This window comes from Varanus komodoensis, unplaced genomic scaffold, assembly GCF_004798865.1.
Source record: "Varanus komodoensis strain SLA01 unplaced genomic scaffold, ASM479886v1 scaffold15, whole genome shotgun sequence".
Lineage (NCBI taxonomy): Eukaryota > Metazoa > Chordata > Lepidosauria > Squamata > Varanidae > Varanus > Varanus komodoensis.
The window spans coordinates 8854013-8996118 of NW_025335440.1; the positions used below are offsets into that span (position 1 = coordinate 8854013).

At 47.2% G+C, this 142106-nt stretch overlaps 3 protein-coding genes across 3 annotated transcripts in view; 2 read left to right on the forward strand and 1 right to left on the reverse strand.

Moving 5' to 3' along the window:
- Window positions 1-16661: 16661 nt before the first annotated feature.
- On the forward strand, window positions 16662-50538 carry VILL (villin like). The gene is made up of 19 exons (XM_044425336.1): window positions 16662-16736; window positions 23445-23519; window positions 27279-27475; window positions 27778-27886; window positions 28892-29002; window positions 29617-29816; window positions 31247-31325; window positions 31582-31680; window positions 34028-34181; window positions 35554-35654; window positions 37211-37348; window positions 39135-39293; window positions 42212-42391; window positions 43446-43591; window positions 44006-44150; window positions 46096-46284; window positions 46816-46884; window positions 47764-48015; window positions 50339-50538. Exons 1-19 carry the CDS (start codon window positions 16662-16664, stop codon window positions 50450-50452), a joined length of 2592 nt encoding a protein of 863 aa, XP_044281271.1. The 3' UTR covers window positions 50453-50538.
- Window positions 50539-54363: 3825 nt separating this feature from the next.
- PLCD1 (phospholipase C delta 1) lies at window positions 54364-96682 on the reverse strand. The gene is made up of 15 exons (XM_044425335.1): window positions 96390-96682; window positions 87687-87851; window positions 76308-76536; window positions 73312-73441; window positions 71747-71978; window positions 70392-70593; window positions 67647-67791; window positions 66546-66695; window positions 64651-64779; window positions 63325-63478; window positions 61828-61944; window positions 61373-61551; window positions 60480-60612; window positions 58581-58730; window positions 54364-57580 (listed from the first exon to the last, which is right to left on the reverse strand). The coding sequence occupies exons 1-15, from the start codon at window positions 96487-96489 to the stop codon at window positions 57495-57497; spliced, it is 2301 nt and encodes a 766-aa protein (XP_044281270.1). The 5' UTR covers window positions 96490-96682; the 3' UTR covers window positions 54364-57494.
- A 21587-nt stretch (window positions 96683-118269) lies between these two features.
- DLEC1 (DLEC1 cilia and flagella associated protein) overlaps window positions 118270-142106 on the forward strand; it is a 36320-nt gene continuing 12483 nt past the window's right edge. Inside the window, exons 1-24 of the mRNA XM_044424991.1 lie at window positions 118270-118359; window positions 119089-119229; window positions 120397-120553; window positions 121228-121338; window positions 122587-122786; window positions 124339-124559; window positions 125511-125592; window positions 125890-125977; window positions 126650-126823; window positions 127637-127773; window positions 127919-128011; window positions 129087-129177; window positions 129945-130107; window positions 130960-131152; window positions 133210-133268; window positions 133966-134137; window positions 135415-135508; window positions 135702-135832; window positions 137680-137838; window positions 138026-138165; window positions 139517-139667; window positions 139756-139866; window positions 141281-141399; window positions 141634-141819. Of these exons, the coding sequence (XP_044280926.1) occupies window positions 118270-118359; window positions 119089-119229; window positions 120397-120553; window positions 121228-121338; window positions 122587-122786; window positions 124339-124559; window positions 125511-125592; window positions 125890-125977; window positions 126650-126823; window positions 127637-127773; window positions 127919-128011; window positions 129087-129177; window positions 129945-130107; window positions 130960-131152; window positions 133210-133268; window positions 133966-134137; window positions 135415-135508; window positions 135702-135832; window positions 137680-137838; window positions 138026-138165; window positions 139517-139667; window positions 139756-139866; window positions 141281-141399; window positions 141634-141819 (3263 nt within the window). The remainder of the gene's footprint in view (window positions 118360-119088; window positions 119230-120396; window positions 120554-121227; window positions 121339-122586; window positions 122787-124338; window positions 124560-125510; window positions 125593-125889; window positions 125978-126649; window positions 126824-127636; window positions 127774-127918; window positions 128012-129086; window positions 129178-129944; window positions 130108-130959; window positions 131153-133209; window positions 133269-133965; window positions 134138-135414; window positions 135509-135701; window positions 135833-137679; window positions 137839-138025; window positions 138166-139516; window positions 139668-139755; window positions 139867-141280; window positions 141400-141633; window positions 141820-142106) is intronic.

The following is a 142106-nucleotide window of genomic DNA, read 5'->3' on the forward strand; positions in this document are numbered from 1 at the left end:
TCTTATGTATTGCTAATATAGCTTGACGCCAGGGATGCCAATTCATTCCCCACATTACCGTACTATTAAACCCTGAATTTCAGGAACTCCTAAAAGCATAATTTGAGATGTTTGCTTGTTTTTGCGCAGTGCCTTTCAAAGCAGTCCCTATTCAACATATAATGGCTTGCAATCCAAAAGATGCAATGCAAAAGGAAAAGGGGACAGGGAAGGAAAAGGAAAATAAACCAAACGCAGAACTGTAGCCAGTACAGGGACAATCTTCAGAATGAGAGAAGCCAGGTGACAACCGGCTGAAATTGACCGGCAGGGGGGGAAACTGTTTTCTCACTTTTCTCCCTTATGCTGCATAAAAATAAAATTACTAATAATTTCAAAATAAGCTCTTAATACTGGAAGCGAGTCAGGGAGCTGTCCTCTCCCCTCCCTCAAATTAGTTTCAGCTCTAGAAATTAGCTTTAAACCTCCCAGAGGGCTTTGGAAATGGCCTGGTGGAGAAATATAAGAAGAATGATACGATGCCCCACACCCAGGCAAGGGTCATTTCACACAACCCAGAAAGGCAACCCTGGTTTTCCGCCCCAGGATGCACTCCAAGAAAGACGTTTGTGCGCTTCAGGCACACTCTTAGGCTCTGCTAGTGTGAAAGCGCAGCTTCAACAATGGCAGGAAAAGCCACCGTGGGTGCCGGCTTTACCCTTCTGCTTGGAGCGCTGAGAAAAGTCGAGAAGCCCTGTTCCAGCTGCCCTCCAGCGATTCTCCTCGAAAAAATGGGTGTGCCCTGAGCAAGGGGAGGTTTCCCTGTCTGTAAGCAAGCACACCATTAGATTACCTTCCTTTTGGCATGCCCTGCTGTCAAAGGTAGAGCGGCAACCAGCATTGTCAAGACGGTTGGGGGACAGGAAAGAAACAGCAGCCTGGACTTTGTGGCAAGGTAAGCTGCGCCTCTGGGGCCCTCTCTGTCCCTTTGGCACGGATCAGAAGCCCTTCCTCCGCTGTGGACTGGGCTCAGGCAGGGGACGGGCAGGTCACCATCTGTTGATCCTTGCAAAGGTATTCGAAGGGCTCGGTTATGAAGGACCGGGTAACACTGTGCCACCCGTAGCAGGGGAGGGGTTTCTTTGGCACCGATCTTTCCCAGAAAAAGGCAGAACTGCAACCTCCTGGTTGCCATGCGAGCTTGGGCTGAAGAAGTGAACCCAGCAGCCGGGGAGCCCCTGCTGAATTTTGCGCTGCCATATTTGCTGGCTGGGACCCTCGGTCACCTTTGAAGGATGTCAGGCCGAAACACAAGGATGCAGGCGGCATTGGGGGGGGGGGGGGGGGTTGAATTTTGCCCAGTGATAAAGGCACATGGATTTGGCTCGGCTTAGACAAAAGATTTGTAAAAGTATTATCTGCCCCCAGCAATAAGCATCTTGTTTTGCAGACTTTGGGGGGTTTGTGGGGGTGGGGAGCTTTTTCCAAGCTGGTGTTGCATATGGACGTATTTCCTTGACGATCGCCAGGTTTGCCTTCCAACTGACTAGTACAATATAATAGCTTTGACTTTCCACACTCCGAGTGAGTCTCTCTGTTTAGTTCAACCTGGGTGACTCATTTGACTTGCGGCTTAATTTGAAGTTTGATGTTCCGTAGGATTGTTTGTCATAAAGTGGGTGGGAGGGGGGATTTCTTTTTGGATATTCCTGATGAAGAATCGCCACAACCTGCCCGCGTAATTCACTGGCCCAAGATCCATTTGCCTCTCATGCCTTTGAAGTATATAAGGAAAATGGCTGTCTAAATACCACTTCAAGGACTCTGTTATGGTGCAAAACAGACTCGGGAAGAACTTGGTTCTTTATGGGATTTAAGATTCTGCGTAACTCCGGGTAGTATAAAGAATCTACTTTGACCTTCAGGAAAAAACCCCACAAGATTTATATTAACTTTAGAGTGTTTTTAGTAGGAAAGCTGGTGAGGTGGTGGGAGTGTTGGGCTGATCAGGGTTCTAGTCCCCACTAGCCATGAAGCTTCCTGGGTGACTTGCAGACCAGGCACAGACTCTCAGCCAAACCTGCCTCACAGGGGTGTTGTTAGCAGGATAAAATAAATCTATGTAAGCTGCCTTGGTTTCCTCACAAGAGGAAAAGGCAGGATATAAATGCAATGTGACCATAATTAGTGAATTAAAATATCGTCAGAACGTGCATACTTTCACGATCTCCTCAGGCAGGTTACAAAAAGCTAGCTTGATAGGCAGGCGAAGAACGTGAATGGTTTTAATAGAGAAAAGAGGAAGCTGGGTGTATTTATTTTCCAGCATGGGAGCCCTTTTCTTTTGTTAAAGGTAATATTGACAAAAGGCGTGTGGAAGCTTAATTTTCCCACCATGAATCAGGTGGCTCTGGGCAGGGCTTCTGGAGCCCTGTGGCCAGAGACTAATGTTTGGCCAGCTCTGCTTGCCCAGTCTCCTGCCAGAAGGTCTCGCAACAAGATGGTGGCAACGCACACCCGTTCTGCGCTGGCACAGTCCCCATCCAGGCCATGAATGACGTGCTTTCAAGACTGGGGCCTACTCTGGAAGGCCAGGCTAGACAAAGATGGTGCTGACAGAATTTCTGCCTTACTGGCCGCCATCTTTGCTGAGGAACTTTCTAGCAAATGGACCACCCCTCAGCTAAGAGCTGGTGTTTTTGCCTTGACTGACAGATGGAAGTATTTTTTTCTGTTGTTCTGTGGGGCAGCTGGGTAACCAGGTAGTGAACAAATATATCATCCTGCAATTTGGGACAATTTTCAGGCGTGCTGTGTGACTGGGGAGAACAGAAAGGGTGGTGCTGGTGGAGAAAGAATGGTTCCTGACACAAAGCAATTACCTTCAATGGCCCTCATCAGTTCAAAGCACCTTTCAGAAGTGTTGGACTACAGGTCCCATCATCTGGGGAGTATGGGAGTTGTAATCCTAAGGTAGACTATCCTAAGGAGCATCTTTGATCCTCATGGCGAACTAATGAAGTGGGGTAGGTTGGAAGAACTGAGTGTTGACTTTTGCTAGAAAGGTTTTTCAAACAGTATGTGGCTTGGTCCTGTGCTTTCTAGCTGAACAGGGATTTGAACCCAGATCTTCTCAGTCCTCTGTATCACACTAGCTCTTGGCAGTGCGTGAGCCACTAATGCCCCGGCGGCTCTTATGAAAGCTACGCTCCTGGAGCAGCCGACCAGAAGATGCTGGAGCATGTGCCCATCCTGCCCTTATTTTCTTCTTTTGGTGGAAAGAAAAAAGGATGGGAGAAGCTGAGGCAAAACATGAAGGAGTCTGACAAGTGGAAAACGCCCTCATCCCTGGTCGAGACAGGCCAACTGCAGGCTCAAAGCGGTGCAGGGGTATTAGCACTGACCTACCTTGCAAGGGTGTTTGTAAGAAGAGTGACTGGCTTTTAATCTGGGGCAAGGCGTCCTTCCAGCACAGAGCTCTGCCGGGACCCCATGCCTTGGTGTCTCTGTCTGAAGAAGCAAGAACGTACTTCACCCATCTCCTAGACCCTGGCTCACAGGTTCAGAATCTGCAGTGTACTGGATTCGATGCTACCCATGGACCACACTGATTCTATCAGGAGCAACGGGCAGCCACAGATGCGGAGACATCCAAAACCCCCGGCTAATAAGATCTCGCAATGGAGTTTACGGGGCGAAGCTGCCATACTTTACATCTGCTGCTGGGAGCTAAAGCTCCACGCATCTCAGTGGTGCCTTCTTCCAATCCTAGGTTTGAGTAGACACACTGAGCTTAGACAAACAGCTTCAGGCAACTAGAACTCCACCTCCCACTTTGAATTTGGAAGGCAAACCATCTGGCGAGGATGTCGCCAGTGAGACAGCGTGAAGCAGAGACTCCGGCCGCTGTTCAAGCAGGGCACTCCTCTGGATGTCCTTAGGCTCGCCTGTCACGAATGGTAAAAACTTGGACGTGCCGTCTCATTGCCTTGAGGAGGCTGGGAGATTCTGGCTGGCACTCTGATGTCCTTATTATCTTGTATTTATATCTCACTGGCCGATGCACTGTGTGATCAGAACGCTGAGCTGCGGGACCAAAAGGATCCAACTCTGTGGCGTTTAAACGGCACATGCAGGCAGATGCTTTTCCTTTATTTGTGACAGCAGAGTCTGGTCTGGCTCTGACGAACCCCAGAGAGAAGCGTGTTGCATGGCCTGTTCTAGCCCGTTCCGGTACCAGGGAAGTCCCTCTGCCCAGATGCAAATGTCCTTCTCTGGGTTTCTTTCTCTCTGGCATGGCTCCCAAGTCGCGGCTTACGGAGGACTTCATGGCAACGGTTGCTATAGCACCTGCTTGGGTGTGGGGTTGAGGCTTTCCGAGCAGAGCTGCCCCCCTGGCTTTGGGGCCAGCAGGGAGGCGTCACTGCGAACGGAGCTGACGGGTGGCCAAAAATACACTGCCCGCAGCTGGTTCCAAAAAGCTGGCACTCCCATTCTGCTGAAATTTCGGCACAGCTGCTCTGCAGGTGGGGAGGGCGTGCCAGCAGCGCCATCGAGGCACCTGGGAGGCGTACAGCGCGTTCCTGTTCCATTTTGCTCCATATATCCAGCCTACGACATTCAGATCCACCTTTTGCTTGCAGCGTTGCAAAGAGTGGACCAGAGCGTAAGAAATCACAACACACTCTAAAAGCCATTTATTTGGGTGGTGGCGGGGACAGGAAAAAGGAGAAAGGAAAACAGGAAATCATAAGCCAACAGTTCAAAGCATAGCACAGGGATATGGGAGAAATGCAGCCAAGTCGCAGGGGTTTAATTTCAGCTGTTTTACCAGGGTTACATCCTTGCCGTTGTGAGTTCAACTTCCATTACCCCCCAAGCCAGAAAGCATGGGGCATCTTTTAAAGTAGGATCAGGAGGCCTATTTTATTGTTTGTTTGTTTATATTGTTGCATTTGTACGCCACCCCATAGTCAAAAGCTTTTCTTGGCAGGGCACTGCTTTGAGCACTCAAGGTCTGAGGGTGAATAACCCCCGGCTTCTGCTTTTGAAAGGCCGAGTTTGAAACGACACGTGTCCAGAGTCCACGACTCCCTGGGAGCAGTTGATCCAGCATTGCTACGTTCGGGGCCAGTTCCTGGGTTCTGGAGGGCTTTGGACAAGGTGCCCTCCACGGGCTGCTCCTCACAGAGGGTCTCCCTTGCTGCGGCCACCGCCACCAGCCGCACTTGGTCCCCCTCCTCTTCTTCATCATGGCTACCACTTGCTCCTCCTTTCCACTGCCCCCGTCGCCTGGTCTGAGAGGAGGTGGGCGAGAAGCAAATTGCAGTGGCAAGAAGGAGCAGAAGCTCTTGCCAGGGCAGCCCTGCCAGGGTGAGGCCTTTGGGAAATGCCCGTTCATTCCTACTTTTGATGCTTCTCCCGGTGCACCCACAAGCTGCAAAGCAGATTGGCTGCCTGGGGGAGCGCAGAGACACCAGCAAGAGGCGGTGTATCCCCTTTTTCTCCCCCATTCTCAGAGGAACACAAGGGCACTGCAGGGTCCGTGGCACCCCCATGTCTCCCCCACGTAACCTTTGGACCCAAGACTCGAGAGCTGCTCCCGAGCAAGCGACAGAACCAGACGGGACGGGTCAGCAGCTCTGGAACATGGGCTGCAGCTTGGTGTGTTGACCTGAGAAAGGAGTTCTGTGTTGCACGCTGGTTATTGATTAATGCAAAGATTTTCAGGCCCTACAGGAACAGACTCATTTGCTGAATCAGTGAACAATTCATGCGCAGAGGGCAAGAAGGAGCCATCCAGGGTAGAAGTGAAGTTGAAGCCTCGAGACCGGGGCCAGAACCGAATCCAGCCCGGATTTCACAGGCAGCTGTATTCCTCACTACCCGCCGTTGGTGGGGGGGCCTCCCTCGACACTCAGGAATTCAGTGCTCAGGCATAAATGGGGTCTGCATCCCGAGCGAGCGACTCTCTCCCTGTTTATAGAAGGCTGCTTAGGTGAAGGGGGTGCTCAGGGCGGTGTCAAAAAGCTCCAGGGCTCAGCCCCCCAGGACAAAAACACAGATTCGCAAAAGTGCTTATGCTAAGTGCATGGTCTGCAAAATCCGTTGAGGCCCATCTCCTGGGACAAAGGGATATACAGAGGTACGGAAGTGGAGAGCATTTGATTTCAGAAAAAGGTCAGGCAGAAAGGTTCAAGAGGGGAGCAGCAGGAAGTGAAGCTCATGGGGGCGAAGGCCAGCCCAAGGGGATCAGGTTCAGTGGAGATCTTCAGGGCAACCTGCATCTTTAGTTCGGCAAGTGCCCGCAACTTGGAGGAGCAAGGCCCCTCCCAGGGACTCGGAGCGCTGAAGGAAAGATTCACACTCTAATCCCCCTCTGGTGGGCAGGCATGCTTTGACAAAAACTGGGGTAAGCCGGGTGGGTTTTGTGAAGGGCCTTCAGCATCCTCCAACATCTATCACCAAAGGAGTGGAAGAGAGACAACATTTGATGACTCCAGGGAAGGAAGATTCCTTGTTCCATGCGCCTCAAACTGATCTGCAAAGAATTCCTCCTTTGTTCAAATGGCATTTGTGGTTTTAGCCTAGTGTGGATTTGTTTTCTTCCACCTACTATGCCAGTGTTGGATTAGTGCCCCACCCCATGGGACCCTGCTTTTGGCTGCCAACATTATGGAAACAAATGCTCAGCTATTAACAAGGTGGGCAAAAAAATAGAATAGGTTTGGATGGGGAGAGAGTCTGAAGCCCCAGTTCAGACTAACAGCGGACGAGACAAGACAGGGCTGTTTATGGAGTGAGATGGCTTTGTGCTGCTTGCTAAAATTCTGCTTTTCTTCTCAGCTGTTAAAAACACCAGGTCCTGTTTAGTGAGCCAGTTAAGAAGCAGGTTCAAAATTTGTAGCATAGAAATTCAGCAGGCACAAATGCCAAGTTCTGCCCCTAGAAAAAAGAAACCAAATGCAGAATAGTTGGCTCAGCAATACTGCAAGCGAGAAGAACCTTGGAATTGTTGTGGATCATAAGCTGAAGATGAGCCCACAACGTGATGTGGCTGCAAAAACAGCAAATGCTATTTAGGGCTGCATCAGTAGAAGTAGCACTCGAAGCGCTAGTTCCCCTTTGCTCAGCACTGTTCAGACCTTATCTGGAGTCCTGTGTCCAGTTCTGGGCACCACAGTTGAAGAAAGATGCAGACTAGCCGGGAAGGGTCCAGAGGAGGGCAGCAAGGATGATCCGGGGACTGGAAACAAAGGCGAGATTGCGAAAACTGGTCCTATTTAGCTTTGAGAAGACTGAGAGGAGGTATGACAGCACCAGTTCTCTGCTCACAAACAATTCAGGCTTTTTCGGAGTTACACAGGAGGGAAGATTCTGCTAGGCAGCCCATTTTCCATTATTTTCAGCACTACGGCGTGGCTCTCCGTCCTGCCTCAACCGCTGCTCTGTGTGTCTGTCTTTCTAGACAATGCAGAACTGGAGGAACTCTGGTCCTGCTCTTGTACACATTTCTTTACCTTGGTGCGGTTGCATTTTAGCATTCAGGGCTTTTTAAAAAGTGGATGGTCCCCCACCACATAATAGTTTCCTCCTTTTTTATTGTTTATTTATGCATTTATATTGCGATTTATATCCTGCCTTTTTCCTACAAAGGGCTCAAGGCAGCTTACATCATTCTCCTCCTCCATCTTATCCCCACAACAACAACCCTGTGAGGTGGGTTGGGCTGAGAGTCTGTGGCTGGCCCAAAGTCACCCAGTTGGCTCCATGGCCGAGCGGGGACTAGAACCCAGATCAGCTGAGTCCCAGTCCCATGCTCTTAACCACTACACCACACTGCCTGTCTTCCAGAGCTCAGTCTGCAGTAGCAGTCAGCAGATGCAGAATCAAAGCAACAAAAATGGATCTCTCTGAATAAAGGCATCTCCCCGCAAGGTGCTTAACCTGGCACTTCTCTGAGGCTCCTTCTTCCATTTTCTTTGCAGGAATAAAACTGTGCACTTTATACATGTGTTTTTCCCCTGAGGGTTTTCTTTCCCTGCCTTCTTGTGTGTTTTATCACACAATCACAAGGTGGCGCTGCAGTATAGCAACATCGCTGGGATGTGTGTGCTTGTTTTACTCGGCTCCTACAAGAAAGCTGATTATCCACAGCCTAAAAATCAGCATAAAAACAGCACGGAAGGGTCCCTGGAGAACAATGTCCGCATCTTGGAAAGCCCCCACAAACCACCATGAGTGAAGAAAGAGTTGTGCGGGCACAATAAATGCCTAAGGAAGTTCACCTGCATAAGCTGTCCCTCTGGAGGTAGAAATTCAACACAAAGAACAAGAAAAGAAGGCTTCCTGTTAATCTTGGACTTCCTGCCTTCTTCCTTCCTTCCTTCCTTGTCCACTGATGGAAGCAAACTGAAGCAACACTTGGAAATCCAAACACTGATTTCCAAGAAACCAAACTGGTGACAGCCACAAAAATGCACACACAGAAAAGCAAAACACAGAGAAGAAACAAACAGCAGCAGCACCCGTGGCCCAAAGCCTAAGAAAGAGACCCCCAGAGACAGTTTTTCTCACGGGAGATGCCACTGAACCGGCGTGCCACCGATGGACAAGGAAGCCCAGTCCAAAAGCCTCCACTGAATCTTATATTTGTCGCGTGCATTTATAACAAGCGAGTCTCCAGTATCCCAGGCATGGGCAACGATGATTACCTAGAACTGCTTGCTGATGTCTATAAACGTGCCTGGAGTCTCTCTGATGTGAGGTTAGAAATACGGCCCTTTTGTCTGTCAGGGGTGAAACTAATTAGAAACCTGCTGGTCTCATTTCCACCTGAGTGGCTGCTTACAGAAACCAGGAAGTGGGAGTTGGGAAAGGTGCTTATTTTGGTCTTTTGTTGTGTAGCAATTGCCCCTTTTGAAGGTACCTCTCCCAAAGCAAGCCATCAAAGCCCACATTTCTCTACTGTTTGGGAGAGGAGGAAAGGGCGCTCATGCGGAAGGGCATCTTAACCCCCGGTCTTTCTCCAGTTTTGGGAAGAGCTTGTGCATGCATTTGATGTGGAGCAGCAGTTCCCGACCTTTTGGGCCCCAGGGACTGGTTTCGTGGAAGACCATTTTTGCACCGACCGGAGCGGGCAGGGGGTGGTTTCGGGATGATTCAAGCGCATTATGTTCATTGTGCACTGTATTTCTATTATCATTGCAATGAAATAATTACACAACTCAGCACCTCAGCTCCACCTCACACCTCTGTGTGTCTTTTGCTTGTTCAATCGCCCCACGGCAAAGGGGGCGCCGTGTGGCCACCCCCTTGGCCAGCCACCCAGCTCCCGCACTGGAGGGGACGCCTCGGGGACGAGGCCCCGTGGCCTTGGCCGCCCCACTGATTGCAAATCCTACTGTGTAGGCAAGGACCTAAATTGCACACTCCTGTGAGAATCTAAGGCCTGATGATCTGAGGTGGAGCTGAGCCGGTGATGCTGGCACTGTGGAGCGGCTGCAGGTCCAGATGAAGCTTTGTTGGCTCACCTCCTGCTGTGCGACCCGGTTCCTGACATGGACCAGTACCAGCCCGTGGCTCAGGGGTTGGGGACCCCTGATTCATTTCTAGATGAGGCTTCGATTGTGCGATGGGCACTCCTTACTCATGATCATTTACAGGTGCTTTAGGCAGAGTTGCCGCCATCCGGTTTTGTATGTGTTTTTAAAAGGCAATTTCATGGGAATTCGGAGGAAATCCAGTGTTTTCATGGATGCAGAACAAGGTACCCATCACTGCCCACGCGCTGTTTTGCTATCGCTTGGTGCCAGCTGAAGGCTTTCTGAGAGCGTGCACTGGAGGAACGGTCTATAGAATCTTTAAATAAATAATTGGCATAAAGTTTGGAAGTACCAGAAAACAAATAGATTCCTGCAAAAGATTGGTCTTCATTCTGCAGCAAAATCACAGCTGGAAGCAGCAAGTTAAGCAGATGCATCTTGAAAAGCTCTCAAGCAAAAGAGTAGTCTGGCTGGAATGAGGCGGCCGTTCGTGGAGTTATACTTCCTGTGTGTTTTTTGATGCAGTTTTTCAAAATGCCCTGATTTTCGTTTGCCCTGGGTGTTGAGCCCAAGTCGTGGCAGATGGGGACTGGAACAATAGGAGCGGTTTTGTAGATCTGTTTCTCTTCTGCTCCCGAGTGCTGGATGCCTAGGACCTTCCTTGATTTAGCTGGCGGCCCATTTGGCTGGATTTTGTGCTCGTGCCCATGACCGTCTAAAATGTCATGTCCTTGACTGAGCTCGGGTCTCCCTGCAGCTGATAGCTCTGAAAAACGGCCTGGGGAGACAGGACAGAGCCAGGGACGGTGTGAAGACAGCGGGAGCTGCTGTTACATGCCATCTCCAACCGAGGGCAAGCCTTTGAACTCGCACCCGCCGGAATGTCCCGTCCTTCTTGTCTTTATCCATGTGTCCCTGCTCAGCTCTTGCAAACGAAAGTGATGTATTACTAGAACTCAGGATTCAGGGCACCTTGAGTCCTTTGTCAATGGCCAGTAGCCACCTCTGGTATCAGAGGGAGCATGATCCAGGGAAGTGCTACTGTCCCCAAGTCCTGCCTGTGGACTTCCCCTTGGGGCATTTGGTTGGCCCGAGGGGGCAGATGCTGGCCTAGACAGGACTTTGGTCTCGTCCAATATGGATCTTCTTTGGCCATGGGGATGCCAACATTTTGACTGGAGGTGAGCTGTACCCACATGTGGATTGTACAATATGCTAGTGTGGAAATTTGCTAGAAACCCTGGCAAAGCTGGAGTGTGAGCAATGCCACAAATATTGATAGAAAGCTAAGGCTGAGGTCTACTCCCTTCCTGGCAAACTACTTCCTTGAGATTCCGAACAGAAACAACAGACCCGGGAAGCTGGGGGTCGTCCAATAAAGAACGGCGATGTCACCAGGATGACATCGATTAGGGAATAGTTGACACTGGCACTCAGCAAGTTAGGAAATACATGGTGATCTGGACGCAGAACCTTGCAGAAGAAATATCATCCTGCAAAGGAGAAGCTTTACGAAGCATTTAGAATAGGATTCTCCACCCTCCATTTAAGGTGGTACCGGCCGGAGGGTGAAGCCAAGCTCACTTCAGAGCATCTTTTCCAACTCTGAAATGCAAAGCCCTCAAGCAAATGACTTCAGAACACATGCTTTGGATTCTGTAGTCCGTAAGGTGTTTGTGGTTTAGGGGCACAGGCCATCCCCCGTTTGTCCGTGCCTTAAATCTTACAGGTGTGATGCAAGCTGTGGCTGAGGATTCAGTCCTCTGCCATGCCCTCAGGTATGGAAAGCAAGCGAGAGAAGAACAAGGGTGGGGAAGGAGTGGCTGGATTTGATCTGAGGGAAGGCTGAAAAGAAGGCAGTTAAGTCAGCAAACAATAGATGTTCTCGGAATGGCTTCCAGGCAACCAGGAAGAAGGAAGGCCCCCCCCTGCCCCCCCACCCCCTGGGGACTGACATTCCTGCCCCAGGCACTTCCCAAGAACTTTGCTTTGGGTCAACCAAGTTGTGACAGGTCGGAAATGGGCTGAGAGCCGCTCTTGGGTCATAAACGAGGCAAATGCCCTGGGAGAAAGGCGCCACAGCAGGGCTATCCGTTCCCAGAAATTCACCCTGTCCAATTTATTTTTTGATGGGGTAAATAGATTCTTGGCAGGGGGGAAGGAGGGGAAGGACTGTCCCCACACACGCATCTCCACGTTTTGTATGTGAGCAAGGAAACGTGGCCCGGAAACCACATTTTCCCCTTAAAGCCACATCGGGTTTGACCCTCGGGGCTCTTCTGTTTTTCAGCTCTGTGTTTTCGCTCCTATAGTTCTGTTTCTGCTTGTGGTACAAGCACGATGCCAGATGGACCTCAGGGAAGGCAGGGAGATGTTACTGGATGGACGGACCTCCCTGTGGCAAGCAGAAGTAAAGAAGCAAATAAATTCAAGGAGTGTTTTCTCCAACCTGCGTTGTGCGGAATGCTGACAGCCCTGGGAAAATGATCAAGGATTTCACACGCAGGGCTTTTGTCCCTAAAGGCTAATTTCACCTCCTCTTTTATCACAGCATCAACCTACTTTCAGCCCATTAACTTTCTGAGGGTCTCCTGGGGGGTGGTTTCCAATGGTGGGTGGGACTCCAGGCAAAATGGAGGTGGGGGGAAGGCAGAAACGGGGCCCAGAATGTCTCCCATCGCCCCAAAAATGTTTAAAACTGTTATTCCCAGGAAGTAAACTTCTGGAGAAGCATTTCAACCATCTAGAATTAGGGGGTGCACAGAAGCTGCAAACCTGCCAATCAATCTGGGGAGGGGTGTGGCCAGGGAAGGGGTGTGGCCAGGTGGGAAAGCATGCCCTGGGCATTTGGCCAAGTGCTGAGATTGCTTTCTAAGAGAGAATGGCTTTGAAAAGCAGTGGATTGGATCAAGACCCTCTGGAGTGTTTCTAGAGGGGATCCTTTCACAGAAGGACTTTTAAGCACCGCTGAGGCATCAGCACTTTGGTCCCGCACAGGGCTTTTAATCCACTTGTGCACCAGGGAAAAAGCCAAAGTAGCTAATGCTAAAGCCAAAGTCACACCAATCCCAATCCAGGGAGTTCGAACTTTTGAACACCAGCGCTCTCGCTGTTCGGCACAAGAATTTTGGGGAGTCGCATTTAAAATAAGAAGAAGGCAAATATTTTTCCATATTTGCCCTCCCGCCCCTTGAGATCGGCAGCAGAGGCCCTCCTCCGGGAGTCCTCCATGAGAGACATCAGGAGGCAAAGTACCCGAAGGAGGGCCTTCTCTGCGGTGGCACCCCAGCTATGGAATGCGCTCCCCAGAGAGGTCTGCCTGGCGCCGTCGTTATTTGTTTTTCAGTGCCAGGCTAAGACCTTTTTATTTAAACAATATTTTAATAACTCTTAATAATATCTATAGGTTTTAATTTTGCAGCCAGGGTGATTCTGGGTTTTAAATTGTACTATTTTACTATGTATTATGTTTATTTATGTGAGCCATCCCGAGGCTATAAGCGATGAGACGGCATACAAAAATTCTAAATAAATAAATAAATATCTGCAGTGAAAATGTAATGGGGCACAGAACAGCTGTTTTAAACTTTTTAATGCTTTCTGGTTTTATTATTCTTATTGCATTTTTATTGTCTGTGTGTATGAATAGTTGTAAACTGTCCAAATAGCTTTGGCTGTGAGGCTGTATAGAAAAAAGGTGAACGAATGAACGAATAATACAACTTCCACCATCCTTAGCCAGCATGACTGACTTGGTCTTCAGCACCACCCACACGCTGTTGTGGTCCTTGTTATGTCCCATCAAGTCATCTCTGGAGTGTGGGAACCCTGTGTATGAGAGCCCTCCAAGAATGCTCTACCCGTGGCCATCGTCTTGCGAATTCAAGGCAGTGGGCTGCTTGATGGAGTCCGTCCTGCGACCTTCCATTCTGGCTGGGTGCCATGGGAGCTGCAGCCCAGCACAGCCAGAACACAACCAGTTGGGAAAGTCTGGGGCAGGCGGGCTCACTGGTTCTCTACCAGGCCAACTTGCAGAGTTCTTGCTATAGGGAGAGTATCTGCTCTCGCAGTTGCTTAGCAGTGCCATGGACCCGGTCCTCGCAATAAATGATCATACAGATGACGCCAGTTCTATTGAAAACATCTGCTATGCAAACACCTTGGAATGCATTGATGGCAGCACCCTCTTTTTACTCTTCCGGTTGTGGTCTGTGCCAGAAAATGGGACCTTCTCCCCACAGTGTTTTCAGCCCTGTCATTCAAAGACCTGATCCGCCAGTTCGGGCAGCTTAACAAAAGACCAGGAAACAGCACAAGAAGAAAGAGAGGGTCAGGACAATGCGGAATTTGAATCAGCAAGAAGTGCAGATGGATCATGCAGTCGAGAGAGGGGTTGGCTTGTTTGTCACTTTCTCAGCCAGGTGCCCAGAACAATCGTTCTCTTGTTGGCAGGCAAATACAGTCAAGAGGGCCTAACCCTACCCTGCTGCACTCCCCTAACCCTGATAGAGAGGCAAAGTTCCATGGAAAATAATGCCATTTTTAAAAAGCCTTTCTTGAGTAGCTTTTTCTGCATAGCTCATCATTTCTGCCCATTCTAAACACGTTCCAACCATCAAGACCATGCCAGGACACCTCATTTGTGTAACCCTAACCTTACCCTGGTGCACATCCCTAACCTTACCCTGGTGCACACCCCTAACCCTAATGTAGGGCTAAAGTTCCATTGAAAAGAGGGTGATTTTGAAAAGCCTTCTTTGACCAGCTTTTTCTGCACAGCTCAACATCTCTGCCCATTCTAAGCACACTCCAACCATGAAAACCATGCCAGGGCACCTCATTTTTCTTACCCTAACCCTACCCTGGTGCGCACCCCTAACCCTATTATAGGGCGAAAGTTCCATTGAAAAGAGGGCAATTTTGAAAAGGCCTTCCTTGAGTAGCTTTTTCTGCAAAGTTCAACATCTCTGCCCATATTTGGCACATTCCAGCCATCATAATCATACCTCTTTTTTCTAACCCTAACCCAATGATGGTGAACCTTTCACAGACCCAGTGCCCGAACTGCAGCCCAAAACCTATAGGTGCCATAGGTTCGCCACCACTGCCCTAGAGGGAGAAAAACCCCAAATGCATCGATTCAAGATGGGGAATACTTGACTCAACCACACTGAAAAAGAAAAAGACTTAGAGTTGCAGACAACAAACTAAGCACAGGCCAGCAATGCAATGAAAGCACAAAAAGGGGTAATCAAGGGTCCCAGCTCCTTAATTCAAAGTTCCACCTGACCATTCTTAGGAATTTCTTTCTGGAACTGGGCATGGGCAAATCCAGGAAGACTGACAGTGGGAGTTCTCTGCCTGCTTAACTGCTGACTCAGGACCAATGGCTATCTGACTGCTTAACTGCTTTCAGGCTACCTTTGCAATTCGGCTGTTTGGCACAAGATCTATGCAAAAGCTAGTCAACCACTAAATGACAGGCAGTTGTGAGGGGGCAGAGCCAGGGGAGAGGGGTGGGAATATGGATGGGGCTCTCTATTTGGCACGTGGCCCTGAATTCAGCACCCCTGCGCTTTGGCCTGTCTTAGCAAAGCAGCTCTTAATGCTCCGGATTGCAAGACCCTGAGCTGAAGGACTAGAGCTGCATAAGCATCTCTTGGGGAGAGGGGAGTGCTGGAGTGTCTTAATTAACATTTATAGCCACTCGCCCCCACCCTGGGTGCTCTAAAAAGTGGATGCAGGCAGCTGGAGAGCGCCGTGAAATGACACGAGTCCTGCAGGGCCGGAGTAAGGAGGCACAGCGTCTTTGTCAGAGGCGGTTCAGGCAGTAAGATTAGATGCTTTTTTTTCTCAGCATGGGGGCAAAGCAGAAGTGAATGTACAGTACGGAACACTCTTGTTATATTAATGTCCCACCTTTCCTCCCACAAGGCCCTCAAGGTGATCTACAGGGTTGCCTGCTCCATTTTTCCTCACAACAACCCTACGAGGTAGGCTAGGGTGCGAGTCAGTGATGGGCTCAAAGGCACCTGGGGAGCGTCATGGCCCAGTGGAGACTAGAACGCAGACCCCCTGAGTCCCACTCCTCTCTAATCACTCCAACCAGCACGCCACACTGGCTCTCTCTCATGGTGGAAGTTTAAGGGTATTATACTATTTGGTATTTAAGGGGATAACGTGCTATTTGGAAAGACAGGTGTGGCCTTTGTTCTCAAGGCTTGTTGTGTGTGATCCAGCTGCCCAGGCCAAATCTACAGTTCATCCAGGTTTGGACTGCCGCTCAAATCGAGCTTATCTTGTCAATTTTTTCTGGGTGACTGCCCATGCCCCTTGATTTTTTCCTTGCCATTTTTAGTAGCCCCACCTAGAGCCGGTGTGCACCGCATGCCCAAAGCATGATGCATAGCACCAAACTGGGTATCAGGAAGGAGGAAGCAATGGACCCAGAGCCTGGTGTCCTGAGAAGTCACTAGTCCTTATGATTGTAGAGAGAATGGAATGTAAGACTAGCCCTACAGGATCATAGCAAACAACTATCTAACCCAACGTTCTGTTCACAGGTGAACAAAATGGAAATTGGAGGAGACATTTGGAATGCAGTCAAGGGACATCTGGTTTTTTCCAGAATTGGTCACTCCTGCGTCCAGCCTCAAGCATGTCTTGCACATGGGAGCCAGTAAAGAGACAGGAAGCCTAATCTTGAGTCAGGGGGAATGCAGTGCTCAGAGGACCAGCGCGTTTGGGGGCCAGACTTCCCTGTTCCTGTGCATTTAAGGGCAACTTGACCTCTAGCAACTGGGGTGCTTCCCATTATTTCCCTCCATGCTTTGGACATCGTCCCCATTTATTCCTGCAGAAAGAGCTGCTCCTACAGACACAGTCACAGAAAGCAAAGCCGGGGGGGGGGGGGGAGAGGCATATAATGAGTGTTCCCGTCATACCTTGCACTATTCCTGGCTATGCATTTCCTATGTGAAATGTAGCACAAGTCCCACAGGTAAATCAAGACAGCAGTATGGATCGAGACTTTGTTTTCAACTGTTTTATCAACACCTGTCCTTTGGGTGTTTTTACCTTATTCCCCCCCCTCACCACCACCACCACCCATTTTATTTTTCAGTTTGACCAAGAAGGATGACTGATGCAGAAGCTGAGGTCGCACTCCCGACGATCAACAGAAAACCAGGCCTTCAGATATGGACCATAGAGGTACGGCACAGACAAGGCCTCCACGGGGACTGTTTTCCATCAGCAGTGTGGCTAAATTCTGAGGTCCAAGGGGCAGAGCATTCATCCTGGGCTGCTATTTGAAGCAAAAATTCAGGTGTCCCTCTTTCCAGCCCATGTACAAAAGTGGGCCGGGATGGTCCGCTGCAGCCGAGCTTAAGCAGAGTGCACCAAAAGAGAGACCAGCCAGCTGGCTGCGGATTAGTGACCCTGGGACAGCCACACCACTCTGTCTGAGATCAGGACTGGCCCGGCTGATGGAACACAGGACCTCTTTCTCTCCGCTTCAGAGTTTTATGCAGTTATGCCTGGCTTAAGTTGCATGCATGGAACGGATTACTGCAGTAATCCCGTACAGTCATGCAAAATAAATAATAAGAAATTGAGAACAAGTATGCTATCTACTGAGCTTTGTTGCTTCCACAATTGGGAAATGCAGTTCGAAAGCAATTCTGTGTCTGTGGAGTAGTTATCTCTTTTCCTCTAAATCCAGACTATGCTTTGGAGTGCATCTGCATTCAGTGCCGATAACGCTTCCTCTGCTGCAAAGGACTCGCAGTGAAGGGGCACCTTAATTTGTATGGGTGCTTAATCCTCTCTGTGCGGAGCTATTTTTCCCAGCAATTTTTACCACCAGAAAAGCAGGGCTGGGGGAGTGTTTCAGACCTACATTGGCAAGAGAAACTGACAGGCATGAAAACAGCTTGAGACAGAGACATTTCGGGAGGGTGGGCAGATAACCGAGGAAGGGTTGAGTCCTGTCGCCTCCTTGTCTCATGGGACGCGGTCTCTGTAACCAAAGGAGTGGCTCCCAACGACACGTACAGAATAAAGGTGGCTTCTTGCACAGTAATGGTAGTCTGCTTTCTTCTTGCCTCTCTAACACTGACTCCATTCCTTCCTCTTCCTCACTTCCTGTTCCCCCTTCAAACTCCGCTTCCCTCTTACTGCTGGCTTTACTTCTAAACCCCATCAAAATAAATACGTCCTTTGCCACGTCTTTGATTCAGGTTTTGTCACAGAGACATAACCTTTGGGCCAACATGACAAATGGCTTGTTTCCCCCTTATTTCCTATTGGGATGGATGTCCTGTTGGTATTCCAATATCTGGCATAGCTTCTTTTGATTTGCAGTAATCTCAGATGCATGCTAGAAGTTCAGAATTTTCACAGTTCCTTATTCAGTCAGCACAGCCTTACAAAGGGACAGTTTTACTTTGAGCCCCATAATTTCTCCTCCTCTCCTTCCTGAAGGCAGCATCCGTAGCGGCCTGTTATCCTCAGAACAACAACCCTGTAAGGTAGGTTAAGCTGAGTGATTGGCCCAAAGTCGCCCAGTGAGTCTCACCACCAGGTGACAGTGGCGCTCGTGTCTTTCCTAATGTTGTTCTCAGCAAGCATTTAAAAGTAGACCAATTGCAAACAGGTGGCCCAAGCATATCTGTTTGCACATCCATACACACATTTATCCATCTATCATCTGTCTGTCTGTCTGTCTGTCTATCATATTTCTTTCCCGCATTTTTTCCTGCAAGGAGCCCAACCCACGTGGCTCTTCTTCCTCTCCATTTTATCTTCAAAACAACAACCCTGTGAAGTAGGCTGAGCTGAGAGTCAAGGACAGGGAGCTGCATGGCCCACTGGGGACCAGAACCCAGGCTCCTGAGGCCCAGCCCATGACTCGACCAACTTGTGACCAACTTTGGCGGCCATTTTGTGCTTGTGCCCAAGACTGTTTGACAGGCTTCCAAGTTCTGGTATTATTTATTTATTTAAAACGTTTATATGCCGTCCCTTATGCATGGCACCTCGGGACGGCTTACCATCATTAAAACAAAACACAATAAAACAACCATATCAATATAATTAACAAATAGCCAGGAAATATAAGTTAAATAAAAAGTGACGGTTGAATGTTAAAATATTAGTTTTTAAAATAACAATTAAATAAAAAGGTTTTGATCTGGCACAAAAAAGAGTATAGGCTACAACTATGTATGAACTGTTGGGAATGGTCCACAGAACTTCGGTCTTGGGCTGTATAGAGAAGGCAAAGCAGGCCGCCCAGAGGCGTCCCATCTTCTCCCTCCCCTTCAAAGCAGGCACTGCCAAGGACCCGAAGCCTTTTCCTTGGGGGGATCTTGGAGCAAATGCTGCCGCACTTGAAGGGCCATGCGCTCCCCCCTTTTTCTGCCTCCAGATGCATCCAGAGCAGAATTCCGAGCACCTTGGAATACGCCGCAGGCATCGCTTGCAGCGCCCAAAGGCAGCCTTTACGCCATAATCAGACTGCAGAGAATAGTGAAATGACGGACACACTTATGGGGCAGAAGTTCCCACTTCTTAACTTTATTTTTATCACCCTCTTTTGCACCTCTGGGAGCGGTAAACCAAAAGGCACGAGAAATCCAGCCCTTCTTAATTACAGCCGTTGCATATTTATTAGCCTGGTTGCAAATTAGACCTCTGCTTCCAGTGACACTCCTTGGGGGTCATGTTTCCAGCCCGTGCTGTTCTTTCAGCCGGTACGGAATCAAAGCCATATGATCAAAGCCAAGCACAAACTTCATCACTGCAACAGTGAAGCTGAGGTTTTCAAAGTAACCTTCCCCCCACCCCAAAAAAGGGGGTAGTTCCCAGTTTAACATTTCCTGCCCCTCTATTATTATTATTATTATTATTATTATTATTATTATTATTATTATTATTATAACATTTCTATGCCGCCCCTTGCCGAAACCTCAGGGCGGCTTACAACACGATAAAATACAATGAAATACAATAGCACATAATAAATTACCATTAAATACAAAATACAAAAAATACATTGGTTTACAAATATAAGGTTAAAATTATCAGTATAAATTAAGTAAATAAAGATATAGGAGGAGAAAGAGAAGGAAGAAGAAGTTGTCCTGGCCAGATCATATGTTTTAACAATTAAAATGATGTTTAAATAAAAAGGTCTTTACCTGGCGCCGAAAAACCAGTAACGACGGTGCCAGGCGGACCTCTTTGGGGAGTGAATTCCATAGGTTGGGCACCACCGCAGAGAAAGCCCTCCTCCGGGTACTTACTCTCCTAATTTCTTTCATGGAGGGTTCCCGGAGAAGGGACTCTCCCGCAGATCTCAAAGGGCGGTTGGGCATATACAGACGTAAGCGCTCGTTCAGGTAGCCAGGACCCAAGCCGTTTAGGGCTTTATAGGTCATAATCAACACCTTGAATTGGGCCCGGGCTTCAATGGGAAGCCAGTGAAGCTGACGGAGGACTGGAGTCATGTGAGCATAACGCCCTGTCCCCGTCAGCAACCTGGCAGCTCTATTTTGCACCAATTGAAGTGTTCGGACTGTCTTCAGGGGAAGCCCCACGTAAAGCGCGTTACAGAAGTCTAGGCGGGAAGTCACCAGCGCGTGTGTCACCGTCGCCAGGCAGTCGTACTCCAGGTAGGGGCGCAGCTGATTAATCAGCCGAAGCTGAAGGAAGGCGTTCCTCGCCACCGCTGTCACCTGAGCTTCCAAAGAAAGCTCCGGGTCGAGGAGTACTCCTAGGCTGCGGACCTTATCCCTAAGAGGGAGTGTTGCACCATTCAGGACCAGGTCAAATCCACCCTCTCCGAAACCCGATCCACCAACCAACAGGACCTCCGTCTTGTCTGGGTTGAGTTTCAGTTTATTTGCCCTCATCCATTCCCTTACCTCGGCCAAGCACCGGTTCAGCACAGCCACTGCCTCACCTGGATTAGTGGAAAACGAGAGGTAAAGCTGGGTATCATCAGCGTATTGATGATTCTGCAGCCCACACCTCCTGATGACCTCTCCCAGCGGTTTCATATAGATGTTAAATCCTTTATCCTTTATCCTTTTTTCTTTGCATCCGAGAAGCTGCAAAGCCGGGAAGTTTATTGATGCCTTGATGGATGGCATTGGGTTGACTTGACTGATAGACGCATTTGAATGGCAAGATCAGACATGTATCTCTGGTGCTCCAGAAAGAGTAATGCATCACTTGCCCTGAATCTGGCCATAAAACTCTTATCGGACCCCGCTTAGCATTCCATAAAGCTCAAGCAGCCTGTGGCCAGACAGAGATTGTGATAGGAGGTTTGTGTGTGTGGCGTAAGGTAAGGTCTGAAACCTGGCCTTCTCTAAAGGAGAAGGGAAGAAGCTGTATAGGGGCATTTAAAAAATTCATGCATACTGGTCTGTCTGCTCTTTTCTCTGACCAAGAAGACACGCATATTTTTCTAGGGTATGTCTTACAACATGCTCAGCTATGGCCGGAATGAAAGAAAAATTTGCCAGAAAAACTGTTTTCAAGAGCACCTCCTGCCACAGGGGCCTCTGTAACTATTTGGGGAACCACTTGCACAATTTAGTGCAAGCTCATTGCACGTGGCACACAAGTGCAGCACACAGAATTAAGCCTTCTTTGCACATGACTTTCAATGTCGGGCATTGACTGTTTCCCATGTGAGTGCGAAGCGTGATCGTATGTGGTGGGGAACCTAAATTGTGATGGGAGCTCATAACCAGCAGAAGGCTGATCGTTAAGTTCTAGCAGACCTGAGACACAGAACCACAGAAACAGAGCGAGTCAGAAGGGGCCTCCCGGGCCATCTCGTCTGACCTCTGGCACCAGCCGGCTCCGCTCACGACACGCCCACCCTGTGCACGTCCAGCCTATCTTTGAGACAACATGGGTAGGGTGAGCCTTTCGTGAAAAATTTCAGCAGTGGTAAAAACTGTTCTCCGTTTTGGCAAATTCTTTCCAGACACTGGAGAACGAGTGTCAGAAACGGTGCAGCGCGGGCTCTGTTGCCTGGAATCAACCCTGATGGGTTACGCACTGTCACCCTATTCACTCATATGGCCCTGGTGCTGGTACCCTGGCCGGAATCACAGATGGGATGGGATGCAGGTAGAAGGACTCTGTGCTCTTCAGGGAAACAGCAGTATAAGCATCAGCGGATTGGACACCAGCTGGCAGGAGCAAAGGGTGATGCGCATCTTGTGGTAGCCAGAATGGGTTATCATATTCTCCAGATCCAGTCACTGGCTAACTGGTCCTCAGGATGTTGAGGGAAACTGTCACCTTTTCACTGTCTGCTTTTCAAACAACTGTCGAAAATATCAGTACTCTGTCAGAAAAAAGCATTGTAGTTTTGACCCTGGAATCCAGTGAATGTGTTTCAGCTGAATTTGCCACTGGGTGTTTTTCAGCTGAGTTTTGGTTCGTTTTTGGTTGCCTTTGGTCTAATTAAAGTATTGCTGGCTCAGTCAAGATTAAAGACTTTGAGCTTGACAACTTACAGCCCTAAAGCTCACATATAGAACCTGTGTCTTCACCCCTGGGCTATTGCATATCAAAATATCTCCAGTTCCTGGTTCCAGCCAACAAGTTTGTCCGGTTTTGCAAACCTTGCTAGAGGTGAAGCGGAAAACTTCATTTAGTGGGTTAAGCCAAGAACTATGTGCAAGATTATCCAGATATGCATGTGCTGCCATGCATGGAAACTTCAAGGGTAAGATTTTGGCAGGGGGGAAGTGAGGCTGCCTAGGAAAAAGGGTCTGTTCCTGTTAATTATTCCTTCTGTTGGCAGTGGTGGGTGAGGATCATTGCCAATGTGGGGGGTTGGCCAGATGCCAAAGAAGTCAGGGTGCCTGCCTTTTTAGAGATGTGCTGAAGGGGAAATTTCTGCAGGCATAAGCAACTCTTAAAGGCGCAGTGGCTTTGCCCTTTGCCTCCTCTGCCTCTTGCCAGGGCAGTGGCGTACATTCCTCACATAGAGCTCAGCTGGTCCACCCTGACCTGCTTGGGTGTATCTGCTAATGCACACGTAGTTACATATTCCCCTCCAGAGGTGCCAGTGTTTGCCCACGGCTAGAGTTAAAGCAGGGCAATATGGTATAGTGGTTAGTTCCCGTCATTCTTCATTCAGCTAGCCTGGGGCCATTCACTGGCTGTCATGCCCACTGCTTCCACTGTGACCCTACAATCCCAGGTACCTTCTCCAAACCAAGGCTGCTCTGGTGCTTAAGGGCTTGTTATTCACTGGCTGTTCACCCATGAGCCGTTTCTACTGCTAGTCCTGACCTAACCTCCTCCAGAGCATGGTCCTTAGATTAAACAAGACAGAGGCAGGAAGAACGGAGGACATGGAAGGGTTACAAAGTGCCTTTGAAGAGCATCTAACATTGCATTTTATCTACCGCAATGACTTTCTGATTTATAAGCCATGGATTTGCACCTTTGACATACCTTCCTGGTACACAGGCCCATTTCATGGCTTGTAACATCTCCCACTCAGCATATGCACCAGGAAGCTGGCCAGGGAAGGGTGTTTAGAAGGACCGCTGCCTGTTGCTGTCATATGTAATGTTGTTATATGAAGGAATAAACAAATAAATAAATGAGAAGAAGGGTAGACACGCCTCCCCTGCAACTTTCCAAAAGATGCTCCTGGGAGACATTTGGAGAAAAGAGTCCTGCTATACCGTTCAGACATTAAACTGTTCTCATCTGGACATGTTGCTATACTTGTGATGCCGTTTTTCTTATTCCAGCCTAAGCTGACACCGGGGCCTTTCCCCGCTTTCTAGCCATTGGAGTACCTCTCTTGCCCCGAAAGTTGTCACCCTGAACACCCACATATGTTGTTGACTGGAGGGTTGTGCTTTTTGCCTTCAGAAAATGAAGATGGTGGCTGTTCCTGAAAGGGCCTATGGGAGCTTCTTTGAAGGGGACTGTTACATCATCATAAACGTAAGTCAATCAGACTGCACGCTCCCTTCTGCATGGACCTCGAGGTGTTGCTGGTTGCAGATCGTACCACTCCTTGCTGTTGGACAAGGGCATCTGATGCTGCCATCCAACAGCACCCGGAGGGCTACAAGCCTCCCAACCCTGCACTAGGTGGGGATGATGGTTTGGGAGCAGGCTTTCATGGCTTTTATCTCTGGTTATCTCTGGTGTCAGCATTTCAGAACATCAAAGGAATGAACTCTGAAATGATCAAAGCCGGCCAGACCGATGGGTGCTGGGGCAGGTCCGTCACCACGTCGTGGGATCGACCACATAAATGTGGATGGGGTCATTTTGCAAGTGAAGTACTGCAGGGCCGATTGATCAGAGCCTCATATTAGCTGCTATTAGAGGCTCCATGTTCACTGTGGGAGGAAGTGCATCCCCCCCCCCAAAAAAGAGGGCCAGGGTAAGCATGATTGGGCACGTGCCCAGGGCCCATTCCCCAGTGGGGTCTGACAGATGAGAGCCCACCAGTTACTGCTGCTCTTATGAAGAGAAGACGATCCTGGATCACACCATCCAGGCCAGTCTTCTGTGCACACGGTGTCTGTCCTGGGGAAGGCAAGGAGGGGTGGGGGGGGGCCTGGTGACCATAGTGCTGAGAAAACAGACTGCTGAGGGCAGGGGACCATGGAAGAGTCCCGAAGCCCCCCCACCTGGAGCCTGCCCTGAACAGGACATAGGCTCACACAGGAGCCATTTATCCTAAAGCATATGCATAGATGCAAACCAAGAAATAATTAGTTATTTAAATAGTGGTGGGAGGCATGTCTGCCTCCCGATGCATCAGAGTCAAGTTACTCACCGGGGCTTTCTTAGCATGCTTTTGTTAGGGGGAAAATGTGCCTTTTTAAAATATCCCCAATGCTTTCCTCTGGCTGATTAAAAAAAGCACCCCAGTGAAAATCTATGAATTTTTTGTACATAGAAAGAAAACTGTCAGTGGGCTTGATCCAGAAGGAAGGCACGTGACCAGGGGGGTGGAGGCCACCCCTGAAAATGCTACAAGGCTGGGAATTCTGGGAGTTATTTCCTATGTAAAAATGCGCACAGGATCGTACACTTAGTGAGTTGGGGGACCCAGGCAAATAGGGTGGGCTGGTGAGGGGGTGGAAAAGGGGAGATTCAGTGGCAGCACCTTCTACAAGGAATGGATTTGTCAACAAAAGGCAAAGGCCTGGATCCATCCCACTTTACAGTTTCAAGTGCATCCGTGGATTTTGTGCCATCCGGATGAGAGGATTAATCTTCCAGCTAGAGTCCAGCTGCTTGATGGATGTCATCTAGGCCTCAGTGACGGCTCTGCTCAATTTTGTTCACAGTATGGTAAAACATGCACAGAAATAACCATTTTGCTTGGCCTGGGTTCTGTTCGGGGGGGTGTTTAGTGAGCGCAGCCCTTAAAACGGAGCATTTGCAACAAATCTTCCTTGTGTAGAGGATGCACCGGCAGGGCTGCTTCCCAGCCCGGTGGCAGGCAGGTGTCGGACGGGTGCAGCACCCCATAACCTGGGGATGGAAGAGGCTCCACGAGCTGCATGGCCGCTAAGTCCCCCCCCCCCCCCCCCTGGGCGCCCGGGCTCCGCCGTGGCTCCTCTGGCCACCGCTCGCCTGGAGCCAGCTCTGCCCGCCTGGCCCGGTGGACGGGGAGCCCCTCCCGCGCCGCCCGGGTTACTATGGCAACCCCGTGGCAGAGTCGATGGGCGAATGATTACCGTGGGAAGGCGCTGGGAGCAAAGCGGCCCAGCGTGTTGGGACATGCATTGTTTTTCTGATCGCGTCTCCCTGGGGGAGCCTTTGGGCAGGTGAAGGGGTTTGGCCCTTGGAGATCTCTTTACCGAGCTGCCTGGGCAGAGCATTCCCACCGTGAGCCGCACCTGCCTTGCCTGTTAACAGGCGAAGCCTGGCCTCTCCGGGGGTGGCCTCTCCGCTGCACAGGTGGGCACTGCCCAGAGGCAGTTTTGGAGGGTCCTCGGGCACAAGCCTTCCTCCTCTTCCTCCTCGTTGCAGCCGCTTGCTTGATTAGTAGGCAGAGAGCCAGTGAGTCACTCCCCTGCAGCGCCTCCTTCCCACGCCATCCGTACCTGAGGCCAGGTGAGGGACAGGTGAACCAGCACATTGCAATGGGGAAAAGGGGGACAGCTCCTGGGGTATCTTATCGGGTGCCCAGCCAAGCTGGCGATTGCTTGATTTTCTTTGTTCTGCCCTGGGTTCCTTAATGAGTTGGCACATACAAGCCAGGTCTGGTGAATCAGAGATGGAATCTGGCCATGGCTTTACCGGATTAAAAAACAACAACACCTTGCTTTTAGTTTTGTTCTGCATCTGGTGCAGAATCCCCCAGGAGGTGTGGTGTGGAGTTCAGGCTGTTCGACGGAGCCCCGGGAGACCCAGACTGAAATCTCTCAGCTGCAGAACTGGCCTTGACTCTCAGCCTAACCTACCTTGTTCGGTTGCTGTACAAATAAAGTGATGATTGTATGGAACTTCATGTATTATACTGAGATATTTGGAGGAATGGAGGGATAAAAAGTATATTTGCACACACATGTCTGAGTTGAAAAAATACAGAGAAGGGCAACAAGCAGCTGGAACAGCTGGAACCGTTCAGCTTAGCAAGAAGGTGGGGGGGGGGACGTGGCAGAGGCGCTTGAAGTAATGCACACTGTGGAGAAAGTGGCCAGAAAGGCATTTTTCAGCTTCTCCCCTGACCCTTGAACCCGGGGTCATCCCATGAAGGAAGCCCTTCTCACAATGTGTAGTTAAACTGTGGAATTCGCTGCCACAGGAAGTGCTGATGGACGCCCATTTGGAGGGCTTTAAAAGGCGATGGGACAGATTCATGGGGGAGGAGCTATCCGTGGCCACTAGTCTTGCTGGCCATGGGCTCCCTCCTTCACCAGAGGTGGCCTGCCTGCAGACGCCCATTGCTGAGGAGCTTGGCACCCATCCTGCTGGAGGGGACCAGTAGGGAGCTGGCTTGCCACCGCGTGTTCAGGGTGCTGGACTGGATAGACCTTGGGTCTGATCCAGCAGGGCTGTTCTTTATGCCCACCGACTCGTGGGCCATGGACCCTCTTGGGAAAGATGACGGCTCCCAAAGTTCAGAACGTGGTCCCTGCTCTCCGAATCTGAATCATCTTGACACTCAGGGCCAGCGGAACAAATTCAGCACCCGCAAAGGCTAGACTGCATCATCCTTAGATTTGGGAATAGTGGGGGGGAAAACATGTCTCTTTTTGGAAGATGCATTTAAGACCCTTTTACTGGGAACCATCAGCCTCCCTAGGAAAAAATGTACCTCTCACATCTCGTAAATTATCAAGAGCATCTCTCCAGTCCCACTGAGCCACCCGCAGGCTTTATGGAGCTAGTCCATTTGCTGGGGATGATGGGTGTTCAGGGCTCCTGGGTGGGATAAGCTGGTATAGACACAGAGGAAGGAAGCTGCCCCTGTGCAGAGTTCCTCTCAGAGGTGAACACCTGTGTCTCATCACATCGATGATAGCTGAACTGGAAATGACAGAACCGAAAAGTGGGGTCCAGAATCCAGAAACGAAATTGCTGCGATATCCAGCTCTAGCTTCTAGCATCGTGTTTTTGAGTCTCTGGCTATTTTTTGCCTTTTCCCCCCAAAGGGAACCCCCTCCCCCGCTTTGCGCTTTTCATTTCCCAACCCAAACTGTGCTTTGCCCGACTTCATTTCATGTACTTTAGAACAAGAAAACCCGGACTGGATTTTCCACCGACCTGCACTACTGGATCGGCCGTGATTCCTCGCAAGACGAGCAGGGAGCAGCGGCTTTCTATGTGACTCAGCTGGATGACGAACTTGGGGGGAACCCTGTGCAACACCGAGAGGTGCAAGGACACGAGTCGGAGACCTTTAAAAGTTATTTCAAGAATGGCATCATGTGAGTGATGCAAAAAGAAACCAAAAGTCTAGTCCATTTCAGAGGGGCTTGCCTCAGTCCTCTTGCACTATCCCCATGTTCAGAAAACTGTTAACTTCAATGAGGACTAGTAATTTATTCTTTTAAACTGAAGTCGTTATTTTTGCAAGCCATGGCACCGCTACACAGGAGTACAGCAATGTTGCTCCTCTGGAGTGGCTCATGCAGAGCAAAACTTTCCCAACCTGGCCCCCTCTGGAAGTTTTAACTTCCTCCATGCAGCACAGAGTTAAAAGTAATGAAACTCTCGTTCTTTCCAACAGCTACAAGAAGGGAGGAGTTGCGTCAGGGTTCAAACATGTGGAGACCAATGTGTACAATATCAAACGTCTCCTTCACATCAAAGGGAAGAAGCACGTGGCGGCTACGGAGGTAAGCAGGGAGAAACCCGGCTTCATCACCATCATCGTCATGGCAGTGGTGATGCTCAGTACATTGCGGTTTGAGAGCAAAACCCCCTGCAGGGACACCGGCTGCTGCTCCGACCCACCGACGGACCACCAGGAGCTCTCCTCTCCAGCCAGAAGCTCCTCCTCCCTCTGCTTCCTGCCACTTGCTGTCCTCCTCCGCTCCCACGCGAGCTGGCATCAGTCCACCCTGAAGGCTGGGTAGCACTTACAGAGGGTGCCCAGGCCATGTGTCCTGTTTTAGACAGGACAGTCCTCTCTTTGGAGGGCTGCCGGAAGACCGTGCTCTGGAAGGACAGCTGCCCTCCCAGTTTTTCATCATCATCTCTTCCATTTCTGTACTGCCCGTAGCCGAAGCTTCCTGGACAGTATAAAGATGCAGAATCATCCACAGGGTTGCTTGTCCCCAGTTTGCAGCCAGTGGGTCACCGGGTCACATGCACTATGATGAAATGTGCAGTTGGTTGATTTCAATTATAAGAACTATTCTTTGTAGATGTGCATCAGAATGTATCAATTAGCACGTCCAAATTTTGTGCAGTTGGGTGCGCTCTTTGACCCTCCCTTTATGTGATAAATAAGGGCCTCCCCCGCCTTGGGGGGAGCAACATCTCCTTCCCACCCACCCACCCACAAGTGGAAAAATTGTGACTCGCTGAACTTCCAACCGTGAGCAATCCCTTTTCACGCTATTTATTGCATTAAGGATCGTCTGGGCACCTGCCAGAGAATCCCAGTGCATCGCAGAGGATTGTGGCTTGACACAAAAAGTTTCTAGCAGCGCTCTCCCAAGTCTGTGCCTCACAGAGGAGGGCGTCTGAGGCGGGGGGGCAGATGATGTCAGCACCCCGGCCAAGAAAGAGGGTGAAGCTGCATCCCAGTGGACCCCAGCTCTGCCACAGCTCACCCCTTGAATTGCTCTCCCCAAGATGACCTGGTAAACATCCAGTGCTCTTTTACTTCCACACAGGTAGATCTTACGTGGGACAGTTTCAATAAAGGAGACGCCTTCCTGTTGGATCTTGGCAAGGTGTTGATCCAGTGGAACGGGCCCTTGTGCAACGTTACAGAGAAATCGAGGGTCAGTGTGGAAATCCGTGCAGTTGCCTGTGGACAAGCTCCCTTTGGTAGCTGGCATACACCTGGCCACTGCGGGGAATAGTTGGATAAGAGCAGGGGAGGGTTTTTTTTCCCTGTGGAGACCCCCTTATCGCTTCCAGCACCTCCTCCTCGGGCACCTGCATTGTGGTGTGACAAACGCACTGGTTGTGCTGGTTCAGTACACAACAGCTGCAAGGTGTTTCTGTATTTGTTAAATTTATATCCCGCCTTTTTTCTTACAAAGGACTCAAAGCAGCTTACGTCATTCGTCTCCTGCTGGTCATCCTATCCCCCACAACCACAGCCCTGTGAGGTAGGCTGGGCTGAGAGACTGTGACTCGCCCAGAGTCACCCAGTTGGTTCCATGGCTGAGCGGGGACTAGAACCCAGATCGCCTGAGTCCCAGCCCTGCGCTCTTACCACTGCACCACACTGCCTCTCATGTTTGCATCCAGGCATTCAAGCTGCTTATACTGGGCCAGATCCTTCGTCCATTTAGTCCAGTTTTGTCAACTCTGGCAGGCAGCAACAGCTCTTCAGAATTTCAAGTTAGGATCTTGTGTTTCTAGTTCTCTCCATTCCTTTATGCGGCAGGCAATGGCTTTGGCACGGAGCATCCGGGACGGAGAGCGAGGCGGGCGTGCTCAGATCGGCATCATTGACAACGAAAAAGACTGCCCGGAGCTCATGCAGATCATGAGAGCTGCACTCGGCGAACGGCACCGAGATCTCAGAGAGGCGATGCCCGATGCTAAAGCTGATGAGCTCCAGAAAGCCAACGTCCGTCTCTACCAGTAAGTTTCTGACCCACGGGCTCTGGGGGCTTGCTCTTCCTTTTCTCCTTTGCCACCCGAAAGAACCAATGGCCGCAACGAGTCTCAGTTTTCTGGATTTAAAAAAAAACATTGAAAACAAAAACATATTCTGGGATGCTGACATCCCAAATTCTGAGATGAGGAAAGAGATGTAGATAATAATCAAATAATCAAAGCGCCTACTTCGTATAATCAGTGAATGGCAAAAACAGAATCCGTTGGCAGGAAACTGAATCATGCTTTTGTTACTATTAAATTGATTCATTTCTTTATTTATTGAAAGCCTTTTCTCTACCATCCCCTACAAATGTCTCAGAACAGCTTACAATAAATAAGTGCAGCCCCCAAAATCAGGGTTGGCTCCAGAGGTTGGGTGCCCGCTGGCCGTTCCTGGCAGAGTTCAGGTGTCAGAGGCATTTAAGTAATGGAGGAATTTGATTCCCCCCCCCCACACCACCACTGATTCACTCTTTTCGCCCTGTGAGATCCCACCCACCCATTTGACACGCCAATGGTTCACACTTGAGATTTTCTGTATGAGGCATTTAACATGTCTTTGTCATTCACTGCTCGTAGTTGCTCACAAGTACTTTAGACGGCATCATAAGCCTCTATGTCTAAAGAGCATGGTGAAGTCTCTAAAAGGAGGGAAAGTGCAGTATTTATCTAAAAACCAAAAGAAAACACTTTTCTTGCTTATGCATTTGCACTATTCTGTTATCCCACAGTGCCACCTAGAGGTTATGTCATGGAAAAGCAGGGAGGAAAAGGCTTCTTGTATAATGCTTTTATTGGATTCTGCAATAAAACCAAAAGTAGATATAGCAGATTAACAGCCCTGGGTAGAAAAAAAAAACCCTGTTTTATATATTTATTTATTAGATTTACAAACCACCATTTTTCTTTTTTTTAAAGAACTCAGAGCAGCTTACATCTTTCTCCTCCTCCTGTTTTCAGCCTTACCCTCACAACAACAGTCCTGTGAGGTAGATTGGGCTGAGAATCTGTGACTGGCCCAAAGTCACCCAATGGGCTCCATGGCTGAGCAGGGACTTGTACCCAGAGTCCTGACCACTACACCACACTGTCTTTTAAAGAGCTGTCCTGTCTAGGTTAGGATCAGGAAGGTGTCAGTGGGACTTCAGCCTCTGTGCTGTGTGAAGAATTCCCAAGCACCTTCCGATAAATGCATTTGGCAGATATGCAACTGTTTAATTCTGTCTTCATAATGCCACATGGTACACCAAGGCCTTTCCTGGGGACCAGTCCCTCTATAAGCCATGGGAATTTTTTCTGCCTCAACCTTAAGGGGTTAAAACAAGGATTTAAACCTGAGGGAACTGTTCTTTGCTCCGGCCTTTGATTCTGTAGAAGTCCTCTCCATTTAAACTGCCTGTTTCTGCCCACAGCGTTTATGAAAATGGGAAGGACCTGGTGGTTCAAGAAATTGCTACACGGCCCCTTACACAGGACCTCTTGCAGCACGAGGTAGGTAATACATAGCCCGTGTTGGAGAGAGTTAAGAATATGCTTGCTTTTGGGGTGCCCAGTATTGTATATCCAATTTATGTTGGATATACAATTTATCCAATTTATATTTCGGTGCCCTTTCATATCCAGTCCTGTTTCCCTCTTGTGAGAAGTTCCTTCCAGCCCGTCAGGGATCTGATGGATGTAATCCCAGAGCCATAAGTTCAATCCTCTGCAGGTTTATTTTCCTCTGTACCTTTTTTCTCTTCAACAGGACTGTCACATTTTAGATCAAGGAGGTTTTAAGATTTACGTCTGGCGGGGAAAAGATTCCAGCAAAGAAGAAAAGGCAGCAGCATTCAGCCGAGCTGTGGTGAGTTGAGTGATCAAACCAGTTCTCAGAAAATTGTTGATTTGTTTATTATCAGTTAATGTTATTTACACATACAAACAGAGTGCTTACGATTTTAAAAAGTCACTGGGTATGCCTAAAATAACACTATTAAAAGAAATTTGCTCATACCACAGCAGATGGGAGCCAGTGCGTTTGGACTGGTACTCAGGAGATCCGGGTTCTAGTCCCCACTTGCTCATGGAGTCCCCCGGGTGACTTTGGGCCAGTCATAGACTCTCAGCCTGGCCTACCTCACAGGGTTGTTGTAGTTATGAGGATAAAATCGAGAGGAGGAGGAGGAGAAATAGGTAAGCTGGCTTGAGTTCCTTGGAAGGAAAAAATATAAAAAATAAATTTCATTACAAATACTATATATGAATAAATAAAACCTAAAATACACTAACAATGCAAATATGCTATTTATTATTATATTTTTATAATATTTCCTATTAAATTCTTGGAATTGCAAATTATTTCAACAACATTTGCCAGTTGGGCAGAATAAACATTTCATTCATTTGTTAAGGAAACAAGAGAACCCTAAAAAGAAGGTGGTAGGAAATCCAATCAGAACCGGGTTGTTGTTGTTGTTGTCAGTCATGAAGTCGTATCCAACCCATTGCAACCCCATGGACAACATTTCTCCAGGCCTTCCTGTCCTCCACCATCCCCCGGAGTCCACTCAAGCTCACACCGACTGCTTCAGTGACTCCATCCAGCCCCCTCATCCTCTGCCGTCCCCTCCTTCTTTTGCCACCTGTTGTTCCCAGCATTAGGCTCTTCTCCAGGGAGTCCTTCCTTCTCATTAGGTGACCAAAGCATTTGGGCTTCATCTTCAGGATCTGGCCTTCCAAAGAGCAGTCAGGGTTGATCTCCTCTAGGACTGACCGGTTTGATCTCCTTGCGGTCCAAGGGACTCGCAGAGTCTCCTCCAGCAACACAATTCAAAGGCCTCAATCCTTTGGCACTCGGCCTTCCTTATGGTCCAGCTTTCACAGCCATGCATTGCAACTGGGAAAACCATCGCCTTGACTGTACGCACTTTTGTCGGCAGGGTGATGTCTCTGCTTTTTAGTATGCTGACTAGATTTGCCATAGCTTTCCTCCCCAGGAGCAAGCGTCTTTTAATTCCTTGGCTGCAGTCCCCATCTGCGGTGATCTTGGAGCCCAGGAAAATAAAATCTGTCACTATCAGGACCGGGAATTAAGGTGCAAATCAAGGAAGAACAGTTAGTGAAGACTTGCTGGTGCAGACAAAATGTGAGGCTTGGGTCAAGGAGAGCTGGGTTTGAAACTCTGCTCATCGGGGCAGGAGTTCTGTGTCAGCCTTTGGCTAATGGCATTGTGTCAATAACTACTCAGTACAACCAACCTTGCAGGGTTGTTGTGAGGTTAAAAGTGTGACTGTCAATAGAATGTGAAATTAGACCTGCCACTAAATGTTGTAATGTGGAATCATATCATCATAGAATAGGAGAGCTGGAAGGGGCCATGAAGGTCATCGGGTCCAATGCCCTGCTGGTGCAGGACAGCCACGTACATCATCCCACTCAGTACTGCTGTGTAGGATTTCTGGCAGCCACACTCTTTGCCAGAAAACTCCATTCCATTCACCCTTGTCGGCACCCAGCTAATTTTATTTCCCCAGCACTCAAGATGTTGTGGCCACTGAATACACTGAGTTCTCATGGGGCTGTTTTTGGCATCATTTGCATGCACTTAGCCTCTTGTTTCTCCTAAACGGTTTTTTAAACTTCTGAAATCCCCAAACCGACTCCCTGTCTGTGCTGTTTTGACTGCATAAGCATCAGTGTTCACAGTGTGAATTGTGGAAATAATAGCAGGAAACTGTACAGGAAAGGTTGGGATCTGGCACTTCCTAGGCAAATGAAAAGGTAATAAGACCGTTTTAAATTTACGTATGTAATTATTTTATTTTGGCTAGTGTTGGCAAAGGGCAAGAAGTTTTATAGAGACAGTGGAAGCCCCACTTCTAAGCCCCCGATAGACTTGCTGTGACCCTTTTACCTTCCCCTTCTTCCTTTTGTCAATTCCCAAGGCATTGTCTTAGCACTACTTAGAATCCTTAAGGACTAGAAATTCCTACCTTTTTAAGAAAAGGAAAGAAATACAATTTTGAGAGATTCTGGAGTTTACTAAATTCTGTTCCCCACTCAAAACTGTACAGTACAGTTCAGAAACGACAATCCGCCACCCTCTTTACTATCGCACCTGTCCACACGGACTTCCTGCTCTGTGCTAACAAAAGAATTCCTTCCCTGTGGTGACTTGGAGTAGCGCTAATCTGGTTTTGGGATTCATCTAGGGCTTCATCCAAGCCAAAGGGTATCCTCCCACCACAAATGTAGAAGTCATAAACGATGGAGCAGAGTCAGCCATGTTTAAACAGCTCTTCCAGAAGTGGACAGAAAAATACGAGGCTCAAGGGCTCGGCAAGACCTACAACGTTGGCAAGATCGGTGAGGCAGAAACGTCTGTGTCGCTCCGCTAGGGCTGCGAGAGTTGTGGCTTTCAGCCCCACAAGTGGCTCCCATTTGGACTCAATGCAAATTCCAGGTCCAGGAAGGGGATTTTCCCCTGCACAGTTTCCTTTCATGGTGACCCACACGTGTGACGCAAAAATGCATTTAGCTAGGTTTGGCTCTCAGTCTACCTTTGGCTAGTGGCCGAGTCAAATTTAATGGTGGGGCAGGATGGGAGCTGTCTCCCTATAGAGATTCCCATGCCACTGTGGGTCACGAGGAAACTGCCTTTGCCGAGTGAATGCCATGGCTTCCTCCCAGCTAAACAGGGTCCTCAGAGCTATGGAGAGCATTTTGGTGCGTGTCTGACAAAAGTTTCCAGAGCTGTAGGCAAAGAGGTTGCACTGCAGAAGCTCCTGCAATGCTGCTGTTAATTGTAAATTGCCCCTCAGTTGCATAAATTAGAGCTAAACAGTATGAGGGATGAACAGAGGTTGTAGTGTTGCTAGGCTGCCCCGCATAAGCCCACCTGCTAAACAACCTGAAGTCCCAGGACTACTTCTAGCCTTCAGCCTCATTTCATTGCAGAATCTTTCTGCAAGGGATTAGCTCAGAATTCCCACAAGAATCGTCTGCCCCTCTTCTGGCAGCGTGCTGAATCAGTGAGAGAGAAAGAAAGGGGGGCATAAAGAGAGAAATGGGGGGAGAAGAGAGTGAGAGAGAGACGTGTGACCCACCCAGGTTTGACCTGGTTTCCTCCCACCACTGGCTTTGGGCCAGCCCAGCCCTCCGGCAGATCGCTCTTAAGGGACCACAGTCCTGCAGAGGAAACTGATGATCCCCTATCCCAGATCTGGAATGTTTTTGATTGCATTGTTCCTCAAACGCATCCATTTCTCAGGGTGCAATCTATGCATGTTTAGACAGGGAAAAAGCACGCAACTCCTCGCATGCTTCACCTGGGCTCTTTCTGCCTAAACATGCATGGGCTCTATAGTGTTTTAGGAGGAGGAGGAGGAGGAAGAGGAGTTAACAGTTAAACACTCCTGTGTTCCAGAGCAAACATGGCTGGAACTTAGTTCACACAAAGTATAGCTAACCTGTCGAGCTCTCTATTACAAGATGAGGTGATTACTTGGATGTCCACACACCAGAGATTTCACTAGATGCGCAATCATATGGTTTCAACCTTATGTTTGCTTTCATAAGGGCTCGAAACTTGCTTTTAAAGCAAAAGAAATGAGAACGGTGCCAGTGAGGCCACAGAGACTATGGATATGCACAACCTGACCCATGTTACATACACTGCTTGTGGAGAAAGCATATATGGCCAGTTTGAATGAGATTCATGTTCTGCTTCTACATGCAGCCAAGGTGGATCAGCTGAAATTTGACATCACTGAGCTGCACGCGAGACCAGAATTAGCCGCCGAGGAGAGAATGGCAGATGATGCCTCCGGAAAAGTCGAGGTGAGTGTTGTGGTCGGTTTTCAAGACACAAAGAGGGCAGCGCAGCGGATGATATTTCCACCCCATTTGCTGTTTTTAATGTGCAACTTCCACAGGTTTGTGGAGCGCTGAGATGCCGCCGCAAGTCCGGCTGAAACAACCATGCATGCGATTTGGCAGGGGCCTGGAAGGGGCCCCTCCTGCAAGGAAGGCCTGCCCTCGAGGACCAGCGTCCTGGTTGGGGTCACGGGTGGGACCAGAGAGCGGGGCCTGCAGTGAGTCTGGCGCATGGAGATGGAGTTCGAGAATATTTAGCGGGGCACCGACGGGAGCCAATTGCTGGGAGCGGGGCTGGAACAGAACCGGGCAGGAATTTGGTGCAGCCTTGCAAGTCTCAGTGGCGAGATGGACATACGTGCTGAAGCCCCGTCGCTCCACGCTTGCAGTGGGAGAAGGGGAGTTGCGCTGTCCCAAGTGCTTTTTCCCGATCTCCGTCTGCCCCCGCAAGTTGCGCTCTGGCTCACAGAGCAGAGCTTGTTGCTGTCCTTCTGTGCCATCAGGTGGTCTCCACCTTGCAGCTCTGCTCTGTTCCTGTCAACTCAAGGTGTGACTTCCTTTATGGAGTCAAGCCAGAGCTGCAAACGCTGCAACGGTGGTGCCCGCACATGTCTGCCCGACATGTGGCAGAACACTCCGTGCCCGTATCGGCCTTGGACAGCTCACAACCCGTTCGATGTCAAGGTCCCCATCGAAAACGATGGACGAACATCATCATCAATTCGTTCTCAGTTGTCCTCTTCTTCTTCTGCCTTCCCCTGGCATGATTGTCTTCTCCAGGGTCACTCTCTTCTCATGATGTTCCTTGAAGCACAACAGCCTCAATTTCATCACTTTTGCTACCAGGACAAGTTCTGGCTTCTGCTAGAACATGTTTTGACTGGCAGGACAAGGGAAGGAGCGGGTGGTGCGTAGCCATGCCAAACCTGGCATTGCTCTCCCTTCGTAACCCAACCCTGAGACCTAGCACGCATCCTGAGAAATGCAGCAAAGCGTAGTTCAGCCGGAACAAACAAATGCCGATCCAGGCATCTGCTGGGCTGCCCTTCCTGGTTTCATCAGTTGTAGCAGCAACTGGAAGAACTTGCTGAGTTTCCACCAAGACAGCCCCTAGAACTCGTCCCTTCAGTACCGCATGGTGCCCACACTTAGGTTAGCGGTAAAGAAAACTTTTTTTTTAAATGCTCCCAGGCTTTAAATATAAACAAATAATCCTGCTAAGTTCTGATTTGTTCTCCATTTTGAATGCATTTCATTATCTTCTGCTGACGTAGCTGCTTTAGTGTTGGGCTTTATGTACCATCCCAAGAACTCGTGTGGTGGAGATTGCAGGATAAAAGTTAATACATGCATGAGCAGGCCCAGGACTCAGGGAGAAGATGAGCTCTGATGTTCAGGAACAGAAGATTAATTTCAGAAAATGAAGATTGCGTTGGCTTCGCTTGTCTGACTTTTGACCTGCTTTGCATTCTCTCTCCCCTTTCCAACCTGCCTTGCTTCTTCTTGGCTTTGGCATACAGGTGTGGAGGATTGAAGATCTAGAAATGACCCCTGTCAGTCCCAGGAGCTACGGGCAATTCTATGGTGGAGACTGTTACCTCATCCTGTACACCTACACAAAATCAGGCAAACCTCATTATATTATCTACATGTGGCTTGTAAGTAATGGCTGAGACGGGCACTTGAGTTTTCATTATTCAGGCAATGTTGTCAGTAGAATGTTTCAGGATTTTCTTCCGACATTTTCTTTTCATGCTGCTTTTCAGGCCCAATCTACAGCTGCCCCAGGCAGAGGTCAGAAGGTTCTAGAAATGGTGTGGCTCATTTTGCTTTTATGCCCACACAGATGAGTTGGTGCTGTCCTGATGTTTTGCAGCACAGTTCCCACAAGTCACATCCCCTGGAGAACTGGCTGGGACCTCCTGGAAGGCATAGTCTAAATCGCTTGGAAGGGGGCGCTGTTTTGGGCATTTACCGTGGCGCAGGATGGAGCTCAGGCTACCATACTGGCTACCGGAAGCAGGACCTGCTCCGTTTTTTCTCTTGCAACTTGTTTTCTTTTTAATGGATGCCACAGCTTTGCTTCTGACGTTTTGCACAGCAAAGATCCACTCATGGCATGACATTTCTGTTCAGTCCCTGTATCTGTTCTCGAGCATTTCATAACTTCTTTTATAACTTCTTTTATATCTTTTATATTTTTATTTATTTTATATTGTTAATTTTAATTTTATATTGTTATTTTTGTATTTTATTGTATTTTATTGTGTTGTGAGCCGCCCCGAGGCTTCGGCAAGGGGCGGCATAGAAATGTTCTAATAAATAAATAAATAAATAAAATAACAGAAACATAGAAATTGAGCGGGTCAGAAGGGACCTCCCAGGCCATCTAGTCTGACCCCTGGCTCCAGCCAGCTCTGCTCACAACATGCCCACCATATGCCTGTCCAGCCTATCCTTGAATACCCTCACCAGTGGGGTCTGCACCACCTCCTGTAGAAGCCCATTCCACACCCTCGGGGTCCTGACTGTCAGGAAGTACTTCCTGGCATCCAAATTGAACCTGGGTTCCTTGAGCTTGACTCTGCTGAAGCGCGTTCCACCTTCCTCTGTAGGGGACAACAGGTCTCTACCCACCTCTGTGGGACACCCTCTCACCTACCTATATGTCACCAACAGATCCCTTTGGACTCTCCTCCAGGCTGAAGAGACCCAGTTCCCTCAGTCTCACCTCATATGGCTTCCCCTGAAATTCGGCCACCATCCTTGTGCCCCTGCACTGCACTGACTCTGGATTCACAATCCTCTGGAGCGGACTGGGGACACAAGAAACTGCAGATGGAATATATTTCCCTTTCCTCTCTGTCCCTTATGTGCCACACAAATTTGTTCCAAAGGTTCTGATTGGTGCACAAAATTCCAGTGGCAGACAAGAGAGGTTCTATCCATTAAAAAAATAAAAAAACCCCACTTATTAAGGAACACAAATGCTCTTTTAATCCCCTACTTACCCATTCGTCTGGCAGCCAAAATTATAATGCTAGATTCATTCATGTTAATTAAGACACAAAAAACTCTTAAAGAATTTGTAAAGAGCACCTGTACAAGTCCAAAATATTGCAAAAGTCTCCATCAACCATTTCCAATGCGAAAGTCCACCCTAACATGGAAGCTGCCAGTCCCTTTTGGCTGAGATACGAGTAGATTTCCCCCCTTGTCTCATCTGCAGCAGAAACAGGGTCAATGAATCCGGGACTCATTAAGATACTGTTAATGCACTGAAAGATTATTATCAAGTCCCCTCTAAAGACCTATTAAAAAACAAACAAGCGCTCGCCTTCTGTTTTTGTTAATTCTGTATCCCTCGAGCGGCTGCTACCCGATTTTGATGCTCTTTCCCGGGCCTTGGGAAAACAGCGCATGTGCTTCCTTGCCTCCCTCCAGGGCCGCCACGCTTCTGTGGATGAAATAACAGCATGTGCTCTCCATGCTGTGGAGCTGGACAAGAAATACGGTGACGAGCCAGTGCAGGTTCGCGTGACGATGGGGAAGGAGCCACGGCACTTCCTGGCCATCTTCAAGGGGAGTTTGATCATTTATGAGGTATGCTTTTTCTGATTTAAAGCAGAACCTTCGGGGCTCTTCTGTTTCCTCTGTGAGGAGAAAAAACATTGTCCTGAGCTGAGGTTCCTCCTTCAAGCGTTCAGAAGCCGCAGACCGTTTCCCTTGCAAAATGCTCTTTATGGACCCAACAGCACAGGTCGCCCAGAATGAATCTCTGAGCATGCACAGAGCGGTTTGTTGAACCCAAGCTTGCGTTCACCTTCAGGAGCTCTCCTTGTGAGCATGCCTGGGCCCCATCCCTTGATGAGGGGCCTTCTGAAAGTGAGCTCCTCTCCTCTCCTCTAATTGGGCCACCCTCTTTGCTGACACCACATCATGGGGACAAGAGCCAGGCCCTCCTGGTCTATGTCTCAGAAACTCCCCTCCCCCAGCTGTGCATCTTAGCTATTGCCAGAGGCTGCCCGCCCATTTCCACCAGGAACTTCGTGCGTAGTTGAACGGGCAAATCTGCACGCTTTGAACATAAACACACATCGAGCAGGTTGCAAATGTTAGTAGCAACGCAAGTGTGCTTTTACATCTGGACCTTTGAACAGGGCGTGCTTGCGGTGATTTACAAGGAAAACCAAAATCCTAATGCATCACTAGCTGTTTCCATGCTGGACAGGACTGAAATAAAGTTTCCTGTGCGCATATGGCAGAAAAAGTGTCACATTAGCACCGGGCAAGGATATGACAGTAGGGTGCGTGGTGGGGGGGGGGTGGAATTTGCTTTTTGCAGGGTGGAGGGGAAGGGAAGTAGTGCTGGGCATTTTTTATTAACAGGGATATTTGACATCATCCTCCAGGCCTCTCTACTGTAGTTCTCACCAGAGCTGGGGAGAAATTAATTTTCACAGCTACAGTTTAGTGAGTCTTGCTGTAATGTAAATAATTTCGGGGTGGCTTGTTCCTGAATGGAAAAAGAACTAAGAGGTAAAAAGGAAAGCCAGGTGCAATGGAAAGCAGAACAGAAGTAAGGAAAGTAATGTTTCTGAAGCATGTTGGGCAATAATAAAAGGCTTCCCATGGGTACCTGGAAGGCCTATTTTGCTCAGTAGATCCTTTCTCACACATGTGCATTTCCCTCTTGTTCTGTTCCTTGTCTTGAATGGGCAATCAGGATTCATTCGCTTTGCCACAGACCTGCTCAGAGCAGATGCAAATTCCGAAGAACTGGTTGCTGATGCGGAATGGCACAGCTGACTGCCATTTTGGGTTCTCACATGGGCAGGGCTTCACAGTGGACCACAGTACCCTTGGCCGTGAATGAACGTAGACCTGGAAAAGGCCAGAGTGGATTGTCCTACATCCATATGAAATAGGACATCTTCCTTTCCCTGTCCCTCTCCTGTTGGATCTCTCTGTTCTGTTTCCATCCCCTTCTCTCCCACGGTGGGGATCAAGGAGGCTCCCTGCAGTTCCCAGGGGCCCTCCCCAGCCTCGGACCTGCTTAGCGTCAACGTGGCAGGGGGCTTCTGTGCCTTCGGACCATCTGGTCACTCCCCACCGAGCTACGCCGTCTTTTCAGGAGCCTTCCCCCTCCCTCCCTCTGGCAGCTGCTGCTTTGCCCCATGCCATTTAAGCAAGCTCTGCATTGCTGCTGCTTCCAGGGGAAGAAGAAATGGAGAACGGAGAAAGCTGCCTTCTGGGGAGGGGTGTGGGGAAGGCCGCCTGCCCAGCTATTCATGCCTCACCCACGTATTTCCAGGGAAAGCATTTTCACGGCTGGATGCCACTGCAAAACTGCAGCCGGCCCGGTTCAGAGCCTTTGACTATGTCAGTTTATTTACAGCAGCGGCACAGAGACCACATGGCATCAGCGGCAGCGAAGGGTCCCGCTTAGCAACAAACTCAGCAGGAGGCTGAAATCAGCCGTTATTGTGCCGCAGTCCACCCCCGCTTCTGCAGTGATGAACCTAATACTGCGCCCTTCTGAGAAGATAAATACCGTTTGGCAAACAGCTATTTTCCTGTAAAAGAAAGCGCAGAAACAAATCCTAGAAGGAATCCATTCATTGAAGCTCCCTGGCACCCCCTCACCTTGAGAAAGCAGAAATCTGGGCTGCAAGAAAGGGGAGACTGTTCTTTTGCGCCGCACGCATGGCCTGGCTCCCCAAGAAGCATGCACCCAGCCACCCCGAACAGGAAGTAATCAATGGGCCAGAGCAGCAAAGCTTTTAATTCACATTAGAAAGCATCTCTGCTGAACATGACTTGCTTTCGAGTAAATGCCGCGGGAGGGTCTTGGCCACAGGGAAGGGCACCAACGGCATCAAGCACAGCATCAAAGTGCTGTGGGAAACTTCCAGTTTAATTCCACGTCCAGCTCATTCTAGCAAACCGAGCAGTGCCAAGAGCTCTCTTACTGCTACAGCTACTGCTGCGGTTATTATTCTTACATTGCATTTAGGGCCCGTCTTTTTTCCTCTTGTAAAGAGGAAAAAGGCCAGCTGAAATAACTCAATTGTGTCCTCACAACAACATCCCTGTGAGGTAGGCTAGGCAGAGGGTCGGGCTGGCCCAAAGCCATGGAGTGAGCTCTATGGTCGAGAGGGGACTGGAACCCAGGCTTCCTGAGTCCCGGTCTGACACTCCACTCTGGCTGTATTGGTTAGGACTGCTCTCTCCTCCTCGCGGTTAAGCGGCGCATGCAAGGAGCCGTTGGTGCTTTATTACTGACATTGCTTTAAACTGCTTTAAATTTCCCATATTGGAAGTTCAGGCTGGGGTTTTTGGTGTCTTGCTTTTATTATTATCTATTTCTAATATTGTGCTGCTGTTGTGAATTACTGCGAATCTTTCCTGGAGCTCCAGGGCAGTGCAGCCATTAAATTAGCAATAACAATTCTGTGGAAGCAACTTACCTCTTTGATTCCATGCGGACTTGGCTCTGAGCACCGTGCTTTGCTTTCCAGGGTGGCACAGGGCGCAGCCAGCCAAGTGAGCCGCAGCAAGCTGTCCGGCTCTTCCAAGTGAGGGGCACGGATGAATTCAACACCAAAACCATTGAGGTTCCAGCCCGAGCCTCCTCCCTCAACTCCAACGATGTCTTCCTTCTCAAGACCAACCAAGTCTGCTATCTGTGGTGTGGAAAGGTAACCAGATAGGAATGCCACACACACTGCAGTGCCCCAGGCCAGTGTGTTGAACACAACTCCCATCTTCCCCAGCCAACATGACTGGTAGGCATTGTAGCTCAACACGTCTGGAAGATACCCCATTGGGAAGGCCCCACCAGATATCCGTCCACCGATGGTCATACTGGAGGGGAATTCCTTGCCACTCAAGGCAAGGAATCGGGCCATAGCAATCTTGAAGCATGAAGATCTAGAATTAGGTCAGAAAATCCAGGAATGGTTTCCATTTCCCACACCTTTAGCTTGTTTTGACTCTTCTTTGGCTCTGATTGCAGCCTGATTCAAAGGCTATCAATGGAGACCCCCAAACTGCTGCATGGGAACAATAACATGGGCACTGTGCTCTGTGGACTCAGCAATGTCTCTGAGCCCTTAATGAATGCTAAAACTCTGTGCCCAGAGGGTCTCTGTACCGGGACTCTGTCCCAGTCCAGATATGGAGGACAAGGTCTCCAGACTGCACCGTGTGCGAGTGCAGATATCTGAACGCTTCCTCTCCTCTCTTCCCAAACAGCAAACCCTGTGTTGTCAAGGCAAACGTTTCAAATTCAGTGGCAAGGTGTCATTCATGGAGGTGCATGTAAACCTCTGATACACCATGTCCTTTTTCTGAATCCTTAAGCCAGTTTGAAGAAAGCAGCCTCTTTGGATTACAAAGGTTGCTGAGAAAGCCGCTGGGAGGAGATGGCCTATGAGTGACCCACTACATTCTAATTAAGAAGCAAAAGCCAATCAGGGAGCCAAACAGCTTATTTCCATTTTAGCTTTCTGCGGCCATTTAGACACCTGCCCTCTAGTGGCTAGAAGCAACAGCACCATTTCCCGGACAGCCTTACAGTAGATAGACAAGGACAAGTTCTTTTCTACAGAAAATGAGAACTCCAATCTCACGGACTTCAGTCTGTCTCATTCTCCCAATGGAGGATCCGCTCATGGGACCCCACCCCTCACCAGACTCGCATCTCTTTCCCATCAATGCCTGATTTTCCATGGCTTTGTGTTCCCTGTGCAGGGCTGCAGTGGGGACGAACGAGAGATGGCAAAGCAGGTGGCTGACATCATTTCCAAAAGGGACAAGCAAACTGTTCTAGAGGGTCAGGAGCCAGCAGACTTCTGGCTCGCCCTTGGAGGAAAGGCTCCGTATGCCAGCGACAAGAGGTGAGACGTGCAGGGTTCACCATGGACTAGGATCATTTCTACAGACTCTGCATGACGATCGGCAACAGTGCATCCACACAATCTTGTTGACAAATTGGGGTGGCGGGGTGTTGAAACAGTTTTGGTCACCTGTAACTCATAAGGCAAGTATTCCCTCTTTGGGATGTGGCAAATGTGAAGGTACAGAGGTCATTTGAAAAGCCACTGCAAGGAGATTACCTGTGAGTGACCACTATAGGTCAATGGGGAAGCAAGGCCAATCAGGGAGCAAGGCCAATCAGGGAGCCAAGCACCTTCCTAGTTTTCTGTGGCCATTTGAACACCTGACCTCTAGTGGTGAGAAGCAGCATAGGATGTTAGAACTGAATGTGTTTCATCCTACCTCTCTTTTCCTCCCAATGTCACATTGTCCAGGTTCCAAGAACAGACCACCCACTACCAGCCCCGCTTGTTTGAATGCTCTAATCAGACAGGGCGCTTCATCATGACAGAAATTGTGGACTTTGGCCAGGATGACTTGGATGAGGATGATGTCATGCTGCTGGACACCTGGGAAGAGGTCAGTGGAGATGGATTGTGTTCTGCCAGGACTCCTTCGTGCCCAAGTCTCTTGGCAGGAATACGAAACTTCACTCCAGAATTAATAGGGTGGTTGGCACACAGTGAAATGTGAACCAGACAACAGAGGAAAGTAGCTTTCTGTGATTCCTGGGCTGCACAGAGAACAAAGGACTGACCTTTAGACTCCACTGGCTGTGCAGGAAAGGGCAGGATCTGTCCCACTCACACCTGGGCAAGGAAAAAGCCGGGGCTTTTAAAAGATACCTGGGTTCCAGCCATTGAGAGCTTTTTCTGCATCTCAGCACTGCCATCATGGACAATGTGATGTGTTCATGTTTGATAACTGTACCATAGCAGTCTCCAACTGGGCACCCCCCAGGTGTGGTGGACTACAAATCGCATCATCCCCAGCTGTCACACCGATGATGAGAATTCTAGTCCAACAGAAATGCAAGGTGCTGGGTGCAGGTTTGAGAGGGTCCTCAGCAAAGCGCCCTCCAGTGAGTAGACCTGGGGCCTACAGCCTGTCTAAATATATAATTTTAAAAGCATGAGCAATGTAATGTAGAGCTGTGAGCCGTCTCCAACCCACCCGGGGTCTCACCTGTAGCCTTGGGGAATGCCCCTCTGGCTGTGCTCTCTTCACCTCACCCCGTCTCCCCCAGCTGCTAACTGTTTGGTGCCGGCACACCTTTGGGGCAGCTTTTCTCCCACCTGCAAATGTGGACATGCCTCTTGTGAGCCTCCTGGACCGGCGAGGACGTTCAGCTCAAATGTACTGGCATTTCCAGCCTCATCAGTTTGCCCACTGGAATGTCGACCCATTGGAATTTGGTGTTGCAAGGGAAGAGGTTCAGCCCCGTGATAAAGAACCCTGCGTTTTCAAAAGGGTAGAAGAGCAAGCAGGACACTCTCTCCCATGTGCTTCTGGCCAAACTCAGCATTTCTGTAGCTGCTTCTTTTTCTCATAAAGTATCAAAGCTGCCTTGTACGTCGTTAACCTAAATGGCAGCCGCGAGTTAGAGTGCTACCTAGTGATTGAACTGATCTCGTCTTCCGAGACACATTCACACAATGCAACAATTCACCTCGCCATGGATGATTGTCCTGTCGTGCAAACTCGGTGCAGCTTCTGCAAGGCGGCTTATGTTTTACTTGGAAGCCATCCTGACAATGCATAGCTTGTTTTGTGCTGTCTGAACCCAACGTGGGAATTCTAGTGTGGGTTGATGGAAACAGGGAGGACCTGCTATTCCTCCCAAGCTTGCACCATGTCACCTTCCTTCATCCCTTCCCAGGACCTTCTGCCCCGGGCTCCCAAAAATGACTTGCAACTTGTCTTAATTTATAGCTTTGGCCCTGCTTTGTGATGCCATTTGTGTATGTTTCCCGGTTCTGCTCGCTGCTCTGTAATTTTTAGAAAGACGTGTCAGCTAGCACAATGGAGGGATGTGCCAAGGAGGAAGAGAGCGGAGTTGCTGAAGGCACCTGGAGTGCAGGCACTTTGCCAGCAGGTGTCCTTACCTTGGCAGCAGGCGAGCTGACTTCACAATAACACGAAGCAATCTTTTTCGTTCCCTTTTTCAAGATACCTGCCGGGTAGCGGTGTAAGGAAATGGGAGAGGGGAGCGCAGCTGATGCTTGGCTAAACATTGGAGAGGTGTGCTTGGGCAACCGTGAAGATTCCTGAAAGGAAGTGGGCAGCTGTGTTAGCGTGTTCACAAGGGCTCCAAAAATTAATGCCATGTGATGAGTTCATGTGGGATGGATGGGTCAAATGCAGAGCAGGTGTTGACCTGGGAATCCTGGTGCAAAGGAGCCTGGGGCACCTGCTGGAGCTCGTGGGAGGACTGAGTAGGAATGACGGGAGAGTGGTCCATGGCACACCTGATCGTCTGTTGAGGGCACTGTGCGTTGTTCGATCTCCCATTCCCCTCTTGTAGGTTTTCCTCTGGATCGGCAAAGCTGCTAACAACAACGAGAAGCAGGAGTCCATTTCCTCAGCCAAGGAGTACTTGAAGACCCATCCAGCGGGAAGAGACTTAGCAACACCCATTGTCCTGGTGAAACAAGGCCACGAACCGCTGAACTTCACCGGGTGGTTCACAGCTTGGGATCCGTATAAGTGGAGTGTAAGGAACTGTGGGATCAGTCTCGGAGCTTGGGGAGTGGCTGCACCATCGCAGTCTGGGGCGGGGGGTTGAATTCTGCTGCTTTCTTGTCCTGCTCGGCCACCCCACCTACCTGCACGGCACCTGAGCAAGCAGGCCAGTGGCATCTGGGTCCATGGCAGCCACCAAGCGCCACTGCCTGCTGGGTCCTGCAAGGCCCACCTTCCCCAAGATGGTACCTCTGGCTTGCAGTGTCAGACTACATTTCCCAGAATCCCGCAACCAGCTTCGCCCAGCATAAGCCGTGTGTGTTGCCTGTTGGTGGATGAGGGGCACGCAAAGGCTGAGAATGGCTGGTCGCTCTATTGGTGTTTTCTGTATTTCCTCACTGGCCACATGTTTCTTTTATGGTTTGGACACGTGTGTCTGTGGCAAAGCAAAGATGTTTGGGAATCTCTCCTCCAGTTTAGGGTCTGATTGGGACATCCTGTCCTTTGGGTAACTAAGAAGGGCTTTCTTGTCAGCCTGATACCTGGAATATCCCTCTTTTAGGATGGCAAGTCTTATGAAGAGATGAAGCGTGGCTTAGGAGATGTATCTGCTATCTCAGAGATCACTGTGGTGAGTGTAAAAGCTGAGCATCCTATGAGGAGGACGCTTTGATCTGGTACTACAACCTGCTTCTGGGGTCTGCTGTGAAAAGCAAAAGAACACATTCATCAGCCCCTCCCCACAAAGGGTGTTACCATCTTAACCAGTCTTCTCCAACCTGGTGCCCTGCAGCTGTCTTGTACTACAAGTCCCATCATTCTCAATCAGCACCATGCTGGGAACTGCTGACCTTAACTGTTCCTTGGACGTTCACCCAATTATTTCTACTTCTCGGGTGTTCTGTGGCAAAGATGTGCGGCTCTTTAATGTTGCATCTTTTATGCCACCCTGAGTCCCTGCGGTGAAGAGAGTAGTATTTAAATATAAAAAATGTAAAAATCTGATCCTCGGTTTGCTGAAATGTTGCCGCTGTGGATTGCTCTGAGATACATAAGGGAAGGTGATATATTAAAAACAGACCAATACACATATATTCTACCCACTTTTAAAAAATGTAGTTTTGAATGCAGTTACTCACAGATATGGACAATTGACAGACAATTGTTAATTGTCCATTGATGTCCAGACAATTAACTGAGACATCTAAATGTTTTGGAGGGCAAGGGGAACATGTCCCAGTATCCCCCAGTCTGCAGGGCTGAAGTCTGGGGTCTCAAATTATCTACCTGTGCTGCTTTGTGGAGAAAAAGGTTTTTTTTAAGGTTGATTTTACTGAAGATGGGAGGAAATGAGGCAGCTACCAAGTCTAGATAAATCCACTGGATCCCTGAAGGTGGAAAAAGAGGCGCTAATTAGCCATTGTTTCCTGTGCAGTGGAGCCAGATGGGGACAGGTGTGGTTATCCCCCTGCCATGTGAAAAGTGCTCTGTATTTCCTGTATTATGGCAGGATCTTAAAAACGCCAACCTGAACAACAGAAATGCGACTGGTAGCAAGCTGAAAACAATCAGTCCAGCTGTTTCAGAGAGTGGAACAAGTCCGGAGGCGTCCCAACCTCACTCTCCCATCAGCAACGTGAACGCCTGCAACAACAAGGCCCCGTCATGCGCCGCCGGTGGGAAAGGCTCATTCCCTAGAGACCTGCTGATCAACAAGCTGTTGGATGACCTTCCAGAAGGCGTGGACCCCACCAGAAAAGAGGTGATGGGGCATAGCCCTCTTGCTTAGCGTGTCGCGAAGCTCATTTCTCGGACGTTCTTCGGCTGCTTATTCAGGAGGGTTGTAATCCTGCGCCCCTCGCCCTCCATGCCAGCTGCCTGTGCCCTGAGGGATGGCCGGAGCATCTGCCATGCCCCCAGGCCTCCTTCCCTGCGTGGCTGTGCGGGGGGAAGGAGGCTGGGATGCTGATGGGGATCGATGCAAGTCCTCAGCCCCAGCACCTGCCTCTTCCCCTCTGTTGAGGGCCATGAGCAACCAAGGTTCTTTCCACGGCCCCTGCAAAGGGTGTGCGGGCTCAGGATTCAGAGTGCCAGTTCCAAGATCACGCAATCTCAGAGCTGGGACACCGACTGATCCTGTGCCATTGCATTGCACCCTGAGTCTCTTAAACTTTAGATGCAAATATTCACTGGGACAACAGTCAAGAGCAGCTTTTATTACTTGATTGCTGGGAAACCGATTTTAATCGGCAGCAGGGGACTATCTGAATTGGGAGACTAACAGTGAAGGGCCTGCTTTTAGGGCTATTTTACTGTAATAGAGAAACAGAAAACATTAAAGAAAGCTTTTGTTAACTATGACAGAAGGTCCATATCAGGGAAGTGGTATTCACACTCCCTAAAATGTCTCAAAATGGTCGTTCTGTTGAGCCGCTGGTGATATGCAGGTCTGTTTACATAGGTGAGGCGCTCTTGGAAGGAGCTAAAATTGCTTTTAACAGTGCAGACTCTTGTAAGTCTGTTCACATAAGGACCATTCCTGCTGATGGGACCAAAGACTATCCAATCCAGCATTTTGTTCTAGGTTCCTGTAGGAAACCTCCAAGCTTGGCATGGGTTGGGTACGGCCTTCTCCTGCCTGTTACCTTGGAGAAAGTAAAGCAGTGAGGACTGGTAGATCTCTCCTCCATAAATGTGCCTAATTCCCCTTGAAGCCAGTGTTTTATTTAGCTTAAGTATTTTGTACTGCTCCACATCCAGACAGATTCCAGAGCAGTGAACAGTATAATGTGAAAATGAATAAACAGATTAAAAACACTACATCAGAACCATTTAAAAACAAAATAACTTGAAGACTGTGGCTGGTCAGAAAAGGAAGGCTTCCTGGAATAAGATTGTCTGAGAAGGTGCTGAAAACAGCAGGATCTTTATGCCTGCCTGACCTCCTAAGGTGGGGAATTCCATAGAAATGGGGCCACAGCACTGAAGGCCCTTCTCCTGGTGAGCTCAAGCCAGGCTCTGGGTCTGTGTGGGGCCACCAGGAGAGTGTCCTCCAGTGACCTTGGTGACCCGGCGGGTTGGCACTTTGCAAGTTCTGACACTTGACTGCCCAAAAAAACTGGAGTTGGCCATCCGTTTGGTGAACTGGGACCGTCACTACGGTCTTTCCCCACTGGGTGGCACTGTCGGAGTGTGTAGGTACCTCCGGAGGTCATCGGCCCTGTTTGCAGAGAGCTGAAGGTACTTTTCAAGAGAGATCGCTGCTCAGGACAATTTAGGGGCCGGTCACAGAGGCGGGCGCCTCCAATGAGCCGTGCTCTGAACGGCTGGCTCAGCCACCAAAACGAACAAGACAAGCAGCAGCCAGAAGCCATTAAGAGCACGTTCCCTGCTGGGAGAGAAACTGGCCCATATCCCGCAGTGTCCTTCTGCACCTTTTAATTTTCCCAATATTTTAACAGCAAATTGGTTTCAGCCTTGATTTTATCATCATCTATCTGATGCAGTGTGCAGCGTGTTGTTTGATGTACATGGTTGCTTTGTTTTTTTGGTCTTTTGCTTTTTGTAAGCCGTCCAGAGACTTTTAGTATTGGACAGCATGTAAAAACTATAAACAAACAAGCAAGCAAACAAAATACTAGCCCAGCCCCTTCCCATCCTTCTGTTGTTCCAAATAACTCTAGTTAGCGCAACATCTTTTGCGCAGGCGACACAGTTGGCTGCGAGGCACTGAGGGAAACGGCATCCAGTCAGGACAGTGTGCATTATTAGTGATTGCAATCCTGTCTGTGCATGCAAATCTATCATCTTATTTGATATAATTATAATTATATGGCACGGCATGGCAATACAATGCAATGCAAGGCACCCAGCAGTCCTGCAACGTTGAAGGAGCTGCCAGCTGCCCACCACAGCAGGATTCCACTTTTCCTTCCTTAACTTGTGCACTTGAAGTTCTCTTAAAGCCATGAGTGATGTAACCCATGGCCAGAGCCAAAGAAGAGCATGGATGCGGCGCTTTGAAAAGCTGAACGAAAGCTTGCAAAAGGTGGCTGTATCTTCACACGTCCCTCTCTCTCTTGCAGTGGTACTTGTCTGACGAGGATTTTTACGACATCTTTGGGAAAACCAAGGACGAATTCTACCAGATGCCCAAGTGGAAGCAGCAGAACGAGAAGAAACAACACGGACTCTTTTGAGAGGAAGGGGCATCCCGGCTCTCCTCTCCTTCCTGCCATTGCTTAGCATTCATCTGGGGCAACTCAGCAAGTGAGGGAGGAAGAGATGCTAGAAAAAAAGCACTTTGCACCCCAGTACTGAAAAGGACATGAAAAACCCCACCCCCAAAACAAGCATGGTCAAAGAAAGGTTTGGGGGATTATATTCCCCCACATTCCCCACAGCTAAACGTGGCCATCAGTTTTTTTTCGCTTGTCTGTTTCCTGCCCACCTTGTGGCACAGTTCTGCATGAAGAGAGAGTATGTGAACGTTTTTCTTCTTGGGTGTGTTTGGAAATTAAACTGTCCCACATCAGGATGCAAAACGGGACGGTGTTTTCCTGTTAGGGTGGGAGTTGGCAAGTGAATTTTCTGTTTCTTATAAGTATCAGAGTGAAACATGGGAATCAGAGCATGTGAGAATATATGCAAGTTTGAGACCCAACTGCAGAAAGGTGAGAACGGAAAAGCGATGGCGGGAAATGGATTGGGCTTCAGTGCTCATTCTGGGCTCGCCAGAAGTTTGGAAGGGAAACAGGGACACCTTTGCTCAAGCCTGCAGGTGAAGGAGCCTGTGGCCTCCACTTGGAGGGAAGCGTGGAAAGGCAGGCCGACCCTTCTTTTGTAAAAGACACTGTGTACAGGGACACCCAGGTAGATGGCTCCCATGAGTCAACAGACTGTGTAGCTCTTCCAGCTTTCCCTCCTTAACCAGCTCCATGGGCTGAGAAAAGAGATGGAAGAAGCATCAAGAAAACACAGAAGGGTACAAATGGAAGAGATCATTGTCCGGACGCCCCCCCCCCCCCCACTGTAACTTTCTGAAAACAAAAGCCTGATCTGGAAGAACTGTAAAAGTTAAGGTACTTTTGGATGCCGAACCCTGGGCAAACACCACGGAATGCAGGATCCCCTGCTCCAAGCATCTGTACGTGCCATTAAGCACCGAATGCTGGACTTTTGGTCCATTCAGCCAAGAAGGCGATTCTTATTTTGTTATGCTGCCAAGACTGAGCAGCAGAGAGGACATGTCTAGCCAAATTTAGGGCAGGGGGAAATAGTAGCACTCACTTTCAGTTGTGTGGTAGAAAACATGCTGCTTTTTCATTTCTATGGGGAGATGGTACCTATGTTCCTTTCTGGATCCTGGGTTTGTTGGCAATAAGGAAAAAAGTAGACTTTTTTTACTGACTGTTAACTGAATTAGACCAGTACCTTCATAGGGACAAATTCTGGTATCTTTCATTTGTTATTTTTCCAATCTTAAATTTGATTCTTCTCTAACTTTGAGAACTTCTTGAGTCTTGTTTGATTTATCCCAAATTGCATTTTTTTAAAAAATGTGCATGAAAAGTCATAAATATTTTTGTGAACATGCCTCATGTTTTCAATTCCCTTTTGCCTAAAACTGCAAACATTTTTCCTAAAAGAATGCATTTTAATGTTATTTTACCTAGTATATATGCCCTTTGTACACAATTTTTGATTGGAGAACAGCTCTACAAAATTCATAGTAGTGAATCTTTTGAAGGATAAGCAAGTTTGGGTTCATCTAGTGATCTGAAAGTGTGAGACGCAAATGAAATGGATTTCTCCTCCAGTGCTAGTCCATAGGGTTTTTCTGTGCCCTCTGTCAGTGGCCCTCCAAGCAGAGATCTTGCCAACTATGTGAGCTTTTTCAGGGCCAAATCTGAAGTCTTCTGCATGCAATACAGATGCTTTTCTACAGAGAACCAACTCGTCCAGTTCTACAGCATTCCTCTGTGCTGCCAACAGCAGAGTGGCTCCATTCTCACCACTCAGAAACTGCCAGATTTTCTGTCCCTGAAAGGTCAGCTTTCTTCCTTTAAAAATAATGACTGCTCTTGCTTCAATCAGAGGTGGGAGCAGAGAAGGAAAGTCAAATGAAATTGTGTAGAAAGTGGGATTAAGATGTACTATTAAATGTGTACTATTAAAATGTGTTATTCTATAATGTTGTGCCAGACCTTATGTGGAATCAAGTGAACTGCCCCTCCTGCAAACTTTTCCAGACAGGGACGAATTCAAGCAACGCTCGACTCAGGGTTTGTTGCTCGCTAATTTGCAAAGTAGCCCTAATGCCATCGGCATAGACCAGGCATCTGCCAGAGTGCGACAGGCACTCATCCCCAGTGTGTGAGAGGTAAACAGATCCTGCGATTTGCTCAGATCGGAAATTAGGAAGGACTTAATACTGGAAATTAAACCGAACAGAAATTAGGAAGGACTTAATTCTGGTATGGCTGCCCCCACAGTTCTGATGTTTGATTAAATTTACTTTTCAGGGGAACCGCCCCTCCTTGTGATCACATCTAAACACGCACTGCAAAGAACACGATTAGGGGTGAAGGGAAGGGGAAATCCATGCGGAAAGGGAAGAGTTAACCTGCACATCCCTGTGACACAACCCGATTTGGATTGGCGGCCCTGCTTTTGCAGCCCCCCCCCCCCCCCCGGTGCATTATTGCAAGGCCAAACTGTTCTCTTTTTTCTAAGCAAATTTATTATTGTGCCATAATAAATCTGTTAGGGCAGCAATAAACGGGGGCTGCTTCCGCCTTGGGCTTTTAGCCCCCAGAAGCCACTGGAAGAAGCCGCCGTGCAATGACGGGAGGTTCCACAAGCGCAGTCATGCAAAGCTCGTCCTGGCGGGCAAGATTCAGACAGGTTTTGGCAGCTCGGATCCTTTAGGGAGAAATCCCGATCATGTCTGCATTTGCTGTCTGGGGAAAGCTGACTTCTTCTCTACCTAAATGTGCCTAGGATTGTACTCTTCATCAGTCATTTCTTCCACGCCCTTCTTTTTAACAAGGGCTTGCTGCTTCTAGGTTACAGGCCCTTAATTGTCTGTTTCCTTCTGCGTCATACCTGAATTGGCCTTTACATGAGTCAGTCCTTTTTTCCTGACTTGCAGGGACATTATTACAATGGTGCCTTCATTACTGCTGTGATTAATTACTCTCCCAATTGCAGCTTTTCTGGAATTGGTCCTCAAGCGCATGCCACTTTTTCTGACTCCCCCTCCTTCCAGTCTCAAATACTCAAGCAAACAGAATGTGGCTCTCCCTGTCTCGCCACTCACACGGGATGATGGATACGGAGCGCCCTCTTTGCACCTTCTCAGTAAGGTCTGTCCCAACCTTGAAAATCTTAAGTTTGTACCAAGGTTGGAGCACCTTTTATGTTCATGTTTCATGTCAATCTGGTCTTGAGGAGGGCCTTCCCACACACCCTGTCTGCAGAATTGGGGCCCCCACCACTGCGTGGGGAAAACTGGGTTTGCACTCCCTGAATTTTGCTCTGTCGGTGGGACGGGAACTGCTCTGCTTTGACCAAGACCCCGGAAATTTGCAGGGAGCCTCCGGAGGGGAGGTACCGCTGCAGTCCCCCCGTTCCAACCCCAACAGCTATGTGCTACAGGACCAAGTTGCAGGTACAGGAAGCAAAGAGGATGCCGTGGCAGATGCGCCTCCAGTCCAACTGGAGCAAAAGCTGGCAGGAATCCTTGCCTGGCTCGCATTCTCCCTGCTCTGCCTCACTTATTTCTGCAGTTAAATGCACCATTCCAGGTTCCGCCTATTTGGAGCAGCTTCTTGTTCTTACGCCTTTAGCGCTCACCTGATTTTCCTCTGTGGAGGAAGCCAAGGCAGCTTACATAGCGCCAAGGACAACAACAACCCTGTGAGGTAGGACAGGCAGCGGCTTCTTTCAGGCAAGTTGGGAGTGCATGTTGGTAACTTGGGTGTATGGCAAAACGGGTTGACACTCATCGCTCCCTTGGTCACAGGCCCATTTAACCCACGTTTCCAGCCTCCCAGTTTCATCCTGTACCCCAAGATGAGCCCCATATGAAAAATAAAGAAGATGGGAAAAAGTTTCAAGAGCTTTCCATTTTAATCATGACAATTAAAAATAGGTTATTCAGATTGTGCTATCAGTTTCCTTCTAACTATGGCTTTGTTTAGAGTTTTTAAAATGTTTTAAAGCATAGTGTGAAATACTGTTTTTTTCACAGAATTGTCTTTTATCATTTCTTTTTGTTTTCCACCCGATCACAGCCATTACATGAACAGAGAAGCAGTTGGAAAGGCCTGGCCCACAAAGACTTGGGGTGCTTCCAGGCAGAAGCCTTAGAAATTCACCCCTAATGTCTCATGTCATGTGCTCCCGTGCGCCTCTTTCCTTCCTTCCTTCTCTCTTTTTCTTTTTGCGGATCAGTGGGAAAAGAAGGATTGATGTGGAAGACTGTGTCATCCAGGCACTGGGCTGGACCAGGCAACAGGGTGATTGCAAGAGCACTGCATGAAAATCCGGTCGCACGAGTCCAGGCTTGCGCATTGACGACACCAACGGAAGCAGGTCCTTTGCTCTGCGCCTTCCTGGGGCAGCCCTGAGAAAGCCACCCAGAGTCAGGCCAGCCTGCTGAACGGAGTGGAGGGCTGGGGGCCACCCGTGGGTGGAGCCCTTCCTCTCGCTGGAGGCTGACCCTGCATCCTGCCCCTTGTGCGGGAGAACCTAAGCAGGGCTCCGAGGAGGAATATGCCCACGCTGCTGCTCCGCACTGCAGACCCCCGGGGAGAAGGGTCTGGGGCAGGAAAGAGAAGGGGGTTTGCAGCCACCCTTCCCTGGGGTCCCTTCATCACAGAAACATGAGGATCCGTGTAAGGGAAGAAGGCACCGCGGCCTCTGAGTAATCCCCTCCCCACTGAATCAACCTGCAGGTTCTTTCGTGATTACTCATGGCCTTTTTATAAACAGATTAAAAGCAAAGAAAAGCCCAACCCAGCGGCAATGCCTGCTTGGGTTGGGGAATCAAGGCACGCCGGTTTCTGTGTCCACAGGGTGAGTCCCCACCAGGCATGGCCAGAGGCGTGTTTGGTGGTGCAAGTCCCGGGGGGATCGAGGAGGCTGTTTCCCAGGAAGCGTGCTGGAGCTGGGCCATTTTGCAAGGCGGCTGGCCGAGACCCCACACCTCCCTCAGCCACAGCAGCGTCTTGCATGCATGAAAACACAGTCGCTGAATCCCAGGGCGGCGGGTGAGGCTGGGCAGCGCTCTGCGAGCCGAAAGGCTCTCGAGGCGAGCGGTGGGCAACGGCATTCGGGGCTGTGAGCGCCCACCCAGCCCTTGCGAGCCATCGCCCTGATGTCGTTGGACCTCCCCAGCGCGGCCGCCAGCAGCCGGCTTCCCCCTGCCAGCCCCTTCGACCTCTGGGCAGCAGCTGTGTGCTGGAGGAGCCGGTGTGCCCTCCGTCCCTCCGTGATCGAGGTCTGGAGCTCACGGGGGGATTCCGGCTCCCCTCCCCTCTTCACAAAGACCCCAACAGATGCCAGGCCAGAGGGTGGGGCTTGCTGAAGGGGCGGAGCCAGTGGGCCAGTTGGGCAACCTCCGCAGGCTGGATCATGCCCACTAGCCAGGTCTGGCCTCTCACACTCACTCGCCTTGCCTTCAGGGTGGAAGTTCGAACCGTCCCAGAATTAAGCCACCGACTTGCCTCTTTGCAATCCGCATGTCAAGAGGGGAGCGGACGCCCCTTCGCTTGCCAGATGACTCTCCTTCCAGAACCTTCAGCCTGTGGCCAAGATGCAAAGCAGGCCTTCAGCTACCATGTCTGTGGGTTTGCTTTTACGGTAGGATTTGCTCAATAGTGTTTTCACAATTTGCTACAGAAAATTATGTGCAGCAAGGGATCCAGCACCTTTAAATTCTGCAGAGTTAAGCACATACTTAAATCTTTCTTGCTGCCCATCTACAGAACGCTTAGCAATTGTTCAGCTTTGGTTGCATCGAGAGCAAAGATTTTGTAGTGTATCTCACGTCATGTAAAAGAGGCAGTATGGTAAGAACTCTTCATAGAAGATTTTAAACAGCCTAATGAGGCTTTGATTCAAAGTTTCTAGATGTGTGGTTTTTGTAGTTTCTAGTCCTCATCATTTCAAGGAAAGTCTGAGTTACAAGTGCATCATGATCCAAAAGAGCAGATATGGGAACATGACAGAGAAGAACCAAGAATGCTGTTACTTCTATTATCACGCTTGTGATTTAGGGCTAATTTTTTTAACCAATTGCATTGTCCAATGATGAGTTAACTTTCCGCTGACATCAACAGCCTTACAAGCCTGAATCTTTTTTCCTCAAATGTGCACTCGTTTTCAAGTTCATAAGAAAACAAAAATTATGACTGTCCAATGAAGCTTCTCAGAACCACTACTGAGAAGAACTTCCACTCATTGTGAAAAGAAGAAGGGTTCCTCCATAAAAAGGCAGACCACCCTACCCTTGACTGGATGGAATAAAATTAAGCAAATGTGCTTCATTTGCATGATTTATGCAGCTTGCAAGTGCCAGCTTTCATGGGGCAAAAGTTTGAGTGATCACATTGCCGTGCCGAGTAGCCACAGTCCAAGTTAAAAGGATGTGACATTTCAGCAGAAATTGCCTGCACACTTTTAAGCTTATCTAAGCAACCATGAGGGCTAGCAACTTGGCTTTTTTAAAAAAAAAAATTCAGATGAGGAGGTCTTGGTACCTTGATCAGCAGAACAAGTTGAAGAAAGTGCTACAGTTCCAATAAATTCTCCAGAAGTTCTAGAGGAGGGAATGCCAGGGTGTCTTCCTCGTAAGTTAATATAACCACCTCCTAGGTCTGTCCCTCTCTTATCTTGAATGCTTCTCAGCATGCCTGCCAGATTATGGCTCTTTTCTTGCCTCTCCAAAACAGCTGCTAGATTTATGGGACAGGTGATATTTCAAGCTGCAGTGTTAACCATCGGCAAGCTGACTGCAGACAGTTGAGTTACACGGTGCCACTCAAGCAGTGGGGGGTTGACTGCTTCATGCACGTGAGCTCCCCAGAGAGCCGTTTGGGATTCCACACTGGCAGAAAATCAGGTCAGAATCGTGAAACTGCTTTCCCTGCAGCCGGGGAGCCGCAGCCACTTGGAACGGCAGACGGATCCCGAGAGCAGTCAGAACAGAGGGTGGTTTTGCTTCGGTTTGGGGGTTTAGTCCAGGATATTGATGTGCACAAACAGTGTGGCGGAAGGGTACTGGTCGCCATTCCTTGTCACGAGGTGGATGTGCCGATAGCCTTGAAATGGTTCGTTGAATCGAGAGAGAATGGAGGAATCGTTAGAATGCATTTGCCACAGTCCATTTCCGTGGCAGATTTTCAACGGGTGCTGCATGGCCACAGTCCAGCCAGCAATCCAGTCCTCTGGATGGCAGAGGTCTCCTCTGAACCATCCTCCTCAGAGAAAGAATCAGAGCACCTTTCCCCAACATGTTGTCCTCCAGAGGTTTTGCACATCAGCACCAACCAGCACAGCCAAGGGCCAGCATGCTGGGAGGTGTGGTGCAAAACCTCTGGAGGACCCAGAAAGATGCTCGAATTCTCCCCCTGAGCAAGTCAGGCACACGGCCCCCTTGCCTTTCAGCCTCCACCATTCTTGACTGCTGGCTGGACAACTCATGTCCAGAACATCTGGAGTGCAAAAGGTTGGGGGAAAGTGGGTGAGAGAGATGATGCGCAACTATGCTCGATCCCCTGATCCCCAAATGCTTTTGATCACTGGCATTGTTCAGCAGAAAGAGCTTCCACAAGGAAGAACCAGCGGGCACGGAGGGTCGCGGGAGGGATGTGATGAATTCTTATGCTTTTGTCAGTTCCTCACCACAAGCCAGCAACTGCCATTGCTGAGAAAAAGATCCGTGTTGGAGAGCCCTGGGGTGACTTGGACACTAAAAAACTGTGATCCAAACAGTTGGAGTGGACGGGGCCTTTGCGGTATGGGCCCCGCTTATAGAACGCTCTCCCCAGCAAGACCTGCTTGGGACCAATATTGTTAACTTTTTGGTGCTCATTAAGACCTGTCTCTTTTCCCAGGCACCTGAAGGCAGGTCTGACTTCTCAATAAAGACAGAAACACAGAAACATAAAAACACAGAAAATGAGTAAGTCAGAAGGGGCTCCCGGGCCATCTAGTCTGACCCCCGGCTCCAGTGGCTCCAGTCTTGACATGCCTACCATGTGCATGTTCAGTCTGTCCTTGAACACCCTCCCCGATGGGGCCTCAACCACCTAGACTCACCTTGCTTCAGACTTGTAAAAGGGGCTGTGAACTGCCCAATAAAATCATTCTTGGTCGACAAATCGAAATCTTCCACCATGAAGCGAACCAGCGCAAGTTTGGGGACATCTATTTCGAATTCAAAGGTTTCCTGCCACATTGGGTTAAACCCTGGGGAACGGAAAAGCAAAGGCCATATATGAGGGGTGGGGGAAACTCAAAATAACAAGCACAAAATACAAACCTAATTCCCAGTCCTAATTACATGTCTTTTCTGTAAGCTAGGACAACGCTTAACCATGGGAGCATGTACGAGTACCAATTAATGCTGCCAAAAAACTCCGAGCACCTCAGAGCTGGGTTTTTTTTGGGGGGGGGGGTTGGGGGGGGCTTGGGGGGGTCATGCCACTTATCTTAAACTAGCAAATTATATTAAATGGGGACCTTCTTGAAGTTTTATTTAATAAAAAGAATTGTCAATTTGTTTGCTATGAGCCTTTCTCAAATATAGCAAGGGCCATGCTTCCCCATGGGCAGTAGTCTGCAGTGGGTGAAGCTGAGTTCAGTCCAGTGTAGTAGAGGGAATTCTTGGGGGGCTTTCCAAGTACCCTCACTTATTTTGGAGGGGGTCCTGGGAGGTCTCTGGCCTTCCCCAACTGCCTCTGAACAGACTTAGTTTTGCTGGTTCATGGCTGGAAGCGACCACCATGCTGGAGTTGTGAATTTAGCAGGTTAAGAAGATGGGTGTTTTTCCAACAGTTCCCAGCAGTTCCTGGGAACGACCCGTCTGGAGAGGCCTACCAGGCCTGCTCTTGAGTTTTCTGTGGCACTTTCCCTCATGCATAACATGTTTTTAGAGAGTAAGCCTGTGGGCAGGCAGTGCCTTATTAATTCCACATAAGCCTTTTGGCTGGAGAGCAAGGTAGGAACGTAATTTTAAAAATCATTCATAATATATAAGATAATAAGAAATAACTTCAGAAGGTGTCACTGTCTCATCTCGAAGATACCCTCATCTTGCATTCATTGCTCAACAGAAATTCAAAAAAGGGACAAAGCTCATTTTTATTGTATAAGCATAGGTTGCATCATCTTGGAAACAGTGTGGCTTGGGGGCGTGGCTTTGCTGGGGGCGTGGCTTTGAGGTATAGCTCATTGACGAAGAGACCCCCTCCACTTGCCACGACATTATAAGGAAAGGCAGAAGGGACCAGCTCACGACCCTAAGAACGCTATTTGGGATCACTAGCTGTCCTCAGAGAGGTCTGCTTGCCAAGCACCAAAGGAAGTCCACAAACGCCGGAAGGACAGATTTCCGTGAGTCTTGTCCCAGCCCTACTTTGATCCCACCCCTACGAACTTCGCCTGGACTTCTCCATGCAGTTTCCATGATGCAACCCCAAGAGAGTGATGCGGTCAAGCAGAGTTCTAAAATTGGTAATTTCTCAGAGCGTGATTTCTTAATAACGGCACACTGTCCTCAGTGTCAATAAGGCCACGCCTGGAGAGCAAGGAGAGGCAGCTGTTGCGTAAAGCTGCAGTGGAAAACGATCACGAGAGAAGAGTTTTGCAAGAGCAAAGAAGTCTGCCGAGGCTGGAAGCTGGTGCTGTGTGGAAGCCTCCGTTGATCGAACGGTGGAACAGATCTTCTCCTAGCTTAGATTTTTTCCCATTTGAGGTTGTAAAGAACCGGGAGCCTCTCACAGAGGTTGCTGGACTACAGCTCCCACCATCCCTGACCATGGTTGTGATGGCTGGCACTGATGGGAGCTGGTTTCCGACAGCAACCCTAACCCCACAGCCAGGTTCAGAGAGCACAAGAACCCATGTTTCCGTGGGTGGCACAAGGACAACCCACACGCCGCCCAGGGCCCGTCCCTCAAGGCTTGGGAAACTTCACCAGGGGATCTTTCCTCTTACCATTGTTATCAATGACTCTGGTTTGCTTCTTCTCGTTGTCCCTCTGGACCCCCTGGATCTCCACCATCACCCTCGGGTCAACAATGGAGTTTTTGCTTTTGTTCACCTTGGGCAGCTGCTGGCCTGAGATGACCTGAGGAAACAGCAGCAGGGCAGCGTGGGAGAAAGCCATAAAGGGGAAGCAGGGCCAGACATTACTAGTTCAGGAAGCTTTTCCCCTAGAGGAAAGAGTGGCTTCTATTTGCCTTGAGTAGATATTTCATCTTCTGTGGAGTACAGACCCTGCGGCGCCTTAAATACAAACGAATTAATGACAAGAATCCCCCAGTTTCTTTGGCTCCGTTGGGCATATCTGGAATTTTGAGAATGTTGTGGGTGCTCTCAGAAAAGCAAAGCACACAACGCCAGTGTGGTACAGTAGTTAAGAGTGTGGGACTGTGACTTTAGTCCCCGCTCAGCCATGGAGCCCAATGGGTGACTTTGGGCCAGTCACAGACTCTCTGCCCAGCCTACCTCACAGGGTTGTTGTGGGGATTAGATTGAGAGCAGGAGGAGGATAATGGGATAAGTGGCTTGGAATTCTTTAAAAAAGAAAAAGGTGGGATATAAATCTAATGAATTAAATATTTTTTCTAGAAAGGAACTGGTAAAACTAGAAGAGTGATTTTCCCAAGAACTTAAACACAAGGCAGAGAGAGGGTCTGAGTTCCTGGACATCTGTACTGGGTGTACTGTACTGTACTGTACTGTACTCAGCATCTCTCTGGAAAGCTCCCAGACGGAGAAGGCTGGGCCAGAACTCAAAGATCAGGTTGTGCAAATACAATGTTAAATGTCCCAAATCTTTCTTTTGGGATCAGGCCTCCTTGGCGGCTCTTTGCTCCAATGCTTACCGTAACTTGGAGTTTCTTTGGGGTCCACCATGGCCCTTCTGTGATGGACTTGGGGTTGAACTTGGAATGCTCATCTCGCAGAAATTCTGGCTTTAGGACATACCCACAGAAGCCATTTTCTTGGAAAAGGCCCTGGTGGATGTCCATTTCTGCACCTTTGGACTGAAAATTCAAGGCAACTAGGAAGGAGAAAAATACCGTGTCAGGTGTGTTGTTGGTTTGGTCGCAACGCAAACAAAAGGTACGTGCTAATTAACAGTTTTAAACGCCTCAACAAGGCGCAAGCAGTGCAGTTTAACCCTCAAGCTTAACCCTTACAGCAAAAATATGGATTTACTTTTCTAATCACTCCTTCAACCCTCCCCTCCAACCTCAGTTACGCACAGGTCAACAATCCTTCACAAACAGTTGTGTTGACAATTGTGTTGACCTGCTACTCCCTCAGCCGCAGTTACCTATCTGACAACCCACATTCCACATGTCAACTGGGTTATAGTTGGATGAATCCGTCCTCCATCCGGCTGGGTAGACCCGACTCAGATGCCCAACGTTGTGGTGGATGAAGCTGTTCCCTGCGATTGGCAGAAAGAAACAGTTTTTCACCTTCCCACCCAGTAAAATCAATTAAGTTCTAGAGGTTTAATAAAAGGGAGAACTTCACATGTATGAATTAGGCGCAGATCTGACTTGGTCATATGAGGTGTGGCCCGAAAGTTATGAGAATGAAGTCCCTGCGCTCGAGAAGGACTCTGTGAAGGGAGAAGCTGAGCTCTGGGTTGGTGCTGAAATGAGTGTTTTCACATTGTCCGAACCCAGTTACACTAACAAGTAGACACTGCGTGTTTGCTGCAAATAACCCATGAAGAGAACCGATGGTTTGTCATAGGGCTGTGAATAGTGTTGCAACAAAGCTCCGTGGAATATATCCCTCCAGTGCTCATGGTCTTTTTCTCATGCTCAGCTGAGTCAAGACAACGTTCATGGATGTTCTCAGAACAAAGGTTGGGCAACCAGCAAGCTTCTTCTGCATCGTATTATGTGGGAAAGGGATACCATGTGAACAGTTTTTGCAAGGACTCAACTCCTGGCAAGAGTGTGTGAACCTGGAACCTGGTCTCCTGGCTGAGACAAAGTGAACTAGAGTTTGGGGAGCTGAGCCCAGGGAATCCAATGAATTCCCACCCACAAAATGAATCCCTAACACATCCCTGGTTGTGAGCTATGGGTTATTCACCAAGTTTGGTTATCTCAGCTGGGTCCAAACAACACACTAACTCATGTTTCAGTAACAACCTGTAGTTCACCAACAACCCATGCTCAAGCCCTACTTTGAGTGTGTATTATTGTGCAATCTGAACTCTGCCAATGGGTCTACTCTAAGTGTAACTTTATTTGGATTCAACCAGACAAGTTAGGCTATCATTTAAGGCAAACCTTCCCAATAAGGTGTGCAAAATTAAAAAAACACACGAAGAACAATAAAACCATGGAAAAACAATAATGAAAACCAGCTAGTGCCATTTCTAGGTCCAAGTGTAGAGGTAAACCAGTTCAGGGCCTGCTTCAAGGCTTTGTAAGGATGGTTCCTGGTCGGGGGTTACTCTTGAGAAAGCCTAATTGCTCTTATGGACAAGCCCACAATGAATACACAGTACTTGCTGTCACATACTTGGATGATGGGTACTAGAAACCTTGTTTTTCAAAAAGCTCATCTCATGGAGGTGTTCAAGCTAAAGATAGGTGTTCGAGAAAAAGGTTAATCTTTCCATGCCCCACCTGTAAGTTTCTCAGAAGTTAATGGCTGGGTGCTGTTGAAACAGGGATGTTTATGAGACGGCCTTTGGCTATATATTCATGCTTTAGATAAAGCACTATGTTCATGCTTTAGATAAATTCATGGATTCCCTTTTGCAACACCAGAATGAGGATTGCCATGGGAAGAGACCACATACCAGATTCCTGGGCCAGCTTCAGAGCTTTGCCTTCGCTGAAGGAGGACATCTCATCGAACGCCTGGGGAGTCGTGTCACTGAAACCCTGGAAGTGGACGCTTTTGCAATAGACCACCGTGTCTGACAACTCCTTGGCCAGCTTCAGCTTGTCACTCTTTAAGAAGAACGAAGCAAGAGTGGGAGATCTGAGTTATCAATGGTCAACTTCGTTGGCTTCCACAGGCAGAAAAGGAGATTTGCTACACTGAGGTTTTCGAGGGTTTCCACTACTGATAAGCATCAAGCACGGCCTTCGTTGCCTGTCCATCTACTTTGATCAACTGATTCCAAGGGGGAGGGTCTTCTCAGTGGAGACCCCACACCTCTGGAATCAACTTCCATCAGGAGTTTATTATTCTGTAGCTATTTATTTATATCCCACCTTTTTTCCTTGCCAGGAATGCAAAGCAACTTAGATAATTCTCCTCCTGCTGCTCTCAGTCTTAACCTCACAATAGTAAGACGGTGAGTTAGGCTGGGTTTAGAGTGTGTGACTGGCCCAAATTCACCGATGGAGCTCCATGGCTGAGAGCAGACTAGAACTTGGACTGGTTGATAAAACCTCTTCTTTGCAGGTCTTTAGGAAGGCTCTGGAGAGCCCACCTAGTTTTGCTTTGCTGTTGGAGCCATCAATCTTTTCTGGAAGGTTTAGTCACTTATTAACTGGTAATCTCAGTTTTTATGGCTGTTATCAGAACATGTTTTAATGGCTTTTTTAATTGCATCCACTTAGTGTGGTTGCTATCTTGTGTGAGGGTTCCACCCTTACATGTGACTATAAATAATTCTAAATAGATGCACGTGACCTGCCCTCCAAGACAGGACCAAAACTGCACTATGAAGGAGGTGCTAAACTTGGTCACCAGTGAATTCCATGAGACAAACTGAAATGCGACCTAGGTGGCTACCCTGGGCCCTGGAACCCCCTTCCAAAAGAACCCCATCTCATCTCCTCAGTGATGTCCCTCTGGAAGCTGGTGAAAACCTTATTTTTCAAGCAAGGCATTTAATTTTCCACTTGCCATTTCAATCTGCAGTGCATGACTGTTCTGTAATTCATACCAAAAGGGGTCCTTGAATGCAGAAACCCCCTCTATGGGAACAGCTATGTTGTGACTCAGAAAAAGGGATAGACACTTGGAGAGTTAAATTTCTCCACCAGGAGCCATTTTATGAATGTGGCTCAGAGAATGTGGAGTAGCATTTTGAATTCAGATTAACTGCGGTACAGGACACCCAAGCTTGAACACAAGTCCGTGACTCGGGTGATCGGGTTGCAAGCCTCACCATCCTTTTCTTCTCCACCTCACTCTTCACAGTTTCATCTTCCATTTCAGCAGCTTCATCCTCATCAGAGACTTCTTCTGTTTCTGGGCTAAGTTTCTTCCCTTTCACAAGAATCTTCCCCTTTAATTGCTAGAGAACCACAAAGAAAGGAAGTTTGCAAATTTGCAAATCAACTAGTCCAAAGTGCAATGATGAAGAAGAGATGAATATGGGCATGATGATGAATCTGTGCCAGGGCATTCATCTCCCAGGGGCACTGATGACCTCACAGCTATTAGCCAATGGGCATTCTCATACCTATTACTCCACAGTACTGGAGAAACAGTTGCCTTTGACAAAGGAAGAAGCAGGTTGCTAATGCACTGATGTCATTCAAAACATTTTTTTTAAAGAATGAAGGTGTTCCAGTGTGATTTCAGGCTAACCTGTGGAAGATCCAACAATTGCTCAGATGCTGATTATTCTAGTCATGAAAAATACCCCGTTGGTTAACACCTGTGGCATTGATGACACCATATTCTCATCAACTCCAAAAAGCTGGTCCTTTTTGTTTTAGTGGTAAGGTGAACTATGAAAGACGTGCTCGTCTTTCTTGGAAACAGTACTGGACATCCTGCTGAAGAGGATCAGTGAGAATTACTTCCCTGCTGATCCATTTTACAGATGCCACCAATAACTACACAGCTGGGTACAGGTTACAGGTGAAGGACTTGCTGTGGTCACTCAAAACACACCTGTCATTATGCTGGGCAGGATCCAATGGGTCACTTCGGATCTCTTCTGCCCTGTGATTTAGCACTTCTGGGGGTAACCCAAAATGAGCAAAACTCTTGTTTCTGGATAAAAGATCTCTGTTAACCTGCCTTCTTCCAGAAACAGGGACTAAATTTCCCTTGCACAAGCAATGGGTTCCACTTGTGCAATGGAATCGGTGGGATTCATTTACTTATTTTTATTTAATTAATTTCTATACCACCCATTGGTCAAGACAACTCTCTTGATGTGATTTACCCATATGAAACTAACGTTTTCAAAGAGAAGACATGGCGGATGGAGTGAATTTGAGACTGGAATGCATGACATAACAAAATCGAGGGACACGGTAAGTGTTTTATTACATGGGCTCCTTAGGACCACATCCCTAGAATATACGCTGTTGCATATTTACTCGCTATCTGGATTTTATCTGTATTATTTGTATTGTGTCTATTTATTTTATGTAAGCCGTCCCGAGGCTATGCGATGGGACGGCATACAAAAATTCTAAATAAATAAATGAATAATTTCCTATCTCTTTTCCCTTCATAGTTTTTCCTGGAGTCTGCATTTTCCTGCTCAACTGCCATTGCATCATTCTGCTCTATCATTGTATGAAATAATTAGCTAACCTCCTAATGATGAATTACTGGTAATGATCTAGCTATTAATATTGATAATGGTTAATTATTAATAATGATCTACGGGTAGCAGTTATTAATCTTTAACTAAAGAGTATGATCATGGCGGTTGACTTCGCTGCAGGGAATCAATAGCGGAGGCAGGGCGTTTTAGATCTGGGACTGAGTGGTGGCCTCTTTAGAAACTTTGCTCTAACACGAGGAAGATTAGCCCTGCTGCCGCCTCTGGGAGACCTCCTGAATATTTGCACCAAAGTCCTGCCAGATGGCAGCAAAGTGCAGAGCAGTTTGATTAAACAATGGAGAATTTCCAGCACGGTGGGGATGGAAGTCCATCGCCTCACGTCTGTTTGAAAGTTTCGTGGCCACTTGCCCATCAATCCATGCCAACAGCCTCCTAGGAATCAGTTTTGGCATCGCTACAATACAGAACCGTAGGGTGCCAAGTACAAAGATACCCACAACAAGGTAAGATCCCTAGAATGTCATTCGATTCACCTCTGGAGATGGGAAGCAGTTCGTCTTCGACTCAATTGGTGCCACCAAGAGCATGTCTTCGAAGATGGTATGCAAGTGGTAAGCCATTGTTTTCTGCTGCTCGAGGCTACAGTGGTTCTCCAAGGATATGATGACAGGATAAGGGGAGGTCTGCAACAGAGAGAACAACATTTGTGTGTCTGTGTGATATCTCCCTCTGTGTGAGCTGCCCAGTCCTCGAGGTCTTCAGAGAAAGCTCTGCTCCAGGTTACTTCTTTCCAGGAAACAAATCAAGTGGCATGCAAAACAGAGCTTTCTCAGTAATGGCAGGATCGTGGTAGGAAAGGCCACTAGAAAGCTCACCAGCTATCAAAACCAGAACGTAGGAAGAGAAGCCACAGCAGCATGTTTTTATATATATGAAGGGAAAAACGTAGAACTTTTCACTTTGTAGAATTGTTGGCACAGGATTTTTTTCTCAGGCATGGAAGGCTTATGTTTTTGAAAGCAAGGCTACACAGCTCTAGCCAAGGCAAGATCGGAACAGTCACACGGTACGGACTGTGATGGACAGTACAATTTTATAAAGCTGCTGGGAATTCACAAAACTTTCCCCCACATGCACAAAGCTCCCTGTCAAAGAAAAGTATTCTAGCCTTACTTTAAATTCAACACACAACTTTCCCACGCTTCAGGGATGGATTTATTTCTTAATATAATATTGGATGGAAGGGACTGGGGGATATTTCTCCCTTCACCTGACATAAGATATGCTGGAATCCAACAAAAACTGCACCACCCTTTTGCACTGATCGTGTGTTCAGCAACTGAACATATCGAGTTTTTAACATGCTTCTATCATTTGTGAGTGCAAAAACAAGACGGGAAACTTAGGAGTAAGACCTGGTAAGATCGCAGGAGCCAGAATGCTCAGAAGCATGAGCCAAAAAGTCTACTCAAAAAGGAAAAACAGAACTGGCTGCTCGCTTGCGCGCGCTCTCTCTCTCTCTCTCTCTCACACACACACACACACACACACACACACCCCTTCTTATTTTAAGTAGGCCAATGCATAAAAATGAGGACATGTTCCTAGGTTTTGGGGAAGAGGGATTTTCTTACTTTGAAAGCATAGTTCTTGATGGCTTTGATGGCGTCACAGAAAAGGATCTTGGAGGTGAACGTGTAGCCGTGGTAAATAACCGGCTCTGAATTTGGCCCATCCCAGCAATCCAGCTCCACGCACCGGCAGCCTTTGGTCAGTGCTCTGCAAAGATAACACCACACCTGTTTTAAGGGTCTGCCTTTCTCCAGTGTGTGATGTACAGGACTGGCTACAGCACGAGGGGTTTAAAAAAAGCACAGGGAGAACAAAATATTTTTCAAGCTTTTGTTTTTTCTGGCAGGGCTTCCTCTGTCGTCAACACAGCCCTGATCAGCATCTGTTATGCTGGGAAGAAAAAACAGTTTAAAGACTAGCATATGTGCGAAGGCATAAGCTTCCATGGACTGGAGTCCTCTTCATCTTAAAAAAAGATGACCATTCAAGAGGGGGTCACATTGGTGAAGAAGCCACACCTGTCCTGGATGGGCAGCACCATATTTATTTTATTTATTTATTTATTAAAACATTTTTATGCCGCCCCATTCGCCGAAGCCTCGGGGCGGCTTACAACAAAAAAATAAAATAACATTTTAAAATACATACAATAAAATACAAATATATAATATAAAACATACACTATAAAACAAGCCGCCCTGGCCAAATAAAATTCAATAATATTAACATTTAAAATACTGCTTAAATAAAAAGGTCTTCGCCTGGCGCCGAAAAACAAATAACGACGGCGCCAGGCGGACCTCTCTGGGGAGCGCATTCCATAACTTAGGCGCCACCGCAGAGAAAGCCCTCCTCCGAGTAACCACCCTCCTAACTTCTTCCATGGAGGGCTCCCGGAGAAGGGCCTCTCCCGCCGATCTCAGGGGGCGGCTGGGCATATAAGGATGTAAGCGCTCCTTCAGGTAACCAGGACCCAAGCCGTTTAGGGCTTTATAGGTCATAACCAACACCTTGAATTGGGCCCGGACTTCAATGGGAAGCCAGTGAAGCTGACGGAGAACTGGAGTCATGTGAACATAACGTCCAGTCCCCGTCAGCAGCCTGGCAGCTCTATTTTGGACCAATTGAAGTATCCGGACCGTCTTCAAGGGTAGCCCCACGTAGAGCGCGTTACAGAAGTCCAAACGGGAAGTCACCAACGCATGTGTCACTGTCGCAAGGCAGTCATTCTCCAGATAGGGGCGCAGCTGATGAATTAGCCGAAGCTGGAGGAAAGCGCTCCTCGCCACTGCTGTTACCTGAGCTTCCAGTGAAAGCTCTGGGTCGAGGAGCACTCCCAAGCTGCGGACCTTGTCCCTAAGAGGGAGTGCAACCCCATTCAGGACAAGGTTCAATTCACCCTCTCCGAAGCCCGATCCGCCAACCAACAGGACCTCCGTCTTGTCTGCTCTTCAAACCCCTGAAGAGGGCCAAGCTTTCTTTTCTGCAGTCACAGGAAGGTTGCTTTCAGCTGGACATCTGGAGACTCTTCCTGATGAGAAGAGCACTTCGGTGATGGAGCCCTTGTGGTGCTCAGTCTGCACCCGTGTTTTTGAGGGCCCTTGGCCACAACACCGGGAGCGAGGCTTGTGGCCACTAAGTCCAGCTCCTCACCTCCTCACCTGCCTTCTGAGTGCCACCCCAGGCGTGCTTGGCAGGCAGAGAGCCAGTGGGCAAGCAGACACCAGCATCTTCTGCTCTTGCTTTTCCGAGCAGAGTGAGAGGGAGGTGAATACTCCAAGGTCGGGGCAGAGAGGAGGAGCAAGTCCAGGGGGTCATTGCTAGGGGGCCCCTGCTAGGGCAGGGGCCCTTGGGAGATGCCCAACCACACCTCCCACTGTCCCTGACGCTGACTGAAGGACAGTCACTGCTAGAACCATCTTTGATTTCACCACATCTCCTGGCCTTGATGGAACTTCAGAAGGGGCCTCTGATGTATATGAAAGCAGCCATGCATAGGCTTCGTTGGGCAACCTGATCAGCAGGGACCTTGAATGCACCGGGGAGACCCCCAGCAAGTGTGCGGGCACCCCCTGCAGGTGATCCACCCACTGCACAGCTGTGGGGCACAGCCTACAAGAATGTCAGAGGGGGGAAGGTCGCCTTCCCCAAATTCCTCCAGAACTGCAGGGGCAAAATCTGTGCGCAGCCCTAACTTCCAGAAAACATTTTAGGACAAGTGAAAACACAAACAAACATAGAAACAGAGTGAGTCAGAAGGGGTCTCCTGGGCCATCTAGTCTGACCCCCGGCTCCACTCATGACATGCCTACCAGGTGCATATCCAGCCTGCTCCTGAACACCCTCACCGATGGGGCTTCAACCACCTCCTATGGAAGACCATCCCATGCCCTAGGGGTCATAACTGTCAGGAAGCACTTCCTGGGATCCAACTTGAACCTTGGCTCCCTGAGCTTGGCTCCACTGGAACGCATCCTGCCCTCTTCCACAGGGGAGAAAAGGTCTCTACCCACCTCCGTGTGACATCCCCTCACATGCCTGTATGTCGCCAACAGATCCCCTCGGAGTCTCCTCTTCCCCAGGCTGAAAAGACCCAGCTCCCTCAGTCTCACCTCATACAGCTTTCCTGCAATCCTCGTGGCCCTACACTGCACTGATTCCAAACAATCAAAGCTAATTACCCCGTGCCCTTCTTTTTCTGGAATCCAGCAAGAATGGGGGGAAATAGGCGACACACCTTTCTTTCCCCTCGTCCGTTGGCAACCCGACTGTTAGCCCGCTCCGGGAGTGGAAAGATCACACTCTACCTGATATAGGCCTCAGTACTGCTAGGCCCCCGTAGCTGGTCTTCCATGAGGTAAGTGTTATGGGAAGACGAAATGTAGTAGTGACTGAGTGGCTGACCCATGTCCTGGTACACCTGGGTGTGCGCTTTATTGAAAATGTTCCCGTCAGCAGACAGCAAATACATCAGGAAGCCATCTTTGGTCATGCACTTCCCTTGTTTGACTGCAAAAGGGAAAAAGGAAGGAATGCAATTAATGCCATTTAAGTAATCCCCAAACAAAAGAAGCAGCGGCACAAAGAAGAAGGCAAGGCGATTCTCTCACGTGTGGGAGAATTCGTGGTCAACCAACCACGGTTTGCTAGCACCACTGGGTTCATTTGACACAGCAACCCATGATTCAAGGACCACACACGGTTCAGTGGCAATGAGAAATGTGCAGTGATGGAACATATGCTCCACTTGAGTCTCCGGGATTTCGCAGGCCTCTCGTCGAGTGGCAGAAGGTGATGGATTTTTTTTCTGATTCTGGAAATGTTTTGTGCTTTTTTTCCGGGTTTGAGGAAAATGTGTGCAAATTGAGCTATCTTGAAATTTGTGCAAACAGAGTTGTGTGTGTTTTGTCAACACTCCCGCCAGTGCTTTCACAAGCACAGATGAAGCAGTCTGATACTCATAGTCTTGTTTTGTCCATTTCCTTATACAAGACTGCATACAGGCAAATTTACAGCCAATGTGAAAATTTCTTCTCCATTTAGCCTCTAAATTGTGCAAATTAGTCTCTACGCAATTTTGCTTCATCAATTTCCTTGTATGTTCCATACTCTGCTTTGGTACTCCCCTTGACAGCTGAAACATTCAAGAGAATTGACAACCCAAGACGACACATTCTGAACAGTTGAAACGTCGCTCTTGAATACTTGCAAAAGACTGGAGGGTTTGTTAAATGACCTAATTTGTGCAAATATCAACAGGAAAAGAATGATCCAATTTATGAAAACTCCCACCATCCAAAATAAAATCTATGCTCTACTTACTGCATATCAGATCAACACCAGTAGAGTGATGTGGAATGAAATCCTTCAAGAGAAAACCAGAAAAATCCAGTTTTCATCCCCAAATGGAGGAGAGAACAGAGTAAGGAAGAGCATACGGCTGGCATTTTCCCTCCCTGGCACCCCTAAGATTACAAATGAGTCAAAGTCATCCCTGAACTACAGAAGGCTTTCTACACTTGTTTCAGAAGTCAGCTATAATTCAGATTTGTAGACCCTGTTGTTGTTGTTTTTACCTTTTAAGCGCGCCTGACTGCATTCTGCTGAAAGAGGGAGTAAAATATGGTCAATGGATCAATTCATTCCAGGCTTTTACACCTACCAGTTTCGTTAGGCTCGTATCTCTCAATCAGAGAGAGTGCCAGTTCAGGTCCGGCACCGTCCTCATGTTGAACTTCTCGGAGGAACCTCTCCAGATGGCCCAGTGACATGGTCTCTTCGCCACCGGAGTGTTTCACAAAGATCTGATCGATCTCATTCCTTTCAGTCAGGATCTTATAGAACTCCTCTATCTCGTCGTCTTCCAATGTGTCCGTTTGGGAGGTGTCACATTTCTGTGAATGCAGAGAGGAGAGGTAAACACCGTCTTTCTTTTTGGGTTGTGAGCTGAGCCAGGGCTGGGCAGTGCAAAACAAGAGGACTGCGGCAGATGGTCGGCTCTGCTGTATAAAGATGCGCACAGGACTGGTAGCCCTCACCAAGGAGCTGTTGATCTGTTTTCTACAGTAGGACTGAACCGAGTTGTGCTGAAAAATCAGGAGGGTTTGATTTTGAGGGCCTGAAAATGGGTAGTGCCATTTGGAGGGGCTTGAGTCCTGAGCTAAACCATTTCATGACAGTTCCAGGACACGAGCGGTAAAGGCAGCTCTTTTTCTTCCTTTTCCATACAAAGCAAAGCAAATCCCTTCTGCAGGATTGCAGGAACGGCCCAAGAACACCCACTTCTAGTGATGCTAGTAATGAGACATGGGGGCATCTGTGCACAGGGCAAGGAAGGAGTCTCTCGCACCCTGGAGAGACTTGCTGGTCAGGAGACGACGCTTGGACGGACGGACCAAGGCTCAGGCTCAGCAAAGGGCTGCTTCTCTCGTTCCTAAGGGTGGGATTTTGGGTCAACCCGCACCTCTTCCACCTTTGCCATTAGCAGCGGGGAACAGCAACCCCAGTCAGGGTCATGCGCAGTGGCTCCCCACCCTTGCTAACTCCAAATTTGTTTTTCTGCTGCTAATGGTGCTGAGCAAGCAGCGGTTGTGAGCTGGTCCCTTCCCACTTTTCCTTCTGTTTATCAAACTCAAGACAAACCCTTTGAAGTGTAATTCTTTTGTAGAAACTTAACAGCTTCCCCGACAGTATGGACTCCAAAGCTGAGAGAGAAGCTTCTGTCCATGTAAAGAGTTGGATCCAAACAGGAAGCTTCCCCTCAGTCCCTCCTTTTCGGAAAGGCTCCTGACTCACTCCTGCTGCTGAAGGAGAAGATGGTGGGGATCCCAGAGACCCTCTAATTGGGCCATTCGCGCCTCCTGTTGCCTCCTGGCCAGGTCAAGGACTGGGTCATGCATCTGCTCCCCCATCCCATCCTACCCCTTCCGGAGAAAGCAGCTTCCTCACTAGGTAACCTTGAATCTCTGAGCTCCTGTTCTCCTGCTTGGTCCTCTGCCTCCTCCTCAGACAGCATCTGAGCAGGCTCTGGGGAGGGAGAGACAGGACCATGCTCCACAGCAGCCGTCTTGACCAGGCTTGCTGCAAGGAAAGGAGGTATGGTGGAGAGGTACACGGAGGCTTGTGGGGTCCTTGGGGAGCCCTCCCTCCAGTAAGAGGGGCCCTGCCAAACTTAGTAAAGAACTGCAGAAGCAGAGCCAAGGACTGGACCAAGAATATTCTCCTTACCTCGAAGATCTGCCTGGCATAGCTGTCATCGATGTGGATGTTAATTTCTTTCAGGAAGTTCTTGAGCTCCTTAAAGCTCATCTTGTTATCTTTGTTCTTATCTGCCTTCCACAAACAGGCATGAATCCAGCTGTTGAATTGATTATTAAGGAGGCTACATTGGAAAGGGACCCCGTTCCTAAAATTATGGCCTTTCTAGAAAATTCTAGGAAGTAAGCATGAAACAGGTACTCTATTTCAAAGCAGATTTCTGATGAGTCCCTGGGTTTACTCCTCTCTCACATATGAACTCAGCTGCTCATCTGAAACTACCTACTTTGAGGTATATATACTATACATGCCCATCCTAAGTGTCTCCAAAATCATATTCTCACATTACATTCATAGGCTGCACCCGTTGGACCATTCTGACCCCTTCACCAAAGGACCGTCTATCACCAACTGCCATTGGTGGAGACCATTTATGGTGACTTACTTAAATATGGCTTTATTTCATTTTATCACTGCATTTTTATTTTACTGTAGGCCACCTTGGAATGCCCTCTATCCCAAAGGTGAATTGCAGACCATTTAAAGAAAGATTTAAATGATTGAAACAAAATAAACTTTCCAGGCTGACTGATATAAGCATTTTTGGGTTAGGTCAAGCAAGGTTTGTATGGACCACCACCATGGCCAAATCAACCTTGCAAATGCTCCTGAAATGCTGGCATCAAGAAGATTCAGGCATTCTGGTTCCACCCACATTTTGAAGGTTGATGACTATAAATCTGACCTATTTTGCAAGATAAATTCAACAGGTTAACACACAGGGTGGGAAAAGTCGAGTCATTTTAAGTTCACCATATTTTTTCATCTCCTTTACTTAAAAAACCCTAAAAATTAAACTTTGTGGGGTGGTCCACAAAGCTTTGTGAGGTTGCGAGTTCACCCAACTCCCTTTCAGCACAAGAAAATATTAACAGCCCAACCGAATTATATATAATCCAGGTAAAATACAATCCCAGGGGAAACTTTGCTTTATGCTCAGTGCAGCCAGAATGAGCGACCTCAGGCAAGCTCCAGCTATAAATACCACAGCTTTCAAGCTTTCTGAACCAGATTTAACCCCAAAGCCTCCCATTGGGCCAAAGAAAACTGAAATTGAAAAATTAACTCTTCAACAGAAATCACAACAAACATCATTTAAACTCAAGAACAAAAACTTGGCTCAGACTAGAAGTCAAGAGTGCAGGTGCACCATGCTCTCTCAAACAGACTCTGTCAGATTTCACCCCTTAACCGAGTCCCAAATAGAGCACATTTTATTTTGGGGGGCTTTCAGGAAGGGCCCCTCCATGTCCCATTTGGGCCACCAAAACAATCCTGACGATGCAGGGAAGGATTGGAGTTGCCACAGCTCAACCTGGAGATGACGCCTTTTTCTCTAGAGTCACCTTCCCTAACTAAGCATCCTCTAGAAGTTTGGGAACACAATTCCCATCCTGTACAATCACCATTGGCTGCACTGGATGGGGATTCTGGGGACAGCTGTTCAACACGTTTGGGGGCATCAGGCTTGGGCTGCCAAACTCGGATGGAAGACGAGGGGAGGTAATCTTGGCCTCTACCCCTCCTCCTACCCTTGACAGGATACCCATAATCTTCTGCCCTCCAAGGATTAGAAGCAGCCACACTGAATCAAGCTGCTGCTGGTGGTGGGTATTTTTTTAAGGAGTGTAACATGTAGCTTCTCCGTAAAGCAATACATGGAGGGACTTCCAGAGACTTAAAAGTTGTCTGTATTCAAATGGACTTTGGAAAGGGAGAGGATACGGTGAATTGAGTATAGGTTGAGGTTAGAAGAGTTTATGTGTAACATGTAGGATTGGATGCAGGGGTAGTTTTTCTTAGAGGAGACCCAATGGAACTGCAATCAATCATGGCTAAATAAGTCTACTGTAAGTATGTTCTATCTTCATCTAACCCACTGTTGCCTCCTCTAAATTTGAGACAAGGCCTATAAAGATTTTTTTTTAAAGTAGAGTCTGCAAATGGTTACCGAAAGCAAAATTCATGCAAATGTTATTTCCTCAAACAAAAATCTAGGGAATTATACATATATAACTATGTCTTTATGATAAAGCTTGGGTCCTGGTTACCTGAAGGAGTGCTTACATCCATATATGCCCGCCCACCCCCTGAGATCTGCGGGAGAGGCCCTTCTCCGGGAACCCTCCGTGAAAGAAATCAGGAGGGTGGGTTCTCGGAGGAGGGCCTTCTCTGCGGTGGCGCCCAATCTATGGAATGCGCTCCCCAGAGAGGTCTGCCTGGCGCCGTCGTTATTTGTTCTTCGGCGCCAGGCGAAGACCTTTTTATTTAAGCGTCATTTTAATTGTTAATATTATTGGATTTTATCTGGCCAGGGCGACTTATTTTATATTGTTATTTTTTGTATTTTAACTTAATGTTTGCATTTTACAAACATTTTAACTTAATGTTATAACTTAATGTTTGTATTTTAACTTAATGTTGTGAGCCACCCCGAGGCTTCGGCGAATGGGGCGGCATAGAAATGTTTTAATAAATAAATAAATAAAATAATTGCCTGGGGAAGGGAGTGGGGACGTTTATGCTCCAAAGACGACACTGCTCTTCAACTAATGCAAAATTTTAAGTGTGGATGTTCTACTTCAGCCTCCTTTTCTAAGGAATTCTGAGGATGAGCAGAATAGCAACGGTTCTCAGGCAGGGTTTGCGCGTCTCCAGTGCCTACCCCCAAAGGTTGTTGTTACAGAGGTTGCGAAGGGTGACCAAATCTCCAGTTGCCTACGAAGCGCTCTGGCTGACCTCGGACCAGTTATAGTCGTGTATTAATTTTAACCCACTTCCCAGGGGCGCTGTGAGGATGAAACAGGGCTGTGGGGGCTGAGAGAGCATTGACATGCTCATGAGCAATTTGGAGAAAAGGTGGAAGCAAACCCAGTTAAAACCAAACCCAGTTAACGGAAGGATACTGCTTTAATTTTTGCTTCTGGTTCATAGAATTGCTCCTGTCGATGATCTTCCGCAGGCCTGTAACCCAGTGGCTGGCATCCACTTCAGAGCTGGCAATAAGATCCAAGTTTTTCCTCTGGTCTTTGAAGATGATGGAAAAGCAGCGACACTCAGGTACATCCCTGGCATATTTTTCCATCCCTTCCGTCTTATGGCCTGGCCTCACGTCCTGGATATCCTCTATGGAGACTGTAAGAATAAACAGGAAACTAATTATCAGGGATACGCTGCAAGACAGTCTTATCAGTGGTTTGTAGCGGCTCTTGCTAAGTAATATTCCCATGCCCTCCTCCGCTTTTTCCTCAAAAAGTGTAAATCCATCTACAAACCGTTTTCTTTACTTTGATTTTAAGAAGAGGAGAATCAGGGGAATGAAGGGGCAACGCTTTTTGCAGAGTACCCAGTCTCCTCTGACCATGGAGGGATTGGATCTCTGGGAAAAAAAACCTTTCAATACAGAAGTGAAAATAATAGCAGCAGCAAGAACACACACATTGACTGGGTTCGGACAACACAAAAAGTGACACTCCAGGATTGAGTATGGGTTGTCCTCGAAAGTGGGTTATCATGTCTGAACCCAGCCATCACTTGTTAACCCCAAACAACCCATGAAGAGGACCCATGCGTGGCTTGTGGACTGTGCGTTGTTCACCTTGGCTCGTTATCTTAGCTGGGTACAGACAACGATCACCCACAGTTCAGCAAGAACAAACCATACTTAACTCTTGAGTGTAGGTTTTCACATTGTTGGACCTTAGCCTTGATAAACGCAAAGAAAACCAGAGAAAACCAAACTGTGACGGCCAGAGAGAGGCTATGCAGTCCTATCCCAAGAACCCTTGCTGGGTGCAGGAATCTTCAAGATACAACTCCCTTTCAAGATGGTTGTACAACCTCTGCTCAAAACCTCTGCCATTGTCCACTGTTGTAACACAAACAGCTCTTACAGGCAGGAAGTTTCTCCAAATGGTTGGCCAATCTCTTTGCCATTTTCCCCCATCGACTGCAGAGCTGCTTCCCAGCAAAACAGAGAGCAGCTTTGGTCCATCTTTTGTGTAACCACCTTTCCAAACTTTCAAGATAAATTAATGTCTCCCCTTATCTTTTCTCCCCCAGCTCTTTTAACTGTTCTGCATAGGATTTAAGTTTGTCTCACCAGCCGGGTCTCTCTCCTCTGTAACTTACATCCAAGAAGGAATGCATGGAATTGCAGTGCTTAATTAAGCACAGCAAGACTGATTAATTAGGTCATACCAATAAGGTGGCACTTGAAACAAAAGCCATGGTGACCAGCCCACCCAACTCACAAGGCTGAAAGCAGCTACATTGCGTATCAGTGGTTTAATCCAGACTGAGTCATATTTCAAGCAGACCCACTGGAAACAATGAGTTTGAAGGTAGGCACCAATAACTTAAGTCCCATTGATTTCAATGGTTTTATTCTAATCAAATAAACAAGCCACAATTCCAGATGAAATGCACCAGAGTCAACAAGAGGTCTAGGTTATGATCCTGGTCTTGAATTTGCTTCCAAAAAAGGAAATCGCTGGCCTTCTAATTTGGATTTCTTTCAACCTTAATGGTGTGGATATGAGTCAAGTTTGTAAAACCACCATTTTCACATGTATTAAATCACTTCTGAGACATTTGACTTTGCTGCTTTAAAATTCATCCACAAGGATGAACTTTTAAGTTGCTGTTGATTGTCCTCTAAAGCAGTCTGGCAGCTGAGCCTCAAAAACGGAATGCAAGAAAAATATTCAAGATATTTCAAGACCAAATTTGAATCCTGAAATGAACTAGCTTCAAATGTGTGTGTGTGGGGGGGGGGGTTCATTTTAGTTCTTAATAAAATGTGCAATGCCCATCTCAACATTATTTCAGGTCCACTGTGTACCGGGCTAATCGAGGCAAATAAAATCTTAGAGGACACAAACGTGAGTCAGGCAGGGGAAGTCCCTGGTCTGCAGGCAAACGAATTAAACAAGGATTTTCTGTGCGCAATAGTTCAGCAAGGCAGGCATAGTGTGTTTGGTTTACTGGCATGCACAGTTAGGAGATTCCACCACATTTGCCCATAAAAACAGAAACATGGCGAAAGGAGCTGGACGGGTCCACTTCCAAAACAACTTTGGAGAAGTCTGCAGCTGACTTCAGTCTTTCTGAGGGGGGTCTGCTGGCCCACTCAAAGGAAGCTGCTCGGCCATCAGTTTTAAAAGCAGAGGTGTATTTCTACAAGAAAGCAGAGAACACTCTCCTGCAGTGCCAGGTTTTGAAAGCGCCCATTTTCTTCCCCGTCCAATGTCCACACCCCTAAACAGGAACATGATAGCGTGGATGATCTTGGCCTTGGTCTCCAGGAAAACATCCTTACCCTTTCTGATCTTTTCTAGATCTTCACTGCTGTCCTTTCCAGTCACAGTCATAGAAGAATCTCTTGGATGAGCTATGTAAAATCTTTCACACTATCCATGTCCTTGCTGTTAGGGTCTAGAATCCTTCTGTATTCATGATTTTTGTTCTCTTCCTATTACCTGCAGTCCTGCATTTGCCCTTCCTTCTTTCACGTTCATCAGGAGTCTTTTCAATTCGGTTTTGATCTAGCAAGTCATTAGCAACAGAGCTAGTTTGTATTTGTCTGTTGCTGTTCCCCAGTTACTCATGGAGTGCCTTCTGACCGGGGGGTGGGGGGTGTCTCATTTTCTAGCACTATCCCTTTTCTTCATTTTGGATCATTTCATCATGGGATTTTCAAGGTATGAAGATTCAGAAGTAGTTTGCCATCCCCTTCTTCTGCCAGCGTTAGCTTCAGCATCACTGCCGTTGTCTGTGAAAGATCTTCCAAGAATTGCCTTTAAGTACCGCTGCTGCCCAGTCACTGCCCCCCAGGAGCTCCTCTGCCCCCTTCACCATCAGAGACATCCCTTCTCTTCTCACGATGTGGCCGTTACTCCTGGAGATGGTGGGAGCCTCTTAGTCTGGTGTCTCTGCTTTGACCCTTCCACCTTGGGCGACCCCAGTACCACTGTGAGCCTTGCTGGAAGAAACGTGGTTAAATTAAGGGCTGCAGGGAGTCAATGGGAGATGAAGGTTCCCTATGCTTCCCTTTTGCATTATACGCCCCTCACCTTAAAGTCTACGAAAGCAAGAACCAGGGACCAACTGGCAAGCCAGCAAGCTCTCCCGCCAGCCTTGCAAGCAGGGAACCAACGCAATCTGCTTATCCCCAGCAACACTTCCTACTTTATAAAGGCATCCATCCTCCAGCTATTGACGTTTTTCTTCTGAATTCGATCTGACAGTGGGATTAGCTTGTGGGCATTGTCATGGCAGGGAAAATACTTTTGCTCCATTTGAAATAGGAAATTCTTTATTGGACAGGATCCCATGGGTTTGATAACCACTAGCAATCAACAAACTAGGTGAAATGCACAGGTTACAAATCTTCATTGGCATTTTTTTTGACAAGTGTCCAAAAGCAATAATATAAAGATAACTTGCATGCCACTCTCCTACATACATTTACTTGGGTGAAATGCAACATCTTTATATGGAAAACACTTTTGCATAGGAATTTGCTAGCCAGTTGCTCATAGATTGCACAGGCACAGAACTGAGAGGTGGCAAAATGCGCAAGTGTTATATAAACACAGCAGTTAGAAGTTTACTCACTCAGTGTTTCTCGCCGGAATTTTTCAGTGGGTGAAGGTGTCCCAAGTCTAACTGATCCAAACTAGGGATATTGAGAGCCACTGTGGCGAGGGTGTTGGACTAGAACTTGGGGGTTCAAGGTTCTAGTCCTCACTCAGCCATGCAATCTACTGGACTCTCAGCCTAGCCAGCCTCAAAGGATTGTTGTTCTGATGGTAAGTTGGAGACAAGGAGAGCCTGACAGGCTGTCCTGGGTTCCTTGGAAGACGAAGAAAGCTGGGGCAGAAACATACCGTAATAACCATATTTACAAGATCAAGGGGTGTTTCCAGATCAAACTTTTATTGTGGAACTACCTGGTTCTAATCGTGGCATTTTACAGGGGTCCAGATATAATTTGTAACCCACCCATGTTTTCCTGATGTTTCTTCCATTTTTTGTCCTATCACTGAAAATCCTTTAAGAAGGGAAATAGAGAATCGTCACACATTTGTTTTTTTGATGAGCAGAGCTAGGAAGCATCCAGAGACTGAAGGCTTAGCCTTATATTATGGGTAACACGTGGTTATACACTGCAATACTCCACAGCATTAAGAACTTGTAGATAGTACACATGACCTTGATCTTTGGATGTATCCTTAGTTTGGAACCAAAAGGGACTCAGAATCCTGCCTTTAGTGCCTGTAACTTCCTGCAATTTTCCCTATGGAGATTCCAAATGAGCTTTTCATGAAAGCATCCTTCTGCCTCATTCATGGAAAGCTGGAAGAGGTGTGCATCTGGGTGATACCGTCTTCAACTCCCACTACTCTTCCAATGATTTTTTTGCTGTTCTTCTTGCCACGGAAAAATTGTTAAAATAGCAACACAATGCCCTCTGACTGTTAGTCCAAGAAGCGATAGATCTTTACCAATGCAACTCTAGATAACAACCAAATATTGGTGGCACGATCTGGTTCCTCTTTGTGCCATTAGTAATGCTGGGTTAGATATTCAAGAACCTGCATGGTGCAGGGCTGGAATGGGGCCGGGGAGGACCCGGTGCTCGCCCCCACTTGGCCAGGCACTGACTCTCCACCTAACCGACTGCATGGAGTTCTCACAAGGATAAAATCGGAAGAGAGGATTTTGAAAGTCACTTCGGGATTTGAGGGGGGAAGTGGTTTACAAATATAATTGATAAAAAAATAAGTGCATGATAAAAGCCCTTGCAAGTTTCACTGGGTAAAGTCAACAGTTCATGAAAACAGCAGGACCCTTCAACAATGAGTGATTGGATTGACTTTCGGTCTGGCGCTCGGTTTTGTTTCCTCAAGATGCCTAGGAACTTGAGGCGCCCTTCCAGCTCTGCTGTCGTGATGTGCACGGAGCCACTGCGTTGTGGGTCTACCCTGACTTCCCCCATGAATGGATCGGGTAATGCTGATAAAAACACGCACAGGGACTAAAATCCTTGCTAACGTTGTTTTAATTGGCAACATGTAGGCCTCCTTCTTGCAAGCATTTGTGCTTTTCATTCAGACACTCAGATGGCGTCCCGGTAGTTCAAATCCTGAAATGGTTATCTAGCATCCAGATTAATCTCTCTCAGTCTCAAGATAAGAGGATCTGTTTCCTTTGTGTTCCCAGAAAAGAAAATTTTCCCCACACACAAGACTGTGTCTGTCAGTGAACGATAAGTCGTCGCCACGGAGGCACCAGAAGAGATAGGCAACAGAAGACAATTTAACAAAGCTTTACTGCTGTGAGTTCTCTATGCAAACTTGTACCTATTTTCTGTCTCCTCCTCTTCCCCTCTGATTTAATTTCATTTCATTTCATCTGCCACCCACTAGCCAAAGCTCCCAGGGTGGTTTACAATGATTCAGACTCTAAAAGCACAACATAACAACATCATGTAAAATCCGATGCTTGCAAAAAATATTAAACATTTTAACTCTATAATCAGTTAGCACCCAGGACCTTTTAAAAAACTTCATCGTGCATTGTCAAAAGCTTGGAAATAGGAGGAGGTCTGGACCTGGCACTGAAATGACTGCACTGGAGAGAGTGCTCCAGAATCCAGGGGGCCACGGCTGTAAAGGCCGTGCCCCTTGCTGCAATTCTCCAAGCTGCCCTTGGAGGGAGCACTGCTTCATCCGGACTGATTTCACGTGTGGAATTTTGCTTGCCCCGCGTGAAGGCGTGAAAACGCCTTCTAGGTTCAAATCAAAGTGCTGATTAGGATCCTTAAACCCCCTTGCACCTTAGAATCAAGGTCCCTGAAGGACTCCCTGCCCCCATCTCTTCTCTACCGCCATTGTACATTAAGAGCAACAACAGAGGATGCTCTGCCGGTAGCCGCCACTCGGGTGAATACAGTGGTACCTTAGCTCATGAACGCTTTGGTTCTATCTATGTATCTAGCCTTGGCACAAATGGCTGTCTGAGGAAGCTTTACAAATAGCTGAGGAAAGAAGGGAAGCGAAAGGCAAGGGAGAAAGAGAAAGATGCAAACAATTGAATACAGAATTCCAGAGAAAAGCTAGAACAGATAAGAATGTCTTCTTAAATGAACAGTGCAAAGAAATCGAAGAAAACAACAGAATAGGGAGGACCAGAGATCTCTTCAAGAAAATGGGAGATATGAAGGGAACGTTTCATGCAAAGATGGGCATGATAAAGGACCAAAATGGCAGGACCTAACAGAGGTAGAAGAGAATAAGAAGAGGTGGTAAGATTACACAGAACTACACAAGAAAGAGCTTAGCATCCCTGATAACCACGATGGGGTGGTCACTGACCTCGAGCCAGACATCCTGGAATGTGAAGTCAAATGGGCCTTAGGAAGTCTGAGCAACAACAAAGCTAGTGGAGGCGACAGTATTTCAGCTGAGCTATTCAAAATCCTAAAAGACGATGCAGTAAAAGTGCTACACTCAATATGCCAGCAAATTTGGAAAACTCAACAGTGGCCACAGGATTGGAAAAGGTCAGTTTATATTCCAATCCCAAAAAAGGGCAATGCCAAAGAATGTTCAAACTACCGCACCACTGCACTCATTTCACATGCTAGCAAAGTTATACTCAAAATCCTACAAGCTAGGCTCCAGCAGTATGTGGACCGAGAACTACCAGAAATACAGGCAGGATTTCGAAGAGGGAGAGGAACTAGAGACCAAATTGCCAACATATGCTGGATCATGGAGAAAGCTAGGGAGTTCCAGAAAAACATCTACTTCTGCTTCATCAACTATGCTAAAGCCTTTGATTGTGTGGATCACAACAAATTGTGGCAAGTTCTTAAAGAGATGGGAGTACCAGATCATCTTATTTGTCTCTTGAGAAACCTGTGTGTGGGTCAAGAAACAACAGTGAGAACTGGGCACGGAACCACTGATTGGTTCAAAATTGAGAAAGGAGTTTGGCAAGGCTATATACTGTCGCCCTGCCTATTTAACTTATATGCAGAGCACATCATGAGAAAGGCAGGCCTAGATGAATCACCAGTTGGAATTAAGATTGCTGGGAGAAATATCAACAACCTCAGATATGCAGATGATACCACTCTCATGGCAGAAAGTGAAGAGGAACTAAAGAGCCTCTTGATGCGGGTGAAGGAGGAGAGTGCAAAAGTAGGCTTGAAACTCAACATTAAGAAAACTAAGATCATGGCATCCAGTCCTCTCACTTCCTGGCAAATAGATGGGGAAGAAATGGAGGTAGTGACAGATTTTATTTTCCTGGTCTCCAAGATCACCGTAGATGGGGACTGCAGCCAAGAAATTAAAAGACGCCTGCTGCTTGGAAGGAAAGCTATGGCAAATCTAGACAGCATAAAAAGCAGAGACATCACCCTGCCAACAAAAGTGCGTATAGTCAAGGCTATGGTTTTCCCAGTTGCAATGTATGACTGTGAAAGCTGGACCATAAGGAAGGCTGAGAGCAAAAGGACTGAGGCCTTTGAATTGTGATGCTGGCAGAGACTCCTGCGAGTCCCTTAGACCGCAAGGCGATCAAACCGGTTAGTCCTAGAGGAGATCAACCCTGACTGCTCTTTAGAAGGCCAGATACTGAAGATGACACTCAAACACTTTGGCCACCTAATGAGAAGGAAGGACTCCCTGGAGAAGAGCCTAATGCTGGGAACAATAGATGGCAAAAGAAGACGGGGACGGCAGAGGATGAGGTGGCTGGATGGAGTCACTGAAGCAGTGGGGGTGAGCTTAGGTGGACTCCGGGGGATGGTGGAGGACAGGGGGGCCTGGAGGAGTGTTGTCCATGGGGTCGCGATGGGTCGGACACGACTTCATGACTAACAACAACAACAATTCCTAACAATGCCTAACATGTTGTTTGCATGGGGTTGACATCTTCAACAACCCTAACCCTAACCCCTCATTCTCTTGCTTGGTCAGTTATTGCTACCTAAGATCCCATCAGTTCATACCTGAAGGTGGGATTTTTGTCCTAATGTGCATTTCTCTACACTTGCTGACCCTACGTTGTTATATGAACTAGCAACTTAGAAGACTGGTTTTTCTTAAACCAGGGGAAGACAGTTGAAATCCTTACACCCTTCCTATGAATTGCAAGGTCTTTTAGATTTTAAGAAAAATACCTTTTCTTTCGAATGCTTTGGGATATGCAACTAAAAGGAAATCTGGGTTTCCCCCCATCCATTCAGCTTTGGCAGTAGCTTTGGAATAAAGTCCAACAGAATCAATTGTAATTGCAAACAATTCCAGAAAATACTTGAAAATCCAGTTTAGGTGGGGCCTGAGCAAGTCTTTCATGTAGTGTATTTATCAGCTTCATGTTTCCTGCAACAAAGCTGGTGGGGTTTGACTTTCTCTTTTTTCAAATTGCACACCCTTGTTTGCTTTGTAGTTAGATGGTATCTGGTTAAGAACTTTGTTTTTCATTAAGGGCTGGGCATGAAACAGGGAGCCATTGCAAGCTAATTGGAAAATTAGCTGTGGCCTATGGTATCATAGAATCCTAGAAGAACAGAGTCAATGGGGCCAGAGAGCCATCAGGTCCACCCCCTGCTTAGTGCAGGACTCCAAGCTAAACCATCCTTCTCTGATGGATGCCCACCTGGATTGATATCAGACAGACTGGTCTATAGTTCCCAGGTTCTTCTTTTTTCCCTTCTTGAAGACAAGGACAGCATTAGCCCTAATTCAGTCATCTGGCACCGCCCCATCCTCTATTGTTGTAAGCCGCCCCGAGGCTTCGGCGAATGGGGCGGCATAAAAATGTTTTAATAAATGAATGAATGAATGAATGAATGAATGATTTCACAGAGAGAATAGAGAGTGGCTCTGTGAGTCCTTCTGCCTTCTCCTTTATACTCTAGGTTGAAGTTCATCAAACCCTGGAAAGTTGAACTCATTCAACTCATTCAATTAGATAATCCTTGACCCTTTGCCTGCCAATCCGGAGCTGCCATCCTGCTCCTTGGCTTGCTTGTACTTCCCCTTTCACTGTTTTGACTTTTAAAATCCCACACAGAAGCTTAAAGAGTCAAACCAGAAGAGCAGCACAGCACCAAATGCCCCCCAACACTGTCAAATTTACTCTGATCCTTTCGGGCTCCTTTATATAGACTGAGGGAGCCTCTACCAAATAGAATTGCAAGGCTTTAAGGCAGTAATTAGCTTCCTCTCATGAAAAGCAGTTCCTGTTGATCTTTGTCCACTGAAACTCTATTAACCAGCAGGAGCAAAATCCAGGCAGTGTGCTATTTTTCTACCACCAAATCTTATCCCAGTGGGTCCCTCCGAAGGGCTAGCAAACAAACGGAGGCCTTCTAGCAGGAAAAAAAAAAAACCTTTCTGCTTGTGTTCACAGTATTAATTTTTCTTTTAAGCAGGTACATTGCCAGTGTGCAACAAGAATCTATTTCTTGTTTGTCTGTCACAAGTGAATGTTTAAAATTCCAGCTACAGGACACAGTGCTAGACACAGACTAAAGGGCTCAGGTTACAGGAAGCCAGATTTTGGCCAGAGATCAGGAAAAAATTTCCTGACTGTTAGAGCAGTAAGGCAATGAAAGCAAAGACCTAGCGAGGTGGTGGGCTCTCCTACACTGGAGGCATTCAAGATGCAGCGGGACAGCCACCTGACAGGGATGGTGGAACCGGGAGTCCTGCACTGAATAGAGCGTTGGACCCGATGGCCCTCTTGGCCCCTTCCAACTCTAATATTCTGTAATGTAAACTGACAGCAGCCCTGATGTGGACGACAGTGGTGTCGAACCTGAGACCAGACCCTTCTTCTACCACAACCGCCCATCATTGGTTGGTTTCCTGGCTTTTGCACCTTCCGAATGGTTTTTGCAGCTTTCTTCGCATGGCTTCAGTTGCTATGAAGCTGCCAGAGAACTTTGGCTATTGGGTTGCATAGAAATCAAATAAATAAATACTGGAATTAAAAACTGGAACCTAAAGTATCCCGGTATTCTGCTGTCCTTTGCCCTCAGACTGTTGCCTACCATTGGGCATCGATCATCAGAACATCTCTGGTAAAATTATTCCACACCCAGGGGTAAAAAATCTATATGTTGAAGGCTGTGAGGCCTTCCTCTTTGGTAAGAAAGACACACTTCTAAAGAACAGGTTCCCTTGTTCAGGATTAGTTCTTAGACTCAGTTCTTTTACAGGCCCAGCTGGTGTTAAAAAAGAGAGCAAAATTAGAACTAGTTCAGTGAGCTTTTAAGTTCAGATCTGCACCCCCTTACGCCCTTCATTCTGTCATCCCTTTTTTATCTAGCAAAACCTAGCATCCAAGCTGTGAGATGGCTGTGCAGGCACCTGGAATGTTTGATATTGAATTATTTCTGGATGCATTAGAAACACATGAATGTTCTTACAGGCACATATCTGCAGAGCCTTGTTAGGGGCAGCTTTGCTCTGCCAGGATGGGCTGAAAGTCTCCAGGAATCATTGCTAAACTCCAGCTTTTGAGATGTTAACAGTTGGGTTCTGGGTCAAATATTTGCAGGAGAAGGAACTTGTCAGGCGTAATTTCAGTCGAAGTTGGCAACCCCACCCCTCACCGGGGTATCGTCCTTGTGCTTTGCCTCACAGCGCCGAGTACGAATATTGTCTCTTGGACTGTGCTAATGCTGAAAATCTTTGATCAAGTCAAAACTGGATGTGAGTGTTAAGCCGGCTTTGTTGGAGACATTTCATCTTTAGGAAACTGGGCATGTTTAGCCTCAAGAAGAGAAGATTGAGTGGAGACTTGATAGCACTTGACAAGTACTTGAAAGGCTGTCACAAAGAGGAAGGCCAGGATGTCTTCTGGATCACCCAGAGTGGACATGGAATAACAAGTTCAAGTTACAGGAAGCCAGATTCCAACTAGTTATCAGGAAAAGTTTCCTGACTGTTAGAGCAGTACAAGAATCAAAATAGTACATCAAATCATACTATATAAATTAGGGTATAATACTCAAGCATAATTATATAAAACATATTATTTGTTGTTGTTGTTAGTCGCAAAGTCATGTCCGACCCATTGTGACCCCATGGACAACATTCCTCCAGGCCTTCCTGTCCTCCACCATCTCCCGGAGTCCACCCAAGCTCACACCAAAACATATTATAGATCACAATATATCAGTATGTATAACTAACTTATACAGTAAGTATTTATAAGCACTGCAGTGGGTGTTGGATTAAAGATGAATGGATACTTACAGAGCTGAGATTCGGGCGATCGTAACATCTTTTTTGATTCTTGCCATATTGTCTTGCAGTCTTCCTGCAGCTTATAAAACCTCTCTCTTTTCCAAGAGCTGGACTTGATTTTCAGCAGGTGACACCCCCTCAGAAGGAACTTCAGGTCCTTGTCATCTTGCAACCCTGTTCAACATCAAGATGCAAGAATTATTTCAACCCACTAGACAACGAACTTAAAATTCATCAACAAGTTTGATTCTATTCCCAGAGACCTGAATTGGGAAAAAGGATTTTTATCACAGTCATGCTGAGATCAGGCGACACAGTAAGTGTGGGTTGCCACTGAACCCTGTCAAAACATGGGTTATTGTGTTGTCTGAACTAGCTGTGCTAGCAAGCCATGTCGTGTGGTACAAGCAACCCATGAAGAAAAACCATGGTTTGTTGTTGACTTATGAACCATGGGTTGTTGCTCACTATGGCTTGTTGTGGCAACATTGTTCATACAACACAACAAGCCAGATTTCAACAACAGCTTGCCAACAAACCACACTCAACCTTTGAATGTGGGTTAGTGTTGTCCAAATTCAAATCTGCATTATATTGGTGGTTTCACCTGGTCTCTGTGCTTTCAGCAATAACTGTGCTGGGAAGGAACACTGCTGATAAACTGATTATCTCTTGTAGTACTTTCTGCATTTAATTTCCTTCTGCCCTCACCATTTACTGTTCTTTCCACACCCTGCCATGGCTTCCCAGGAATTAAGGAATTGCTATCCAACTCTTCTGGAGGGGGGCCAGTTGGTCCGCTATTTATTTTTAATTCTTTTCATGCCCCTCCTGCAAACAAAACAACACAGCGAATCAGGAGCACATAGCAAGCAGGAGAACTACTGACATGCATGTTCCTAAATGAATTCCAGAAAACCAAGCAGAAGAAACCAGTTCTGTGACAACGAAGGTTCAGAAGAAGTCATCAAAATGCGGTGCTTGCTCCGTCTCGTGATACTTAGCCGCTGCAAAACTTCGGCGAGGGACTGCCGTTTGCCCTGCATCCCAATGACTCAACCAAGGATAATTCTCTAATTAGCCTGCCACAAGGGATTCAGATTAACACCCCGTGCAAGAGTAGGCTGTGTCACTCGTCCACCTGCCCTGATGTAATTTAATCCAAACTACGTACACAGCTGTCACGGTTCGTGTAAGACACCCGTGCATCACTCGGGACCTGCCAAGGCTGCAATTGCAGTCATGTGGACTGCAGGACTTTGGCCACGGAATCGGAGCCGCTTCCAGGTATTCCAAGCCCGCTCCACGGACATCCTCCCAAAATGGGTCTACTTTTCCGTGCCCACTGGCACCAGCTGCTCCCGCTCCTCCTCGCTCCCCCCCCCACACCCTCAGCATGGGTACCACTTGCTTGTTTGGCAGGCAGAGAAGCCACGGAGCAAGCAGGCCAGGCATCTCCTCCCTCGTCCTCTCCCAAGCACCACTGCCAGGCCAACGCAGGTGAGGCAGGTGAGGAGGCAGGTCCCAGTGGTGAAGAGAAGAGCCTTGTCAGTGGGATCCGGCTAAGGTGTGGGCCTTTGGCAGGTGCATTCCCTTGATACTAGCCCTGAATTGAACAACCGCAGCAGCAAACCAATTGTTAAGAGAGCCAGTGTGACTCTGTGCCGCTGAAGTAGAAGTAACAACCAGAACTGACGTGCATTTTAGACGAAAAACCTCAAGCCATGGATAAGATCTTTTTAAAAATCGGCTTGAGTACCTGAGAGCCTCACAGAGACATTCAAAAGGCGTGGAGCTGAGCATTGTGAGGAGGAAGGGCTTGTGGCATTACTTCGTGCAACTTCGTCAGAATGCCTGCGAGAGTCACCATGCATGCGGCGGTTTCTCCACCGGGCCCAGGGACACCAGAAGGGCTTTCCTGGACCAGCCACATCAAGTCCAGCACCTCATTTCCCATACAGGCCAGTGGGACAGGAAGCAGGGACCCCCTTCTGCTTCTGGTCCCGCAGCAACTCTTGCTCGGAGATGTACCTTCCATCTGTATGTCTCATCCTTCTGGGAAGTCCTCTCAGTATTGCCTGTTGCCACACCTTGTGGCAGAAAGTTCCACAAGCTAAGTACGCACTGAGTGGTGATGTCATAGAATCATGGAATAGTAGAGTTGGAAGGGGCCAGAAGGCCACTGGGTCCAACCTGCTGCTGTTGCAGGGCACCAAGATGACTGTCCGGCGCTTTTTGAACGTCTGTAGTGGGGCAGAGCCCACAACCTCCCCAGGTATTAAGGTTCCATTGTTGTACTGCTAGCACAGTCCGGACATTCTTCCCGGTGTCTAGTCTAAATATGGTTTCTTTCAGCTTAAGTCTGTTGTTCCATGTCCTGCACTCAGGAACGGATGAGAAGAGGTCTTGTCCTTCCTGTTCATGACAACCTTTCAGGTACTTTTAGAGTGCTATCATATCCCCCCTCAGTCTTCTCTTCCTGAGGGTGAGCAAGCCGAGTTCTCTCCACCTTCCTCACAGGGCTTTGCCTCCAGTCCCTGCATCATCCTTGTTGCCCCCCTCTGTACCCTTTCCAGCTTGCCTCTGTACCCCCTCTGTACCCTTCCCAGCTTGCCTGGGTCGTTTTTAAATGCAGGTGTCCAGAACTGGGCACAGGACTCCAGGTGAGCTCTGACTAGTGAGGTGTATGTTCTGGAAGTGATGCTTCTCTTAATGCAGCCCCAAAACAGCATTTGCTCTTTTTTGCAGCTGCATCACATTGTTGGCTCATATTTAGCCTGTGATCTACCCCAAGATCCTTCTCATTCGCAGCATTGTTGAGCCACATGTTCCCCATCTCGCCTCAATGCATCTGGTTTCTTTTTCCTCAATGGAGGACTTGGCATTTGGCCCTAATGAATTTCATTCTGCTGTTCTCTGCTCAGAGTTCTAACCTAGAGAGACCACCTTGTATCTTATCTCTGTCTTCCAGGGTATTTGCTATTTCACTCAGCTTTGTGTCAACTACACATTTAATTTTCTTTCCCTGTACTTTCTCATTTAAATCATTAATAAAAATCTTGAAGAGTACCGGTCCCAGGAGAGAACCCTCCAGTACCCCAATTTCTGTCCTTCCTGTACCTCCCTCCAGACAGCTGCATTGGGTAGTTCTAGTATTTTGAGAGAGTTTTTCTTTAAAGGTCTTTGCTCAGTGCAAGCATAAGGTCCCGCATTTGATTCCTGGCTTTGCCAGGTTGGACTCAAAAAGTCCCTGCTCAGCCCCTGGAGACCCACTGCCAGCCAGCAGCAATGGGAAACAGGTCTAGCTCGGGGTGCTTAGGAACACCTCCACTGTTCCTAAAATACTCCCTGACTCCTGTACATAAAACTGCTTCTTAAAGATTCAACAGAAACTCATTCAGACTCAGCAATAGGGCCTCCACTTCTGCTTCTCAGAAAAGATGCCCCCCCCCCCGCAAAAAAAGGAAATGAAAGAGGACTGTGATTTGTCTAAAATATTCATATGCTTCTTCTTATGCATATATACAACCTTGCTACCATGTGGAAATGTGGCCAGGTGTCATGTCTTTACCTGTTCAGCCTGCTGCCCAGGCACTAAACTATGGATGGGTGACTGTTCATGCAGTTTTTAAATCTTTCAATGAGAATTGGACATGGCAGACTTCAGATTTCATCCAAGAGAAGACTGCCCTCCGTACAATAGGACGCAGAGGCAACCCTACTGCCAGGAGCACCTTTTTAAGACAGGCCACTGTTTTTCTGCCAAAACATGCCAATTTTTCACACAGGAGCTATTTGCACACAAAACGCTCTTCCTATAATGAGTTGAAATTTGCTGCAAATACGAGGATGGGATTGTTCAGGCAGGCTAACCCCAACTTCTGCTTCCAACTGGCACAGAAGTACTTCCTAGAAATGACGATGTAACAGCTCTTGTTCTTTCCCCCACCCACCCTGCTACAAGTTTTGAAATAACGTGCCCATTTAATTAGGGCATGGCCTGTTTCCACAAAGGGATGCTTAAATAAGCTGTTTCCTGCATAAGTAGTATTGAAAGCGAATCTACCCCCAGCTGCCCCATGCGCTTTCCGTTTGAACATACTACCAGAACAAATGGGACCTGCAACGAAATGTTGCAGCGTGAAGTACTTGTTGTTGTGGGGATAAGATGGAGGAGGAGAGATGATGTAAGCGGCCTTGAGCCCTATGTAGGAAAAAGGCAGCATATAAATCACAATATAAATATAAAAGTACTTCTGCCAGAGGCTAGTCAGTCAGACATGCCCTTTTCCAGTATATTCAGCCCCCAAATCCCATCTTCTGTTTTTCCCTCCAAGAGGTGGTCTGCATTCTGCAGTCACTAGCCCTATACTGAATCGAAACATTCATCCATACTATCATCCAATATCTTGCAGACGGAAGCACTGCCACTGAGAGAACCAATCATGATGAACAACCCATCAATGAACCATGGGTGCAACAACAACCCCCATTCAACCCTTTGGGGGGGGGGTTTATCAAGTTTTCCAAATTGCATGATTGCGTGCAAGGTCATCTAGCAAGTCCACAGCCAATGCCTGGATTCGCACTGGGGATTTCTTGATGCACAGCTCAATTGGTTGTGCAGTCAATTAATTCAAAGAAGACTGAGATTGAGAAGGGCAGCAAAGGAGGAGCTAGAAAAGATAATCTAGTGTAAGGATGTTTCCTTGGAGGCCAAGGCCAAGATCATTCACACTCCTGTATTCCCGATCACTACGGATGGGTGTGAAAGCTGAGCAGGGAAGAAAGCTTCTGGGAAGAAAATTATGTTGTGTTCAAAACCTGCTGCTGGAAGTGAGCTTTGCAACAACCTGGACCAACAGAAAGACCAACACGTGGGTTCTAAACCAAATCAAGCCAGAACTTTCCCTGGAAGCAAAAAGGACAAAACTGAGGCTGTCACTTTGGGCATATCACGAGAAGGTAATACTCCCTGGAGAAGGCAACAAAGCTAGGGAAAGTTGAAGGCAAAAGAAGACCAGCCAAGAGGTGGATCGTCTCCCTTAAGAAAGCCACAGTCTTGAATGTCAAGAGGTGAGCAAGGCTGCAATGTAAGGACGTCTGCGGGGTTTCCCATTCATAGGGTCACCATAAGTCAGGCAGAACTTGATGGCCCCAAATAGTAACACCACCCAAGGTTAGGTTTTTTCCTCCACTGACTTGTCTGATCCCTTTGTAAAAAGCCATCTAAGCAAGAGACCAATGCCACAACTTGGCCTCTTGCATATACAGTAAGCACAATTTTGCACCCTGAACCCTAGTAGAAGAGCTGGACTTCGGTGGCAAACTGCATGATTGTGATGTGGAAAGCTGCAGGTTTGAGTCCCAATTTCTCCAGGCACGGCTGGGAAAGAGTGCTGTGAAACTCTGGGGAACTCCGTTGCCTGGTGGGGTAAACCATATGCCACTTGAAGGATGAAAGCTTTGATTCGGTATAGGGCAGTGATCTCTGTCCCCACTTCCTATGTCTGTCCTGCATCGCCTACCAATTCATTTTCATGAGTGTAGGTGCTTTAATGACACGCATGTATCATGGCATCAGCATTTCTGGATGCAGTCCACTTTATCGAGTGCTTTTGATGAAAGATGTCCATGAAAGCGTAGGTCGTCATACATTGTTTTAGTATTATTATTTATTTCATTTATATACCGCTGTACAGCCAAAGCACTCTGCTAATCTTTAAAGCACCCCAAAATCCTTGACTGCTTTTGCTGCCAGTTGGTGACACTCACTTGCCCCAGTGGTTTCCTTCCTGCAGACTGCAGAACCCCTTGGTGTATCGGGCAGCCGGGGTGACGGCAGAACAACTTTAAAGCAGTGCCAGGTGGCAGCTGGTTTGAGAGAGCCCTTGTCCTCCCTTCTGGGGCTGCCCAATTCACTCATCTTCTTGCTTTGGACTCCGTTTGTGCAACCATCTAAAGGAAGGGTGCAAGACAACTGAAATGCACTGCTCTTAAATTTGCACTCTGAGCACGCTGCTCTTAAATTTGCACTCTGTGCATGCATACTCAGAGGAGGTAAGTAACAGCAAGGGCAGAATCTGGCCCAGGTTGATTCTTAGCAGATATCCAATGATACCTTCCCTGATTTTAATCCTACATTCAGAGAAGAGCAGTCCAGGGCCTGGGGCAAGAGGAATGGACACATTTCTCCACATGCCTGCCTGGATTCACCTGTTATTTTCAGGGCTCTCGCATCTCTAGTTCAGACACAGGACTTTGTATCTTTCCCAGAGAGCACTGGGGCCTTACTGATTATTTCAACCCCTGTATTATCGTGCTCTTGTATTTCCTGATCTTCTGCCAGTCACATCTGCCTTTGTTTTTTGCTTTCAACCGGCCTGGTTATTTATTTACTTATTGCCATGTTACCTCTGCGTTAATCCCGGTTTTATTGTGAAGTTTGCTAAATATTTGTCTAGGAATACTTAACGCATCTGGCAGTTCTATTGTACATGATCAGCAAATCCAGTTGATGAGTTTGTTGTTGCGATACGCCATCTGTGGCTCAGACGGCAGAACCAAAAGTTTGAATGACTCTGTAAGAACACCTGTTCAGACCATCCACTGGCTCACCTGCACTAGACAGGAAAGAGAAGGAGAAACAGGTACCTTCAGCATACTGATATCCCTTCACCCCCAATCTCTTGATTTCTGTTCCCCAGGATTTAATGAATGTCAGTGTTAACTAGCATGGAACACAAGACTGATTCCTGTAGGACCCCAAAGCATAAAGGTCATGAAACTGAAAACAAAATGCCACAGTCACAACCCGCCAAACAGGAGCAGAACCAGCGCATCAAATCCCTCCAGCTCGCCTTCCCGGTCCAGAAGAAAACCACGCTCATGCTACCAAAAGTTGCCAAGAGATGCAGCAGAATTAACAGTGTGGCACCCGCTCCCTCCTCCTGTGTCCCAGGGAAGAACATCCTTAGCGAAACCTGCTGAGGGAGTTTCAGCCCCCAAACTGGGCCAAAACCTGGACTGAAGCAGTTCTAGGTTTGGGTAGGGCAAATGCCAGGTTTGCTGAGCCTACTTTGTGTTCACGAGAGCTGAGAAACTGGGGTGAGTGCAAACCACAGTGGCTCAGAAATGAGCCCCAAACCATGGTTTAATTAACCCAAGTTTGCTGTGATGCATTCCAACTGCAAGCTGCCATCTCTTTAAATAGGAAACCTCCAATAGGCCCAACTGGAATCAGAACCTAAATGCTATGGGTTCTTTGTGGGTTAAACAACCCAAGCTTAACTTACGAGTGGTTGTTGGAGCAATGTCTGATCAGGTCAGCAAGTCATGGGTTAATTAACAACCAGACAGCCTGAGTCGGTCCAATGGCTGGGTTTGCACAGAGTGCTAAGTTATGGTATAGGTTGTTGAACTCTGGGTTATAATGCTATGCAAAAAGCCCAGACTCACTAAGACACCTGGATTTGTTAAGGACAAACAGTCCAGGTGTGATTTCTGCCTGCTTCCTTAAGGCTGCAAAGGTAGGAGGCTTCCCGCTGCCTTTTAGGACCAGCGCAAGTCATCAGGCTCCCTGAGACAAGGATCCCTGCCATGGCCCTTCCTCATCCTCCTCTCCCCCACCACGGCCACCAGGTTTTCTGGATGCTTTTTGGCTGCTGCACTAGGCCATCCAGGTTGCCATCCAAGGAGCTTCCAGTGGCAGAATCTGCCCCCAGCCTCGAAAACAGTCTTCTCGTGGTGGGACCCAACTTCAGTTCCCGGGAGCATCCTCCTTGCTTGGAACTCAAAGTCCTTGCCACACAAAAAACACCGACAATAACCTTTATTCCATGCATGCAAGTAGTTGATAAAATGTGAAGGCATAACAAGGAAACAGCTGCCAACGAGCTCCCTTTATAACACTTTCAACAGCCTTCCTTATCCTCACAAGCTTACTAGTAGCGCAAAGGAAATTTATATTTGTTTTGGTAGATCTGCACTTTCTGATTGTCATCCTACACTTTATCATCAAGGGATCTTGCTGACTCCTCTTGGACCCAATAACCATTTACATTCTTTAGCATTTTCGCTGTTCAGGACTAAACTCTCCTGCTAACTTTTCCCTCAGCCTTTCTGGTTAGCCCTTTCCTCATCAGTTCACTTTGATTTGCTAGTTTTCTATATGCAAAGATTATACACACGATTTGACCACACATGACACTGGCACTCAGAAGAAACAGACAGAGGTTTACAGACGCCAAGAAGATATAGCTAAGATTGTATCCACAGCATAATTCTGGGGTAACATGAATTCGCAGCAATGACAGAGATAAGAAGACGGAGACTTCCTACTTCTTTTTCATTCTCTGATATTTCATACATAAGAGGCAACTTTTGACTTCCTGATTATAATAAGAATAAGAATAAAGAGGTCATAGAAGATGAATCACAGCATTTCCATAAAATGTCCTTGGGATTTAACAAACAAAACAAAGGGGAAAAACCAGTTTGCGCATGGGGTATTTTGCCCTAAACATCAAGAATACCTCCTTCAAACCCTGTGGATTGACACCTCTGAAAAAGGTGTGTGTGTTTGTGCCAGCCAGAATCCTCCTTTACCATTCAAAGGGGTTAAAAAATACCTTTTCTGGTTTACTTTAAGGTGGAACAGAGATTAGAACATTTGCCACTGCTACAGAGAGAGGTTGGGCATCAGCCTCTTACCGAGTCTCTTCCCATTCAGAGCTGCCACTTTCCTGCTCTCTTCCAGCAGAAAGTTTTCCTGAGACTTGCTGAGCTTGGGCTCCCTTCGGAAGCAATACATGGCCCTCCAGGCGAGGTGCTGAAATGCAGACTGGCATCAGGAACCCACTGTTACCTACTCCAGCCAGAATCCCACAAAGTCCTTCTCGGAAACAGTGAACAGGCAGCGACAGCAAAAACACAACACAGGAGGATTCGGGTGAGGAAGTGAGGAAGAGGCTTGGCTTCGATGCGGGTTGGGCAATCACACGTCTTCTCTGGAAGATGAAATGTGCTGCAGTTGTGTTGCGCCGGTGTCTGGGCAGGCGAAGTACCCAGCAATTAAACTTAATTGCCTTGCCAGTCAAATGGCACGTAAAATATTAATGCATTCCCCTTCCCTAAATGCCTTCCCTTATCATCCTTGTGTTGTGGGAAAATACAGGAAGGCAACAGTTGGACCATCTATAAACTCCATGTATGAGTCAGTGAGATGGCACTGGGAAGCACCCCAGATTTCCAGCCCCAGCCCCCGTGCTCATTGGCTGTGCTGCTGGGAGGTCACAGAATGTTTGTACACATTCTAATTAATCAGCAGAGAGGTTCATTTTCTTTGTTTAAATTGGGGGGGGGGGGACCAGCCATTACATGCTCCTTTGTCCCAGCAGTCTTGAAATTGGCATAATGGGGCCTCATTCTTTAAGAATCTGAGATTCCTCTTACACAACATCTTACGACTCTGACCATCCAGGCATCATGAAGACCTTTTTATTTAAGCGTCATTTTAATTGTTAACAGTATTTGCTTATTTATCTGGCCAGGGCGACTTCTTGTATATTGTTATTTATTTTATATTGTTATTTTATATTTTATATTGTTACTATTGTAATTTTTTATTATGTTGTAAGCCGCCCCGAGGCTTCGGCAAATGGGGCAGCATATAAATGTTTTAATAAATAAATAAATAAATTTCAACAATCCATCATTTCCCCCCTCTTGCTCTGTATAACATCTCGCTTGATGAAGAGATGTGGAGATCTTGAAGGATACTGGCCAGGCTGGCTGGGGATAATGGGAGTTGTGCTCCTGTACACCTAGAGAGAAGAAGTCGGCTCTAGAACAGGGGTGGTGATTTGGGGTGCCATGTTCCTCGCCAGAATATGGCCCTCTTCTGTTTGCCAGACCTCCTTCTCACGCTTCTCGGGGGCTGAGCTGAGCTGAGAGGAAGTCTGCAAATACTCACCGAAGTCTGGGTGTGCAACCAGCAACCTTCCATCATGCAAAGACTGGATGGAGGAAGGCAGGCTCACGGCTGTGATAAAGCAGGGCAGGGTCTGCGAAGCTGAGCCCTCAAAACAGATTCCCCGCACATCCCTAGTGGTGATCCTCTTTCAGCACAAAACTGCACAGAAGCCACCAAATGACCAGTGTTTGGGGAGAAGGAGGGATGAGGCCATCTAGGAAACTCCAAAGGGCTGGACTGGAACTCCAGGGAGTTGGCATTTGGCCCCTGGAGCTGCGCTTCTACATCCCTATCCTAGAGCAAATCCCCAAACTCTGCCACAAAGTCACATTTTGGGCATCATCAGCAGTGGTGGCCAAGTTGTCTATCAGGAAAGCTTGAATGGTTGCCTTCACCAATCCCTCTCTCATCGAGGAAACCCACAATTCTCAGCAGCACAGTTCCACAAGTCCTTGCCTCATAACTCTTGGTATAACTTGGTATTTTTGTATTTTTAACCTAATGTTTATATTTTTTTTTAATTTAATATTATAATTATTTTTTAACTTATTGTTGTAAGCCACCCCGAGGCTTTGGCGAATGGGGCAGCATAAAAATGTTTTAAGAAAGAAAGAAAGAAAGAAAGAAAGAAAGAAAGAAAGAAAGAAAGAAAGAAACTAACTCTATGATTAATCCCAACCAGAGCGAGGGGAGTAGAGAATCTTTAGGTCCCTGCCAAGTATGACTCAGGATTCCTTGCAGCACTAGGGGTGAGAGAATAAGCTCTCGGATGCCGAGTCACCATCCTGGTGACATTCCATGTTGCATGACCATCATATGATGTAGCCACATGTTCTGTCATGCCAAAGAAACTGCTACCTGGTGACAGCCTAACACCCATTCTTATTCACATTAAGTCACTTCCAAGGAACTCTCTGCTCAGCTGAGTAACTTCTTTAAAATTGGTGGAGCTGCTGCCGCACTCACTCACGGAGCTTGGCCATTATCTCAAAGGACTGAGGCCTCCCATCGCTGAGGTAGCCTCGTCTTTCCCCCCTTTTCTCAACATACCGATCTCAACACCATCCCCATTAGAAAGACCTGTTTAACAAAAGCAGGGATGATATTTATGTGAGTGCCGCCCCACCGGGAAATTGTCATCTGAGAAGAAATCGGAGTGCAAATTCCAGGGAAAACAATGCACCTCAACAGGAGTCCTTTCGTAACCATTCGGAACTCTTGTGTTTCTCTTGTTTCATAAGCAACAAGTTCCACCTGGTGGCAATATTATAAATCAGCAGCACAGATGTACCGTATTAGCAATCCCTCACAGACATATAACACTAACTGAGTGTTGTTTTCGTGTTGTCTCAACATATTTGTTTGTTTAAGAAATGTAGGGTCACCTTTGGACTCGAAAATCACGTCCAACAACTGCAACTGAAACTCCTTTTAAGAAGAAAACACGCATATGAGACTCGAAACTGCAGACAAAATAGCGCAGGACAAGCAATAAAATAGCATAGATGAGAAGTAGAAGCGGAGAGATGGGATCTGCGGTTACTGTTAAACACATAAGGAAACAGGACTTTCTTTAGCCTGGTGTTTGTCTTCCACAGTCCAGTCTTTGCCTAGAACAGCCTCAAATCCAAACTCCCATTTCCTTCCTTCTGACCTCTGGGGCCACAACTTTTAATCAATGATTCATACTTGATGATTCATAATGCAAAACATACATATCCCCACACACAACAAAACCTTGTGTCGGGATTATCGCCCCTCTTTTACAAAAGGGCGGTGGCTGAAGCTGAGGCTAAAAGAAGGGTGTCTTAAAGAATTCCACCTAGACTATTTTATTTATTTATTTATTAAAACATTTCTATGCCGCCCCTTGCCGAAGCCTCGGGGCGGCTTACAACATAGAGTCCGACTAGAGACGGACAATATCGGACAATTTTAAGGGTTGCAGTTGGTAAAAGCAGGGCAGCGCTGCCTGTGTTCTGTGCCACACCCCAGTTACTGCCCCTGGTAAATGGATTTTGCACTCGTTTGGCAAAAGAAGCTGGGGAATGATGCTTCCGTCATTCCACAGTCACCTTCTGGGAGACTGTTTAGCTGTCTCCAGTCTTAGTAGGAGAACATTCTAGCTGAGGACTACGGATGCACGAGAATTCCACTTTTGCAAAACCGCTCAGAACTCTGCAGAAGATATTCGCAAACTATTGAATATGCACTTGCATTCATGATGCTCCTGATTCCCGGTCTGAGTGCACAAAGTTGGACAAATTTGCTCAAATCTCCTGTTATGGCGCAGGTCAATTTGCTCAAGTTTTCCACGCCTGCAAAGCAAGCAGGGAATACAACCCTGCATGGGAACTGGGCATCAGACGAGGAGCGAGGCTGGCTCATCCATCCCTGCCAGGGACTTTCCAGATTGCATACCCAGCCCATGCTCCATCTGCAGAACAGATGCGGAGGGAGAAGTGCAGTTCCGAAAATTAGCCGTGCCTCTTCTTTAATAGCAGAGTTGTTATGAAAGTGATGCACCCCACGTAGTTGGCAATTTGAGGGCTTCTCCTAAAGTCACATGACCCAGATAAGTCCCAAAGCCTGTAGATGCTGTACAAAACTTCTTAGAGTCTCCTACAAAAGATGTCCTTTTTCTACTCCCAATTCCTTTAGACTGTTATACCTTCCACATCAATGCACAACTTAGCCACTTCCCCTGCTGGTTGTGCTTTCAGTTTCAGTTTCCAGGTGGAAGACAACTGTGCATGTACAGAAGACGTCCATATGTCAGGCATCTTCTCATGGATTTCGATTCTGAATTCCTGGCCACACAGAACGGTTCCTTACATAAGCCGAGACCTGCTCCATCCTAACACTAAGCGAGCAGTCAGCAAAGCATGTGGCCAGCAGAACTAGGGAGTTCCAGAAAAACATCCACTTCTGCTTCATTGACTACTCCAAAGCCTTTGATTGTGTGGATCACAACAAACTGTAGCAAGTTCTTAAAGAGATGGGAGTACCAGACCATCTTATTTGTCTCTTGAGAAACCTGTATGTGGGTCAAGAAACAACAGTGAGAACTGGGCACGGAACCACTGATTGGTTCAAAATTGAGAAAGGAGTTTGGCAAGGCTATATACTGTCGCCCTGCCTATTTAACTTATATGCAGAGCACATCATGAGAAAGGCAGGCCTAGATGAATCACCAGTTGGAATTAAGATTGCTGGGAGAAATATCAACAACCTCAGATATGCAGATGATACCACTCTCATGGCAGAAAGTGAAGAGGAACTAAAGAGCCTCTTGATGCGGGTGAAGGAGGAGAGCGCAAAAGTAGGCTTGAAACTCAACAATATTTTCTTGGGCTCCAAGATCACCACAGACAGTGACTGCTGCCAAGAAATTAAAAGACACTTGCTCCTTGGGAGGAAAGCTATGGCAAATCTAGACAGCATATTAAAAAGCAAAGACATCACCCTGCCAACAAAAGTTCATTTAGTCAAGGCCATGATTTTCCCAGTTGCAATGTATGCCTGTGAAAGCTGGACCATAAGGAAAGCACCTAAGAATTGAGGCCCTTGAATTGTGGTGCTGGAGGAAACTCTGTGAGTCCCTTGGACCGCAAGGTGATCAAACCGGTCAGTCCTAGAGGAGATCAACCCTGACTGCCCTTTAGAAGGCCAGATACTGAAGATGAAACTCAAACACTTTGGCCACCTAATGAGAAGGAAGAGCTCCCTGGAGAAGAGCCTGATGCTGGGAACAATAGATGGCAAAAGAAGAAGGGAACGGCAGAGGATGAGGTGGCTGGATGGAGGCACTGAAGCAGTTGGTGTGAGCTTGAGTGGACTCCGGAGATGGTGGAGGACAGGGGGGCCTGGAGGAATGTTGTCCATGGGGTCGTGCAGGGTCATACACGACTAAACAACAAAAATTTGCATGAATTTTCTCAGGGTTTTTAAGAAAAGTTGGGCCTGTTTTAAAAGCAACAGTGTTTTTGAAATTGGAAGCCAAAGGGGAGACTAACCCCATGGCAACACCTTTCAAGGTTCATATTTGATGAGTCAATGATCAATAGTATAAGGTTCCCACCCTTCTTTCTGACATAGTCCGTGCTGTATTAAGAATGGTATTTATTCTGTACTCTGCAACCTGTGCACACTGCATGTCTCAGAACGAACACAACAAGCCGTATTTGATGGAGCAAATATGCTTCACCAATAGGAATCAAATAGCGTATACACAATATTGGAGCTGGAGTGGGAGAGAAGAGAAACTCTGAGTCTGCTTGCACAAATCATCACAGCTGAAAAATTCTAATTGAAAATAATAATTGGAGTATGTGTCTATTTGATGTTCATATATGACATTTCCCTAGACAGAAAACCTCAGTTTTCGATTGACAATAAGAAATATGGTGAGCTAATGATGAAGCAGGGGACTGCAGGTGGCACAGTGGTTTAAACCGCTGTGCTGCTGGGCTGGTAGATCGAAAGGTCGCCGGTTCAAATCTGCACAACGGGGCGAGTTCCCGTTGCTCCGTCCCAGCTCCTGCCAGCCTTGCAGCTCGAAAGCATGCAAATGCAAGTAGGTAAAAAGGTACCCCTTCGGTGGGCAGGTAACAGCATCCCGGGCACTTTGGTGTTTAGCCATGCCAGCCACATGAGCACGGAGACCGTCTGCGGACAAACGCTGGCTCCCTCGGCTGGGAAACGGAGATGAGCACCGCCCCCTAGAGTCTGGCATGACTGGACTTCACGTCAAGGGGAAACCTTTACCTTTACCTTTTAATGATGAAGCAGGCAGATAATGAAAAGGACGAGGATATTTTCCCACGGAACATGCTGCACCTAATGGATTTGTGATACATTATGATACTTTAGGTTACATAATGGATTTGTGATAAAAACAGCATGAACCCTTCTTCCCAGAATCAAACACTTTCAAAGACTCAGTTTGCTCAGTTAGTGCTAGAAACTTTAAGATCTCGTTTTTGGTCTTCACAGCTACTTTACACATAGTTTGAGGGTTAGACAGGGAGACACAGACAACAAATAATCCAGCATGGTCATCTTCTGATTGGAAATGCTGCAGAAATCTGTTGGGCTAAACTGAGACAGCTTTTGCAGCGTCACATGCCAAACACGGATGTGGTGGTGGCAGGAGCAGTAAGAAGGAAAGAAAAGAACGAACCCTTTGCAGAGAAGCGGCCCAGCTCTTGCACTTTACGGTCTGCTCGGGTAGATTTTGTCCAAATCTGAGGAAGAGGCAGAGGGGCAGAGTTGGGCAGCTGAGTTGCAGTGTCAAGGTGACCTAGGAAGGTTCTCGGGCGGAACATAAGAACCAGCCCGCCTTGGAAAAGGAGGGGCATTTCAGAGCTGGAGGGAAGGAGATGGAAGGGAAGTTCTTGGACCCAATGGTGAAAGGACAGGCAAAATGAGCGGACCCATTCAGGAGTGTCCGGAATTCCTGCAGTGTTGCAATGAAGCAGCTGGAATTACCCTGAGGATGGAGTCAGAAGCTTTTCTGAAAGGGAGAGAAGGAAGGCAGGTTTCAGTTTGGATTCAACTCTCCATATGGCCAGATGCTGCTCCCGTAGCCCAGTGAGAAGACTGCTATGATTTCTGGTGTACTATAACCAGTTTGGCTCTAATAAAAAGATTGTGCTTCTAATTTCTCATCTCAGATTGCTGGAGAGGAACAGAGGGAGGCAGAGATCCACTCGCCACAGCCCTGCAAAATCTCCCTGCAACGCATTCTCCGCAGAAGTTTCCCAGGCTGCTTCCTCCCAGCCAATCTTGCTTCTCGTTCCAGAGCACGGCTTGGCGCATGCGATTAAAACAAAGGCAGCAGATGGACGTGAAGGAAACAATTCTTTTGATTCAGCCCTGCAAGTTGCCAGCCAACCTTATGGAAGCCCAATTCCTTATGGAATCCCTGTTCCTTCTACACATTTCGTTCCACCCGAAGCCAGCGTAGGCAAGGAATGGCCAGGAAGAGTGTTGGCCCAGGCGCTTCAGGGTCTGAGTCTTGGGTTGGCAAGTCCTTTGCTCACATGGCACAATCCATCGCCCCAGCCTGCAATACCTTGGAGCACAAAGGGGCACTTTGGTGCGGCCCACAGGTTTTGGACTAGGACGCCCATGATCCACACCATCAGCCATGCTGGCTGTGGATGATGGGTGTGGTGGTCCAGCATCTCTGGCGGGTTGGCGAAGGCTGCCCCGCTCAGGCCAGCTGTCCTTGCAATCCGGCAGATACTTCAGCAGCAATCACAGAGGCATAATTCGCCTGGTGCCGCAACATGGAATAGTTCAAGCAGCAAGGAGGAGCCCCGGCTCAAGTCGTCCAAATTTGAATGCGAAGGGTGTGGGCTGCCTTACCAAGCTTCTCCGGAGCAGCTGAAATCAAAACTTGATTAGTCACTCCTCCTGCACATAGCCAAACGTGTGCTCGGTTCCACACCCTATTCCAACAAATTCGGCACGGGGGCACTATAATTCCAAATATTATTCTTCTCTTCTTTGGAAAACAATCCTTGAAAAACATCAAGCCTGGCACAGATGACTTAGTATACCTCCCAAGATGTTGTTCTCACACACAGAGGTGGGTAAAAGACACTCCTTGGGATTCCCTGTTCCCTTTTAGATGAGTCACTGAAGGGCAGAGGACGCAAGGACACTTTCTCAGCAGCTCCCAGGGGAACCGCCGCAAGCCAGTTAGCAATTAAGTTCCATTAGCTCTGCAGAAGAGATGCTCCTGGTTTCTGGCAATGGACCAGCAGAACCTCCTGGTTTTTTGCAGTCCTTGCTCGAGTGGGTGTGGGGATTTTCATGCTCAGTGAAAATCTTCGCACCCTCCCTCATCCAGGGGTTCTCATCGCTCTCCATGTAATATTAAGTAAGGTGCTTTCACTACCTTCGAGGAACATCATGATTTTCAATGAGCCTGAGGATTTCTTGAATATATTTTTGAATATATTTTTGAATATAACTGCATTTATATGGCTGTCCTTAACCAGTGCCTGGTTAGGGTAATGGGCTGGATGAGGGCCAGTAAATTGAGGCTTAATCCAGGTAAGGTGGAGGGCCTGTTGGTGGGCAGTTCAGCATTCCAGGTGAGTGATATTAGCCCTGTCCTGGATGGGGTTGCACTCCCCCTAAAGGATGGGGTGTGCAGTTTGGAAGTGCTCCTCGATCCAGAGCTGTCCCTGGAATCTCAGGTGGCAGCAGTGCCGAGGAACACTTTTCTTCGGCTGATTTACCAACTGCCCCCTTACCTGGATGAGCAATGCCTAGCAATGGTGACCCATGCTCTGGTGACTTTCTGATTAGACTACTGTAGTGCACTCTACATGGGGCTGCCCTTGAAGACGGTCTGGATACTCCAGTTGGTCCAGAATGGAGCTGCCAGGACGTTAACGGGGACCAGCAGGTATTCACATATAACACCCGTCCTCTACCGTCTACACTGGCTGGCAACTGATATCCGGGCCCAATTTAAGGTGCTGGTGATGACCTACAAAGCCCTAAACAGCTTGGGTCCTGGGTACCTGAAGGAGCATCTCCTTCTCTGTGTGAAGGTGGGTGGGTGGCTACCTGGAGGAGGGCCTTCTCTGTGGTGGCCCCCCGATTATGAAATACACTCCCCAACGAGGTTCGCCTGGCACCGGCGCTTTTTTCTTTTCAGTGCCAGCCGAACCCCTTTTTCTTTTCCCATTGTTTTAATGTTTGATTGGTTTTAATGTGGTTTTTCTATTACTGAATTAATGGATGCAGTGCCCTATTTTATCTGTTGCTTTGTTGTAAACCGTCCCAAGACACCAGTGGATGGATGGTCTAGAAAAGCCTTCGATAAATAAATAAATATTAAATATTAAATTGTATTTTTCAGATTTCAATCTTTGTAAACTGCCCAGAGAGCTTTGGCATTTGGCTAGTACAGAAATGGGATGAAATGCAATCGCCAAATCTTATCCTATGTATTAATAGCAAATTCATTCCCCCAGCAGCAAACACAAGGAAGTGGAATCCACAAAAGTAAAAAAATAAAAATAGGAGGGTTAAAAATTAAAAAAAAATAGTGCAGGGGAAGTCAACAAGCTCAGAAAGGTCTGAGCCTGTTTGGTTGAGTATGTTTTTGTAGGAGAAAGTAGGAGACAAGACGGCGGAATGGTCTGAAAAAGTGTCTAACAAGAGTCCTGAGGAGACCTTGAGGCTGCAACAAATTCTTGCAGTTCCGACTTTTCTTAGCTGCACCTCTTTCCGGGATGCTGCCTTGCTCTTGCACGGAGCGCTGCCTATTCATAATAGCAGAACACGCCCGTTCTTTCCCCTTCTGTGGAGGCTTTTTAACGCTTCGCTCGAGCTGATTCACTGTTTCCAGCCAAGGCTGCTGAGGCTGATGTGTTTCCCCCAAGTCCCCGCCCAGGCCTCCCTGCACCTAAGGAGAAAACACCTCCAGGCTGCGAAGTCAGTGTCTGAAAGCAAACAAATACAGGCTAATTCGGGGAGACTCCTCAGAGAGAGAAGACACTGCAAAATCAGGAGATTCAAGTGAAACTACATCGACTTGCATGCAAATTATCTCTTTCGGTCCATGGAAGAAAATGCATTCAAAGCAAGCTTTGGGGTAGAACAAGGGGTGTATTGAGCAAGCTATTCTTAGCTGTGTCTTGACTTTTGTTGTAAATTCCCTTGCAGGCCACTGGGAAAGATCTTGTGATCGATGAACTTTATGTGTGTGTGAAATTGCGGTTCTGCCCTGGAGCTCTGCAGGACCCTTTCTTGGGAAGAAGGACAAAATTACATGTTCGGCTAAACATGCTATTTTTAAAAAGGTGTTTGTGACTTGCTGCACTTCTTTCTTAGCAAACTGCCACCAGTCTCTGATGAGGATTGATGCCGTCCCTTTTCACCCCAAAAAGGTAGCATTGGCTACTTGTACACTAAAGGGGAAATAGGGGCTGGGGAGGAGGGTGCTTTTCAACAGGAAAATGACACAGAGAGCCAGAGTGGTGCTTGGAGTGTTACATTATGTTTTAGGAGATCTGTGTTCTAGTCCCCACTTAGCCACCAAGCTCACTGGGTGACTTTGGGTCAATCATTGACTCTCAGCCTAACCTACCTCGCAGGGTTGTTGTGAGAAGAGCCTGTAAACTGGGCTGGAAAAGAAAGGTGGGATATGAACAAAACAAAGGGGTTTTTTTGAGGGGGGGAATGGTCTCCCTGCACATAATCCTGATCTAGATGTCATGGGGAAGTCCACCCCACATAGTTATTTTATTCTTTATTATTTTTTTATCAAAAGCTTTTCTATCCCGTCCCCTACAAACATCTCGGAACAGCTTTCAATAAAAAAGATAAAGATATATTTGTTTTTTTAAAAAAAGATACCTGCCAGATCCTGATTCCACTTTTAAAGAGCGTGTTTAACAGGATTGCATAGTTTGGCCCCAGCACCACAAATGTCTAATCAGGAATAATTTCCACAGCACTTGGTGGGCCTTTCTCCCATCTCAGTGAGTGCAGAATTGTATACATGATGTGGGGTTTTGCAGCTTAGGTCCTTGCAAAATCAGGTGACCCAAAGAGAAAATGGCCATTCTGAAATTTTGTGATATGAGAACTGCTGACGGTGTGTTCCCGTGTTAAATTGTTTGTGGAATTTGCAATCCTCCTTTCCACGAAACGTTGCTGAAGGTGCAAAGGTAGGATTCTAACATGCACCAGCAGCATCTAATATCTGTAAATTTCTCTGGGGAAATGGGCATTCAAGCTTGATTTTCTTTGTTTTGACAGGGGTGCAAAACTCCTCCACCCAGAGCTTGGGGGCTGCCCCTCTTCCTGGCAGGTGGAGCCAAAGACAAGGGGGGGGGGTTCAACCCCCACCACACATCTGGGAGAGGGCTGCCTAGCACAGGGCTGGTGATCCTCTCAAGGCTGAGGGATGGATTTGGTTTTGGGGGGTGCCTTCTAGTCATGGGGGGGGGGGTTGAAGCAAAAAGCGGTATGACCACAGACAGAATTGCAGAGATCACAAGCTACAATGACAAACTACAGAAATGCCAGGGGACCACCAAAGAGTTGGTGCCTGGGGAAACAGGGTGAGCTGGTTTTCCGCAGAACCCTGGAAGGGCAGGATTTGGCCCACCAGCCTGAGGTTTATAAGCCTGGTTTGTTACACCATCTAAGATTGTTATGCAACATGGAGTGTCTCCTTTTTCTGGGGGAAATGGCACCAGCTTCCTTCAGCCCCAGCTGACTCTGGTCATTACTGCTTTATTGTTCTATCCCCATGGGCTGAAGGGCCACATAAGTATAATTTACGGGGCCAGCTAGGGTGGTGTGTGAGGGTGAAAGGCTACATTCAACAGCCTCTGGACTAGGGCAGAGTTGCAGAGGCAGTTGGTAGCCCAAGCCAGGTGTGTGAGTCAAAGTCTACCTGATCAGGTAAGAGGTGAGCACTCCTGTTTGCTGTGCCTTTGAAAACTGCCTGATACCTGGGAATTTAGGAGATGCATCTTTGTCCCGTCCTCCAAAACAACGACATGCTTGATTCCCCCCCCCCATTTCATCTTCACAAAACCCCTGTAAGGTAGGTCAGAGTAACTGGCCTTACTAAGTCAATCAGCGAGCTTCATGGCCAACCAGGGGTTTGAAATTGATTCTCTTTGTAGCCAAACCACCACACACCACAGTGCCTCCCTTACTCGGAAACTCACTGATTCCTCTGATCTTACAAACATATTCAAACATATCTTGGCAACACTGGGGGCTAGAAACTTGGACCTTGTTTTAATGAAAGGTGAGATTATTCTGCAGCTGACACCATATTTTGCAGGGTTTTTTGCACATCTGCACTTTGGAGGCATACCCTGTAAATACACCCCCCCTTTCTTCTGCTAAATATTAGGCTGAAAAAGTTTGAGCTGCATGGTTTTAGAAACAAAGAAACTGAATGAGTCAGAAGGGGTCTTCTGGGCCATCCAGTCTGACCCCCGGATCCAGCCAGCTCCACTCAAAACCAGCCTAGAGTTTATTTGTTCCTGATATTCCCCAGAAGCACTGAGAAACAATACACTTTTTTCCTTTGGAAGAAGAGGCAACTTAGAAGGAAAGTGGAGATGCCAACCTTCATTTTGGGCACAGCCATATCTTGTGTTTTAAGGTTAAAAATCCATGCTACCAAAAGAACACTTGAATATAATAATACATTTTATGGGGCCAGCCTATGTTGGTATAGGAAGCAAGGTATGCAAGCCACTCTGTTGGCTGACAAAGAATTATGTAGAACCGGAAAGCCTGCATATTCCCACACCAAGCTGGCCAGATCCCATGCAAGATACCATTAGATTTTATTTATTTCCCTTCCCTCACTTTTTAGGGATCTTCTATCCTTTCAGCTCCTGTACTGTATGGATCATTTAACTGTTTTGCTTGGAACAAGCAATTGCCAGGAGCACAACCCATGTCTGTCTGCTTTCTTCAACCATGGAGACAGGGGCGCCTCCCAGCAAGACATTTCCTCATTCATCACATACTGAACGATTTGCTATAACTTGTTGGCTGTGTGTGTACATTCGGCTTTACTTCTTTGCCACTGACTACTGAAATGCTTCTAACCACACACGCTCCAGTGTTTGACAGACTGGAATTTAAGCAGCAAGCTTCTATACACTTACAAATTCTAGTGATCTCAGTGGGGCTTGAGTAGACCCACAGCTGCTTCTGCTGTCTGTACAAGCTAGTTCAGAAGTCAGAGGAGTAGGAAGAAATTCTCAGTTCAAATCTCTGCCGCCATAAACTCAGTCACCTGAAGCACTTCTAGGCAAGCCTACTCAGATGTAGACATGCTGAATTCAATGGGGTGTTGTTAATTTATTCTGATTTTAATCCACCCAGTAGCCAGGTGTGCCCTCGGTGGACCACTAAAGTATCATGTAAAAAGTTAAAAATATAAACTACAAAATAGATGCTGAACAGATGGTACAGTGCCATGCAGTAGGTCTTACTCCCAGGTAAGTATGTGTACCTATAATGTTGTGTCGGATTGTGTTGTAGGTAGCCTTCCTTACAAAACAGTGATAAGTATTAGGACAAAAAGTATGTGCAGCACTTTAAAAATACTATCAAATATGCCTATATTTACTGTTCGGGTGTGAGACTCATGGGGAAGACGCTGGTTTTCTTGTATTTTATACCTCAATAATCAGGAAAATAGCTGCTTGCTATTGTGGTGGCTTCCTAGGCAAATGTGAACGATTTCCCCTTCCAGTCAAATCTATTTTTAAAGCCCTTAACTTCATCAACACAGATTTGCCTACAGCAACCAGAAAGTTTTGCTTTCACCGTTAGCTTTCATAAATATGTTTGCTACTTTACTTTCCAAATTCCAGCTTGCGTTTGCTCTCCAAAGTCTGAACCGTAACACAATCTGGTCAGCTCCTGAAATGCTGTGGGTCCGAACCCCATGGAAGGCACGAGGGGCGCATGGGTGCAGATAACATCCAGCATGCAAAGAATAAAAACATTTCTCCTAGAAAAGCAGGTCTCCCTTAAAGTCCTCCGAAGGCCTCCCCAAAGCTGAGCTACAGCAAGGAATGTGGGGGCGGGGGGGATCCCTGATCCATAGCATGAATCGGTTTTGTGCAGTCCAAGCTGGCCGACCTCCCCCCCGCCCCACACCCCCGAAGGCTCTGTGCGAAAACTTCTGCACGCGGGGAGCAGGGGCACGTTGCAAGCTGCCCGGAAAAAGCACAGGCGCTTCCAGAGCCTCTGAGCGGTGGATCTCGGCTTACCATTGCAGGCCAAGGATGTGCCGTTGAGTTCCATTGTCCGGGAGAGCGCAGGAAACGCGACCGGAAGCCACTTCTGGGGCTGAGGCAGATGTGCGTCCAGATGTGCAAGAGAGCCAAGTGGATCGGTTGTTTCTCCTCCCTGTGATTCTGCCCTCCCGCCTGTGGGATAAGGCGGGCAAGCCGAGCTCCAGGAGAACCCCTCTCCGTCTGTGCTTTCTCCTAAGTCCCAGGAAAGCCCTTGCACCGGCGACGCATTTGCGCGCCGTGGAGCCGCCGAGCGCGGAAAGGGGCTTTGGCGAGCGGCCAGGGCCGCTGTGCGCGCTAGAGAGACGCAGCCACACTCGCTCCGGCGAGGCAAGAGGGCCCTCCTTTAGCACTGACGTCCCTGCTGACAGCTGGAAAGGGGCAGAAAAAACACACACCGAGGTCTCCGCCCAGCTGTGCAGCGCAAGCCTGTCATTTTGCGCCTCTCGTGTTTACGGAGATATTTAAAGATTAAAGGGCTGCGGCTGGGGGGAGAGGAGAACGCAGGAGCGCGGCAAAAGGCAGCCTTTCCCAAGCGGGATTGCGAGAGGAGCACTTCCACTGGTGCACCGAGGAAGGGCTTATCGCGGGCTGCCTTCCAGGTGTGATGGACTACAGATCCCATCGTCCCCAGCAGGCTATAGTCCAACCACTCGGGAAGGGAGGCAGGATGGCGAAGGATGGCCAGCACGATGTAAAAAAAGTGTGTGTGTGTGTGTGTGTGTGTGTGTGTGTGTGTGTGTGTGTAAGAGACCAGATCTGTCATCACTAATCTTACTTCTCTCCCTCCAAAAGGATTTCTTGCGCATGTAAAAGACTGCTAGACTTTCGGGACCTTGGTAGAGCTGGCATCCAGCATCCCTACCAGTCAGGGCTCCAACTCAACCATCCTTTCATCATTATATTTTCTGGCCTGGCATGCCAGGCCATTTAAATTTCCCAGGATGCCCTTGACCTAGTGCCCCTCAGGGGCATTGTGGGAGGTTAAAAGAAGGACTAGATCCAGCCACTCAGGATGGCTTGGTGTGCTGCCACCGCATCCACATGAGGATGCTCCAAACCTCGAAGCAGCCCAGAAGATCAATGTACTTCGCATTCTGTGCTTCCTCGTCGGGATGCAGGACCTTATCCATATTTCTACTCCCCCTGCACTAGGGGTGGTGCTGGGTGTCAAACAGATCTGGGGCTCAGGCCCACAGGACAAACTTTCCACAAATTTGCACAAATATGTTCTAAAATTCCTCTGTGTGTGTGTCTGCACACACCTGTCTCACATGAACAGCCCTAGTTGCAGAAAGGGACATATGGACCAGGGAGAGGAAGGCATTTGATTTCAGGGGGAAAAACAGAGGCAGAAAGATTTGTCAAGCGTGAAAAAGAAACACCCAAAAAGAGTCCACTGGGGGTGTGCAATCAAAGGAACATCGACGGTTTATTCAGACATACAGAAATAATTACAGCATGTGGGTAGCCCCTGAAGAGACTACCCAGATGGAGTCTGCAAGACGCTTTTACAGCCTATGTTACATCCAGTTTGAAAGAGGATCAGGTGGGGGGTCACAAGAATGCAAGAGGCACATTAGAATAAAACAAAAGGGATTGAATGAGATTGAGAGAACACAATAAAAAAGAATCTTCTGGGCAGGTAAACCATTAGCAGAAGACTTAAGAAAGAGGAGAACCTTAGTGGCATGGGTAGAAAATGGACAGTTTTCGTGCTTCTTTTGCTGTCAGCTCAGGATAGCTGATAGGCAGGAGGTGGATAAATACCAGGCCTGTGCTGTGATTAAAGTTTTAGGGTTTTGGGGTTCAATATTAGCCCTGCTTGCCTTGGAGTCCCATTGAATTAAGTGAAGTTAACTCCAAGTAGAGTTATAAAGCAGAGACATCACCCTGCCAACAAAAGTGCGTATAGTCAAGGCTATGGGTTTCCCAGTTGCAATGTATGGCTGTGAAAGCTGGACCATAAGGAAGGCTGAGCGATGAAGGATTGAGGCCTTTGGATTGTGGTGCTGGAGGAGACTCTGCGAGTCCCTTGGACCGCAAGGCAATCAAACCGGTCAGTCCTAGAGGAGATCAACCCCAACTGCCCTTTAGAAGGCCAGATACTGAAGATGAAACTCAAATACTTTGGCCACCAAATGAGAAGGAAGGCCTCCCTGGAGAAAAGCCTGATGCTGGGAACAATTGATGGCAAAAGAAGGGGGCGGCAGAGAATGAGGTGGCTGGATGGAGTCACTGAAGCAGTTGGTGTGAGCTTGAGTGGACTCCGGGGGACGGTGGAGGACAGGAAGGCCTGGAGGAGTGTTGTCCATGGGATCGCGATGGGTCGGACACGACTTTGTGACTAACAACCACAGAGTTATATAGGATTGCACTGTGTGCCAATAACCAAATGTGTTTTGCAATGCAATGCCAGCCACCTTGAATGTCATTTTAGATTAAAAGGTAAGGTTCAAAAGAAAGCAGCAAATAAGTGTCTATTCAGAAATGAATCCCACGGCATTCAGTGCCCAGGTAAGTGCTCCATTATCCATTAAATCTGCAGCAATGCCCATACAATGGAAGAATTGTTTCAAAAGGACTGGGTTTTTCCTAGTTTTAAATGGCATCTGTCTCTGTTGCAGCAAGAGCCATCTTAATAGAGCAGCACTCCATTTTTCATTGCACCCCCAAGCAAGTCCAAACATGCAAGGCAGCTCTGCCGATCCGTATCCACAAACCTGTTCTAGCAGTTTTTAGCTCTTTGGTCTTTTGTGGGGCAAATGGATCTTAACTGCGTTCAAGGCCAAGCCATCCCAAAATACTCTGCATTAGGACAAGGATCATTCTTTGTTGCTGGAAAAATCTGTTCTACTCTAGTTACTGTGACAATCACAGCTAATTTCAGAGAAACGGGGAAAACAGAGGGGTTGGGGTGGCAGATTGTGAGCCATTTTATGGACAGGAGCAAGGGTTGTTTAACCCTCCATGAGCTAAGCCTGTGGGTGCGTGTGCGTGTGTGCCTGTGGCAGCCTTTTTAATATAAATCGCCTGATCCTGGGTAATTCAAAGGTTAAACAACCCTTGCATTACCCCACTACAGTCGCAATACAGATTCAGTGCCCTTTGCTACGGTACCTCAATGTGGGTAAAAATGGCACCAGATGGATTTCTAGCCTACAGACAATAAAAAATGAAGGAACCCTTGCCAGAAAGCAAATGTTGGCCACTTGAGGCAGAAATAAAAATACATGTTAAATACACCGTTAAAATTAGAGCCCTGGAACTTCAGAGGTTATCGAAATAGAACACAAGAAGAGTTGTGGTTTGGAACTTTTTAATTTAGATGCTCGCACTGCAAGGGAAAGTGGGAAACGAGAGGGCTTTGAGAGCTTGGCAAGGCAAACGTAAGCAGCAACCCCTTTTATCTCCTGCTGATGTGGTAAAGATGCAGGGTCGGCCCTTTCATTACGCAAAATGCTGTGCTTGCTGGGAGGAGCTGGGATGCACTGGCAAGGCATTGGATAATACTGTGTAGATGAGACTTAAACTGGGCAGGTCTGGGTTCAAATCCCAGCTGAGCCACAAGGCTCACAGGGAAATAAGTCTACCTGGCCTGCTTTGCAGGTTGCTGTGAAAATATAGGAGACCATGTACATCAACCTGTAGTCATTAAGAGTAGGAAAGAAATGGAAACAAAGTAATTCCAGCTGGAAATTGTGTGTGGTGTTCCCGTTTCAGACCGGCTGCAGTCTAATCAGATATGCATTGAAATAAAACCCATTATAGGTCTTAAACTAGGTAGGTCGGGGTGGGAAGATAGTACATCTCCAGATGGACTTCTAGGAGAGGGAGTCCAAAATATTTGGAGATATTGCTATTGCTCATCCCAGTCTAGGGAATTACAGACAAAAGTCAATACGCATTATTAACTCCTTTACAGCAGGGAGGCGGAACCTAAGGCCGGGGCACCTGATGGTTTCTTGGAGTTTGTGTAGCTTTCTTCCCCATTCAAAAGGTCGAAATTCCTTTTCTAAGATCTAGTTACCAACAGTAAGAGCTTGAACCTAAAATATGGTGCTATTTTTGCCTTGCTCACTTTTGCCTTCAGGCCTGCCCGATCCTGGAATGTGGCTTCTCCACAACTGAATTCAGCTCGCAAGCTGAAGGAACATCTCCTGTGTACTTTGCAGAATAACAACATCATTGACGAATGCATGGATTGCAACCTCGGACAGAGCACATTTTCTACCTCTGGATTCCATATAATAGGGTCTTTCAAATCTTGCCCTTACAGGAGCCAACATGGGGCTTTGTAACCCTTCTGTTTTGGGTCTTGTGCAGAGCAGAAGCAACGACAATGGCCAGAACATTTATTTTCCTCTGCAGAAATGTTGACAATCCTGCTCATGATGGGTGTGTGGGAAATTCACTAGGGACTTCTTCTGGTTTGGAATTATCCAGAACATCTTGACATGCAGCATTCCTCTGAGATGCATCTCTTGGCTTAGGTTTCACTGGGCCAACTTAATGAATGGAGAAAGGTGGGAGGAAAGGGCCATACAGTGCGTTAAACAGTTCCAATGGGCTCTTGCATTGATTGATTTATTGAATTCCTATACTGCCCAACAGCCAAAATTGTCTGGATGGTTCACAGAGGCATACTTAAAAATAATTTAAAATATGCAACTCAAAACACAGAAAAACATCATAAAATTGGCTATAAAATGTAAGCCCAAATAAACAACAAAAATGCATTAATCAATTATATAAAAAGACCCAGTTAAACTTATTATGGTTATTAAGGAGCGAAGCCTATTCTGCAGCCCCGAATTGGCTGGCTAGTGTAAAACAGCAGTAAGCTCCGGCCAGGAGAAACAGGTATTATTCGGATCCTCTGCAATGCCACGGCTGCCTGCAGGCAGAAGGAACCTCCTGTTCCTGCACTGCCACCTTCAGCAGGTGAGGAGAGGTGTGCACTGTGTCTCGCTTTGCCAGCCAGGCCATCAGAGCATGGAACTGTTATCGCTCTTCCGATGTGTGGCTGCTGGATGATTAGCAGGGCCCATGGTAACATCAGCAGCTAGGTGACCCGCCATCAAGCCTGGAAGCCTGCTTCCTCCTGCAACCAACAGCTACTGATTTCACAGGGAAGGACATGGCCCCAACTCCACTCTGCAGGGTCCCAGCTGCAAACCAACCGGCCAAAATTTGCAGCCACAAAGCTATTGCCTGAGTCTACTTTTTTCCTCCTCCCACCCAACCCCCTTTCCTTTTGTGTGGTGCCTTTTGCACGGTAAGCAGGGAGTTAATTATTTCTTTTTTGTAAGCTGCTCCAGAAGGCTTTTGACTACAGGGCAGGATGGAAATGTTTTTTAAGAAAAAACAAAATGATTTTTAATTGCATGATTTCCCTCCTGTAAATCACATATATGGGGATCCCAATCTGCTTTGCCATTGTCAGGGAGGGGAATGAAAGCCACCTTCAAACCAGAGTCATATTCCGGAATGAAGCCCCGAACCTGTATTTTATGCTAAAAAAGGACCCACATCATACCTGACTGTGTCGTGTGCAATTTGTCCCTCGGTATTTGCACAGTGGCACTAGCTGAGTAAACAACCCACAAGCTGCTTTCACTGGCCTGCAAAACTTAGGCTCCCTGACCTATGTAGCATGTGGAAGAGGTGGCTGGTAGAGGGGAAACAGAAAGCTGGGAAGGGGGCGATTCTCCCTTCTCCCCAAATTTCCCCTGCATCTCCCCTAGACAGAGTTCAAGACCCATTTGAACGTCTTTTCCCATGCACTGTGTGGGAACAGAAGTTCTCTTACAGTTGGTGCAGAACTGAAACAAGCTTGAGGCTCAAATTTAATCAGTGCAGCCCACGTTTTATTGCCCTGAGTTCAAGGATCTCTGCCTCTCTCTTCCCTATTTTTGTTGCAAATGAAGGCTGCATTTTTATGGTTTAACATTTCTGACCAAGCAATAGCTACTATCTTGCCACAATAACCTTCAGTGTAGGGTTTTGCAGTGTGCGGGTACACACCCGCCCCCCGCAATGAATTTATCCCTTCTGACATCAAAACACTGTCAATATTCCTTCTGCAGATAATCCTATTTAGGTTTAGATTCCAGCATTCCTTATCCCTAAACCAGTTCAATACACAATTTATGACACCGCCCAGCCCAGTGGGTGAGCAGTCCTACGCTTCTTAGGCCTTCATATATTCCCAGATTTTGCCACAATGCAGCATTCCTTAACCTCATAAAGGTTAAAAGAAAAAGAAAACCAGAAAACAACAGCTCCCATCATCCCCCAGCCAGCGTGGTCTATAGCTGGAAAATGGCCAGGCAGAAGTAAGTGTGATATTTATTCCCCGCCAGCCGAGCAAATGCCTGTACCTCCAGTGGACTATCAATTTTGGGATTAGGAAATCACGCAGTGGTGGTAGAAAATATAGGGTAGAATGGAAGCCCTCGATAGAATTAGAATATAATTTGTAGTTGGTCACTAGAGAGCAGCAGAGTCACAAAAGGCAGCCCGAAGAGAAAGCAAACTCAAGCATTCACACACAAGAATTGATCTTTTTTGGCTTTTCTGTTGTAGCCAAAGCAGCCCGCCAACTTATCCCCACAGAATCTTCCCCTTTGCCAAAAATACGAGCCACGTGACATGAGTAATTGCACAGAATCATTTGGTCCCAGTTTTAGATTAACTGACATGGAATCACGTCCCCCAAATCCCCTTTCTAATGGCTCCAACATGGCACCACAGGTCAGGAGAAAACAAACCACTCCTTTTCGGCATGTGATGTGTGCTCATCTCCGTGGACGTCAGGGCATGACGGCGAGGAGGCAGTCGGCTCTGAACGCTTCTCCACTCACAATTTTTCTTTTGCCCTTGTCGATTGACCTCCGTCTTTTTCCTGCAAGGAGTCCAAGGAGGTGTGCAAAGTTCTCTGGATTTTATCCTCCCTGGAACCCTGTGAGGTAGGATAGGCTGAGAGTAGGTGACTGTCCGAAAGCTTTCCCTAGACACAGGTGGGCAACTCGTGGACCTCCAACTGCCTGCCCTGTGACTCCCATCAGTCAGCACAGACAAAGGTGAAGGGTGATGGGTGTTGTAGGCCAATCTCTCTGGAAGGCCTTAAGTCCAGGGCAGCATTTGCCAATCTGGTGCTTTTGAAATGGGTTAAGCCACAAGTTCCAGCACAGCCAGGAGATGGGAGTTGTTATCAATACATCCAGAGCAACTCCTAACATTCCAGGACAGCAAGGCCAAGGCCATGTTGGCTGGGGATGATGGGAGTTGTAGGACTATTCCATCTGCCCTTCTTGAAGCTTACGCATAACTGTTTTGACTGACTGCTCCTTTTCGTGTGTATGTCATATGTACCTACTCTACACAATTCATTCCAGTCCATCTAACAAAGCTGGGCTTTTACTCTTTCCTCCTCCCTTTGTTTTCTTGAACTCCACAATGAATATTAATTTTTAAAAGCCTGCTGTGTAAACCTCCCCCAGGGGATTTAATGTTTTTAAAAGCTGCGCTGTCAGCTTCCCGCATAGGCTGGGAAAGACCTGAGGGAAGAAGACGCTCTGCACATGCCCAGCGACCTCTTTTTTCGGCAGCTTCACGTTCCCAAACTCAAGCTTCCTCGCCTTCCCGGGAAGCCCCCGCCTCGCGGCTGAGAGAAGGGGGCGGAGCCTGCGGGAGGCCAAGCCCCGCCCCGAAGCTGGAGGAGGAGGAGACCGGAAGCGGCCGTTGCTACGGGCGAGCTTCGCGGCGGACGTAGCAACGGGGGCCGCGGGGCCGCAGGGCCGCGATGCTGCCCAGCCGGGGAAGGGGCTTCGGGGGCCGCCAGAGCCCCGAGCCCGCCATGTACAGGCACAGGCCCACCTCGGAGTTGACTCAGGTGAGGGGAAGGGCGGCCCCGGCCCGGTTCCCCTCAGGCTGCGCCCCTCACCTAACCTACTTCGCGGGGTTGTTGTGCGGGTCACATGCGGGGAGGAGGTCCCTGTACGCTACCTTGGGTTCCTTGCAAGGGGAAAACGGGCTGGATGTGCAGAACGGGTATCTGCAGAAAGGGTTTGCTCAAGCAATGATTACAGCCCGTTTCCAGGCATGGGGGGGTTGAGGATTTCCAGTGTTCAAGGGAGGGAACATCGTTTGTAGGTCCATTCGAGGTTTGGCACACAGCGTCCAGAAATTAACGAGCTCTGTTTGCAATCATGATGGATCTGACTCAAAGAGGCATGCTTCTGCTGGAGTTCTTGCATGCCATGAGATATGATTCCCCAAGTTTAGTTACTCTGGAGAGAAAAGCTAGAGAAAAGCTCAAGCAGTTACAGGCTAAAATAAAAGAAGCAGGCAGACAGTTTTGGCACCAATACAGAAAATTTTCAGCAGATGCATAGGCAGGACTCTTTGAACCACAGCCTGCCCTTTACCTGCTTGAAGAGTCTGGTATTGATTATGTTTAATCTCCTCCTGAGTCACATGTACTTTTGTTGATGGGATGAAGTAACTTTTTTCTCACTACATTTTGATTAAATATTTAGGTTCTCCTTATCCTAGGATGCCCATGAAATATTTTCCTATCCGTGCCTATCTCTGATATTTGACAACTTTCTTTCCTCTATAGGACATCTCCCATTTGCTGACAAGTGTGTTTAAGAACATGTATACTTCAGAGGTGCTTGGAGTGGACACAGTAGAAAATATGATCAAGTCCCGCGGTGGAGACAATTCCCACCATGAGCAGTTTGTAGAAGAGCTGCAGAAGGTAAACTGTCCGTATTGTCCTGCAGAAAGAAATAGATAAGAGCTAACTGAATGTTACAGTTGGAGCCAACAGAATGGGTTTGTTTTGTGCCAGTTTAGGATAGAATTATCCTGAGCAAAGCAGGAGCCAGATATGTAAATTAAAACAACTTTAGCATTATTTATGTCTTACTGTATGCCTTCCCTACACAGCAGTGATCATAACTGGTAGATGCTGGACCAGTAACCCTTTTTCAGCCCAACCTGCCTTGCAGGGCTTTTGTGAGATTTAAATTGGCAGGGGAGATGGATAACCATGCATATGATCTTGAACTTGTTGGAGGAAAGCTGGGCTACAAATTTAACAAATACAGATTAAGAAGATACTTGAAAGGCAACAAAGAAAATGTGGACATTGAGGAGGAAGGCTTTGATGGAAGTATGAGAGATGGCATTCATCGTGTACATGGAGGTATAATTTTATATGGTTCAGGGCGTTCCACAAGCAGGGAAGACATGGCAAACTGGTAAAGTAAGTGAGCAAGAGACCTTTGGCCAGCTGAGGGCTGTAGGGTTGGAAGATGGTGGTCAAGGATGTGTTGAGAAACAGGAACCAAAATGCTTTCCCAGCTTGTGGTTAACAATCTAGTTCCGATGTAGATGTGCAGCTAGGGGCTGCAAGAATATCTTGTGGCTATTAATCCCTCTGGTTAATTGTGCTATGAATGTTGCTGTCTTTTGCTTGTCCCAATTCTCTTGCATATTGGGAAGTGCCTGACTGCTGCTTTTTTGGGCTGGTTTGCATGCAGTGGCATCCCATTGGCACATGTTGGCTGATCAGTCCATCACAGGAGTGGATTTTGGTCTAGTCTAGCATGGCTGTTTATAGTGCCTCCCTGTTTCTTCTTCCCATGCGGCTTGTAATTTAGGGCACAACCCTATGTATTTTTAGACAGAAAAACATCCCTAACAACTTTTTCCATGGACAAATCTTGCTGTTAGATGCATACTCATGTGCAAGCTTTGATGATACAAAATAATAGTAAAATAGGTTTTTCTACCTATTGTCTCCATCAAGACAGTTCATATTGGAGGATTAATATACAGGTTTCTTTATAGAAATCCTGGGAACATGTTGAAGGTTTATGCTTATCCAAAGTAACTAAAAATGCAGTGATTACCACATCAGGTCCGCGCTGAATATAATAACCGACTGACCGAAGCAGACATGTTAGAAAGGCATATCATCCAAGCAAGGGCACGGGCCACAGCAGAAGAAGAAAGGATCCTGAATTTATATAAAGAGGAAGTTCCAGATGACTACCGTCATGTGGCATTGCCACCCGGTGAGGAAATTGAAAGTTTTGCATCCCCATTGCCCGCTGACAGAACTCAGGCCAAAGGGAAATTAACTTTCTGATTCACAGGGGTGAAAAGTGTAATTTAATCCAGGAAAGATTTGGATTCAATACTGCTAGTATGGGGAGCATTTATGCAACAAATAGAAATTCCCATTTTCAAAAAGTCAAAAAGAAAGAACACTCAGCTGTTTTGCTCAAAGTGTCACATGTGGAATCAGGGCCAACCTAGCCATTAAAATTAAAATGTAAATGTATTTAACATGCATTTTGAGCTTTCAAAAACAATGGAGGTGCGTAGGGGGATCAGGAACAAGGTGCATGGAAAGGGATTTATACTGGATTAACTATGCTGATGGAAATGCATTCCTGCCTCCTTCTTCCAAGAGGAGTCCTTCCAGGTCCCAGAAAATGCTTTGCAGAAAGTCAAATGTACCTGCTGAATGGACTGAACTATGGTGTGTGTGCAAAGAAGGGAATCCCCCAAAATTGGACAAAGGAACCTTTTGCAAGAAGGGCCTTTCTCTTGTGAAAAGTCCCTTTCCCTGTGGACAGGAGATTCTACATCCAACCTATTTTCTTTTCTGTTGTATGAAGAAATGACAAGGAACTGTTAACTTTATCTTTGAATATTTATCTCTCTTTAAATGTGAATGTTGTAGTGAAGTCAACCTTCAGATGGTGTGTGGATAATGAACTCCTTAAAAAGCATGATTTGATTAGCCCTCAAGATTATATCCTGGACCCACCGCTTATTACCCGAGCACCTAAAGGTAACAGTTACAGGGCATCTATTGTAGCTTTCCCAAAGATATAATTTGGGAATCAAATCATTAAACCTGAAAGAAATTATTGAAATTAATCTGCATTTGTAAGCCCCCCTCCTTTCTCCAAGCAGCACCAGGTGATTCTCTTACAACTCTCAAAATGGCTCTGTGAAATTGCTTTCAAAGACACATAGATCCTCACTCCAATCCTATGGCAGTGTTGTACAATTTTGTTAGCACAAGAGTCTTCTTTCTGCTAGCAACAGGGAATTACTGTTTGGTGAGGGTGCTGACAATCCTCAGGAATTGATTGTTCAGTTGTGTTTATTACTCACCCTATAAACTAAGTTGTCAGAATACAATCTCAGCTCCCCGTATAGAACTACAGTTCCTAAGGCTAACAAAGGAACAGGGCATTTGTTCAACTGTTCTAGTCTGTGGCTAGATACGCCCATCGCAGCTTGCCCCAAGGCCAGCCTGTCCTGCCCCCCTGAAACAGAACGTGTTGAGGTCCTACTGCAAGAGCAGGTCTCCCTTAAGGTCCTCAGATTGATGGGACCTGCTGTGGAAGGAGAGGAGACTACCTGCTCCATTTATTCATTTCAAAATTTATATCCTGTCTTTTCATCAAAATACTAGACCCTCAGAATAGTCAATTAGAAGTAGGCTAAGAGCAAGGGCCAATAATAAGCAACAACAGAAAGAATAATAAATAGCTTAAGAACCCTACTGAACAGTGCATTGACATAAGGCTTTTTCACCTGGGTACTTGAAAGCATGAAGACAGGGAACCAGCCAAATCTTCCCTGGCAGTGAGTTCAATAGCTTGGGTACCACTGCTGAGTAGACCCTGTTTTGTGCCTTTATCAGCTGTACCTCAGGACTTCCTTGAAAGACCGAGGGCAGGTTTCTTTGGATGGAATGGAGTGCTTTAGAAATCCAGGGTCCAATCCAGTCTTGCTAGTGTTGGCAATTCCCATTGTTTTCTTTTTAAGTTCATGAAATGGCACATGGGCTTGTTTAGTATTTTCCATGCAATTTTCGCTGACTGTCCCCCCAAAGTTGGGATTGGACAACTGAGGCATATTCCATGGAGAAGAGTTTGAGTGTGTGAAACCATTCCCCACTTGTGTGAAAAATTGAAGATCTGGAAAGTTTCTCAAAGTATATTGAAATTTGCAAAAAGTGTTGCTAGGCCTACCATTGGGCCCTTTCTGTTTTCAGTGCTCTCAATGCATTTTCTTTTAATTGTAGATGTATCAGAGCCTAGCTATTTGAAAGAGATACTTAGTTTTAAACAGCACATTTCTGACCATGCAAATCCTCCCAGATTCCAAGAAAACGTGCACATTGCAAAACTACAGAAAAGTCTACCAGATGTATCTTTATCCAGCTTAACCCTGGACTCATCGCTTTCTAATATTCCAGATCAAGTTAAGAAACCATTTTGTAAGGTGCTTATCAGTTTCTCATTGCTTTATTGTTTTTAAGTTCTACCTAGCCCTGCCTATCCAGACTGTGTAGCATTTCCATAGAAGAGACTTACCTTACCTTACCTTACCTTACCTTACCTTATTTATTTATTTATTTATTTATTTATGGTTTTTGTATGCCGTCCCCTTGCTATATAGCCTCGGGATGGCTCACACAAATAAATAAATATAATACAAATACAATTAAAACCCGGAAACACCCCAGCTGCACAATTAAAACCTATAAATATTAAACATTATTAAAATATTGTTTGAATAAAAAGGTCTTAGCCTGGTGCCGAAAAACAAATAGCGACGGCGCCAGGCGGACCTCTCTGGGGAGCGCATTCCACAGATGGGGTGCCACCGCAGAGAAGGCCCTCCTCCGGGTACTTTGCTTCCCGATGTCTCTCACAGAAGGCTCCTGGAGGAGGGCCTCTGCTGCTGATCTCAAGGGGCGGGAGGGCAAATATGGAATATATTTGGAGGGCAAATATGGAAAATATCTTACCATATCATGGCAAGATTCTTCTCCATTATCTTCTTGGCCTGCATTTTCCTAGTAAGAGCATTAATTCCATTTTTTCCTGCCTCTGCTTTTAGGAGAGTGTGTGTGTGTGTGTGTGTGTGTGTGTGTGTATGTTTGTGGGGCATGAGTATGATCGAAACTCAGGAAACCAGTAAGAAGTAGAGGAAGCTGGCTGTCTGTCACTTTGTTTCCTGTCATATTCAATTCAAAAGATTCACATGCATTTTAGAAAAATAGATGCCATCTGTGAGTCTAGAATGTAGAATTCAGGATCAATAAATCCAAATTCTCCCATCACAAGGTATATGTCCTGTTGCTAGAATAATTTATGGAGGAAAACCTTAATATCATTCTGCCAGTTGTGTAAATAATTATATGTTCATTTGTATCATCCAACCAGACGTACATTTAAAAATAATACGTAGGACTTAGGCTGGATAGTAATTCTGCTAAATGAACTCAGCGCAGTAGAACTGATCCATACAGTAGATCAGATGCATGGGATATTGAGAAACAAGAGGAGATTCGAGTTACAAGAATGGAAGTGGTCAGAGACGATTATGCAGAGCAAAGGGGTCCAGCGTCAGGTATACTAGAGCTCCACCCTTCCTTCTTATTTATGAGTTGTGGAGTCAGTCAAATATATGACTCAGCAGGAAGTTTTACTGAGTTCTTTGTACTGATTTCTGTGTAATGTGCAGAGGTTTTTACCAGAAACTGCTGGTCTGCTTTTCAATTTGGTATTCATAGGAGTTACATACTTGTTTTAGGGGTATTCTGAATTACAAAAATGGGATTTTCTGCCTTTCTGAAAAAGGATCCAGCATTTCCCTCTGAAAAATGGATACCAAGCATATGTTATGATGGTTGATGTTCTGTTTTCTGGGTTAAATGAGTTGAGCAGTTTCAAAAGTCTGTGTGATCATTCTTAAGATCATGAAGGAGCCCTTTACAAAACTGTATATGAAAATAGGTTTCTCCTTTCTCCATGTCTACTGGCAAAAGAAATCTAGATCCTTAAGAAAATCAGTATGGAAGAATGACATGTCCAGAACAGAAAGACAGAAAGACCGAGCTTTTCTCCAGAGGCTTGAGGATCGCCACAACTTCCTGAAAAACCCTCGTTTTTTTCCTCCTAACTCACTTCATGGAGGAAGGTCCTTGATTTTGCCTCAAAAGAAGATTAAGCGAATGATAGCTGGAGTCAAAAAGACTGTGGTGGAAAGGTAGCTCCTCAGTTGTTTGTAGGACAGACACAGTTATTCTCAGTAACAACAATAATATAATAGCTCTTCAAATTTTTTGAAGACATCACATGCATTATTTCAACAATCCCTACACTGTTTCAATAGTTTATGTTCACATGTAATGGAAGCAAATTGTGGGTCAGTTATTTAACCCACGAATTGCTTTGGTGTGTTCTGCAACCTTTTTGTATAATTAACCCAGTTGGGCGTTGCTACTTTCTGTCTAAACCCCAATTCTGTAGCTAAGTTGTGTTTTAAAAGCCTGCTGTTAACCTCGTAACTATTGCAGGTTAACTGTGGGTTGTTAATTCCACAATTAACCTGTAGTGTTTGGGTTTGAACATCATGCAGCAAACTTTTGTGGGGGCAGAAAATTCAAAATGGTCATAGAGCACACCCAGCAAATCATGCTGGATCTATTAATTTACCCATGATCATTTATCCATTATCAGGCCAGGACACTGTGTGGCAAAGAGGTAGCAGGGAGCTCGACACAGAACTGCTACTTTCAGTAGAGAGATGAAAGAGGTGAAACAAGTCCCTCATTGAAAGATCTGCTGTAGTGTCCATAATATAGTGGCAGGATCATCAAAGAGCAGGTGGCATCAGTGTCCAGAAACCAACCAGGAAAGATCTCAGGAACATGTGTGCCTGTAGGCAAGACCTGTTTTGTTAGTAGTGGAGCAATTGTTTAGTGATTGAGCCAGTGTTGGGTTTTTGGGCAAGTGATGAATGTAGCCGAGGCTTAGGGGGCTTCTGAATTTCAAAGGATACCATTTGGTTAAAAAAAAAATCAATTTTGACATTTTTGTCACCCTTGGAGTTATGTGGATAAAGCTGAGTACCAGCATTCAGCATGTTTATGGCCACTGTCGATGTGGAGGTCATATTGCCTCTCTTGTGTACTATAATTCTCCCATTTCATTTCAGCAATTCTGAGTCCGTGCCAATCTTTCTAGCGAACCCACCAGCAGTTGTGTTTTCTTCTTACGAAGTTGGTCAGGTTTATGAGGTAAGAGGCTTTCGCTGCGCAAGAGAGGATTTCTCCTTATTTACTTACCTCAAAAGCTCTTCTCATCCTTCTTGCCATTCTTGTACATTTCAGCCTCAGAAATAGCTTTCGTTCATGGATCTCTGTCAGACATTTGATGAGATGTTGTTTGTTTACTGATTTAGGCTGGGTTCCTCTGCTTCAAATGGATTCTCAGAGGCAAAATTGTGTGCATTACTGTTCTCCTTTTCAACAGCCAAAATTGTTTTATAGCAGTTACTTGTTGCCATCTTTTTTTAAACTGTACTCCCTTTATAGATGACTCTGGAGTTACAGAACATGACCTCAACTTCTCAACGCGTCAGAGTAATTCCTCCAACTACGTCAGCCTTTTCCATCGGGTTCGGTGAGTTCTTGCTGGGTTTAGTAATGCTGTGCACTGATTTTCCACAGAAAGCAGAATTTTTGAGATGCGTCCAGATGGAGCAGGAGAAAGACACAGTTTTAAATGTTGCAAATGTAACATAAGCCAAGCTTAGAGAGCCTTACTGCTGATTTCCGTATTTTGAGTTGGAACCAGACTCTGACTTCTGCAAGAGAACAAGAGGAGGGGCTCTGTCTGTAGAAGAAGCTTCCACTCGATTCCACCCTGTCAGCAGATAGGCCAATGATGCTTCCATCAGTAGAAAGTTCCAAGGTCTGGGAGTGACCGCCTAGTAGACCCTCTCTTATGCCACTCTTATGTCACCCTGGGGGATGCCAGTACTGAAAGAAGGCCTCTGCAAGATATAAGAACTGGGCAGGCTCCTGTGAGAGAAGGTGGTCTTTCAGGTAGCCAGGTATTGTGTTTTGTCCAGAGACAGACCAGTAGGCAGTAAAGTAGTTGTTAGGTCAGGTACAGCGCTTGTCTCACTTGTGTCAAGTTTAGGTTGGAGGCTCAGTGGGGTTTATTTACATTAACAACAAAATATTATTCCTACGTTCATTGTTACTAGGGTCAAAACCTGCTACAGCTGTACAGTCAACATGCAGGATTGATGATACTCATTTTAAAATGGAACTTTTGCTTCCTTTTAAGGAAAATTCCCAGACGAAAGAGGGCTTGTTGCTCCTGGGATGAGCTGCCACTATGTGATCCAGTTTATTCCTGAGTACCTAGCAGATTATGACGATTATATACTGGTAGAGTCGCAAGCAACTTATCCACTCCTGGTCCCTTTGCAAGGCAGAAGGCCACCGCCTATCTTGACATGTGAGTTGAATGTTACCAGTCTACATGAATATAAGTTGTTTCTTTTTGTTAAAGTAACAAGGCTTTTGGATATATTCTGGCGAACCAGTATCTTTTCAGAGGTATCTCATGACATCACTTGTTCACAGAGTATTCTAAGGCCCACAAGCCTAACTTCTGAAAGGAGAGTCAAAAAGCAAGCACGCCAAGCTTGGGGAGCTGAGTCAGCTCAGGAATAAGCAGACAGCCTTGACACCCTCCAGATATATTGGATTACACTCTCTATCATCCCCAGCCATCAATGCTGGAGGGAACCAGGTTGAGGAAATCTGGGTTAGGGTCTCTATGATAGTAAGTGTCGAGATCAGAGGTGTGGAGTGGTGCTGCAGAACATTACAAGGTGCCTTCATTTGGCATATCGAAACATAGAAACAAAGCGGGTCAGAAGGGGTCTCCCGGGCCATCTAGTCTGACCCCTGGCTCCAGCCGGCTCCGCTCATGACATGCCCACCATGTGCATGTCTAATATCTTCCTCATCACACTCTGCCATATGTGGAGACCAGGCTGGTGGTTCCAGCCCTGCATTGCTTGGCGCTCAGCACATGTATAAGAATGTGAGTGCCAGATGATTTCATGCTGTGCCATTCCTGTCTTCAGAGGGTGGTGTTCTTCGCCCGGAGCTGTTGCTTCCAGGTGTGCTGGTCAACGCTGTGCATGGGCTAGAATTGTCTATGTCCATCTTGGAATTTAAAAAGCTTCCTCAAAAAAGAGAAGCACACACTCCCCCTCCCCTGCTGTTGAACATCGTTGTTTTTTCCTGTGTTTTACTTCAGTGCCTCAAGTCTTGGATTGTGGAGCCTGCCTTGTGGGTGGGGTAAAATTTACAGAATTCGAATGCAAAAATGAGGGGGAGAGCGTTGGGAAGTTTTGCATAATGCCAAAGAAGATGTGGCCACCACCTCACTTCCGGGTAAGTGAGCAAGTATTGTAGAACAGGAAGAAAACCTGCCTGGCCCTTAATCCCATTGATCTCGTGTGCTCATGATCAGTAGCGCAATCTGTGTCTCAGATCTGGTACCATCTTACAGTGATTGTTCTCTTTTCCTTTTGTGAAGGCTGTTGCCACTTACGGCTATGTGGAGCAAGCACCATTTGGGATCCGACCTGCAGTTTTTGAGCTTCCTCCGGGTCATTCCACCCTGGTTGAGGTCAGTTGTCGGTGCTGCAATTCATGCTTTCAGGTGCATGTATGGAAAAGATGCACCAGTTTAGAAAATCTCAGGAAAGACTCAGCACATCATCTGCTCATTTGAGAAGGCCGTTGTTCTAGGACTGAATTGCTGAGACCGGCTGGGATGAGCGCTTCTTGGCTTAGTGAAAAGGAGGCATGAATGTCAACTGAATTCTACTTATTATCAAATTCCAAATTTGTTTAGGGTACTCATATAAAGGCTTGGTTCACAGATTGCTTGCCCACATGGCTGTAAAGCAGAAATTGGGTAGGAGTTAACTTTTTCTACTAAAAGAGGGAAGCAAAAACTGTTTCCTCCTTTAATCTCAGTGCACTGTCCTGCTTTAAACTCTGAGAACTGAGTCAGTTGAGAGAAAATGGCTTAAAGCAGGGAAGGGGGGTGATTTGTTCCCCTCCCCTGTTCATGCCTTTGCTTATAAAAAGGTCACCTGCACAGCATGCTGTCTTTATGGCCAAGTAGGCATGTGCTTAACACACCATGTATTACAACTCTTAGATGGTGCGGGGCAAACACCTTGAGTCTGGATGGCAAGGAGAAACTGTAAGATAGATGATTGGGGAAGGAAAATGAAGCCAGGTGGTATTTAGAGTACAGTCTTCCACTGGTTTCACATCTCTAACAGGGAATACTCCATTGCCATAAAACAATTCACAGAATTCTTTGGGAAAGCAACAGTGACACTTAAATTGGCATAATCCAGAGCTTAGAACTGGCATAATGGAGAGCCAGTGTGATGCAGTGGTTAGGAGTGCAAACTGGGGTTCACGAGATCTCGGATTGGGTCTCCGCTCAGCCACGAAGTCCACTGGGTGACTTGGAGCAGATCACTGCCTCTCCGTCTAACCCACCTCACAGGGTTGTTCTTGAGGGGATAAACTGGTGAGGAGAAGAATGTTTATTGCAAGCTGCCTTGGTTTCCTTGCAAAAGAAAAAAAAGATGGGATATAAATCTAATGTATTATTAGTAAGTATTATTATCTGTATACCTGTGAGTATTATTATCTTCATGATACGGAAACATCTTTTTCAGGTAGTGTTCATGCCCATTTTTCCCGAAGTCCTGTCGGTGACATACATCATCGTTTGTGACAACTGCCAAGTCAAGGAAATTACAGTGACAGGTTTGCACTAGAACCTTTGAGAGTTCAGTGTTCAGGCTGCAGAAAGAGTCATGCTGGGGCATCCCTGGGGGCGGGGCATCCAGGCAAACCCCGCCCTCTTAACCCACCGCAGGTGGAGGCAGGTGTGTGCCTAGAGCATTCCGGAGTCTTCTGCCCTGGTGGCACGAAGAAGCACACAAAGCCACGTGACGAATTTGGTGCGTGCCTTGAATGCCCAAAGGTTCCATCCTTGAGATTGCTACCAGGTTTCTCAGGTGATTGGTCTGAGGAAGACCTTGGAGAGATGGTTCCAGCTGGAGCAGGCAGCCAGAGCTACCTGGATCCCTGATGTGCAGGCTTCGTCTGTCAAAGCAGGTTCATAAGTTAAGCACAGTAAATTTAGGTAGCCCTGCGAAATTCACAGACTCAGTCATACATATTTGCTACATCAGGGGTGTAGAACTTCAGGCCTGAGGGCCACATTTGGTCCTTCAGGGTTCCCCTGCCCTGCTCCCTTTCCCCCAAGCCACTGATCATTGGCTGGTTTCCCAGCTTCTGTGCAGTTTTCTCCTGTTCTAAAAAGTGGAAATTCCTGTGGCAGTGAGAGCTTTGTGCTTAGTACCTTGAGTATTTTCATTCTTCCCCCTTTGCCTTCATCCCTGCCCTCCACTGGAATGTGACCCAGTGGAGTGTCTGCACAAGGGAATGTAGCCTTGAGGAGCCCAAAGAAGTTCTGCATCCCTGCACTACAGGATGGCAAAATAATGTCTGTGTTCACATTTGTCTAGGCCTCGGACAGCTGATAGCATTGAAACTTTTATCTGTTACTGGTGGAGAAAGCTGCCCTATGCCTGGCGAATTTACAGATGTGACAGCGCAACATCTTGTTCGTTTTACTTCTTTGAATCCCGAATCAGTGGCAGAGAAAACTCTGGTTCTAAGAAATATCACGTATGTGCGATGCTCATACTATGAAACAAGGAGGAGGAATTTTTTGTGTTCTGAAGCAGTAGGAGATGCTGTAGGGAGTTGACTCCAGACTAAACACACAGTTCTGTACCCTTCCCGCATTGTCTGGGGTGGGGGCATAGGATTCCTAGGAGTCTCAGGATGGAGGTCTTTTGACCCCAGAGCTTCAATACGCCCCTCAAATTTGGTGTGAAAAGAACCATGTCAGATGCCTCTCCAAGAGCTACAATGCACCTTGGAGAGGAGGCAAATGGGTGCAAGTAGGGAAGGGACGCGGCTGGGGCTGCCTACCCGTGCCAGTTCCTATTGTCTGCACTTCCCTCCTGCCATCAGAGGGGAGCAAAGCGATGGTGCCCTAAGTTTAGCGGCACTTAGTTCTCTTGAAAGTTGGCCGTGGCTAACTTTCCATGTCGATCTCAGTGGAAGCTAAATGCAACTAAATTAGTCTGGTTCTGAATATGGGATGCTTTATTTTTCTTGATTCTTTTGGGGATGGATAGGTACATCGTTGGGGTAGATTTGTTTAGTTATTTATTTTAAAATGTTATATACCATCATTTGGAAGCAAATTGCATTTTCCAGGTGGGACATGCGCAAGACTTGAAGCATGATCTCAGTGGCCAAGGCACATGCAAAATGAGTAACTGCAGTTTACTTTGGGGCAGGTTGCTTTGGCCCTGTAAGCCCAGACATAAAAGCTTGTGCAAGCCAGTTCTTTGCTTAGGTACATTGTTTTGGGAGTTTAAATGAACGTTTGCCTAAAAATGCAGTTCTGTATTTTTTCCTGTGTTGATATGCTGAGTTGAATGTATCAATTTTTTTCTCTTTGTTCAGCCACGTGGAACTTCCTTTTTTCTGGCAGATAATGAAACCTAATTTGCAGCCATTAATGTTGGAAGGAAAAGTGGATTTCAGGAAGATAAAATATGTCTTGGAGACAGAGCCAGCTTTCTCTATCACTCCTGCCATGGGAACTCTGAGTCCTCATTCAGATCACTCATTTACTCTCACTTTCTTTCCAAAAAAGGTACAATCTTGCTTGTTCCTGACACACTGTGCTTCCCAGATTTTTCCAATTCTTGGACTCCTTGTGCTGTATGACTTACTGGATCAAGTTTAATTCATTAGTACTAAATTCTCAAAAACAAATGAATTCCTTTCTGGAAACATCAATTTCTTGCCACTTTTCATTTTTTTCTCATGTTACATTATTTGCGGTTTGGTATAGATCATCTGTCCTTAACCTGTAATCTTCCAAGCCCAATGTTGCTTGCTTCCCACTTTTAGGTGTTTGATTCGGGTAACGAAAATGCATGACACAGAAGGCCGACATTGGGTTTAGTGGGTTGTGAGCTTTGCAGGCCTGTTAGACAGGCAGTGCCTTTCCCTACATTTTTATGTAAGTATTTTGGTCTAGCTTATATCTCACAGAGGTGTAGTACAACTGGGTGTCAGGAAAGAGGGAGCTTGGGAAGCCATAGGGTTCAGGCAGGAGGAGGAGGAGGAGGAACTGTCAGCTGAGACTTCTGTTATGATTGTGGTTAGCCCTCCGCTTCAGAAGCTCATCCCGTGCAGGACAGGAGGATCAGAGGAAGGAGCCTTCACCTCCCCGTCTTCCTGTCCTGCATTTTGCTCGAGGAGCTCCTATGCCCATCTAGCAGCAGCATTTCATGGGGAGGGAAGGAGGCTGGGAAGGCTTCCCAAGTGTTGTAAGCTGGAAAAGAGATGGGATATAAAGGTAATTACATAACATTAATATGCACATACCTAGAAAAAAGTAAGCTTGCTTTCCGCCTAAGTTCTTCTTTAAAATATTTGAGGTTTTTGTAGAACCTCAATTTTTGGTCACTCCAAACTCTTAGCTTTTCTTTTCATTGGAGTTGAGCACATGTACAAACATATACATGGTGAACTTCTGGTCAGAGTTTGTAAAAATGCAACCATCTCTGAAGACTTCTTGAGCCTGCCTTCGTAGTTTGTGTAAAATAATAAACCAACAGCAGGTTGAATGAATACAGTGATACGTGATTTTTCTTAGAGTGTGTAGATTTGTGCAAACCATACACGTTTTCAGGTACAAATCTATAAACTCCCTGTGATTCCCATGTCTTTCTGTACCAGGAAACTGATTAAAATGCAAATTTATCTTTTCTGAAATTACTGGACTAGTGGGAGAGCCTCTTTTTTTTCAGAAAAAGAAGTACTTCTTCATGTGGAGAATTAAGAAAACTTGTGCTTTTATTTCATTCTTTTTCTGGCAACGCTCGTTATTCCTGAGACAGACTTGGGAGCAAGGAAGATGCAGCGGTGCTGGGCATTTCTTTGTTTCGGTGTGTCTGCCCAGTGGATATATAAAGTTTGCTGGAGCTTTTCATGTTCTTTTCAGAGGGATGTTGAATTCCTGCACCCCTCCTGGAGCATTACTTCTCCTCCTTTCAGTGCGCCAAGTACTCTTCTTTGTTCTTGACTTAGTCAGAAAGGGAGACTAGTGCCTGGAGCACTGGACCAGGGATGTAAGTGCGCCTGTCTGTGTGAGCCGGCCTCTCCCTTCTCCTTGGTTCAACTTTTAACATTGCTGACACCCACCCTCCAGCCTACCTCCTCGGATCGGCGGGTGAATGATGTCCCATCATGCCTGAGCTGGCCCTTAATTTGAGCAATTGCAGCTGCCCTAATGTAGTTTGTGAAAGAATTTGGTGCCTGAGCCCTGAGAGAAGAAGTATGTGGTGCCACAGTCGAAACAAACGACTAACCATTAACTAGCCAAAGGCAACTGGTAAGCTCTAAACTTAAAAAGGTAGAGTGTGAATGCAGCAAGCAAGGTCTTGAAGTACACTTGTCAGAGGACGGATGACACCCCGTCTCTCCCCAGTGAGTGTACGCTTGGTGAGCGGCACAGGTGTGTAAAGTGTGACATGGCTCCCAGCCTTGCCAGGTCCTGCTGCAGAGGCGAGCCGCTTGATCTGGGAGGCTTCTATTTATGGCAGCCCTTGGGTGATCGAGGTAAATCTAAGCCAGAAATAAATTGGAGAATTGTTCTTATATACCCCATTCACTGCCTCATTGGCTTCATGTTCTTTGCAGTTAAAGGAGTATCACAGTGTACTTCAGATTGTGTTACAGAACATCCCAGAGCTTCCCTGGTAAGTGATAATGTGATGGGCGTATAAATGTGCTTACATTGCAGCACTCTGATCGGCGTACGTTTGATGACTCTAGAGAAGATTTTTTTCTGCATGAAACATTTACTACTACTTGTGACTCCTTACAGTAGTTTGCAGGCGAGCGAGGAATCCTCCACAGCCTGTCCTGTGCGTTGCAACTGTTTCCCTGGCTTTTTTTAGCTAGAGGAAAGTGTGGCATTTCGAAAGCATGCTATGAGAAGCTCGGGTATTTTCCAGTTCTTTTGTACTGCAGTGCCCTCTTAGCAGTTGTTCAGTGGAACATATAGAAAGGCTGAGAAAGGAAAAACCTGGTAAAATAACACATGGAAAAGGGTTGATCTTAAGCTTGCAAATAGCACCTAGTTTGGCCCCATTCAGGAGAGAAAAGCAGGACAACACTCACTGGTCAGTGAGTGTTTAGACAAAAAAGGCCTATAATTCCTAGTGATGCTGTCTGGGGAATGCTGGGAATTATAGGGCCTCTTTCCCTAGAATTGTGCTCAAAACCTCTTTTCCAGAGTGAGGACTCACACAGTTAATGGACACATTTGGCATGAAATGCCAAAGATGGTGCTATTGTAATCATGTAACATTGGGCCGTACTAGCAGAGAATCACAGTATGATGTATGCTAAGTATGCATGATAAAAGTGGCTTTAATCATGTTCTTCATGCAGTCCTTCAAAACCGGAACAGTATGAAATTGCTGAAAGCAAAGAAGAGGATGTGATTGCCCTGGAAATAGATATTAAAGGACGGGCAGAGCCTTTTCAGCTCATTTTGGAACCCTATGCCATTATCATTCCAGGAGAACACTACATTGGTGTAAATGTTAGGAGAACGTTTAAGGTACGTTTACTTCTGCCAGTGCCGTTGGTGGTATTTAGGATCTGTGTGTACTCTGTCCATGAGTGGCTTTCTCGGGCATGGAAACATTTCATGGCCTCCTCCTTTTGGGCACTCGTACTCCGGGAGAAAACTTGGCCGTGGTCCATACTCCTCTGCTTCTTCCATCTCTTTAATGGGCACAAAAGCATTCTAAGCAATGTAAACCATGGAAGCAATTTAAGTTTTGCTACACTAGAGGGTGCAATGCCACACATACTTACTTGAGAGTAACTGCCCCGAACACAGTGGGACTTGGTTCTGAGTAAACTTGTGTAGGATTACACAGTAACACCGTGGTCTTGTGAATGCAGTCACTAGGGATGCAAGCCCTGTTGAAGCAGTGCCACTTACTTCCAAGTAAATGTGCATAGGATTGCACTGCACCCACATCTATGAAGACATCCTAAGTCAGCAGGATTTCTTTTTATGGCGACATTTTGGTTATACTCCTTATTTCCAAATTGCTTGCTCCTTGTGGCACTGTGGTTGCCAGCTTCAATGATCGGAAGAGCTGTCATGCAGGCAACAGAGTAAATTTGCCTTCTGTTGTTCTAGAGCAGCATCCCCAAACTGGGATGCCTTCCAGATACTTTGGACTGAAATTCCTATCACACCTTGCAAGCAATGGCTCGGGACCACGCTGACTAGGGAGAAAGGAAGTTACAGTTCAAAACATTTGGTGGGCACCGTTTGTGAATAGCTGCTCCAGAAGTAGGACCCAACCCAATAGATTCAAATTAGAGGAAAGGGATATTTGATGAATCACGAGGGGGAACTTCCCTAACCCCATTAGGGAGAAATAATTCCAACTGCCATGGAAAGTGGTAGGCATGGTTTGTTTGAGGTTTTTAGGTGTAAGTTGGATGAGATGGTGGAGGACAGGAAGGTCTGGAGGAATGTTGTCCATGGGGTCGCAATGGGTCGGACGTGACTTCGCAACTAACAACAACAACAAAGTAATGAATATCCTCCAGTGCCAGCAAATCAGACTAAATTGGTGGGAACAAGGTAGATCTGCAGATGTTTCAGACTTTAATTTCCAGATGTCCCTGCCAGCATGCCGAAGAGCAAGAATATTTTGATTTGAAATCCAAAACATCACCAGATCTAATTTCTCTACACATACCTGGGCTACAGAGATATTCTGTGTATCTGTCTAAAATACTTATTTTGGTCATTTCAGTAATCTGATTACGTGAACTTGTCACTGATTGTCCCTTTCATTTTTGAATTTTCAGATGTATAATAACAGCAAATCCCCAGTCACATTTTCCTGGGAGAAAATCAGTGAATGCGATATAGTTGAAGTTGAACCTTGTACTGGAAAGTTAGGTAAAGCTTTTCTCTCTGTGTCTTCTCACCTGTACACGTGTTGCATTAATTATTAGGTTGCTGTGATAAGAAAAGAATGCTAGATATATTATGGATTTGTGGGTGATGGTATTGAAGTTAGAAAATGTTTTTGTTTTAAACACAGTAATCATTCTTTTTTTCTGAGTAGAAGTAACAGCTTTGTCTTCTCTAGCGGCAAATGAATGCTGTAAGTTTGAGTTCATTATTACTGGAGGGAAACCTGGACATTCCTGTCAAGATGTACATTGCCAAATCACTCACTCTGCAGAACCGGTTGTACTGCACGTGGAAGCTGACTTTAAGGTGGGAACATCTAAACCTATAAATGCCATGCTATACTGAGTGAAAGGAATGAATGGAGGTGCCTGGTTCCATTTCAAAAAAGTTGGTTTATTTATTTAAAACATTTCTATGCCGCCCCATCGCAATAAAGCCTCGGGGCGGCTCACAAAACATCAGCTCACAAAAAGGTTGGGCACAAAGGGCCTGTACCCGCTGTATGCCATGAAAATGCCACAATGGCTTGCAAGCATCAAAAATGCATTCTGCAGTTCTGTTCGGAGCAGGTGCTAAGAAACAGATTATAGACTTGCACAGGGCTCTGTGCACGCACCAGGGCGAGTGGTGTGCTGAGAAAGACGGTTGCTCAGCTGAAGAGCACGTGCACCTCACATAGCAGGTCACTGGTGCAGTTGCTGACTTTCACAGGTAGGGCTGAGGAAAACGTCAGTCTGAGGTCCTGCAGAGGCAATACTGGGATTTGAGCGAGCAGGGACTGACCAAGAAAGGGATCCTGCAGATGCAGTGGGCAGCTCCATGAAAATAGTCAGCCCAGTGTTTGGCTGCTGTGAAAAAGGCTGAGTCCATGCTGGGCGTAATTAGGAAAGGAATTGAAATAAAACCTAAATACAGCTAAAAGTTGGAAAGTTGTTGTATTGTAAAGTTGGAAAAGGGTTATTAAAATGATCAGGGGGGTGGAGTGGTTCCCCTACAAGGAATTGTTCTAACTTCTGGGATAGTTTAGTTGGAAAAAAGGTGACTATAGGGAGAAATGATAGAGGTCTACAAAGTGGTCTACAAAATATATTGTGTGGAGAAAGTGGAGAGGGAGGCATTTTTTTGTCTTCTCCCATAATACAAGAACCCAGTGGGGTCATACTATGAAGTGGATTGGTGGGAGATTCAGGATGGTTCAAAGAAAGGGCTTCTTCACATAGCACATACTGAAACGGTGGGATTCATGGCCACGAGAAGTTGCAAAGGCCACTAGTTTGGATGGCTCTAAAGGGGGATTGGATGCATCTCTGTAGGGAAGGGCTGTCTGTCAATGGCTGCTAGGCCAGATGCTTACCAGGGCCTCCAGGCTCAGAGGCAGCGTGACTGTGTATACCAGCTGCTGGGGAACGTGTGTGGGCGGTGCCACTGCACTTGTGTCCTGCTTGTTGGTTCCTCTTGGGCAGCCGGTTGACCACAGTGTGAACACAATGCCGGGCGAGGTGGAGCCAGGCCTGCCCCTGTATTCCAAGGGAGAGGCAATAACATTAGCCTAGAAAAGTCGCTGGCCTTCTAGCAGCCACTGAGAGGCCTAGAGCAATCTCTAGGCTCCTGATGACAACACCGAGATTTTGGGAGTGTGTCCACAATGGGTTTCTTTGTGTTGCAGATTCTCCCCTTTGCCCGGTTTTCCTCAACTGTATTTATTTAGTTAGTTAATATTTAGGATACAATCCTGTGTAGGCTTCCTTAGACAGAAAAAAAAAAAAAATCCCACCACTCAGCATTCCCCAGTCAGAAAAGCTTGGGAGTTGTAAGACTTTTCTTTCTAAACCTGCATAGGATTGGAGCTTTAGCTACACAGACCACCTTCAAAGCCAACGTCGTTTATTTACTACATTGCTTACAACTGGGAATTCTGGGAATTAGCTGCTTGCAAACTGTGTATATAACTTTAAAATTGAATAATGGCCCCTTTCCATTGTTTGATGAATTTCTGCTGACCTGGCTGCCCTCTGATAGAATTCCAGACCTTGATTCACATGGTATTGTGTTTCAAGTAAGTGGGAACATGCCAAATCTTACCTCTAGAATGCCTTCAAAGTTGGATACTCTTCAGTGACCATTAGCTTATTTCTTCTGTGCACGTTTCATAGGGGCCTGAACTTTCCATCGATGTGCCCTCTCTCGATTTGGGCCTCATTAAACTTGGACAAAAAGTGTTATGCACTTTCGAGATTGCAAACCTGAGTCAGCTGCCGGGAAAATGGAAAATACAGGAAAGCCCTGCTTGCTTAGCCAAAAGGGATGAAGAGGTATGTTGGTCTGAGAGCTTCTTCACCGTAGTCTCTCCAACCCAGCCTTTCCGAGTTGCAGCCGGGAGGTTTTCTTGCGCCACCTTCTCCAAAGACACTCAGCCAGTGGTTGGGGATCGGACGGGAGACGCGCTAGACACGAACGCTGTTCAGTGAAGTGCATTGGCCCTCAGCTTTCTCCCTCCAGGCCTCTCCGTTCACAGTTCTGCCTCCCAGCGGAGAACTGCATCCTCTTGGGAAATGCAGCGTCTCGGTTTTGTTTACCTCATACATGTGTCAGCGTCTCCAGACCGTGTTAGAGATGGAGGTGGAAAATGGAGTCGGAAGGTGAGGATGCAGAATGGGAAAAGGGACCTTTCTAGTGATGATGCTTTTATGCCAAATACTTGCACACTTGCTTGGCTCTTGGGACTTCCCGGAGAATGTCAGAATGTGGGTATAATTGTAAATTATGAGTACCCTGGCTAAGCATGCCTGCAGTTGCCCTGCCACTAGCAAGTCATGCGACTGGAAACCGCAGTCGTACCTGTAGGACCTACAGCTAGTCCACCTGTGTAACGTGCGGTGATTTCGTGGGGCGCTGCCTCTGCTGTGATTCGCTGAACTGCTGTGATGTCATGAAATACTCGGGAACTCCCCAGCTTCTGAGGGGTTTGGCATGCCCACAGCAGATGCCTGCACACAGACTGGCCTCTCTCACAGCAGGCGTGAGTAGGCTTGCTGTGGCAGAAGGATCCAAGGACAAAGAATGACTTGTACTTGGGGGGCCTGGCAAGGACCCCCACCCCCGGGCGTGGACAGGGAGTAAAAGGATGGGAAACTCAGGGTCAGGTGGCTGAAAAGGAGGGCCAGCTGGGTGCTGAACGGTTAAGCCCAAAAGTGATGGAGAGATACTTGGACGAAAAGAAAGGTGGAAGAAGCAGGGAGAGGATGGAAAGAAGACTGGGATGAGAAATGTCCCTGTCACTTGTAGCTTTGCAGAGTGTTCCAAATAATATGGAAGCACTCAGCCCTGATTGTTAATCACTGTAAGCTTCGCCGAGGTGATTGGATGGAACTGTGAGGTAGGAATGCTTTGGATGAGGAAATCATAAATCAAGCCACCGAAACTCAAAGATGCTCACAGTGCCGCCCTCCATTATCACCTCCCCCTGCTCCTGAGCTTCTTTCTTTGGGGCTGGTTGTGAGGAAGCAGCAGATCCAAGTGGAACGATGCCTGCTGGGAAAGGGGAGGGGGCCAGTGGTATTCCTGGTAGGAAACCAGGCCTCGGAGGACCCTTTTCTTGGCAGAAACAACATACGTAATGCCAGTTTTCTTGCCAAAGATTCTAGGACTGGTAGCCCTACCCGCCTCCCTTCTGGGAAGAGATACTCCACTCACAGCCTTCCTCCCTGAGGAGCAAAGGCGACGTAGATGTGTTGCAGAGAGGGGTTGGAAGAAAACGTGCTGAGGCCGAGCATCACGTGGGGGCTGCAGACCGGAGTGGCTGGCCCTCCTCTGCAGGGCTTTTGCATGTGGAATGCCGGGCAAGGCGTTCCCATCGGGGCAGCCATATACTCGCCAGTCTTTAGGGGTCAGGGCAGCTGGGGGTGCAAGGGAGGGCTGCGTTTCTCACCTGCTCCAATGAATGCTTGCTTGTTGTCAGTGACACAGTGCCCGCATCTCTCTGCCCTGTAGTCACATTCCTGTGTTTGTGGAAGTTCAGACTCCCCACGTGTGTCTGCTCTCAAGCCATTTACATTTCGACCTCTCCATTGGAATCCCTGCAGAAGCAACGGTCCAGCTGTTTAACCAGACTCTGCTCCCAACACGCTTCAAGTGGGGGGAGGTCAGTGCTCATTCCTCTGGGTACTCCTGGCTAGTCAAAAGGTTCTGATGCGTCCTGTGTTTGACTGGCCATCTGCTTTGTCTGGCAGCTCCTTGGAAGGCAGGCATCTCTCTGTGTACTTTGTATCTCTCCGGAAAGTGGCACTTTGGGTCCAAATGAGCAGAAGGATTTGCGTGTGGTGATAACGACTAATACAAAGGTAAGTTTTGAAAATACCCTCCAAGTGGTACTCAAAGTGCAGAAAACATTATGATAATGATCTGTCACTAACCTAACTTTTGAATTGGTGTTCTCTGTTGTATCTGTTCACTTTATTTGGGTTATTGTTGATTGTTTGAGTTTATGAATTTCGGTGGGCTAGATTAAGTCAGCAGTTATGTCCCCTGAAGTCATGACCAGCTTAAGTCCCACTGATTTCAGCAGCTCTGCTTAAAGTTTGACTGAGTCTGGAGCCAACCCATGGAGGTGCGTGTCAACTTTTACAAGGCTTGTCAGCTGCATGTAGGGTTGCAAATGCAGTGGAACAGCTACATGGAAATAGTGTAGAAATGATGCGTGCACAAACACACAGCAGTCTTTGCGATCGAATTGCTTCCAAAAGCTGCTTCATGTTTTGCATGGAGGAGCCCTCCCCACCACCAGAAAACCACCCTCCTCCTTTCTTTTTCTCTGAGGGCTTCGTAATACGCTGTTGTGCTCATGTCTTGTTTGTGGGCTTCCCAGTGGCACCGGATGGGCTTCGTGGGCCCCGGGCGCTAGACTTGAACTGAACCGGCATGGCCCTTGGGCTGGTGGCCATCCTAGAGTTATCAAAGCCGCCCAGAAAAGGCTCCTGAGCAAACTAAAAAATGGGCTAGGAGTCCTCGTACGGATCACTAACTGGTTCATGACAGAAAGTGGGAATAAATGGCAACTTCTCCTGATGGAGCGCTTATTGAGTTGGGAAAGGTACAGGGAAGGGCAACAAACACGACCGGGGAGCAGGAGCAGTTCTCCGGTGAGGAGTAGCTACTACAACTGGGACTGTTGAGCTTAGAAAAAAGGCGAGTAAGGGAAGACATGATCGAGGTATTTAAAATCATCTATAGTGTGGGGAAAGTAGAGAGGGAGACCTCTCTCTCCCTCCCCCAGAACACTTGAACCCTGCATTATCCCTGAAGTGGATTGGTGGGAGGTTTAGGACAGATAAAAGGAAGGCTAAAAGGCTTCTTCATGCAGTTTATTGTTACACCTTGGCATTCACTGCCACAGGAAGTGGTGATGAGGGATTGGAGGGAAAACGCTGCCAGTGGCTACTGGCCTTGCTGGCTAGGGGCTTCCTCCTTTACCAGAGGCGGCCTGCCTGCATTCACCAGTCACTGAGGAGCTGGGCAGCCAGAGGCCTTGCACCCCTCTTACTTGAGAGATCCTCTGTGTAGCTTGCCACTGTGCATACGGAGTGCTGGACTAGATAGACCTCTGGTCTGATCTAGCACGTGTTTTCTTATGTTCTTACCCAACCCTGACCCCCAGGTACTGCCTCCTCGCACGTCTTGCTGATGCTGTTTTCCCTTTGCATTCTTACAAAGATGCCTCTCCAATTCTTTTTTTTTTTTTTTTTCTTCCCCTGTTAGGACAAACTGAGTGACCTTGCCCTGTGTTGTAGCATTGAAGATATGTTAGAGCCACTCTTTCTGGCTATTTCTGGTGAAGTAAAGGGACTGCATGTCACCTACTCTATACCCTTTGACAGGTAAAGGAAGGTAATTATGTGTCATTCCCAAAGCTGGTGTGTCAGCTGAGGCTCAGCCAAAGAAACACACATCCTGGATCTTATTGGCTAAATGTAAAGAAGCCTCTGACTTTCACACTAAAATGATAAGGAATCCCGTTGTCTGCCTTCACGTTTGCTTCCCATGTTTGACTGTGAAACTTCTCTCTGTTGAGGCAGGACAACTATTTATCATCTGCTGCTCTTTCTCTGCAGCGATGAGGAAAAATCGGAGACTTCTCAAGAGCTGAAACTGGACTTCGGCTCAGAAGTGCCATTGAAGAACGTGATAAAGCGTCAGCTGATCATCACCAACCATTCGGAATTAGCTGCTCTGTTCACAATAAGCGTCAACTATTTCAGCAGCTGCTCATCGCCTTCAGACAAGCAGGGCTCAGATGCGTGTGTTTTATTTTCTTCCATTTGACTCTAATTAGCAAAAGGACATTCGTCCACAAGTGCCGGTTGGGCGCTTTGCGGGTGGTCGTCAGCAGCTTTCACCAGTGAGATGCTCGGCAAGAGCAGCAAGGGAATTTTGCTGCTCCTCCCAAGCACCTCCCTCATAGTTGGGCTTAATGCATGGTGGGTGGTATTGTCTGCATTTGGATAACACATGATAACCCATCATGGGTCAGACAGACATGGCTATAAGCCATGGGCTGCCAGGGTGGCTTAAAAGCCCCAAATGA

Excerpts from the sequence above, each read along its gene's own strand:
- VILL (XM_044425336.1), top strand. The coding sequence starts at position 16,662 with ATGACTGATGCAGAAGCTGAGGTCGCACTCCCGACGATCAACAGAAAA. Across the intron at positions 27,887-28,891 it reads AGCACGTGGCGGCTACGGAG|GTAGATCTTACGTGGGACAG; the intron begins GTAAGCAGGGAG and ends ACTTCCACACAG. Across the intron at positions 29,817-31,246 it reads GCCAACGTCCGTCTCTACCA|CGTTTATGAAAATGGGAAGG; the intron begins GTAAGTTTCTGA and ends TTCTGCCCACAG.
- PLCD1 (XM_044425335.1), bottom strand. The coding sequence starts at position 96,489 with ATGTATTGCTTCCGAAGGGAGCCCAAGCTCAGCAAGTCTCAGGAAAAC. Across the intron at positions 76,537-87,686 it reads ATCGCCCGAATCTCAGCTCT|TCTCCATAGAGGATATCCAG; the intron begins GTAAGTATCCAT and ends TTATTCTTACAG. Across the intron at positions 71,979-73,311 it reads ATGCCAGGCAGATCTTCGAG|AAATGTGACACCTCCCAAAC; the intron begins GTAAGGAGAATA and ends CTGCATTCACAG.